The sequence below is a fragment of the Octopus sinensis genome, linkage group LG5 (assembly GCF_006345805.1).
Source record: "Octopus sinensis linkage group LG5, ASM634580v1, whole genome shotgun sequence".
NCBI classification, from domain to species: Eukaryota; Metazoa; Mollusca; class Cephalopoda; order Octopoda; family Octopodidae; genus Octopus; species Octopus sinensis.
In genome coordinates, this window is record NC_043001.1 from 38250564 (window position 1) to 38394742 (window position 144179).

General features: G+C 34.9%; 1 protein-coding gene across 3 annotated transcripts; it reads left to right on the top strand.

The window, feature by feature from the left end:
* The first annotated feature begins 18642 nt into the window (after window positions 1-18642).
* LOC115212396 (importin-7) lies at window positions 18643-84635 on the top strand. 3 transcript variants are annotated; one of them, XM_036503333.1, is made up of 29 exons: window positions 19146-19229; window positions 40125-40209; window positions 41208-41364; window positions 43753-43911; window positions 49387-49543; window positions 50124-50213; window positions 50417-50511; window positions 53137-53207; window positions 55021-55123; window positions 55427-55472; window positions 56273-56372; window positions 56545-56738; window positions 57248-57337; window positions 57470-57635; window positions 59202-59243; window positions 60034-60152; window positions 61343-61465; window positions 64018-64081; window positions 65340-65465; window positions 67839-67936; window positions 69965-70057; window positions 70261-70481; window positions 70685-70830; window positions 71290-71352; window positions 73105-73178; window positions 73682-73810; window positions 73909-73921; window positions 75395-75511; window positions 79776-84635. In XM_036503333.1, the coding sequence occupies exons 1-29, from the start codon at window positions 19146-19148 to the stop codon at window positions 79862-79864; spliced, it is 3114 nt and encodes a 1037-aa protein (XP_036359226.1). In that variant the 3' UTR covers window positions 79865-84635. The 3 variants fall into 3 exon arrangements, with proteins under 3 accessions (XP_029637144.1, XP_036359226.1, XP_029637145.1); XM_029781284.2 differs by lacking the exon at window positions 73909-73921 and having other exon boundaries at window positions 18643-19229; window positions 73682-73823; XM_029781285.2 differs by lacking the exon at window positions 73909-73921 and having other exon boundaries at window positions 73111-73178; window positions 73682-73823.
* Window positions 84636-144179: the final 59544 nt, after the last annotated feature.

Consider the following 144179-nt stretch of genomic DNA (forward strand, 5'->3'; position numbering starts at 1 on the left):
GTAGGAAAAATAGAAGTTAAAAATGCACTGAGAATAGTTAAAATATTTATTCTTAATATATTTAAGGCTTAAACCAGTTTCACAGTCTACACTGATTTTCAAAAAGTTCAAATAGGAAGACATGGTTTATGTTGCAGGTGTCCAGCTTCTGACTAGTGTTTGAAGCTTGCCCTATTTTTATAGGCTCAAATTACTATATATTTTGAATAGGATTTGATTAGTAGAGGATAGTCACGTGACTGGTCATTTTGGTAGGCTCCCCACTATATCTGTCTGTTGATTGAACACATTCAAACAATCAATGCTCTGAATGTTTTCTGTCGGGTGTTTGTAGAGAATGAACAAGATTAAGTTTATAATCTTTTGTATGTTTCCTGCTATGTTCTTGTGTTAGAGTCATGTGACAGTATATTTTGTGCCTAAAAAGAAGGCTAACTTGGTTGACTGAACATTCCAAATTTAATCTGTCTGGTGGGAAAGTGGACAGGAGTCATTTGTATGTAGTCTAGTGGCTACAGTTTAGGTTGTTAGTTGTGTAGCTTCCTCGTGATCAGTGGCAGAATGAATTTTGTGTGTGAATAGTTATTTGTATATGTACTCTGTTAAAGTTTGTTAAGTCTTGGTTTGTACTTTTGCATGAAAGTATTTTCTTTGTTTATCTGAGCTTCAGCTGTGGTATTCACTGAACATAGGTAGAGTGGGAAGACCTGGAATTTGGGGGACTTATTTTTTGCTCATATGTCTATGTGACCACTCAGTGGAATCTGTCAAGTACTAGGGTCTTGTATTTGTTGTTGGTGAATGGTCAGTCTATTTCTTAGAGTAAGCTTTGTTTGACCCATGTAATCTCCATAAAAAAACTTGACATTTGATTCATCATCATCATCATCATCATCGTTTAACGTCCGTTTTCCATGCTAGCATGGGTTGGACAGTTCGACCAGGGTCTGGGAAGCCAGGAGGCTGCACCAGGCTCCAGTCTGATCTGGCGGTGTTTCTACAGTTGGATGCCCTTCCTAACGCCAACCACTCCGTGAGTGTAGTGAGTGCTTTTTATGTGTCACTGGCACAGGTGCCAGGGGAGCCTGGCAAAATCCACAATCGATTGGTGCTTTTTACGAGCCACCAGCACGGAAGCCAGTCAAGGCGGCGCTGGCATCGGCCACGTATGGATGGTGCTTTTTAGGTGCCAGGGTAGGGTGGCAACGGCCACGAACAATTGGTGCTTTTTACATGCCACCAGCACGGAAGCCAGTCAAGGCAGCAAGGGCATTGGCCACATACAGATGGTGCTTTTTATGTGTCAGGGCAGGCTGGCATCGGCCACAAACAGTTGGTGCTTTTTACGTGCCACCAGCACGGAAGCCAGTCGAGGTGGCGAGGGTATCGGCCACGTACAGATGGTGCTTTTTACTTGCCACCAGCACAGGTTCCAGGGGAGGCTGGCATTGGCCACGATCAGTTGGTGCTCATTACGTGCCACCAGCACGGAAGCCAGTCAAGGCGGCGCTGGCATCGGCCACGTACGGATGTTGTTTCTTACATGCCACCGGCACAGGTATCACAACTACAATTTCCATTTGATTTTTTGATGCTGATGAACTTGACTCAATAGGTCTCCTCAAACACAGCAGGTCACCCTTCGATCCAAGGTAAGTACAGCAGGCCGTCCTGCGATCCAAGGCACTTTGGATGGGCTGGGGCTGCTATGTGAAGCTGGTGCAGGAAACAGTCATGAACTCATGCTATTTGTCGGGTCTTCGCAGTCACAGTATATCTCCAGAGGTCTCGGTTTTCCGTCATTGCCTCTGTGAGACCTAACGTTCAAAGGTCGTGCTTGACCACCTCATCCCATGTCTTCCTGGGTTTACCTTTACCCAGGATTCCTTCAACTGTTTGGGAGTGGCACTTCTTCACACATCTCTCCTCATTCACCCGTAGTACATGACCATACCAGCACAGACGTCTCTCTTGCACTCCACATCCAATGCTTCTTATGTCCAGCATTTCTCTCAAGGCACTTACACTGTAATGTGTGCTCACTGACATTACACATCCAGCGGATCATGCTAGCTTCATTTCTTTCAAGCCTACGCATATCCTCAGCAGTCACAGCCCATGTTTCTCTACTGTGAATCATGGCAGTTTGCACACATGTGTCATACAATCTACCTTTCACTCTGAGCGAGAGACCCTTTGTCACCAGTAGGGGTAGAAGCTTTCTGAACTTTGCCCAGGCTATTCTTATTCTAGTGGTAACACTCTTTGAGCATTCACCCCCACTACTAACTTGGTCACCTAGGTAGCAGAAACTATCAACTACTTCTAGTTTCTCTCCCAGGAGTGTAATGGAATCTGTTTTCTGAGTATCAATGATGTCTATTGCCTCTGTGCATCTGCCGCACATGAAAGCTATCTTCTTGGTTAATTTTCCTTTGATGGTGCTGCACCTCTTATGTATCCATAGCTTACACTGGGTACATCTTATGGAGTTTCTACCTACACCTTTTCTACATATCGAGCAGGGCAACCTACCTGAAAGGGGTGTGTGGTGTGTCTGCCTTCCTACTTACTAGAACTTTGGTCTTTGCTACATTGACTCTAAGGCCTATTGATTCTAAACCTAGCTTCCACACCCGAAATTTCTTTTCTAGTTCCAGTAGTGATTCTGGGAAGGTAGAGATAAAATCACAAAATTTACCTTTTGTAGGCTTGTAATTGCTTGTTTCTTACAACTGAATTGTCCCTGTTTTCTTTATCATATAATTCCTCTGTTAGACATGGTTTTCTACAGAACAGTGAAATATCATTCTGTGTTTCATTGGAGTTAGTGTGCTGTGGTGTTGGGGTAATTTTTAGGCCTTTTGACAAAATATTTATTTCTTCTACTGAAAAAGATTTTTGGATTGGTTAATTATCTTCAGTTTCTCATCTTCGGTTTGTACTATCTGGTGTCAAGAACTCTGTTGCTCGAATCTAAAAAATGATTTTTCAAAGTTTTCCTTTTATTTCTATTTATATATCCAAGGACATTTTCTCTGTTAACTTGTACCCCTTTCTATTAATTTTGTGTATTTGTTGTTCTGGATTATGTTTGTTTCTTTCTGTAATTGTCTTTTAAGTTGATATTTTTTATCTATTGTGTATGTCTTCAGTTTTGGGGAAAGTTCAGACCAATTGGAGGCATTTTAGTTGGATTATTTTGTTGTTGAAGTAGTCTTGAATTATCTTTAAGGAATTGATGACTATAATTTCCATATTTAGGTGTTTGATTGATCAGCTGTGAATGACGTTTGTGGATTTTAACTTTCTTCAGGAATGGGTTCTCAGTAGAGTACTCATTTTTAAAATGAGATTCATACCTAGAGAGCCAAAGAGCATTTCTGTCCCTCTGTTGAAGAGGTGTTAATTCCTCATTTTCACATTTCTTTTTCCAAAGTTTAATACTGCTTTCTTGGTCTTCGGATGTTTTTGAAACTTCTGTTTGCATTTATGCATCAATCATTAAAAATTTTTCTTCATTGGAATTTGCTCTAAGCTGTAATAGCTGGGTTTCCATTCTGAATATGTCGAGAACCATCTTTCCTCCAAATTTTTGTTATTGTTTGGGTTCAATAGCGATAGGTTTTATTTGTAGTTTCTTTGGGAGGATGATCGGTGTTGAATTGAGCCATTTTCCATATATTTCTGCTTTGCCATTATTTTTAATGAAGTTACAAAAGGCATATTTACAAGCTGTGAAGTTTTGGTTCCATATATATTTAATAGAGTTTTTGATTGCAGAGGTTTCTCGTTGCAGGTTGATGTTATCTTCTTCAGTTTTTGGATTTTGTTCCAGCTTCTGGAGCATCACTGTTTCTATATTTTACATAACTGGTTGAGGGTTTGTACAACTGCTGTTTCTTCCATTTTCCTTCTTTCTTTAAGTGTTTCCTTAGTGTAAGTCTGTATCTCATCGATTTTGTTGGATAAGACTGTGAGCTTGGAGGAGATCTCTTTCAATTCTTTTACTATCTCTATATATATATTGGTTCAGCTCCATATGCCTAACACATGCCTACAAAGTCAGAAAACAGCACAGCTCCCATGACTTTCGGAAACACGTTTCACACTCAAAGTTGCTGAAGCAGGGAACAAACTACCTGCATCAGTTGTTAGTTGCTGAGACATTGCATCCTTTAAAACCTCCACGCTTTCTGAAATTCGCCAACACTACACCTTATATCTCCCCTTCCATTTGCATACACACATGTATAACATGACTCATACACTGTTCACTTACCTGGCTTTTGTACATAATTCTATGTACTGTACGTGCACCTTTGATGAGTTGTAGTGCACCTGAGCACTATACATAATAATTTCATTATTATATATGTGTGTGTGTGTGTGTGTGTATGTATGCATGCATGTATGTATATATGTATATATATATGTGTGTATACACACACACATATATATTTCATTTCAACATCTCAGTCTACCAGTATTCTATATCCTAGCTAATCAGAGCTTTCTCAACTTCTGTATCACAATATAATTACTACTAATATTTCATTCATTTTCTAATACAATTCCCTTACTATGCCTGATAGCACCAATGACCAAATACTAAAGACTTAAGTTGACCATGTGTGTAAATGGCCCATATCAAACTTCAACACAACATTTGGAGAATGCACTTAAGAATTTGTTTTGAAAGATTCTTAATGTGAAATCATGTATTGAAACAGATATTGTTATATTTTAGGATGGTCATTTTCTTTTCTTGCCAAATAAACACATGCACTATATATTCATTCTTCACTCATTTATTATTGTTCTCATTTTATCTTATGTCCATTGTCTGGAAATCTTTTGTCACACACCTGTGACCCACATGTATCCTCCTGTTCTGTTCAGTCCATTCTGTCTTTCTATGATGTGTATATTTATCTGCATTTGCATCTGTGTCTCTATGTATGTGTGCATGTGTGTGTGCATGTGTGTGTATGTATGTGTGCATGCATGTGAGTGTGTGCATGTGTGTGTGCATGCATATGTGTACACATGTCTATGTGTTTTGTGTGTATATATGGGTTTGTTTACTATATTGTTTGTATCCTTGCCCTTTATATAGTTTCTTTACGTTTTTTACTTATTTATCTCTATTTCTTATATTTCATCATTAGTATGAGCATGTATGTCTTTTGTATGTGTATATATGTGTTTATGTATTATACAATTTTTTTTTCCTTCTGTCTTTAGACATTGTATTGAGCAGTGTGGTAGTGGTGGTGAATGTTATTGTTCCATTCATGCTTTCTGTTGATACTCAGTCAATCTATTACTATGTGTGTGGTTTCCGTAATCTGTCTAAGTGTCATGCTTGCTCTATGTGTTGATAATACCTTAACCTCTATGTTGTTAACTGAGCTTCTATGTTCTAATTGAGCATGTTGGTAGAGCACTGGTGAGCTTTTCTCTTCTTTGACCTTCTGCCAGTGTTCACCTATCCACTCACCTATGCTATGAGCCATCTTCCAAATGTAAGTTGTCTTGTTTCTGCACCATTCCTCAGTACAGTAAACTATAGACTACATTCCTAATTTTACAGTTAAGCTGTGGGTTCATCTTACTTTTTATACAATTGTTCTCTGTACATTAGGACTTATTGAAAGGATATGTTCTACTGATCAGAGATTTTATGGAGATTCCTGGCCTTTCTACTACTTTAATCCATAGATTTATCTTATCTAATGCTTTTCTAAAAAGTAGCAGATGCACAGGGGCAATAAACACTGAAGATGTACAGAAAACAGATTCCATCACATGCCAGGGGGATAAACTAGAAGTAGTCGATAGCTTCTGCTACCTAAGCAACCAAGTCTGTAGTGGGTGTGGTTGCACAGAGAATGTAGTGGCTAGAATAAGAATAGCTGTGGTCAGTACCCACTGACTGGCTCCCGTTCTGGTGGCATGTAAAATGCATCATCCGTATGTGGTCGATACCAGTGTCCCCTGACTGGCTCCCATGCAGGTGGAACATAAAAAGCACCATCTGAACATGGCCGATGCCTGTACTCACTGACTAGCTCCTATGCTGGTGGCACATAAAAAGCACTATTCAAACATGATCGATGCCAGGACCACCTGACTAGCTCCCGTGCCGGTGACACGTAAAAAGCACCATCCAAATGTAATCGATGCTAGGCTCGCCTGACTGGCTCCTGTGCTGGTGGCACGTAAAAAGTACCCACTACACTCTCAGAGTGGTTAGTGTTAGGCAGGGCATCCAGCTGTAGAAACATTGCCCGATCAGATTGGAGCCTGGTGCAGCCGCTGGCTCTCCAGACCTCAGTCAAACTGTCAGCATGCAAAACAGATGTTAAACGATGATGATGATGATGATGATATATAAGTTTGCCACCAGGAGTAGCAGCAACGAACATGACACTTTGGTATTTTTTATTGTCATAATTGGCTTTATCTATCTTCTTCTTAGGATTTACTCCTGTATAGCAGGCAGATCCCATTTGCATCATTCTCTATGATGACCTTGTACTTAGCCCTGGCTCCTTTGTACACTCTAATCCTGTCTCTTTGGCTGTAGCCAGTGAATTCCTTGTGGTGGATGAAATGTTGTATGTGTCTTTCCAATTTCTCTGGATCACACATGTGGGACACATTTCTCATCACTCTCACCAAGTCCACTATTAGGATATTGAACTTGGTGTTGTCTGCAATAGCTGCCTTCTTGTGGACCAGGTATTTAGAGGCTATGGGTTTGGCTTAGTAGGAATGAAGGATCTGGACATTATTCTTAGTTTCCAGCTAGAGTTTCATGTCTGAGACCTGTGCCTATTGACCTGTGTGTGTATACATACATGCATGCATACATACATAAATACATACATACATACATACATACATACATACATACATACATAGAAACATTGTTACTACCATTACCTTTTAACATCTGTTTTCCACGCTGGCATGAGTTAGACAGACTAATAAGATCCTGTGAACTACAAGACTGTGTTGAGATCCAGTGTTAGTTTTAGCATGGCTTCTACAGCTGGATGCCCTTCTTAATGCTAGACATTTTACAGTATGTACTGAGTGCTTTTATTTTGTACCACTGGCACTAGTGAGGTGGTAAAGTAATTTGCAAGACAGGAAACGAACATGAAAAACCTGGTGGTATAGTATTTGAAAGGAGGAGGTGGTTTTATGCTAGGTGTGGAGAAGCTAAAGTATGATAGAAGAACAAGCCCAGGTTTGTATATATATATATATATATATATATATATTATATATATATATATTATATATATATATATATATATATATAATATATATATATATATATATATATATATATATGTATGTATATATGTATGCATGCATGTATGTATGTATGTATATATGTTTGTATGTATGTATGTATGTATGTATGTATGTATGTATGTATGTATGTATGTATGTATGTATGCATGTGTATATATATATAATGTGTCTGTGTGTATGTATGTGTGTGCATATTTTCACATTTACTTTCGACAGTACAGTACAGATTTTTCTGATATTCAGACCTCTATCTATTAATGAAAACGATTTAACACAATTTTTGTTTGTTATTTCTTGACAAAAAAAAACATGGCTTCCATGATGTCAACACACATACAGAATATCTACACATATAATGAATGTCGTGGCTTGTCAATCAATACAAACATGTCTGCTATCAGTGACATACACATGTATAGTCTTTATGTTCTCTAAGGAAAAAGAAATGTTGACTTTTTGATGTACACAATATTTTAATCATTTAGAAATATTTAAAAATGTAAGTTGTTTATACATTAAGTATGTCTATTTTAGCTTTCTTTAAACAGACAATATTTTAATGTTTTTTTAAAATTATTTTCAAGGGAAAGGTGATCTTTTGTTTGTCATCTGGAGTTCGTTAATTTCCATAAAATATTTTTATTTATTTACTTTTGTTTTAGAGTGAAAGAGAGGAGAAAGTGTACGTGTATATGAAATGGAGGTGTGTGTGTGTGTGAAAGTGAGAGAGAGAGAAAGAGAGAGAGAAAGAAAGAGAGAGAGTGTGAGTGAGGGGGGTGTTGTCATGTATACGTACATACATCAATACATATACAATACATGTGTTGTCATGTATATGTACATGCATCAATACATAAGCGTACATATTGTATGTATGTGTGCATGTGTGTGAGAGAGAGAGAGAGTGAGTGAACGTGTGTGTTCTCATGTATGTGTAAGTGGCACTCTCTCTCTCACTCACTCTCACATACACACACACATCCATTTTATATACACATTCATACATCTTTCGCTTTCACCTTTCTTTCACTTTAAAACAAAAGTAAATAAATAAAAAAAAAAATTTATGGAAATTAACAAACAAAACCAGCTGATCCAGATGACGGTTCTGAGATTAAAAGCAAAAGATTGCACCAAGGGAATACCGTTACAAACATTTTTTCGAGTGCTTTCAATGTATCTCACCTCCAAAGATTTGCAATAAAGGACCTGAAATATCTGTCATGTGGTAGCAGAGCATGCAAGAAATAGCAGCCAAATCTTTCCTTTTCATTGAAAGCATGCAAAGTAGCCTGGAAAAGAAAAAACCCCACAAAACAAAACTCCGTTGCTGGGAAACTCAGACTTTCCAGGTGACCCAACGTGTCACAGGTATATATATATATATATATATATAAAATACAAAATAAGAAAATGGAGAAATACATCTTAATCAATAATCAACTACCAGATAATACCCAATCACATAATTTATTAAACCACTACATATGAGCATTAAGGTCAAACATAATAATATAGAACAAAACAATGTGCATCAATGAGTAATAAGATCCAATAAGTACAGTATGTATAAGTGAATATAAATAAATACAAATATAAATATAAACTACATCTTACAGCTGTTTCAGCCATGCAGATATGGGTGCCTCATTATGCTCATATTAGCCATGTGTGATAGGTTAATATGTAGTTATAAATGAGACACTTACAAAAATATCCCAAGGCCTCTTCAGAGATCATGAAGTACAAACTAAATTAAATATGAAAATCAGAGGAGATACACCCATACAAGAGTGGGTACATACCCATAATATATAATATACACATACATATGAGTGCATATACCCATACTCCTATACATATATATATATATACATATACATAATGATAATATACAGCAATATACATACATATGTTCTATATTCAAGGTTACAGTTGGTCAAAACAATATATTAGAATATTACAATATAGAAACATATACATATCTATATTCAAATGCAGATATACAAAGTCAAGAGTTCATTATATTAAGTTACAAATGTCATTAATATTACCATCATTACTATTACCATTGCCACTATTGCTACTAATATCATTATTATTATTATTAATAGCATTAATACCAGCAAAACAATATATGCATCACGCGGTTAGCAACATAATAGCAAAAACAACAACAACAATAATACTATAGATTGGCAGATACATATAAAATGAAAAATGAAAAACATTGATTTACATCATAGAAAATTCCACAGGTGCACAAGCGTATATACGGGTGCCAGCCATGATTTGGACTGTGATATGTGTAAAGTATAAAGTTCAGAGATAATTAAATATCGAACGCCCAATGGGATTGGCCGGCACATTTGAATTTCAATTGTCTTCGTTATGGTTGGTTTGTTAAGAAATACTTACATACGTACATACGTACACACGTATATGTGCGCTTACACATATATACATGGATAAATCACAATACAGGAAATACTAGCTTACATACACACATATATGTTTACATACATAACTACTCACGTATATCCATAAATATATATACATGCATGCAAACAGACACCCATACCCAGTCGAGGTACGTTATTAGCATAAGATACATAATTAAAATTACACTGTATATTTCGTAAACATTTATCGTGCTGTTAAACCTTCCAGATAACCACAATTTTGACTGTGTTCCCACTCAAATCTTCACTAATAAACAAGCATAGGCATGGGAAAACTGCACCAACATACACATACACCCCCCCCCCGCACATATCCATATACATATATACACTCGCATGCACTGCATCCGCAAACATTTGCATATACATACACACTCATATATGTATTCATATGTATAAAAAAACATATACACATTTATCCACCCATGAATATATATATATACATATAAATATACATATACATATATATATACATATACACATGAACATATGTTGACATATCCACATGTACTTACGAAATTACAAATATACATGTCTGCCCACAGCTTTGCATATATATACATTCATGCATAACCAAACAACAGAAGGACATATAGATACATATACAATATGTTAACAGAAATTATTATTAAATATAAAACATAAGATATAAATTAATTATAAATTAAATTAATAGGTGCCAGTAACTAAAAAATAATAAATAAATAAATAAAAGATAAAAAATAATAAATAATGAATAAAAAATAAAATAAAATAAAATAATGATAATAGTAATAATAAAGAAGGAGAAAAAAATATATATAAATAAATAAATAAATAAAATACAAATTTAGATGTATACAAAGAGAACTTAATATATAAGACTGCCAAACAATTCACTTACAAGGAAGATATATATACATATACAATCACATATATCCACATAAGTATACACAAGTATGCGTAGACTAATACATACACCTACACATAAACAAATACATATACATACTGACAAATACATACACATACCCACAAAATATAAGTAAATATATATATATATATATACATATTTATACAAAAATAAACAATGTATACTAAATATAGACCCATACTAGTTACGTATCAGTACAACAAAGTCCCAAACCAACAGCCTAAGATATGATACGTGTATACGCCCGCCACCAATGGAAAACTCCATGAAGATCAAAATACCATGTATATATCAGAATATACATATATAATTTCAATATATTTTCAAGCTGAGACAAAAACAATCAATACAGAACACATATATGGAGATACAAAATTATAAATTATAATGTCCAAGAGCGCAATCCTATATAGAAAAATGTTAAAAAATTACTGTTAGAAAAACTAGGTGCTATTTAAATCTAGAGAAGGTATACGCTAGTCTGTGAAGGCAAAGACAATTCCGCTCATTAATATTATTAATAATGGGTAGGCCAGCTTTGATGATGAAGAAGATTTCATTGATACATAAAGAGCATTTTTTATTTCTATTATTATATACTGGGCTGTTTGCCAGCCTCGTCTGGCACCTGTGCAGGTAGCACGTAAAAAGCACCCACTACACTCTCGGAGTGGTTGGCGTTAGGAAGGGCATCCAGCTGTAGAAACACTGCCAAATCAGACTGGGCCTGGTGCAGCCTCCTGGCTTCCTAGACCCCAGTTGAACCATCCAACCCATGCTAGCATGGAAAACGGACGTTAAACGATGATGATGATGGTGCGGAAGTGAGTATTTTCCAATTTAAGTCAAAATCTATATTCTTGCTCTTAAGTTCCCAAATATAAGTACTTAACCCTGTAGAATTCATCCTATTTTTATTTTTAAAAGTGTATCTATGATAGTTTAGTCGTTGTTTCATACTATTTTTAGTCGCTCCAATGTACACCCTACTATCCTGTTGTGTATTCACAATGCATTGATAAACCACCTCTTTCCTCAGGCATTCATTACTGAACACACATTCATCTCTGTTTCTGAAATTGCAGCTACTATCAGATTGAGGAAATTTAACCTTGCCACAATTCACTGCATCCCTATTATTATTAATAGTGTTACACACATTCCCACTACTTAATCCTATATTTAACGGGAGTCCATGTTTAACATTATTAGTGATATTCATATCATTAAGATTACTATTGTGTCATCCATTAAATTAATATTTGTCGCTACAGGGGTAGTACTATTATAACCAGCGTGAGGGCTGCTCACGTTCGCACTATTAGATTTATTGCCTCCCCGGTTATAGAGAGGCAAATTTCTGCTACCCAAATTTATCTTTCTATCACTATAGAAGCGGTCTAATTTTCTATTATTAAAGGAGGAAATGATGGTGGCTAAATTGTGCGTAAGGCTATACCCTATTCTAATAGTTTTATTGTTAATTATTTGACCAAATTTATTCTTACCCTTCACAATTTATACTATAAATTATGGATTATTCTAACTATATCTGTTTTAATCTGCATTGCATATGGGATTATTAGCCATAGTGCATCATTATCACTATGTGGGTTACCTATCAAATTCTTATTGCCGGCAAAAACCCTGTCCCTCTTCCATCCCATATGCCCTCTACGTTTAATATTGCCATGATCTGAGATCGTGTGCTGGAACGAAAACAATTGCAGCATGGAAGGTATTTGTAAGCCATTTAAGAAATACACAAAAGCCGTTCGATTCACTTCACATTTAAGTTTAATTTGTCAAAATATTTTCGTTGCTAAAATCCGCGACCTGTTCACTGACAAAAATCCATGCTGCATCCGTGTTGATATTGTTCTTTATCCTACAGTTATTATTGTCCATTCGAAATTCATTTATGTTATTACTAATAGATCTACCTTGATTGGAAAGATTATTATTGGGTATATACCTAATTTTACTTGTGCAGCCTGCCTTAAGCAATGCCGTATTATATCTTTCACAATGCTTATTAAATATGTCCCAGTTTGAGGATAGATAAGAGATTCTCTGACTAATGCTATGTACCAGTGACTTTTTAATTTGAGGTGGGTGATTGCTAGAGTAGTTTATATATACTAAGTTAGAATTAGGTTTAATATAAGGTTCATGTATCCCATTAGTAAGGTTGCAATTGACATCTAAATAATTGACAGAGTAATTTTCGTTTTCAATAATTACAGATAAGCCAAAACTTTTAAAAAATTTATGCAGTCGTTTTTTCAGTAAATCTAGCCTTCTATTAGATGTGTTTTTAACTAGAAACAAAGCGTCATCTCTGACCTTAATGTTCATATGTAGTGGTTTAATAAATTATGTGATTGGGTATTATCTGGTAGTTGATTATTGATTAAGATGTATTTCTCCATTTTCTTATTTTGTATTATTAATTTGTGGTAAAACATTTTACCTTTGCCCATATAATACAGTAAATGAATTAATTGCATCGCAATTCTTAACATTTATGTATTAACTTTGTTGGGTGCTTTACTAGCATTATATTGGATATATGTTATCCCATGGTGGGTTGCACTCACAACCCCTATCTCAATTTATATATATATATATATACTATTTATATTATATATATATATATATATATGTATGTATGTACGTATATATATATTATTTATATTATATATATATATATGAAATACAGAATATGGGGGTTTAGTTCACAGGTGATCTAAACGACTAGGAACACTGAGTAAGTGCTGTAACAAATTACCAGTGCTCCACAGTCATAGCTGAGATGGGAGTTATGGAACCTTTGTAGACTTCCGATACAGCAGATATATAATTTTTAAAGAGGACAACAAAGATTAAGACAAGACGATCATCTCAAGTCATATACATTAGCGTTATTATTGGAAATATGTATATATATCTATATGTATGTAAATCTATCTATCTATCTATATATATATATAATATATTCATAGAAGACATACAAACATATCAAGTTTACTTTTCTGTAGACAGAGAAGAAGGAGGAACAGCCTTAAAGCATTTTCCGCTGTGCTTGAGGAGACCTGTTGAGTCAAGTACATGTACATGAACATCGAAACAAATATCAATGGAAATAGTAGTTGTGATACCTGTGCCGGTGGCACATAAAAAACACCATCCGAACGTGGCCGTTGCCAGCGCCGCCTCGACTGGCTTCTGTGCCGGTGGCACATAAAAAGCACCATCCGAATGTGGACGATGTCAGCGCCGCCTTGGCTGGCTTCCGTGCCGGTGGCACATTAAAAGCACCAACCAATCGTGGCCGATGCCAGACTCCCCTGGCACCTGTGCTGGTGGCACGTAAAAAGCACCCACTACACTTGTGGAGTGGTTGGCATTAGGAAGGGCATCCAGCTGTAGAAACACTGCCAGATCAGACTGGAGCCTGGTGCAGCCCCTGGCTTCCCAGACCCTGGTCGAACTGTCCAACCCATGCTAGCGTGGAAAACGGATGTTAAACGATGATGATGATGATGATTAATAACTCCACAGGTCAAATATCACAAATAAGTCACTGATGACAAGGAGCCACTTCTTATCCCCATATCAAAATCAAAATCAATTTGATGACTGGCATTCATGCTAGCGGGGTGCAAAGAGCACCATACGAGTGTGATCGTTGACAGAGCAGCTATTCGAGTATGATCGTTACCAGCGTCACCTTACTGGCACTTATGCTTGTGTTAGTAGGGTGCCAAGAGCACCATCCGAGTGTGATCGTTGCCAGAGCAGCCAACTGGCTTCTGTACCTATGGCACGTAAAAGGGCACCATTCGAGCATGATCGTTACTAACGTCACTTCACTGGCACCTGTGCTGGTGGCATGTGTAAAAAGATTTGAGCGAGCTCGTTGCCAGTACTGCCTGACTGGTCCCCATGCCAGTGGCACGTAAAATGCACCCACTACATTCTTGGAGTGGTTGGCATTAAGAAGGGCATCCAGCTGTAGAAACTCTGCCAGATCAAGATTGGAGCCTGGTGCAGCCATCTGGCTCGCCAGCCCTCAGTCACAATCGTCCAACCCATGCTAGCATGGAAAGCGGACGTTAAACGATGATGATGATGATTAATAACTCAGTCCAAAAATGGATGTGCTTGGAGCTGACAATAGTAATTGACATGCTTTTAATAATTTTCTTTTTCAGACAGGTCATGGTGGACTAATTTTTGATCCTTTGACACTTTTCCAAGCCTTTTCACTTTACAATGGAAAATCATATGAATAATACTGAACTACCTGCTAAAATCCTTAACTGTAATCATAGAATTTGCTGCAACAACCACTTTTAGTAAGTCAACTCAAACAAGCATTTCTTAGCTCTTCCTTTAAACTGACATTCCCATTTCTGAAATGAGAAAACCACCTCTTGCTAGTTCTTTCACTTACTGCACTCACACACCATAAATGTTCTGAATGGATATTGCTATCTAACTTGCCCTTCTATGAGACTTGTAGAGAATGACATGATGCTTTATTTAGTCACGTTGAACATGAGGGTAGTGAGAAAGTGTTTTCTTGAATAATGTCATTATATCCTAAGTGTAAAAAAATGTAATTTACTTCTGCAGACATGACTAAATACCAAAGATGGAACTTTATTAAATCTTGCTAAAAATTATTGGCTCAAAAACTAAACAGACCTTTTATTACAATATATTTTGATCATGGACAAAATGTAAAGTTGATAACAAAATGCAAACTGTTGGTTATCTGTTACCTCATTGACTAATGAGCTGAACCCAGAATATAAAGAAAATTAAAAAGAATAAATTGTTTAATTTGGCACTCTACCATTTCAACCAACTGACCATTTCTTGAGTCAAGGAAGCAAACTATATTCACAGTCACTTGACTTGCTAGAAATGACAACTAAGTCTTACCTACCATCTTGAAAAAAAAAAAAAATAGGGATTGGATAAGCTGACTTAGTAATATCTGAAAATAAAAGATGGGATGATCAAAAATAGAATGTCTTTGATCACAGGTCTGCTTATTCAAAGCTCACCTGGGCTAAACAAGAGCTAAAATTAACCAATTTTTAAGAAACTTTAAAAATAGATGGCAAGTGGAGACATTTGATTTAATTTGAAGAATTATTTAAGGCAAAGGTATAACCTTTTTATGTTGGAAGATTTTATTGAAGTTAATTGCCACCTGACAAAGATTTAAAATATGTCATATACAGGTGAAACGCATTTATTTTATAAAATACAACTGTTCATAAAAGCAAAAAATATTAAAATACCATATTTGATGACATAAAACCTCCTTCCTCCATCTGTTTCAAGAAGGGAATATTTAAAAAAATGTAGTGAGTTTACAAATAACATTTGGCATGTTTATTGATATTCAAGTGTTTAACAGCATGTGATGCTCTTAAAAATGAATTCGGTACATTTTACCATGGTACCTTTTAGTTTTTTAAGCATTGAAAAAATATTAAACAAATAAGTAAAAACAAGTAAGCAAGCAAACATACAAATGGTAATACAGCTTCATCAAATTAAATACAAACACACTAAAATATACTGTAAAGTGGTTGGCAGCGAGAAGAGCACCCAGCCATAGAAAACATATTAAAGCTGACACTGGGGCTCAGTACAACCATACAGCTCACTGGATCCTATCAAACCATCCAACCCATGCCAGCATGGAAAATGGACATTAAACAGAGATGATTATGACAATCAAAACAAATCTTAACAGGTCCCCTAAAAGAAACAAATTTTAACAGCTCCCCTAAAAGAAACAAAATTTTAACAGATCCCCTAAAATTCTTTAAAACAATCTTTTTTGTGTTGGCAAGTGCTAGTGATGAATCAATGTGTATGCATTAAAAATTTCCAGTGCAGGTAAAGAAAAATAAATGGGTATTTCTAAAATTCGAAGTTACTTAGAAAGCTAGGCTTTAAATAATATTAAATCAGCAACAATATATTTAGTATAATGATTTTCTCTCAGTTATACTTTTTCAGAAGGTTGCAGTTCCCTACTTCTTGTTTAAAACATCTAGTATTATAAAATATATTTTCTTGTATGTAATTTTCAAATAAATTTAAACTACAGTCATGCCTTGATATACAAGTTAATTTCTTCTCACAAACTGCTTGTAAAGCATAAACTCATAAAAGCTTGTAAACCCAGGGTTTCGTAAAGCAGGTCATCATAAAGTGAGGTATTACTGTATATACATCATCATTTAACATCTGCTTCCATGTCAGTATGGATTGCATGGTTTGACAGGATCCAGTGATCCACAGAGCTTTAGTGTCAGCTTTGGTAAAGTTTCTACTGCTTGATGTCCTTGCTATTGTCAACCAATTTCTCAAATTTGCCAAGTAACTTGCAAGGCAGGAGAACAGAGAAAAAGGAAAAGGAAAAAGTTCCTCCTATTAAATGGTGGAGGGAAAGATATTTGAGAAGAAATAAAAATAAAAATTTGCCTGTAAAACTCTTTTTTTCCCCCTATTATACACAACATTTTAGTTAACATAGCTCTTTTTTCTTGATATATTAATGCATTAATGCCAAATTTTCCAGCATTTAACTGATTGCATGGCAATATCTTAGAATACAAACAGAGTGGGTCTTCTACAATTAGATAAGGGTAAAGAATGGCTCCATGTTCATGGTACAATGTAATATTTTTACAAGAACTTTTGCAGGTACAATGTATTACCATTTTATTTATTGAAATAGTCAGTTAACATGGTTTAATTCTTGTTCAGCATCTTAACCAAAATAAATAGATGACTCATCTATGTACTTTGATCTTAACATGGGGCCCCTCAACTATGGAGTGCCCCTGCGACCACAGGTATTGCAGGAGCTTTGAATATTTTGAACATCTTCTTGAAAAACTTCATTGCCAAAATGAATGATTATAGAAACACAGTGAATTGATTTGAAACATTACTTTTCCATTATTAGATTTGTATGATTTTGATTGATGTACAAATATAATAATAATAATCATTATACCTGTGTTTGTTTTGATATTAAGATTTAAAAAAAAAGCGTTTTTTAAAAACAGTTTGGACCAGAGTTTGCCCCCTATGCATATTTCATTCCTGCACTTATGCTGTTGGTGCTCACTTCCCATATGGAGCAAATTTTATCTTCAAATCCTTTGGGTTGCTATTGATAATTTGTTAGAGGATACATAAGAAACATAGTAGTAGTTGTATCTGGCTATACTTGCAGTTCTTGGAAGGAAGCCTTACTGTAAAGTGATAAGATGAATGAACTAGAACATATTCTTGACTTCTAAAGTTGTTAATATCCTTGACACATATAATTCTTATGTTGTTTTCTGATCCTTAATATCCAACTATAACATTCATTCCAATGTGATTCTTCAAACAGTCATGACAATTTATTAAAACTTATATACCAAAGAATCTATAATTTTAGATATAAGAAAATTTTCAAATTCTATTTTTTAAAATTGATACAAACTCTGTCAGCTGAGTTTGTAACTTTTAATTCTTTTTATAGCAAACAATTTGAAAGTGGAAGACGTCTCTTATCTGTGATATAAACTTTTGTAAATTAAATCTAATTGTAATGAATATAAATTGAAAATCAGTGAGCCAAAACAATGACCTAAATAACATTTGAAGAATATAAGAGAGAAAGCATTTTTTCCAGCAACATTAAATAACTTCCAACTTTTTTTTACCAAGTGCTACACCTTCCCATTTTGTTATATGATGAAAATTTATTAGTTCTTTAATAAAGATGAACTTTTATTTTCTTTATTGTTCCTTCTTCTCAGGAACATTAATTAATGATGACATCAAAAACATCACGTGCCACTGAACAAGCATCACCTGACACCAAAACAGTGTAGGACATTCTATTTCGCTATTCGCCCGCCATTGGACTCGATCGGACACGAACCAACACGAACATTTTATTGGAGTAAGCAGGCGTGGAACGATGATGCCTCATTGTCAATCAAACTTCCGGCAATACATCCTTTTTGTACGAGTCTGCGCATTAAGCGTCCGTGTTGGCGCGTCTTAGGACATAACACGCTATTTCGGCTATTTTATATCATTAAAAAGAACTATAACAAAATAGCAGTCCAGTGAATCACGAACAGAATCTAACATAAATTAACAATCTTCCTTTACAATACTAAAACTGCTATTATTTTCACCGAACGGAGGAAAATTACACAAGTCCCAATAGGGTGACTTTAAATAATAATAAAAAAAAAAAGGAAAGGAAAAAAGCGATAATATTGTTCTTATTTATTTAAGTCAGTTCATTTGTTGAGTAACCTCGCTTTCCTCTCACCTCATTGAGTCGGTTACGACTGATATAGTTTTCTCCACGAGTGAAAGAGTAAACCGAAACTAACATGGACATAAACGAACTTGTTGAAGTGTTGCAAGCAACATTGGACCCGGCTCGCCGTGAGCAAGCCGAGCAGAAGCTTCATGAGGTAAGGTTCACTCATAAAGATTGTTGAAATTCTTTTGATTGACGCTTTGAAGAATATATAGATGGCACGGTTATCAAAAAGATTAAAAAAAAAACAAAAAAAAAAAACTCATGTGCAAGTGCTCGTAATTCCATATAATTTAGTTAAAACCGATGTTATATATATTACGCACATACGTAAGAATAGATGCATGTTTCGAAAACTTTATATTCCTCTGGAAGTTTTTGACAGATCAACCTTGTAAAAGGTTCATATGTACACACACTCAATTGATTCCCGTTGAAAATTTGCCTTCAGTAAAATGACTTCGCTGTTAGTGCATTGTGAAGGAAATTCATGGTAAGTCAGGCAGCGTAAAAGAAAGGACGAACGACTATTCTGTTGGCGGAAGGAGTTAACACGTTTTTCAAAATGGCAGACAAATCGCGATGGAATAAAAGAAATACTTAGGGCAAGCATTCAGTTCGGAAAGTGGGAAAATATATTGATATTATTTAGGTTAATTACATTAATATACCAGGGAATAATACATGTTCTGTTAATTTTTCACTAACAGCATTACACTTAAATTTTCACATACGCGCGCGCGCACATCTAATTGCATGTTTTCTTATCTATTCGCAACTGTCTTTTATTAAATGGAAAAATGTTAGTTATTATTTCTTAAGTGTTTCATTTGTTACAAAGTCGCTTTATTAACAACGAAAATAGCTATTGGTGAATTATGAAGTTCCGTCCTTTTCCTCTCTCTTAATCCTAAAACTTTTTTGTTTCACTACAGCGATTTTTTCGAAAAAATGTTCAAATAAAAAATATATCAAATATGTACATGTGTGTGTATGTATATATATATATATATACACACACACACACATTATATATATATATAAAATAGTAATAATGAACGAACGCATCAAAGAATTGCCTGCGTATCAGTGTCATGTAGGTTGAAACACGTGTGTGTGTAAATGAATATCTGCGCAGGAATGCGCCTTCAGAGTATTAAAAGAAAGTATGGTAAATCAGTGTCAGGATTTGCTCGTCACTACACAATATCGATTATTTTTATTCTGGTGTTAGATTGGTGCCAATCTGAGAATACAAAATCCTTGTTTCGGAGTTGTATGAATGATACTTAGATATTATAGTCACTTTTATATCTTTCAAGCTTTGTCCATTGCGATTGCCTCAAAAATCGGGGACCAGTTCTTGCAGCTTGAATGATACAAAAACTTTTACTTTGCATATTACTTGCTGAAAGCATATGAAAAATTGTTTTAAATGAGTTGCATGGTCGTAAAGCTTTCTGGATCTCAATGTTAGACATCTTTCCTAATTAGTTTATCATTTCGCTGTTAATATGGTCCTCGTGTACTTTGATGACTTTATGAAATAGTCTCACTAATGTCTATCTTACTGTTAATAATTATGTTCTAGTTACATCGACTAATGGAATTCTAAATAGTTGCCCTTTTAGAAAAAGTAATGTTTCAAATATGTTAGTTTAAAAAAAAAATCTATTGAATCGTTCATACTATTATGCTTTTGTCATTTTAATCTGTCGATGGATTATTTGTCAGCATTGCTTCAAACAGTGTTTAAGTATCAATCTGGCGGTGGAAATATGTCAAAATGATCGTGAAATTACTGCGATATCTCATTGCTTTTTCCGAGTCTTTTTTTTTTCATAGACACAAACGTCAATCATTCTCGTACTGTCATCTTAAATATTAAATTAACTAGTGTATCAAATAGTTAAGGTGCATGTCAGGTGACTTGCGTCATACTCTAGGAAATACGAAATAAAATTACAGAAAACCCACCATACACGTGTTAAGATTAGTTTCCTTATATAATTTTTTTTCTTGACAAAGTGGAATCTGAGCAAGTGTTCGCTTGTCTTTTTTTCAGTTTCTGTTTAGAGAAGCACGAATTCAGCTTAAATTTGACATGCAGATGGTAGAGAGCTGAACTAAATACTTTGTTTTCACTTTTTGAGTTAGGACTCTCGTCTGTATCGACTTTGATCGTATCTCATTCCTGTTAGTGATATACAATCGTTCAGTAGACTGCATTGTCAAGTCATGTAAATTATCTTGATTTTTAGTTTCAACAAGTTAACTTCCCACCCATTCTCTCTTTCCTATTAGGCACTTTTTCCTCTACAGTGTGTTTAATAGTTGCTTATTTAAATGAGTTTTAAAATCCTTGCTGTTAACAAGCTGCAGTAATTTATAACTGCGATCTGGTAGTTTAAATAAAAGTTCATTATAATTAAATAGTAATTAATTTATCATATTTACTCACTGTGAAATAGATTTTGCACATATCTTAATTTGTAATCTAATCATTTCTTAATTAAATGATTTAATTATTCTATGCTCCTAGGAGTTTAAAAAGGTCAGCAATAGTTGTCGCTGAGTTCTTTTGGCAATTTTAACTTAGAGTGATGATCATATCACTCGGTTTCAACAATACTAATAACTATATAAACTTTTGCGGAAATCATCCTTATTTTTCTCGGACCATGTCTGATATATAGAAGTTAACATTTCTTATACTTCTCAGCTGATATGTTAGTGAACATTTTCTTGCTATGCGAATGGGGTGTGTGTGTATGATATACACACCTATATATATATATATATATATATATATATATATATATATATATATATATATACAGACATACCCAGAAATATGAGTCAGTTTCCCTCCAACCAATTGTTTGAGCACATGATATAGATTCTTGGTGAGGGAGTGAAGTATAAAATAGGTTAAACACGTGCAGCTAACTACATTAAGAAATACAATAAAAGTCCTTGATATCCAATTATTCAATTTTTTTCTTCAGAATTTAACATTAGACTATAAATATTGAACTATGCCAAGATTGAATCGATAATATATATTCACTTAGGAATTTAGTTTATTATATTTTGATAGTGGAGAACTTTGAGCAAATTCTTGTCTTGATTTGTGATTGTATAGCTGATGCTCCACAGCAGTAATAGAATTAAAATTCTTTTCATAGAACTGCTGGTGTGGTTCTTGGATAGCTTCATTTGATAAAAATATTTAATATGTATTGTCAGTCTCGGAAACAATATAGATTTCGTTAACTTTTTAAAATTACCTCTTATAATTTCTGGATGATAGCTCATCTAGCATTATTTTAAAACATTTTTCTGTGTTTTGGGTAAATTTTAAAGAAATAGTTCGTACCCTTTGTGTGTGTATATAAATTGCTGAGTATGTGTATCATCATATACCTGCTATCCATAATGGCATAGTGGTCATAGTCTGAGCCTTATTTGTAGTTACTTTCTTTCTGGGTGTGGTTGGGGAACCACAACTCATTTGTATATTTTATTTTGACATGGTTTCTGTGGCTAGATGCTCTTCTTAGCAGTAACCACATTACAGAATATTAGGTGCATTTCATTGTGATACCTGCACTGGTAAGGTCGCTTTGTACTCTGCTAGATAAAAAAGGGGCTTCACTGCTTTATTTTTTTCACTTGTTCAGCACAAAGTGGCCATTAGAATGAATAAAAGAAAGGGTGACTGCAGATGAACTGAGATGAGGAGAAAATATAACAGAGGAGGTAGAAATGGGAAGAGACCGAACTAGAGTAATGAAGGTAGGCAGTCGGTAATGAAATAACAGCAGAGAATAATGGTAACTAAAAAGATTGCAGGTGAGAGAGCAAGTAGTAAGCAGTCATAGAAATGGTCACTGCTAAGTGAGTGTGCTGGATGTAAGTAGTGACCCAGGTAACTATTTAAGGGTAATGTTAGCTAGTAAAAAAGAGCAGGAGTGGTGTTAATAGAAGATAAGAGTGACGGTTGTTGATAAAAGAATAGCTAGAGCAGATGGTGGCAAGCAGCACAATAAAGGTGATGAAGAAGCACATTGGATATCAGTAGATCTGATACAAACTCTCTTTACTCAGGTATTGTTTGGAGAGAGACTGGTGGCAGTGGACAAGGGAGGGCTAGTTACAGGTAATCGTAGAAGTGGTAAAGAATGTGATGAATGGCATGGTGCATTAAAAAGGAAAGGTGGGGCACTATGCAAAAGAGCATCGGATGAAGACAATAGGTACAAAGGAGTAAAAGATGCAGTTAGAAATATATACGTTATGTATCTCTGCCCTCATAAATACTGTATTTTGCTCTGTTTGTACGAATGGATTTGCTTTTGCATTAGAAAGTGCCATCAATGCCTGAAGTATCTTGCCATGAGATGATCTTTAATAAGATTCCCTGTTCTGTGGTCAAGTGATACTGAGGAAGCTTGGGGCTGATATGTCATGCACATGTGCAAACAGCAAATTAGTAATATGCAATGAGATCAGCATGAAGGGAGTATATTGCGGCTTGGTTGTCAGCCTCCTTCTGTTCTTTATAGTCCTTCAAGTCATAATGTTGGAGTAAAGACAATGGTTGCATATGGAAAATCATATGCAGACCTGACTTTTAGCTGAATCTGTAGTAGAAATAAAGAAATTGCAAGCCTGGAAACCAAATCTAGAATTGAGCGGCTTCAAAGTAAACTTGACAAAGACTATAAAATTAGAAAGTAGAGAAGCCAATCCTGTTGCTCATAAGAAATAGCTATCAGTGTGGCTATGTAAACTATAGCTGAATAAGACGTGTAATGGAATCACATGCAAGTTAACAGAAGATGGGTAGACTTCACATCAGACAATGTACAGGGGTAATTAGTACAAAAAAACATGCAAAATACTTTTTTCAATGCACAGGTAGCTCTCTGGATGTGGGGTGGATGATTAGAAAACGTTAGCGATGGTTAGAAAAAGTTCAGGGAGCTCTTCCCTCAGTGAAGGTTAGGATATATGATACTGGTGTACAGACAATGAGGCTGTTTGGTAGTAAGATGTGGGCCTTGAATGCAGAGGAATTGTGAAGACTAGAGAAAAATGGAGTATGCCTTTTTATGGCCTTCAAGATGGTCCTGCATATAACATTGTACTTGTCTCCTGGGATGGTAGTATCTTGCAAACCTTTTTGTACTGCTACTGATGGTATGAGTGATACTTTCCACACTGGCATGGCACAATTGACACTATCGTGTGGGAATCTAGAGGTATTTTTTATCTCTTATGTTGAGCAGGTATTTAGTAACTCTCTCCAATTCTTGGATAACAAAGGTGTTGCCTTCCAAATGAAGTGTCAAGTACTTATCACAGGTCTAGGGAGGCTACAATTCATGTCAGTGTTGGCATTCTCTAGCTTATGGAATACGTATGCCAGCATAACTTTTGGCTGGTATAATGAGTATTCCTTTTCTAAGTCTCTGCATAAGTAGGTCAGTCCAATTAAGCTTGGTTTACATGGAGCAGCTGTACACTCAGTACCTTTGTAGGAGTTCTCTGCCTAATCTCAATGTTATTTACCATCACAATTGTGATGTACTGCTCTCTTTACTGTTCAGTAGTTGTCTAAGTGACACTGCTATACTCAAAGGCTGTTTGTCTTAGGTCTCTACATTTATCCCTCCATTTAACATAGATTCTGTCACTGTCTTTGTAGAATTTAGTATGCATTGTTAGTATCTTCCTCATTACAATTTCCAACTATGCTATTTATATATGTGTATATTAGTATATATTACTGTGTAGTAAGAAGCAAACTTCTTACTGATATGTAGTAAGAACCATGTGGTTGGGAAGTTTGTTTCCTAACCACTTGGTTTTGCATTCAGTCCTGCTGCCTAGCACCTTGGGCAAATGTCTTCTGGAGCCTTGGGCTGACCAAAGCATTCTAAGTGAATTTGGTAGACAGAAAGTGAAAGAAATCTGTTGTGTGTGTGTATATATATATATATATATATATATATATATATATATATTATATATATACACACATATATATATATATATACACATATATATATATATATACACATATATATATATATATATATATATATACATACATATATACACACATGTATGTCTGTTTGGTGTGCTTATGTTCCTGTAACAGAGTAGTTTGGCAAAGAGATTGATAGAAAAAGTACCAGGCTTCAAAAGGACAGAAAGCACTGTGGTTGATTCATGTAACAAAAAATTCAAGGTGGTGCCCCAGCTTGGCTGCAGTCTAATCACTGAAAAAAGTGAAAGAAAAAGATATGAATATTTATGGCTATGTATATGTATATGTATATATATATATATATATATAATGTATATATATATGTGTGTATATGTGTGTATATATGTATATAATGTATATATGTATATAATGTATATATATGTATATGTATGTGTGTATATATAATGTATATGTGTGTATATATAATGTATATGTGTGTATATATAATGTATATGTGTATATATATAATGTATATATGTGTATATAATGTATATGTATGTGTATATATGTGTATTTATATATAATGTATATATGTGTGTATATATGTGATGACCGTGACTGACTAGGCTATCAGATGCTGCTATACATCGCTTGTCACAATGCACTTTGCATTGTTTTAGCCTTCAAATGATGCGACCCCGCTGCCTAAGTGAGCAGGCCAGTGTGTATGATCTATATGTGAAAGAGGCTTGGAGAAGCCATTATGAGAGACTGCTGAATGTGGACAATGAATGGGAGGAGGAGAGCCTGCCAAATGTTGACCCAGTAGAGGGACCAGCTATCCCAATAGGCAGCTCCCTAATAGATAAAGCAATTAAGGGTATGAAGCCAGGGAAAGCCCCTGGCCCATCAGGAATCACTGCTGAGATGCTTAAAACATCTGGTGGTGTGGGATATGGCCTAGTTACCTGCATTGTAAACCAGGTAGTTCATAATGAAGTCATACCCAATGACTGGCGTAGCAGCACCATAGTTAACTGCTACAAGGGTAAAGCTGATGCTCTAGATAGAAATAACTACAGGGGTATTAAACTGTTGAATCAGGTGATGATGAAGGTCACAGAGAGGGTTATAGCCCATCTCATTAGGGAGAGAGTCTGCTTAGATGAGATGCAGTTCGGTTTTGTGCTGGGTAGAAGCACCACTGATGCCATATTCATGGTTCGACAACTGCAGGAGAAATAACTAGCTAAAGATAAACCCCTCTACATAGCTTTTGTGGACTTGGAGAAATCCTTTAACAGGGCCCCCTGATCCCTTATCTGGTGGGCCTTGCGGAAACTGAAGATTGATGAATGGTTAATAAAGGCTGTACAGGTCCTATACAGAGAGGCTGTAGCAAGGTTAGGATTGGCAATGAGTACAGTGAAGAATTCCGGGTAGAAGTTGGCGTCCACCAAGGTTCAGCCCTCAGCCCCTTTCTATTCATCATAGTCCTTCAGGCAATAACAGAGGAATTCAAGATGGGTTGCCTCTGGGAGCTCCTCTATGCTGATGACCTGGCCCACATAGCAGAATCACTACCGGAACTAGAGAAGAAATTTTGGGTGTGGAAGCTAGGTTTAGAATCAAAAGGCCCTAGAGTCAATGTAGCAAAGACCAAAGTTCTAGTAAGTAGGAAGGTAAAAACACCACACTCTCCTTTCAGGTAGGTGGCCCTGCTCGATATGTAGAAAAGGTGTAGGTAGAAACTCCATAAGATGTACCCAGTGTAAGCTATGGACACATCAGAGGTGCAGCACCATCAAAGGAAAATTAACCGAGAAGATAAACTTTCGTGTGCGGCAGATGCACAGGGTCAATAGACACCATTGATACTCAGAAAACAGATTCCATTACACTCCTGGGAGAGAAACTAGAAGTAGTTGATAGTTTCCACTACCTAGGTGACCAAGTTAGTAGTGGGGGTGGATGCTCAGAGAGTGTTACCACTAGAATAAGAATAGCCTGGGCAAAGTTCAGAAAGCTCCTACCCCTACTGGTGACAAAGGGTCTCTCACTCAGAGTGAAAGGTAGATTGTATGACACGTGTGTGCAAACTGCCATGCTTCACTGTAGAGAAACATGGGCTGTGACTGCGGAGGACATGCATAGGCTTGAAAGAAATGAAGCTAGCATGATCTGCTGGATGTGTAATGTCAGTGTAAGTGCCCTGAGAGAAATGCTGGACATAAGAAGCATTTGATGTGGAGTGCAAGAGAGACGTCTGCGCTGGTATGGTCATGTACTACGGATGGATGAGGAGAGATGTGTGAAGTGCCACTCCCAAACAGTTGAAGGAATCCGGGGTTGAGGTAGACCCAGGAAGACATGGGATGAGGTGGTCAAGCATGACCTTCGAACGTTGGGTCTCACAGAGGCACTAAGCTGCTGCTACGCCAGTCATTGGGTATGACTTCATTATGAACTACCTGGTTTACAATGCGGGTAACTAGGCCATATCCCACACCACCAGATATTTTAAGCATCTCAGCAGTGATTCCTGATGGGCCAGGGGCTTTCCCTGGCTTCATACCCTTAACGTGAGTTCTTGGCTGTTTCCTGCACCAGCTTCACAGAGAAGCCCCAGCCCATCCAAAGTACCTTGAAACACAGGACGGCCTGCTGTGCTTGAGGAGACCTATTGAGTCCTGTACATCAACATCAAAAAATCAAATGGAAATTGTACTTGTGATACCTATGCCAGTGGCACGTAAAAAGCACCAACTGATCGTGGCCATTGTCAGTCTTGCTTAACCCCTGTGCTGGTGGCATGTAAAAAGCACCCATTACGCTCACAGAGTGGTTGGCGTTAGGAAGGGTATCCAGCTCTAGAAACACTGCCAGATCAGACTGGAGCCAGGTGTGGCCTCCTGGCTTCCCAGACCCCAGTCGAACTGTCCAACCCATGCTAGCTTGGAAAACGGACGTTAAACGATGCTGATATATATGTGTATATATATATATATATGTATAATGTGTATATGTATGTATGTATATGTATAATGTGTATGTATGTATATGTATAATGTGTATGTGTATATATAATGTATATATGTGTGTGTGTGTATATATATAGTGTATATGTGTGTGGATGTATATATATAGTGTATGTGTGTGTATATACAATGTATATATATATTTATATTTGTGTATATATACATATATGTATATAATATAATGTGTATGTTGCCATGCACTCTGTAAGACTGAGTGGGGCTATAGTGAGGGGGGAAAGTGGTTTTATTCTTTTGGATGGGTGATTAAGATGAGCGAAAAGAAACTGAAGAATAGATTTCTTGCTGTCCATTAGCTACACAACTATTCACATAACAGAAGAGAGGATGGGAAGTAGTTGTGTTGGAGGTGGAAAGATAAAAATAATGGAGATGAGGTGTCAGGGTGGACCTTCAAGATGTGAGATGAGAAGTGAGTGGGTATAGGTGAACAAGAAATGTAGTTGGATAGAGGTTGCAAGAGTGTGGGTGAGTGAAAGACAGTTAGCTATAGGTAACTGATGCGTGGGTGAACTTTATGAACAATTGTTAAGGAATATAAGTAGGAGAAATAGGTAAAAGTAGGTGACAACTGTAGAAGTTGTGAAGGGTGACCAATGATAGTTGAGGGAAAAGGAGGTAGTGAGATAAAGAACAGCAGAATTGTAATAAAAATGATATAGTAGATGGTGCAAGAAGAGAGAGGGTAGACGAAAGGGAGAGAAAGATGTGCATAGGTAGGTTGTAAGAGCAGGGCAGACGTAATGAATGAGGACAAGTGTATAATGGTGGGTCAGCAGAGTAATCTATGTAAAATGTGAGTGGAGAAGACAGTGTTAAGAATGAAAGATGGATAACATTGAAATGGTTCTGAATACTAACAGAGGTAGGGGGTTAAATGGTATCAAGATGATAAATTTCAAAGATTATAAAATGAGATCAAATGCCTGGGGAGATGGGAAAAAAAAAGTCCAAAGACAGAGTGTAAATGTGGGAATGTATGAATGTGGTCTATATCACTGGAATGATAGAGAATGGCTGTCAGAAAGAGAGAAGATACAAGAGGAGGTAAGAGGTCAAATGGTGTAAATGGTGTTTGAGTGTTAGGAGGCTTTATATCTAGTGTCAAGCTTGAAGAAGCTGATCCAGGATTTCAGTTGACCCTTGTTTGCATGTTGTGGGCTAAAAAAAGCTTTGTCTACTTGTTGAAATTAATTCTATGATCATAATTGTCACTTAACTGTGTTAAGTTTGAAGGTTTTGTAATAATATATGAAATTTACATGTGTGTGTGTAAGTTTGTCAAGGTAATAAATTCTAGCCAGAAAATGTTCAAACCTATGTAACCAGTTCCAAAAATTGTGAAAGGATTGTGTTGAACTTATGATATTGGATTCATTGAATAAACTGTTGTAAGATATTGTATATCAAAGACTTTAGTGTTACAATTTTAAGTCCAGCTTTACCTAAGGGAGAGCACTCACCCAGCATGTGATAGATCACTTAATTGTAGACTCTGCCTTCTCTAACATTGTTCTTCAAGGTATTAAAGATCAAATAATTTTGTTTCTCAGTGAAGAGAAAATCTAGTTGCTGTTTCATTCTGAAAAGTTAGGACAAACAACATTGATACAAGCAAAGTTTGAACTCAAATATGAGGTAGCAGATTTGAACCTCGTTCTTGTCTAGATAATACCTGCTGCTGCTGTGTCATGTTTATATAAGAAAGCTCCTTTTCTATGACCCTTCTTAAATCAAAACTCACAGTCTCTAAAGGCATCTAACTAGTCTGTTATTTCAGCTACTAACTAGTGAACAAACTGTTACCTCAGCTGCCTACACTGAACACAAAAACTGTGTGAGGAGGATAGAAATGTTCATGGACAAGCGATTTTCTTGAACAGAGAGCTGACATATGGTCACTCAATTTGCTGGAAATAATAGCCAAACTTCTAACTCCTCACTTAAATAAAGGCTATTATTTAAATTATGGGACCTTCATAATTAGGATGCCTTTCATTGTTTTTTCTCTTCTTTTTACTTTAACTGATTAGAGAATACACAACAAAGCCAACAAGATAAAACTTTGTTTGGACACTTGACTTGTTAGATATAGCAGCCAAGTTACCTTCAAATTTCTCTTTCATTTAAATATAGGAAGTATATATTGACAAGATATTTGCATAGGTATGTGCATATGTGGAACAGGATAGAGAGCAACTTTTGAAATGCTTTTGAAGTTCAATCCTCAATTGCAGAAATATAAAATGGATAATATTATTATGACTTGCATAAAACTGTCTTCTGTAGTCAATATTTAATGAATGTTTCTTATAACCAGACATTTAAAAAAAAAAAATATTAACTTTTTCACTCATATGGCGTATTGAACTACTTTTGTAGATTTTATTGTTAAGGGTAGTTAAACTATTTTATAAAACATTTTTCTAATTCTTTTTCATCAATAGTCTATTAAAACAATTGTAATTTAATTAATAAAAATTTCAGAAATAAGACAAAAAAAGTTAGGTAGTGGATATTTTTTAACATCTGTTTTGCATGTTGACATTACAGTATTAATTTTTTTTTCTTCTGTAACATGGAAACTTTGAGAATAGGGAGTTTAACCATCTCAACCAATTATTTCTTCAAATAGTGTATTATTAAATTATACATGTGGTATAGAATAACTTATAAATATCCACATAATTAATAATTAAGTGGAGTACTCTATTGTAACATTGATTTATTGGTTATTAAAAACAATTTATTGGATAAATGTGTGAAGACTATCTCAGGTTAACCCTTTCGTTACTGTATTTATTTTGAGATGATCTGTTTCTTTCAATTACTTTAAATATAACAAAGAATTTAGTAAAATAACTTAGTTATCATTCAGCTAGTGTTAGGAACATAAATTGTGACTAAGGTTTGGTGGAAGATTTTAATTCAAAACTTATGAAAACAAGACATTTGTGTACTCAGCTAGTTTCAGCTGGATTGGTAATGAAAGGGTTAAAGGCTATAGATTTTGATATTATTTCAAAATGAATGTGAAATCCTAAAAACTCACTTGTTTTGTCAATATACTTTTTTTTTTTTTAAAAAGAAAAGATATTAAAAACTTTGAATCAATGTACATGCAATGTTGCTAGTCATACTTTTAGATATACATAAATTTTCAGTGACAAAAACTATTTTAAAGCATAAATATAAATTCTTAGTCCCTTTTTGATTTTCTTCAGAGAAATTGTTGGTTTTAGTCTGAATTATGATTACATATTTAAAAAAAATGGAAAATCTAAGTCATCAATGGTTCTAGAATGTGGAGTGCTCTGTCAGTATCTGCCTACAAGTCTGAGTGACCTTCTCAAAATATAAGGAACTTTTTTTATTGATTTAGAATTCTTTCTATAAAGGTCAAAGAGTGCTCAGTAAGTTAACATTTGGCTCAACTAAAAGGTTAAGTAAAAAAAATTTTCAGTGCTTTCTTTTGGTTAGATAAGCTGATTCTGTAAATTGTCATTTGAAAGTTTACTAAGTTTTAGTTCAGTAAAGTGAGACAAAATTAAATATACTAGCGGCACATGTGGAAGTTCCTACAGTTATTTCGAAAACTGTATGAATGCTGAAGTTTATAGGAAACCATGAAATATTTCTTTTGAAATGGTATTTTTCTCAAAAACATTTGATTCTTGACAGTGTAAAGTCCAGATATGTAGTACTGAATAGCATTAATAGGATGACAAAGTTGAATAGAAATGGATTGAGAACTGTGCTCTTGGTCCCTATCTGCTCTTTGAATTTGTTGTTGCTCTTGTTCACTCTCACTGTTAATTTTACAGCACCTCCATTTATGGTTCTATGGTTCTCACAAGTCATTCATCTACTCTTAACTTCTTCAGCAGCCACCAAATTACAGATTGACAGATTTTGTGAAAGGCTTTCTCTAGGCCAATGAATGCTAAATATAGCGGCTTACCCTTTGCTAAATACTTCTGTAAGTTCTTCACAAGGAAGATGGCATTAATAATACTTCTTCATGCAGAACTGAACTGCATTTTCATCTAGGTTTCTCTTAATTGAGCTAACTCTTCCTATAACTTTCAAAATCTGGTCCATCAAATTTGTACCTCTGTAATTACCTTTTTTTAATCATTGGCCCTTGTGAGTGTTGATTATGATGCTGCCGTGGTTACTGGACGTGGCACCTTCCATACAGTCTGATTGTACTGGTGACTAGGCTGTACCGTATTCTGCTGGATAATTTAAACATTTCAGCTGTAATTCATGATGGACCAGGGGCTTTCTCTATCTTGAGAACCTTGTTTTTCATAGTGCTATCTACTAAAATGACTGTTCCCTTTGGTAGATCTGTGCTGAGAAGACATTTTTTCTCATATGCATTCTTCACATTTAACAGATTTTCATAGTAGCGCTTCCATGTCTCTTTTCAGTATCACTCAATGCAAGTATGGCATTATGAATTTGTACATACTTCTCACCTGTATCTTGATTCTCTTGGATGCTTTGTGCAGGCATGGCTGTGTCGTTACTACCTACTGTGCAACATTTTGGGCAAGTGTCTTCTACTATAGACCCTGGTTAATTAAAGCCTTGAGTAGATTTGGTAGGTAGAAACTTGTGTGCACACATGTTTGTTTGTACCCGTGTCTTGATATCATGCGGCGGTTGTAAAGGAGCATCACCATAATGCAAGCAATATTATTTGCCTCTGGTCTTCATGAAAACATGTTTGGCCAAAAGGAAATAATACTTTGCTGGCAACAGGTGAGGGCTGGTGACAGGAAAGGCATTTGACCATAGAAAATTTGCTCTAAGAAATTCCATCTGACTTGTGTAAGCATGAAAAAGTAGATGCTAAAATTGACACAGCCTTATCTACAACACCTCACATCTCTTATCATCCTACTGCAGAATGTTCCAAAAAAAGGCAAAAGTCATTTGATCTGCAGGGAAGGTAATGGCCTCTGTTTTTTGGGATGCAAAAGGCAATGTGTTTAGTGGCTGTCTTCAAAAAGAGCCTACTTGCTGAGGAGTTACAAAAGGCTATCAAGACCAAATGTCCAGGAAAACTGACGAAAGGGGTCTTCTTTCATCAGGACAATGCTCCAGCACACAAGTCCTTGATTTCAATGGCTTTGCATGACTGTGACTTTGAACTGGTTGGTCGCCCTCCCTGTTCTCTTGATTTGGCCCCATCTGACTAAAACGTTTGGCCAGGAACCAGTATTGTGATGATGATGTTGTATCTGCTATTGATGATTTTTTTTGACCAACAGGATGAAAGCTTTATATCAATGGGATCCAAGCACTGCAACATCGATGGAAAAAGTATGTGGATCACAAGGGGGGTTATATTGAAAAAATTAACCTCTTTTGGTCACATACCATGAAAGTATCTTGTCAGCCTGTGAACTTTTCAGCTGGCCTTTGTACGTTTTCAATTCATTTTGTATTCATCGGTCAATTGTCAGGCGATGCAGAAACTGGAGATTGACGAATGGAGGCCGTTAGCAAGGTTAGGATTGACAATGAGTATAGTGAAGAATTCTGGGTAGAAGTAGGGGTCCACCAAGGTTTAGCCCTCAGTCTCCTTTTATTCATCATAGTCCTCCAGGTAATAACAAAGGAATTCAAGATGGGTTGCCCCTGGGAGCTCCTCCATGCTGATGACCTGACCCTCATAGCAGAATCACTACCAGAACTAGAAAAGAAATTTTGGGTGTGGAAGCTAGGTCTAGAATCAAAAGGCCTTAGAGTGAATGTAGCAAAGACTAAAGTTCTAGTAAGTAGGAAGGTGAACTCATCACGCAACCACTCAAGTAGGTGGCCTTTCCCGATCTGTAGATAGGTGAAGGTAGAAACTCCATAAGATGTACCCAGTGTCAGCTATGGATGCATAAGAGGTGCAGCAACATCAAAGGAAAATTAACGGAGAAGATAACTTTTGTGTGTGACAGATGCACAGGGACAGATACTCAGAAAACAGATTCTGTCACACAAATAGCATGAGTTCATGGCTGTTTCCTGCACCAGCTTCACATAGCAGCCCCAGCCCATCCAAAGTACCTTGGATTGTCGGGCAACCTGCTGTGCTTGAGGAGACCTATTGAGTCAAGTACATCAACATCAAAATAAAAATCAAATGGAAATTATAGTTGTGATACCCGTGCCGGTGGCACGTAAAAAGCACCATCCGAACGTGGCCAATGCCAGCGCTGCCATGTCTGGCTTTGGTGCCGGTGGCATGTAAAAAGCACCAACCGATTGTGGCCGTTTCCAGCCTCCTTTGGCCCCTGTGCCAGTGGCATGTAAAAAGCACTCACTATACTCATGGAGTGGTTGGTGTTAGGAAGAGCATCCACCTGTAGAAACACTGCCAGATCAGACTGCAGCCTGGTCCAGCCTCCTGGCTTCCCAGAACGCGGTCGAACCATCCAACCCATGCTAGTGTGGAAAATGGATGTTAAATGCCGAGGACAATAGATATTCAGTTTTGTTCCAACAGAATAGTGTAGATTTTACTGGGTTGTGTTGCAGTATTAGTGATATAAAAAATCCATCACCCAAGACACGTCATAATTTTATATTTCTTTTGAAATATTCCTTGAATATTCCAGTTTCAATTTTGCAGCCTAGTTTTCTGTTGTTTGATCATTTGTATCTCATAACTTCTAAGTCGCATACTTCTATGCAGATGATGCATTACTTCATTTTTTTCTTAGCCATTAATGTATAAGTGTCATCTATACACAACACACAGCTCTTGCTCAGCATGTTCTGCCTCCATGAACAGAAGCCTCCAAAACAGCCTAGTTTCCTTCCGGAGCTCAAAGATGCAGTCACTACATATATCAACAAAATAGTCCTGTACCACATCCTTCTTACACATAAACAACTCAAAATCAGGGTGAAGTAGAATGAGGGGCTCACCAAGCTAGTTATTTTATTCCACTATCATGAATGTAAGAAGCACAATAACATTTATGCATTGTGATATTTTTTTGTTAAATAAAAAGTGAAAAGACTTTAAGTTATAAATTTATCAGTGGTTTTGCCCATTGTTTTAAATGGGTACACCACATTTAATAACTGTTTTGTTACCATTATTTCTGTTGAAAACACTCCATTGATTTAAATTGATTTTGAAAATAATGGAAAAAATTTAGTAAAAATAACCTTGTCATCATTTATGTACAAAACACCATATAAATTTATATGGTGTTTTGTACATAAATGAAGGTTTTAAACAAGAAGTTGCATCATAGAACCAAAAGTGAAATTGGTTATTATTGAAAAAGGTTTATAAAGTTGCCAGTGCACATACAATTTCACAAATGTGGTTTGTGTGTGTGTTCATTATTCACACCCATGTGAATAATGGGTTTAGATGGAGTGGTAGATGTTTGAGTTTGAGACGAGACTTTACAGCCAGATGCTCTTACATTCTTAACTCTTACCTGTTTTCAGTTGGTGGATATTTTAACGGTCTATAAAAGTATAGAGTAGAAATGCCAACATCACAGCTTTCAACTGGTGACAAGCATGAATATTGACATTCATGTGATTACAAGCTTCCTGTAGTTTCCAGAAAACAAAATATGAATACAGGTGAAGGAACAACAAGCAGGTTTATTAGCTTATGGAAAGAGAAGGTATTGTGTCCTGAGCAAGACTATAGTTCTTTCTATCTTAAGTTCCACTATAGTGTTGAAAGAGGACCAGAGGGTGATATTAGAGAATGGTGAGTGGAGCAGAAGGGTGATATAGGAAGGAGGACTAGAAGAGAATCCGTGAGTGGAGCTCAAGTGTGATATAGAAAGGACTGGAAGAGAGAGAATGATAGCTACATGATGATTGTTGGAAAGGAGATTGAATACAAGCAGTGTAATGAGAGAAGAGTGAGTTATAAGAGAGGGCTATTGAGTAATAGATGCGAGAGTGACAACAATAATGAAAATGGTTAGTGGTAAGCATGTGATAAGAGAGAGTAATGAAACGAAGTGAGAGAGGGATAGCAATAAAGAATGCTTGATGTTAAGGAATGATTTAATACAGACTGGATGGCATGTTATTTCTCATGCTTTCATTGTAGTGAGTGAGATGTTGAGTAAAATATGGAGAGCAAACATAATGGTTATAGAATCTCAAATTAGATATACATCCCATTGTCCATCACCATTTTTACATCTATTTTACCAAACTTGTATAGAGTGGGTGAGTTCTTTCCAGCACACTGCTTCAGTATAGATCATGGATACCTAGTTATCACCTTTGTGAAGGTCACTCTCTTAAGATCTGCTTTTACTAGTTTGTCATACGTCTTCTTTATTTCCCTCTTCCATATATTCCATTCACGTGGCACTATCAACTACTGGCATTGTATGCTCATACTAATGAAGTTGTGTGTATGTATGTGTGTGTATATATATAATACACATACACTGGGCTTCTGCAGTTTGCATACACTAAATTTTACTCCTAAAGCATTGGTCAACTCTAAATCTAGAATGAAATGAGTGTGAAGTGAACTTCTTGTCCACATGACTTGCCTGTACTCAATATGAATTTTCTCATATGTAGGATTTTGCTCCAGTTCAGTGCCGCTTGGCATGTGTTGTTACCCTGTAATTTACCAGTCAAAGCTTTGAAAAATGCTTAGTTTGATCTGTGTAATTCTCTGTTATTTTTACCTTTAGTCAGTATGTGCAAAAACCAATCAAGGTTCTCTTGTCATAATTTAATAATAATCTAGTAATTGTAGTTAATTGTGGCCATTATTTTGGTTACTACTGATTTTTTTTTTAATTGAAGTTTAGATGAAGTAAGTTGGTTTACTGATTCAGTGAAAACTTTATTGGCTAGTTAGTTAGTTAGTTAATTTTAGCTCAAAAGCAAAAAGCAAGGCCATGTAGGGGGACATGGAGTTAAGTACAGGGTGGTGTTCATGTAAAGAGTTCAGGCCACTTGGGGTCAAGGGAGACTTAGAACAAAGCGGTCGTCGGCATCTTCACCATCTCGTCTAGCAGCTTGTTCCAGGGATCCGCAACCCGGACGGAGAAAGCTCCTCTCCTTTGATTGAGATGAAATCGTCGCAGGTAGAGCTTTTTGGAATGAACCCGCAGCCGCCACTCTGGAGCAGGAGTGAAGAACAGCTCTTTCGAGAGGTTACACTTTCCGCTTATGATGTGAGTGAGAATGAGATCACCATGGCGGCGGCGTTTTTCTAGAGAATAAAGGTCGAGCGTCTTCAGCCTTTCTTCATAAGACAAATTCTTGAGACCATAAACCATGCGGGTAGCCAGCTTCTGGACTCTTTCGAGATGCTGTATGTCTTTGAGGAGATAAGGAAAAGAGGCTTGAATCCCATACTCCAATATGGGTCTCACCAGCGTGACATAGAGCGGTAGGAATATGGCTGCTGTGAGCATTCCGAATGACCGTCGAATCAAGAACAGAATTCCGCGTGCTTTGTTGGCAGCATGGACGCACTGGGCCAAAGGCGAAAGGGAGGAATCCACCAAGATACCCAGGTCCTTTACCTGATCGGTCCTCTCCAGCAGCAGACGACCTGGCTCGAAATCAAGTTGAGTTGCAGGAGAGCCAACAGGCAGATGACAGCACTTTGACACGTTCAGACACAGATCCCATTCGTTAGACCACCTCTAAATTTGGTAGAGGCATCGATGAAGATCCTCTATATCACCGCGAGGAGCGACCTAGGTAAAGTTTGGACTGTGATTAAAAGCTTCAATTAAAATGTGTGGATAAGGGATAAATGTATATAACAAGTTTAATCAACAGTATGGTCGAGGGTATTTACATCAGGAATTTCTACATACTCAGTACACTTAACTGCAGGATCTTGCATATGTAATTGTGAGATTGTATTCAAAGCTGAGTCTGTTAGTTGCTACTTGAAGTTGCTCATACTTGATACCCAGTTATTTGACAATTTCATATGAGAAGTTCTGAGTAGTGACCCTCACAGACATTCTGAATAGGTATTCCATTCAACCTAATAGTATTGAGTACTTTTGCTTTATTGCATTTCACATAAGTGATTTTATCATCTGATATATGTATGTAGAGACAGTATAAGCTCAAGAAAATTCTTAAGTCTTGTTGAGGACATGGAAATCTCTCTAGTACTGATTCCATGATAAAATTAGCCTAAGTATATGTTAAGTAGTTGGTGATAATGGTGTCTACCTAATAGAAACCATGCTAAAATATAATGAAAGTAAAATGTGATTCCTGAACCTGTTCAAGAGGACAGAAACTCTGAATGTGATTAACCAAATCTAACCCATGTCAGCTTTGAAAGTGAACATATTGCATATCAGGAAGTCTTTCTTAGTGTCAGCATTAGAAGATCTAAGGTATATGAAGTTACTGACCTTGTTGACTTATGTGCCATCATTGGAACAAATTGGTGGGTGGCTTTCATTCTCATTGATTGTCATGTACTCAGTTTTTTCTTTTTTAAACACTGTGCTTGAGGAGACCTATTGAGTCAAGTACATGAACATCGAAATAAATATAAACGGAAATAGTAGTTGTGATACCTGTGCTGGTGGCACATAAAAAGCACCATCCAAACATGGCTGATGCCAGCGTCGCCTCGACTGGCTCCTGTGCCAGTGGCACGTAAAAAGCACCATCCGAACGTGGCCGATGCCAGCGCCGCCTTGACTGGCTTCCGTGCTGGTGGCACATTAAAAGCACCAACCGATCGTGGCCGCTACAAGACTCCCCTGGCACCTGTGCCGGTGGCACATAAAAAGCACCCACTACACTCGCGGAGTGGTTGGCGTTAGGAAGGGCATCCAGCTGTAGAAACACTGCCAGATCAGACTGGAGCCTGGTGCAGCCTCCTGGCTTCCCAGACCCCGGTCGAACCGTCCAACCCGTGCTAGCACGGAAAACGGACGTTAAACGATGATGATGATGATTGGGAAACAAGCTGATTTTGGTTGCAGCATTCTCAAGGTATATTAACAAATGTGCATTGCACAGTTAATGAGCCATGATATAATATCAGCCTTGTCATAATCAGAGAAATACAGGTGCTGCTGATATCTTGAACACTGAGTGCCTGTAGCAAGCTTTGTTAAATTAATGCATGATATAGAGATGTATTTAGAAAAATTCCCGTTTATGCTGCTATGCTAGATACTATTGTTATCACATGTTTAAATATGATGTAGATCGATTTGTGAATGGAATTGAATGAAAAGTAACAAAGCACTAGCTAAAGATAACTTTGACTGGAGTTTTCAAAACATGCATCTGCAAAATGTAGATGAGTTGCTTTGGAATTTTCCTTTTCACCAATTGATTAGTTCAAGAATGACATAGAGAGATGCATTTAGGAAATTAAGATACAGCTTTTAAGGGTAATCTAATATGTATTAAATTCTGTGTTGTACAGATTAGTTGCTTGTTGAAAATTGGCCTCTTCATTCTTAAGATCTCAATCATTTGGAAGAGTTTTAGTAATTAGTATCTAAGAATACTACTGCTCTATGAAACTTTTATAGTCTGGCTTGCTCATGCTAATTAAAGTCTTACTTAAACTTCATCCATGCTGCTATTAATCTCTCATGGGTGGACTTGAGTGCTACTATTGTAGACAAATGAAGGCATGGTTGCATTAATCTTGTATTGATGATTTGTTCAAATATGTTTTTTGTCAGTTGAAAGCAAATTAGCTTCAAATTAGATTTGTTTAATGGAAATTAGTGGTTTGAGGATCAAGGTTTAAATGCTACCTAAACCTTCAAGGTGAAAGCTGATGCAAGTTCAAAAATTACTGTGTAATTTCAATGTTTGAATATTCACTCAAGTTCTCAAATTATTGTGTTACTTATCAAGATGCATCTCATATTTTGAACTGATCTCTAGATGTATTTTATTTGCTAATTTTCTTTAAAAAAAAAATGTTACTAATTTAGGGATTCATAAAATTATTTTATAAAATATTTTTCAGGTCCACAAGATTGCTGGGTTTGCTCCCACCTTGATGATGCAGGTGGTCATGTCAGATGATTTGGAAATGCCTGTACGACAAGCTGGTTAGTGTTATTTAAATGTTATATTAGTCTATACAAAAATATTAATTTTAAAATACTTCCTCTGTAAATTTCAAAATTTGCAGAAGTATCTGATTTTCTCTTTTTTTTACCGGTGTGGAGAAATTTTCTTTGATTTTACTCAATGATTTCAAGAGTAGGTGAGTTTTTGTTTGCTAGGAGGTTACATCTACTTTGTGGCACTTGCTAATACAAGAAGAAATATTTTCTTTCTTAGGCGCAAAGCAATCTTTTGTAGAGAAGACATTGGTACTTATTTTACGAAAAATAAGGCAAAGCTGACTGTCAATTAATGAATTCAGTAATAAGATGCTAAAACATTCCAATGCCTTTTGATTCACTTGCAAACATATTTAAAACAGTGAACTACTAGTTTAGTTATTGATCACAGGTTCTATTTTGTAGGGTTGAGAATTGAACCAAAAATTCTTGTCTTGTGCATTTAACCTTTTAATATTCAGATTACTCTGTTGAATGTAATATTTATTTGTATGGTTTGAATTAATCATGCATTATCTCATAGCTTTGAGATTTTGTTGATGGGATTGTTTTATTCTTAGAATGACATTGTAGGATAAATTGGAAAAGCTGGATCTAGTCAGTTTGAACTTAAAACAGACAGAATATTTTGGTCAGATATGGCCTGTTTAAATGCTAAAGGGTTAGTGAATTAATATCATGAAATTAATGCATAGTTTGTAAAATTGTTTTGTAACATGTAACATTCTTTAATTTATTTTAAAAGTATCAGAGCTTGTCTATATGAATATTTTGTTATGAATTTAATACCTGATGTTATACCATTTGCTTCAAATAATTCAGTCTTTTATCCTTGCATGTAAAATTTTCTTTTCAAATTTTATATGTAATGTCAGTTATCTTGGAATACATTTCAATATTTGTTATTACATATAAATCATTTTATTTTTCAAACAGCAATGTATATTATTGAAAAGTTTAAAACTTTTAATGTTCTTTAGGTGTCATCTATTTCAAAAATATGGTGATCCAATTCTGGCATGATCGTGAAGCTGAACAAGTATCAGATCCTTTGCCATTCAACATCCACGAACAGGATCGAGACGCTATTCGAAATAACATAATTGAAGCTGTCATTCACACCCCTGATACCATCAGGTAAAAGTCCTCTCTTTCTGCATGTTTTATATATCAGAAAATATGGGGTTTGAACATGGACAATTAATATTGTTGATTGGAGAAAAGCTGAACCTACTGGGTAAATTGTGTAGTAAACAAGTGTTTATCTGCAAATAATAACTACAACTGTTGCCAGATTCTGAACTGCATGAAACCGCAGTTTAAATAATGTTGTTTGGTTGAAAGCTGGAACTCTAATGTGAGAAACAAAGTTTAGCCTTATTTTGGAAAGATGTTCTTGTAAATGACTTCCAGTTTGGAATGTGGGTGTTTATGCATTTTATCAAGTGAGTTTTTCTAAAGTTTTCTTTCTTTAATTTTTAAGCTTAACCCTTTCGTTACCAAACCGCCCAAAGCCGCCCGAAAAAAATTTTGGTTCATGTGACCAAGCCGCCCAAAACCGCCCGCAATTAGCTATTCATATTTAAATGAGAATATCAGAACAAATCTCTTTAGTACATTCGTGAAAACACGTGATTATACTTCGTAAACAGTTCATCTACAATTTTGGGAGATTTTTTCCGAAATTTGTTCCTATTGTTTTTTCAAAATTTGTAATTCTGACAAAAAATGGATACGAATTTCATTATATCAAGCAGCAAGTCAGAATTCGAAGGATTTTCTACTGAAGACCTTGATAAATCTAACTCTATGACTGAAAAAAAAAAGCACGTGGTATTTGATAATGAATCCGATGTTTCATTTTCCGAAAATGAAAGCAGTGAATCCGAGAGTTCCGACAACGATAAAGAAAATGAATTGGCACCTGAATGGAGTGAAAATTTAAAAACTATTTTTTTCAGTGATTTTTCTGAAGAAACTGGACCAAGCCACAGTCTTTCCCAGGAGAGTAAAGCCTTAGACTATTTCTTTTTACTTTTTCGAATGAGCCTATTTGAAATCATTACGGTGGAAACGAACTGTTACCTAAATGCAAACAAAGCGAAAGAAAGGATAGTTTGTTGTTTCCCACAACCTTAAATGAAATTAAGGCCTATTTTGCCATAAATATTATTATGGGTATCAGAAAATTACGGCGGAAACGAACCGTTACGCTAAATGTAAACAAAGCGAAAGAAAGGATAGTTTGTGATTTCCCACAACCTTAAATTAAATTAAGGCCTATTTTGCCATAAATATTATTATGAGTATCAGAAAGTTACCCAGAATAACAAATTCTATGGTAAAATTTTGTTGTATACCCAATTGAATATTTTCTATAGCGATGTTTGAACAAAAATTTTAATAATTTTATATTTTGTTGAATTTACCTGTATCTACCTGCAATTAGTCACTTTGTGACAAAAATTATAGTATAGAATTGGTTGAGGACATTTCATTAAATTATCTTCCAAAAATCACATTAATATATTGATAAATAAAAAAGTTATAGTTTAAATTTATGATTGTTAGAAATTAATTGAAACACATAAGGGGTGTATTTTGGTCAGAAATATAGTAACGAAAGGGTTAATGACAATTTGTATCTCAAGTGGCAAGTTAGAATTTGGTAATAATATTTAATGATTTATTTTTATTTATTAAATGATTTTAATTAAACAAAGATTGTTTGAACTGGAAGTCGTATGTGTCATTTCAGTGTTATCCGTAAACACCATCTAAGTGACACCAATATTTATTGATTCTGAATATGTGTGGTATTATGTAGTTGATATTGAATTCATGGTTTCATAAATGAATGGTTAGAATTTAAAAACAAAAAAGTATTTATTTACTGTTATGTTTTAAATGTAGGGTCCCTACATACTAGCAGGTTTATGAGGAGATCACATAATTGCAATAAATATAAATAACACTAATTCGTGGGGCCTTATAAAAATCTCTGAATGGAGAAGACATATCTTGTAAAGATTTTTCTAATGTAAATTATTCAGCTTCCAATTTACAAGGACTAAATGAAGCACACATTCAGCTCAGTGACAAAAATTGATATCTTGTAAATATATGTGCAAACACCTAAGTTTAATCAGTTTACTAGTATTCAACCTACTTAGGCAAGTGTAAGTGACATGACAACAGTTAAAGATAAACAATCGACACAAATCATCATTAAATTTCATCTAAATCCAAGCAAGCAAGAGTTATATTATAATTTTATACAAGATAAACTACATTTTATCAAACTATAATTTCTAACAGGATTGGGAGATTTGGAGAAAGTACAACAGTTCTTTGAGTTAACATTTTACCTTCAATTGTTGCAATTATGAAGTTTCATTTATAATTTGATTCTATACTTTGAGATATATATATATAATCTGATTTAGTTGTTGATATTCTGTGATATAGTCATATGTAACTAAAGATCAGTTTTCTAAAGCATTTAATATCCTTTTTATCCTCCAGTACTCAGCTGTGTGTATGTCTCAGTACTATGATAAAATATGATTATCCGGGAAGATGGCCTGACCTTACAGAGAAGATTTCTAGGTACATACAATCTGAAGATCACCGTACATGGATGGGAGCTCTCATGTGTCTCTACCAATTAGTCAAAGTTTATGAGTGAGTTTCTCTTAGTCACATTTATTATAACTACATCTATGGTTTGTTGTGTTGAATAACCCCAAAAATTTTATTTGTTCTCTTTGTAATTAATTTAAACTTGCAAAAGTTAAGACGAGCTCTTGTGCTTGATTAAGCCTGTTTAAAGTGGATGGTTGTTGCAGTTGTATTGAAATAATGCTTGATGAAAAAAATTGTATTACAAATGCAACGATTATTTTCATTACAATGCCTCATGGTATATAATGGTAAGAAATTTTTATACTTGTTTTCAAAAGTAAGGTTGTACAAGTGTTTGAGACAGTGTAATATTATTGAATAACGCAACATTTTAACCCCTCATTCCATAGCACAAAGCTATGGAATGAAGGGTGAGAGGAGAAGGAGCCAGAACAACAGGTTTGGTACTGTAGAGGAGTTATGTGGCTATTCACATTATAGAGGGGTTGGAAGTGGCTAGGGTGGATCTGGAAAGAGAGATAGAAATGGTGATGGTGAGTGTCAGAGTGGACCCTCATGATATGAGGTAAGGATGAGAACTTGAAGTGTGAGTGAGCAGAGGCTGTAGGAGAGTGGGAGATGGTTAGAGATAAGGAATGGATGAGGTGAATACAATGAACAAGTGTTAAGGGATGATAAGTAGAGAAGAATAGGTGGCAACTGTAGAAATTGAGTAGAGTTGGGGTTATCAGTGGTACACAAGTTGAGAGTAGAGGAGGGATGACAAACTGTAGAAAAAGGGATGGGTGGATGAGGAGCAGCATAATAATAATCCTTTTTACTGTAGGCACAAAGTCTGAAATTTGTGGGGAGGGGTTAAGTCAATTACATTGATCCCAGTACTGAACTGGTACTTAATTTATTGATCCCGAAAGGATGAAAGGCGAAGTCAGCCGTGGCAGAATTTGAACTCAGAATGTAAGGTGGATGAAATGCTGCTAAGCATTTTGCCTGACAAGCTAATAATTCTGCCAGTGTGTCTCCTTGATGATGATGATAATAATACAGCAGACAGGAGAAGGATGAGAGAGATGGCATGTGGTTGGGTTGGTTGTAAGAATCTGTGGCAAAACTAGTGGATGAGAGAGGAAGAGATGTATGATGGTAAGGAAGAGATAATTTGATGGAGAGTGGTCAATGTAAAATGTGAGTGGAGAGGACAATGTTAAGAAAGATGGATAATGAATGTAGTTCAGGGAATAAGGATAAGTACTATCAGGGGAAAACTGAAGTATGCAGTTCTTACACTTAATTACAGCAGCAGAATAATGCAGTTAGCGAAATGATGGGTGGTGGGAATATTTTGAGGAAATTGGGTGTGTGAAGGGGAGGCAGTTGATCACATTTTGCTTCCAGAACCTCAGTTTTGCCAAGAGGAGTGAGTCTCCTTGAGAACTGCATGTCACCAGTCATCCAGGCCCTTTATCATTTTCCTCCATGATGTTCAAGGACCTGAGATCAGACTTGGCCACTTTGTCCCATGTCTTCTTGGGCCTTGCTTTTCCACAGAATTCATTCACATTAATTGGTACTTTTTTTATACAGCGGTCCTTATAAATATGCATCACACATCCACACCAATGCACTCTTCTTTCTTGCACACTATATCCAATTCCTCTTATGTCATGCATCCAATGAAACTTGCTAGCTTTATTTATTTACAGTTTTCTCTTTTTTTCTTTTGCATTTAAGGCTCATGTCTCACTCATGCTGCATCACAGTTCTAACACAAGCATCATACAATCTGCCCTTTACTCTGAAGGGAAAAAAAACCTTTGTTACTAGCAGCAGTTGTAACTTCCTGAACTTTTTTTCAACTGTTTTTACCATTGTTTCTATATTTCTGGAACCACCACCTTCCTTGCTAATTTTATCTCCTGTGTAACAGATGCTATCAACAACATCTAAAGATCCATCCAAGCATTTAAGAGAATCTATTTGTGTGTGCTCATTGTGCAAACTGTTGCATATGAAATTTACTTTCTCTGTTTGTCTACCTGTGATTCTACTACACGTCTTGTGGGTCTGTAGCTTACAACATACGGAGTTTATGCCTTCTCTTTTTTGCATATTGTGCAAGGTTATTTCCCTGAAGATATGAAGGTGTTGTCTTCTATCCTTCTTAGTCTTTGCTAAGTTTTGAGTCTTGGTTCCAGATTTAAATTCCATGCTAGAATTCTTTAATTTCCTTTAGATTCAGCTAGGAGAACACCAACATACAGGAGTTCCAATGGACAATTAGTCTTAAACTTCTGTGATGGTTTGTAAGACTATGATGAATAGGAGAGAATTGAGGGCTGAGCCTTGATGAACACTCAAATACATCACTGTAATTGTTAACTCTCTACTTTCTGTTTTCCATCTGAAAATGAAAAACTCCTGATAGACTGCACCATTGTAATATGTTAGTGTCACTAGCCCATTCTTTATTAAATCTTCTGTATCCAATGTACTGTTATATCTCCCAGATGTTTTTATAGAAGAACCTACATGCCAATTGTAACAAAACAATATACACAACTATGAATATAATGCTACCTGTCACTTCATAACCATAAACACACTGTCATCCATATGCAACAGAGACATCAAATTTTTACTATCTCCATAAATAAACATAAAAAAAAATACTTTGCTGGAAGACATGATGCATCCTAATATCTATCATTGACAGTACCAGGACACTATTTGCTAAATATATCAAGTAAACAGTTTTGCACACTTTCTACTTGAGAAATGCACATATCCTGACAGTCACTATGAGCCTATATGGAACTGCTACATGGTCACAATGTAGAAATAGCAGTCAGTATTTTTCCATTACCTTATTGTCTGAAAGACCCTAGAGCACATTGGACAATATAGTTATGGACATATGTTACAAAGATGTCACACCTGGGACATCTTTATGTTCTGTCAGTTAGCAATGGTTTGAAGCTAAACAAAAATCAGTTGCTCTCATTATTTCTAATGAATTCTCATGGTGACTTCATAACTTACCAAAACCACATCTCCAGGCTAGAAAATACTAGACTCCTGATTAGTAGGGGTCCTCTACAAAGTGCAGGTAAAATTGTCAGTGGAATGTTGCTTACATATCTGAAACAAGACTAGGTTGCATCTCAAAGGGATTATCTAGCTGATCGATGAAGATTAATCGTTAATGTTTAAGAACTACTATGAGGTGATATGAAAGAGTTTCTAGACTAGTTATGTTTGATAAAAAAAATAACTTATTTACACCAGTCCCAGTATTCCTGCTACTTTTGGAATGGGGCCTGGAAGTTGTTCTCTGTAAGCAAGTTGAGAACCTACAATTTGATCTTGACAATGGCATACTACCTTGTGAAGGTCATAGCTAGCTCTCACTGCACATACAACTGTGTGCTGCCATCTGTTGGTGTGCTACAGAACTAGTCTGGGAACTTTTTGATACCACCTTGTAGCTTATGGATTAAAAAGAGCTTTTTTTTTTACTGGATTGATCCTGAGAAAGGGATGTACTCATAACCTTCATAGGCCTTTTGAGACACATCAGTACTGTAAAGAAAAGAACATGAACAGAGAGTGAATTCCAGAGAACCAACATTCTAGGGAAGAAGGGCTGAGAAATTAGTGTAGGGTTTTAAAGATAGTGAAGGATACAGGCGAGGTGACAAAAAGGGGAGATGAGTAATTCTGGAGTATCTGAGTAGAGATAACATGTGGCTAGCTAGTCTGAGGAGCAAAGGCTCCTGTATTACCTGCAGAAATGGCTGACAGAAAAGGGGGTATATTTATGGGCCGGAGGTTTAAGTGACTTCATACCAATGTCAATTCTTGGTGGGATGGTCTAACATGCCTAACACTAACCACAGCCTCCTGTATCTTTTCTACTATTGTTACAATAGTTTCTTTTCCACTGAACTAGTTGGCTTCATAATCTCTCTCTCTCTCTCCTCTCTCTCTCTCTCTCTCCTTTGCTTGTACACCTGTGTCTCCTTTTCTCATTACAGCCATCATCCTATTTCCCTAATCCTGCACTAAACACTTTAATAAATAAATTCCTATACTTTCAACTGTTTGTAATTCCTTCCTTGCCCATGTCTTTCCTGTTGGCATCAACTATAAATATAAAACCAAGCATTTTTTATTGTATTTTGTAATTCTAAAAAGTCCTACAAAGTTAACGAGAATTTACTCTTAGAAAAGCTAGTTATGATAATTTCCCAACAATGATTTTTATGTTTGGCTTTATAAATTTTCATTTTACTTGCTTTTCATTTATAACAGCTGTTTTCATTAACAAAAGGTTCTTTACCAAATCTGTTTCATAATTTTTGTCTCAAAGTGAATCTGATTAGAGGTAAATACAACAAAATGCATTAAGTTTTGTTTATACATCAGCATAGAAAATGAGTTATTAGCTAATATTCAGTGAGTATGCAGCCAAATTTTTATAATTGAGAAGAATTGTGCAAATTACTGGGTTGCCTACCAGTTGAACTTAATGCACATAAAACAAGTATACCATAAAGGTGAAACAATGAAATATTGGAATTTGTCTTTGAAGAAAATTGGGAAATGAAATACATGCCATCAACTAAATGAAATAAATTTACATAAAAATACATGCAAGCACATGTAACAATGATTCACAAACCATTTTAATCAAAATTTGTCACACATCTTGCTGGTAAATTAAAATTAGAAATCAAATAGAAATTAGGTAAATTTGAAAAAAAAAAATTTACACACACATACAAATACAATTTCTACAATTCCTCATATTTTAAATTTTCTTGAAAGTATATGGGGAAACCTCAAACTTATCTTTTTTTTTGGGTGTTTATGTTGTGTGTAATGATTTGCTTCTGCTGTAATCACTTCAAAGAAAAAGTAAAAAAAAACAAAAAAAACAAACAAACTATAATTTGATGGTTTTATTTCCTTGGAAAGGCTGTGGCTAGGTTTAGTATCTTCTAAAAATGATAGAAAAGCAGTTTTTTTATTCAGGTACAAATTCTTAATTTTTTTTTATGGGAACTGTTATTAGACTCCTTTCGCTCTCAGGAAAAAGAAATAGCTGATTTATAATCACACGTGGTTTTTATGTTTGCTGTATATTTTCTTAAGATTTTTCTCTTTTGAAAAGGATTTGAATTTAAACTTGCTGCTTGACAGCATGAAACTTGTATCCAGTTTTTTTCCATAGTGAAACATTTTAGAAAATGAAAATGTGTGTGTGTGTGTGGGGGGGGGGATCTCCAAATATTAGCAGCACTCAGATATGATGTAAAATAATGTTGGACAGTGTAACTCAGAAATCCAAGTTAGCTTGTTTTAATTTCTCTGATGTGTTTGTGATATAAATTAGCTATTGATGTCATATTAAATTTCTTGTCATTAAAGGAATTATATTAAACATATACTGATTTTGAACTATTTTCCCTGTAGATAAAGACCTACAGTTGTGTATGTTTCTTGATTTTGCAGATATAAAAGATTAAGTGACCGAGAAATACTTCATCAAGCCATGGTGGTCCATTTACCTCTTATCTACAAGATGATGCTTCAGATAATGCCAGATCCATCCATTGAATCAAATCTTTTACAAAAGCAAATTTTAAAAATATTTTATGCATTAATACAAGTAAGTTTATTTCAAGCCTGCAGAAACTGTTCTCAATCCATCACATAATTAATGTAGTGCAGGACACCTATACAATTATTGTCAAATTCAATTTACTGTATTGTATACAAGCTTAAATTCTGTTGTGGCTCGTAAAACAATTTCCAGAAATAAATTGTATAAAGTCACTCTTACAGTGAAATAGTTAATAGAATACTGGTGTTTATTCTGTTCTAACTTGCTGTAAAAAGATTTAGATATTAGGACTCATTAGGATTTAATCAAGAATAAGATTTTCATATAGTAAAGTGCAGGTACAGGGTACGTGAAATTGTATCAAAATATCAGATAAAAACAAATTTCTTATAGATGACATCTTTACATATTTTTGAGATAACTTTTATTTATTGAAAAGTTTATCAAGTATAATCTTTCACGTAAGATCATTAGAAATATTACTTTAGCTAAAGTGCTATTGTCAAATTCAAGTAACCTTACTTATTCCTTGGATAACTCGTATTAGGAAATACTAGTGCTAGTACATCTAGTGATCCTGAACTTTTAAAATCTAGCTAAAGTAATATTGTTTTGAATATTTCAGAATTTTCTCCCATTGAATTTGATTGACCAAGAAGTATTTACTCGCTGGATGGAAATAATTCGCCAAATAGTTGATCGTGCAATTCCTGAGGTAAATAAATATTATGTTTAGCTTCTAGACAATCTTATTTGTAGAGATGTTTTGATAAGCTATGTTAATTTTGCTACATTATCTTAGTTGGTTGAGTTCAAGAAAAATTTACTTTTTAATGTTGTAATACCACTCATGTAAAATATATATTTAAGATTAAATAATTGTCTCACAATATTTTTCTTCATTCTCCTATCTTGAAGGCTGCTAATCAAGTGGATGAAGAGGAGCGACCAGGTCTACCTTGGTGGAAAGTTAAAAAATGGGCTTTACATATTCTGGCAAGGACATTCGAACGGTATTGAAATTTTTTTATTTTTGTTACAAGATTTTCAGGAAAAGGAATCCATATAATCTATAATTATTTCACAAGAATTTAAATACAGTAATCACTCATCATATTGCGGTTCACTTATTGCGCCCTCAATACATTGCAAATTTTTCTGGCTAATATGTGTAAATTTATATCATGGACTCCTCAGTATATTGTGGGTTTCTGCTGCTGATAGGTATTTATATTTTTAGAGATTTTAATTATTTCAGTGGTAAAATAAGCATTTTCACGCCTAAATATTAATAAATAGATAAAAGTACAGTATAGTACTGCACTGTGTAACACATTAAATATATTAAAAGAAAATACATAGTGTGCTATAGTGAATAAACAAAGAATTGCACATGCTGTATGGAAAATGAAACTTGGGAGGCAAAAAAAAAAGAGAAGACATGGGTACTCCTAAGGGTGTGGGGAGAGTTTATAAAAGCTCAAATATATAAAATTCGATATTTTATTTAACTTAAATAAGATGAACCCCTATAGTTGGCTTTTGTTGACTTGGAGAATGCCTTTGACAGGGTCCCCTGATCCCTCATCTGGTGGGCGGTGTGGAAACTAGGGATAGACGAGTAGTTAATACGAGCTGTACAGGCCCTGTACAAGAATGCTGCCAGTAAAGTAAGGGTCGGCAACGAGTATAGTGAAGCCCCCTCTTATTCATCATAGTCCTCCAGACAATAATAGAGGAACCCAAGACTGGCTGCCCCTGGGAGCTCCTCCATGCTGATGACCTTGCTCTCATAGCAGAATCACTACCAGAACTAGAGAAGAAATTTTGGGTGTGGAAGCAAGGTTTAGAATCAAAGGGCCTTAGAGACAATGTTGCAAAAACCAGTACTAGTAAGTTGGAAGGCAAGCAAATCATAAACCACCTCAGGTAGATGGCCCTGCGTGATCTGTAGAAAAGATGTAGGTAGAAACTCCATAAGATGTACCCAGTGTAATCTATGGCCGCATAAGAGGTGCCACAACATCAAAGGAAGGTTAACTGGGATGATAGCTTTTGTGTGCGGCAGATGCACAGGGGCAATAAACATGAAGCTGTTCAGAAAACAGATTCCATCACATGCCAGGGGAGAAACTAGAAGTAGTTGATAGCTTCTGCTACCTAGGTGAACAAGTCTGTAGTGGGGATGGATGGTCTGAGAGCATTCCCACTAAAAAAAGAATATCCTGGGCAAAGTTCAGAAAGCTCCTACCTCTGCTGGTGACAACAGGCCTTGCTCAGAGTGAAAGGCAGACTGTATGATGCATGTGTGTGTACTGCCATGCTACATGGCAGGGAAGCATGGGCCATGACTGTTGTAGACATGTAGGCTTGAAAGAAATGAAGCTTGTATGATCTGCTGGAGGTGTAATGTCAGTGTGCACACACAACAGTGTGTAAGCGGCCTGAGAGAAATGTTGGACATAGAAGCATCAGATGTGGTGTGTAAGAAGGACAACTGCACTGGTATGGTCATGTACTACGGAGGAATGAAGAGAGCTGTGTGAAGTGTCACTCCCCTACAGTCAAAGGAACTCGCGGAAGAGGGAGACCCAGGAAGACATGGGATGAAGTGGTGAAACACAGCCATCGAACATTGGGCCTCACAATGACAAGAGACCAAGATCTCTGGAGATATGCTGTGATTGAGAAGACCCGGCAAGTAAAGTCAGATCACAGCTGTAGCCTATACCAGTGTCACATAACCAGCCCATTTGAAAAGTACCTTTGAATTGTCGGGTGACATGCCGTGCTTGAGGAGACCAAGTAAAATCAAAATCAGAATCTCAATCAAATCGAAATCAAAATGGAAACTGTAGTTGTGGCCAATGCCAGTGCTACTTGACTGGCTTCCCGTGCTGGTGGCTTGTAAAAAGCACCATCCGAATGGTGGCTGGTGCCAGTGCTGCCTGATTGGCTTCCATGCCGATGGCACATAAAAAGCACCCACTACACTGAGTGGTTGGCATTAGGAAGGGCATTCAGCTGTAGAAATCTTGCCAGATCAGATTGGAACCTGGTGCAGCTTCCTGGTTTTCTAGTCTCCAGTCAGGCTGTCCACCTCATGCCAGCATGAAAAACAGATGTTAAACAATGATAATGATAAACATATACAAATTATAAAAATAGTATACAGTACTGTTTCTAGTTCGCAGATTTTCACGTATTGCTGGGGCTTTTGGATTGTAACACCCGTGATAGTTGAGGGATTACTGTAATATAATTTGAATATTTTTTGTGATTTCTTTTAACTATTACTGTAATTTCTTAATAGTTAAATAACATTTAAAAGAAAAAAAAAACGCATAGCATTTGCTTCCTCACCTACAAACAATATAAATGGAACCAAACTTTTATATAAGAACTGTCTTAGCTAACTTGAACATCATTAAATCTTTTTAGTTTGTTTTATCCATGTGGAATTTGATATTTTATTTAACTTAAAATCTTTCTGCTTTTAAAGAAAGATCATTCCTTGTTTGATATGTATTGCATTCTGATAATTGATATTGTTTTAGCACCTATTTTCCATGCTTGCATGGATCAGACAAGACTACATATCCCTATTATTCAGTAGATATATATTTATATACTTATAGGTATGGCAGCCCTGGTAATGTAATCAAAGACTATACAGAGTTTGCTAATTGGTACCTGAAAAGCTTTACTTGTGAGTTTTTCCGTTTCAATTATTTTTTTTATGAATGGTTTCACAATTTTTGTGATATAAAAATAGTTGATATAGATTTTATATCTTGTACCACTGAAATGTTACTATATTAGAATATGTGTGCCTGTTACAAATTTGTGGAAGCAAGAGATTTCACTTATTTTGATTTTTGGTTAAAATCTATCCCAATGGTCTGTTTCAACTTTTCATATAAATATATTTGTATTTATCTTTTAAAATGGAAATTTTAAAAGAAAATTTTCATTTTTTAATTTAAGCTCTGCATTAGGTTATTAGATTTATATTTTAGCAACTATCATTGTTAAGTCCTGAATTTCTCTTCAGACTTCTACTAAAAACTTCTCAAATTTAATGTATTTGCAGCCCACTGAGTAGTTGGTGTATCAGGTGCATTTTATTGTCCACAGACACTAAAGATGTTACCCTGTGTGGAGAGTCTCTTCTAATGTGCATTAGTTATTATTCAGGGTTACTGCCCTCCTCTGTTTATCTAGTCTTATTGCTCTGGGATGGTGGGCTGCAATCTCAACATCTGTGGGTCTGTACAGATCTCAATGATAGGGAATTCAGTTTTAGGTACTGGGAGAGATGTTGCAGCAGTATTTTAAATGATGTGTATGTATGGGAGCTTTCTCAAGAAGTGGGTATAGTTGTTTCTACATTGTAGGTAATGGGAGGGATGTTACAACGGTACTTGTTTGGAGGGAGGCATGTGCCTGTTTCCATCTGTAAGTGTTAATGGTGATGGAGTTGGCTAATGGGGACAAATTGTTCTGGACTGGTAGTTCTTAAAAGGTGTAACATAAGGGGTATCTAAATGTGCTGTAAATTTTTAATAATATAATTTAAGGCTTTAAAAAGATTCATACTAATGCTTGAGATTTGTGTAAGTGAATGTTATTCATAATTTTTTTTATGTTCAAGTGTGATTAATAGAACAAGGTAAACTATAGTTTTTTTAATTTTTTCCCACTTGTAAAATAGCCCTCTGCTTCTTGATGTGTGCCAATATTTTATATTTCGTCTAAAGTGTATCACAGAATCAAACAGAATCTTTGTTATGCTACAAGGTGTGTTAAATACCAAGGCAACTTGTTCCAGTGACAGCTGCTAAGGTACATCAACTGTCAGACACTTTGTGGTCTTTGTTTTTGTTTAAGTGCTGAGTAAGAGAGAATAATGAGTAAGGAGACAGTTGGCAATAGGGGCAATGTTAAATATAGTTAAGCACATATAAATAGAGCTAGTAGTGGTAATGTGAGGCTGATTCTATTATGTAGTTATTGTGTAGGCAGTTATTGAGATAGACCATTGTTGTCAAGGACAGGGATGGAAAGCTGTTTATAAAAATGCTGTACACTCAATATTTCTAAACTACAGCTTTATGTCTAAATTAACATTTAAATAAATTACAATTTATTTTCTTTGATAAAATTGCTTGCATTTCCAACATTTTGCTGGCAGTGCTATATTTAATAGAAATAAAATTTCATTTTTTTTTCTTTTAATATCAATATGAAATACAAATTTGGTTTAACTTTTGTCTTGTAGAATTCTATAATCCACTGGAACAAATATTCTTGACATCTCTTGTTTGTATATAAACACACACACACACACACACATGATCTATTCTTACTCTTTGTATATATTTGTAGAATAAATATAAATTCAGCTCTTTTGATCTTCTAAAATGACTTAGGGCTTAGACCATTTTATTCAAATGATTCAAAATCGTAAAGATTAAGGTTTAGATACTTGGTTAATATTTTACAACTCTATTTGAATTTAGGTGGTATCATTCCTGTCCTTTTGAATTTACTCGATCAGTATCGAAAGAAAATGTATGTTGCTCCCAGAGTTATGCAGCAGACACTCAACTATTTGAATCAAGGGTAAGTTGTTTTTATTTTTATGCCACTTCCTTAGATAGTGTGAAAGTCAAGGTTTTTGTGCTAAATTGGAGTGTACATTTAATTCAACTGCAAACTTTATTGACTCTGACTGAGAATGTCTTTAATCAAGGAGTTGGCAGTTCATTTGAATGAACAACTGGAATACTCGATGCCATGGAAGATCTGTTTGTTTTGTCTAATTAATAGATTACACTTGCCTGCTTTACCCCTTAAACAAAGCAATACAAAAATAATAGTTTTAATCTTAGACTTAAAAGGAAACAATTTATATGTCCATTTCAGAATCAGCCATGCCTTCTCCTGGAAGTGTATCAAGCCACATATAGTAGTAAGTAATTTAAACAATATGCTTTTGAACACAAATATTGACTTGTTAGCATTTAACCATGTCATTATTACATTTCTAATTACAATACACATTTTAATTTAATTCTGAACTGTGAATCCAAAACATAAGTTTATTATATTTAAGTGGTGTTTCAAACACAACTTAAAGGTTCTTACATGAATCCAAGATAGAATTTTTGCCTCAAAACTGTCCTAATTATAGTAAATACATGTAAAAATCAGCAAAGTAGAATATTATTTAAATTTTGTCACTGAATAGAGTTACTGCTAAAGTTATTTATTATATGGCTTCCTAAATCCCTGCTTATGACAAAAACTTATGGCAAAAATGTAGTGATTTTGTTCAATTTGTCCTTTATTTTTTTCCTTTGCATTAGACTCCTCTGTTATATGGCACAGTTGAATTAAAATATAAATAAATAGTTTGAGCTATATTTGAAAATCATTCAAACTCAAAAGTTATTACTAAATTGAAAGGTTATTTAATTTTAATGTTCTACATATCGAATGATTTGAAATCCACATGGATAAAACAAATGATTTGAAATAATTGCACCAAAATTTAAGGAAGATAGAAATGTTATACTGCCTAGTGTTTAAGTGAAATTGTGTTATTACATGCACATTGCAATTTACATTTAAATATAAATAAATTCTGCAGTCTTAGGTGTTTTGGCATTTTATAATGGATAGAGTCATGTAAATTGGTATAGAAAAGAAAATTTGAATAAAATGTTTTCTTTATTGAATAATTCATTAGACGATTACATAATTTTGCAGGTGATAATTCAAGATGTTGTGTTTCCTTTGATGTGTCACAGTAATGAAGATGATGAACTATGGACTGCAGATCCCCATGAATATATTCGCATGAAATTCGGTAACATTCTTTGTATATACCTTAGAAAATATGGAATAGTCTACATTCACTGCTCCCTCCCTCATACATATTATGATATGCATAATTAGCAAGATTTACAAAACTTGTATATTCATATTATTAAATAAGGAGAGATGGAGTGTATGATGCTATGGTATATTCTTTATTGTAGATATGTTTGAAGATTTTCTGTCACCAGTTGTTGCTGCCCAAACTTTGTTCCACTCTGCAGTTGGTAAACGAAAAGAAGTTCTTCAGAAGGCCATGGGATTTTGTATGTCTGTATTGACACAGCCTAATGTGGATCCAAGACAGAAGGATGGTGCTCTTCATATGATTGGAGCTGTAGCTGACATTCTTCTTAAGGTTTGTTATTTTTCTTGAGAAATAATAATTTTCATTCCTACAGGGTTGATAAACTGAGTACCTGTCACTAATTAGGTTAATTCAGTTTATTATACTTCTGCTCTTGAAACTTGTAGCCTTGACTGCCATTATCATTATCATCATATTTGCTTATTTCATTACTGGTATGGTTTGGATGACATCTATTGGGGTAGTTATTAGCAACAGGAATGTCCTTCCTGTTACTAGCCCTTACTTGATTTTTAAGTAAAATATTTTTATTCCATTGGCCTTCAAAAGTTGAAACTACAGAATATTGTTTACAGATGTGTGTGTGTGCACATACACACATGCACTCAAGTGTATGTTTCTGTATGGGGTTTCTGCCTACCAATTTCATTGAGGCCAAGGTTAAAGTAGAAGACACTTGGAGTGGAACTTCAAGCCGGGTGGTTAAAACATAGACTTGGTATTCATATTATACTCTGTGGTTGTTTAAAATTAAAACCGAAAGTATTTTTTAATTACAGAGAAAAATTTACAAAGATCAAGCCGAAATGATGCTTACTACTCATGTTTTTCCTGAATTTCGTAGTCAACATGGTTATCTTAGAGCTAGAGTGAGTATTTTTCTCTATTTAATTTGCTGCAGTAATTCTATGTTTATAAGAAATTTTATGTATAAAATATCTTACACTTGAAATAGTGTTATTTAGTATCATGTGTTAATTTCATAATGTTTCTATTTGTAGGCCTGTTGGATGCTCCACTATTTTAGTGAACTTCGTTATAAGCAAGATAACAACTTGATGCAAGCACTTGAGTTGAGCAAAGAATGTTTGTGTAATGATAATGAGTTACCTGTCAAGGTTGAAGCTGCAATAGCACTTCAGATGCTGGTTACCCAACATGACAAAGGTGACTTTATTTCTCTATTACATCTCCCAACGAACGAGCTTCTATATGGTCACTTGACTGGCTAATAATAGTATCCTGTATTTCCTCAAACAACAACCTGCCATCTTAATTAAAATCGGAAGATATGTTGGATACTGCAGTTCTAGATATACTGTATGAATAAAAGATGGGATGTTTATGACTGGTGTTTTAAAAGTGTTTGATCAGGTCTCATCTGAGACTAAACCTATCTCTTGGAAAAACTCCCTACCTCTTAGCTCCAGCTATTTCCCATCTCTTGGATTAGCAAATTTTCTTTTAGACCACATGTCATTGCAGTGTTTGTTGATAGAGATCACTTTGACCATATTGTGCCTGGAGATTCTGTTTTATTCTCCACCCACCACTATCCATTAAACTAAACATTTAAAAATCTATTTGTCTTCTCATCCAACAACCCCTCTATGCAGATAGTACTGCTCATTATCACATTCTAATCTTCCATATCAAAGCATCATCCACATTTATTGTAGGTGCCTAATAGAAAATCTATTGTGACTCCATGAATAGGCCTTTGTAAACCTCCTCCAGTGAGGTTGTGCTAGTCTTGCTTCACCAGCACAGAAAGGCAATATCTACCCATGTAAAAAACAAAACAACAGAGAGCCCTACTTTCTCTACCATTCTTCATGTGAATAGCATGCAATAAGACTCAAGTTTGCTATAGTTGCTAGTTTACACCATTACTGAGGATGTCCTTGGGCAAATGCTGGTAGTCATTATATCAAATAGAGCACGATGGAGACTGGTTTCTCTCTAGGGCAGAAAATACTTCAGCATCTATCAACTTCTAATCCTCAACAAATATCAAGTGAGACAATACAGTATTGGTCCCACATTTAAGATGGTGTTGCTACTACACTCAGGGCATCCTAGACATTATCCAAAGAAATGACATCTGCCTGCTTGGTATGAAATTGTTCACCTATGCAGTTTAACTTCTTGTCTATGGAAATGTTTTCTCTTCTCTGCTTTTTCCACTGCTACTACAGTGGGTTCTATCCTTGTAACTGGTTGGTCTCATATCATCTTCACCCAGGAATTCCTAATTTACTTGTATCTCCCATTATTTTTCTATGTCCCTACACCAATTACTGTGCTCAGAACGTCAGTTCTCTAGAATTCCCTCCTTGCACATGTTTTATTTGTAGTCATTAGTTTGCAACTGTTCAAGAGGAGCTATCACTCTCACTAGTCTTTGTGAGCTTATGAAGGTTATGGGCACACTCCCTTCCTCCATGTCAGTCCAATATATATATAAAAATTTTTTTTGTTCACTCACAACTTGGATGTGTCTGTACAACCATCCTAATTAGAATGCAAGGTTCATTTCAAGAGTAGTTTCAGCCTCTTAGAGATTGTTTCTGTTTTTCTGTATCAGGTATTGCATGTTCCTTTTATTTTTCTTAAAACTATCAAGTATTTTTAACAATAACTCAAAATATTCTAACATAAAAATAAATTTGAAACAGAATATTGCTATTTATTATTGCTACTAATGCTCATCTTTTTTTTTCTTTTACTAAGCCAAGCAATTTGTACGTCCTCATGTCAAGCCAGTTATTTTAGGTGAGTATAATCATAATGATTTTATACCTGCTTTCAGCGATGACGTGGGTTGACTGAGTCACAGTGTTTTTTCTTATTTAGAACTTTCCCTCCCGCCATGGTTTAAGGTGCTATGTCTTGTATATTCCATTTTGGCATATCCTACATAATGCTAACCATTTAATGTACTGGGAGTACTTTATTTTAGCACTAACACTAAAGAAGTTAACTTCTCGGCTCAACTAAAGAGTCTTGACTACATTGTTTCTGTTCATTCACTAACCACAAGTACATGAAATCTTTTTAGGCTAAAGCTTTTGAGAATACTTAATTAGTAGTCTGAATGATCTCTTGCAATTGTAAAGCAACTGATATTAGTGTTTCTTGGTTTCTAATGTCAGAGATCATTCATTTTAGTAATTCAAAGTGACAAGGGGAAATTCCCTCAAAATATATTTAACCCCTTAACATTTAAACCAACCTTATCCAGAGTGAAATAATCTATTGTCATTCAAATTTTGTTTTTGTAGTTGAATCAATCAGTGTATGTTGTTGACTTTGTAAACTAATAGTTAAAACCTTTAATAACTCTGTTATTAAGGCCCATGAATCGTAAAGGGAATTAGTCACAGATTTAAGCACATTTTCATAGATAAGTACTTCCCAATGCTTCATGAAACCTTGGAAAATTTGCATGTGCACTGACTTGAAACAAATGAAAATACAGATGATGTTAGGATTTTAAGATTATTTTCCTTTTGATAGTAATTTTTTTTTTTTAACATCAGTTGCATATTTTTTATTGTTACAGAGGTACTAAGAATCATTCGTGAAACAGAGAATGATGAACTGACAAGTGTATTGCAACGCTTAGTTTGTAATTATGTTGAGGATGTATTACCTATTGCTGTAGAAATGATGACACATTTGGTAGGTCCAGTTTCGAAATTATTTGTGAATTAAATACTTATTTTTGTAGGTTATTAAGGAATAATTAAAAATATTGAAATGAATCACAATTTTACATATTTCTTTAACAAGTAATTCTCTGGTCAAGAAATACACATTGTTTTTTAAAAGTATACTTATAGAAAGAAATCAAAAATAAACTTTCAATTATGACATTAAATTCAAAACATTTTTAAAACTCTTAGTAATCTAAACAAAATAAATGACTGACACTACAACACAAAGGCTAAACTATAGTAGAATGATAACTTCTACTCAAAATTGATTGTTTCATTTTTAAACAAATAGACATATAAGAATGCTAGATATTATTCTCCATGTTTGCATGCATTTTATCCTAGCTTGCATTGATTAGAATAGATTTTGCAACCCAATCTTGAGACTTAACATTTTTCAAGTCAAAATTGCATTTTGCATAATCTAATTTTCATACTTCGTTATTAATAACTATCTAAAAAGAACTGTTGATCTGATCCTATGCCCCATAGCACTTGAATTAGTTTATCTAAGGTGGGTATCCACATAGTGGCCTACATGCATGCTCACATAAAATCACTTGTAAAGAGTTAATGATAATAATTCTTACTAAAGAAAGGTAAGAGACAACTCGAATTCAAATGATAAAAAAATTGAATGGATGCAAGTGGGATCAAATCATGTTCTTTGGTAATTATAGCAACAAGCTCTGGACATAGTTTGACCAGACTTCAGAATAATGGAAAGAAAAATCATTCATTTTAATAATTCAAAATGACAAGGGGAAATTTCCTCAAAATATTTTTAACCCCTTAACATTTAAACCAACCTTATTGAACCAAAATATTCTACAAGCTTTGTTCAAATCTGCCAGACCTAGTCTCTCTCACCAACCTTACAAAATCATTCTAAAAAGTTAAGTTACCTTATCAAAATCTCCAAACTACAAAATAAATGTATGAGTAATTCAAAACAATGTGAATAACTAGGCATTATTTAAATTGTTTTTGAGTATATATTTTTATATTCTTCATGTTGCAATTCCAAAAAAAAAAAATAATAAATATTAGAATATATCCAAAAAGCAGTTCTTATGAAAAAATGTTTTCAATTCTAAAATGCTGATTTCTTCACATTTTTCATCATAATTAATGTTTTAAAATTTTTTTTTTAAGGCTCAAACCTTCCACCAGCTTCTGAATGCTGATATTGAATCATCTGAAGACAAAGTCATTACTGCTTTAGGTGTACTTAATACAATGGCTACTATTCTAGATGTGATGGAAGGGAAGAAGGAGGTAGGTACTTAATGTCTAATTTGTCTAGAAATACTGTTTCAGTCTTATAGGGCTGATGTATTACATAAACCAAATTGTTATACACTGTAAAACTTAGCTGTTAAAACCCTTTAGTGTTCAAATCGGCCAAAATTAATTCCCCTTTATTTGTTCAAACCGCTACGAAATCTTTAAAAAAAACGAACAGATCACGTTATTGAATTCTTGTAGCTTTGAGATAATGCAAGATGAAGCCTTTCCCGCCTTTATTCAAGTATAAATACTGTGAAGTTGTTTGGGCCACATGGTTTTTGCAATGTTTGAAGAGAAGTCTGAAATGGCATCAACAAGTAGGTTTTAGGCTTGATGATATAGAATATATAAATGAAAACAAGAATATTTTGTCTTCAGATGAATCTGATATCGATATTAGTGAATATTTGGACAAGGATTTTGAGAATGAAAGTGATGAAAATATAAACATAGCAATATGGTCAAAGATTACAACACCAATCACTATTCCTGATTTCACAGAAAACACTGGTCCACAACATAATTTACCTCCTGATGCTCAACCATTGGACTACCTATTTTTATTTTTACCTGAAAGTTTTTTTTAAAAAGTTATGGAGGAAACAAAACAAATAGGCACAGTGTATATTTTCTATTCATGGAAGAAATGATCCACTATGTCAGTCAACTTATACTGCGGAAATGAGAGCGTTTTTCACAATCAATATTATGTTTGGTGTTAAATAGCTTCCTCGACTGTGGAACTACTGGTGTCCTGATATAAGTTATGGTGATCACTATATCTCAAGTATAATGTCGAAGATGAGGTATTTGAAAATATCTCAGTATTTACATTTAATTGATTCTGCTAATGCCCCCAGCAAAAACAACCCAAACTATGATCCCCTGTACTAAGTACGTCCTGTAATTGATTTACTCCTTAATAGTTATAAAACTGTGTATCTACTTGGGTGAAATCTCAGTGTTGATGACGCCATGATAGGCTATAAGGGCAGAGTACATTTTCGACAGTACTTGCCTGCCAAACCCACTAAATGGCAGATCAAGATATGGGAAGTTTGGAAACCAGACACTGGGTATTGCGTAAACTTTGATGTTTACACAGGTAAAAAATATAATGGAAACAGACCATATGGATTGGGATATGATATAGTATAGTCTCTTACTGAACCATTTCACCATCAGTACTGACACCTCTATTTTGACTTTTGTTTTCTTCAGTAGCTTTGTATGAAAATCTTGCCCGTGTAAGTACTTACATGTGCAGTACTGTTATAGGCAACTGTAAAGGCTTATCCTGTGAAATGAAAACAAAATTAAAAACAAGAAGGGACATTTTACAAATGCAAACGGAAAATCTTTTAGCTACTGCTTTCGAAGACAAAATACAGATTTTATTTCTGCTTACTAATGAACAACCTGGTGTTGATGCTGAGGGGTAAATCCTTAATGAATAGTTGTTATAACAAATATATGGGTAGGGTTGATAAATCTGACCAATATTGGATATATTACCCAGTTGGTTGACCTGGGAAGAAATGATGTAGGTACATATTTTGTGGTTTTTAGTTAATTTAAGTATAGCTAATTCATATATTGTATATGTAAAAAGCCACAAGGTACTTCCGCCACCTAAGGACTATGACCATTTGAGATTTTGGGTTGACATCACATCTCAGGTACGTAAGGGCTTTCCTTCTAGAAAGCACAGAACTGGGAGAAAAGCAAAATTAATATAAATGAAAACAAGAGTATTTTGTGGATATCAACAGAAAATATTGACTTTCCCAAAGTCGAAAAGATAAATGGAAGAAAAAAAGTTTGCAGCCTGTGCTTGTTGCAAAAAAAGAAAAACTGCAAAAGGGTATCAGATTGAGACTTCGTATATGTGTTCCTTTGAAAAGTGTCCAGTTTCATGACAAATATGTCATAACTATATTATTTTATCATATATTCCTTTTTGAATGAAATATAGAGAAAGACTAATATATTGTACCGATTACACCTGTATTTTAATTAATTCAAATCAATGTACCTCATCTTGAAAAATGTAAAATTGTTGGCAGTTGACATCTGGGATAATTTTAGTAACAAATCAAACAGATAAGATGTATTAAGAATACGAATTTTAGTGTTTATTCATAATGTTATTGTTTTTACACCTGTTAATTAAATATACCTGCCCATAAATGTCAAATTTAATCAGAAATATCTGCTAAAATTACGTGACTATACACCACTGACATATAAGCACCCATTTACAAAACTTCAAATCTGTAGAAAATTAACAAAGTTACAAGCAAATATTGTGGACACCCAACTTGAACCTGAATAAATCAAAATTAATATGAACAGATAAACATTATATTTGACAAATTAATCTGAACACGAAAGGGTTAAGCTCTCATTTAGCCAGTCTATTTTTACAGTAAATGAACTCACTTAACATTTCACTGTAAAATATCCTGAACTTTAAATATTTGCTCTGTAGTATATTTGGTCGGACTTTTTGTTGGTTCTGTTATTTATCTTCTTTCTAGATGTCGCAACTAGAAGGCATTGTACTCAATGTTGTGGCCTTGATTCTTCAGCAAAACATCATTGGTAAGTTTGATATTCTCAGCTTGTTGCTAATATCTCTCAAACATCGTTTTCCTTGGAAATCTCTTAATTTTCTTAACCAATTAGCAGATGGCTCCGTCTCTTCAAAGAGCACTGTATTCCCTTTTTACATGTATCTTTCAGGTTAAACTGAAAACTTTCATAAATCAATTCTTTATAAATGGTATTATTCAACTTTTAAATTTGTTCTTACGTAATATAAATTGAAATTGATACAAAAAATCAATAAGGGACTTTTCTATACCCTTTCGGGGTATAGTCAAAAGCAAATTAAAAAAAAAAAAAGCTTGAAGTAAATTAGAAAAATCGTGAAACAATGTAACCTTAAAACTCATTGAAATAACCCTGGATAAAATTAAATAGTAGAGAGTTGGATAAAACAAATGTCTAGGTTTTGAATTTTGTGAGTTGGAATATATTTCATCATTTGACAATGATGTGGTTATTTATGATATCTCAAAGCAATAAATTGATTGTTGCTGCATATGATGTTAAGAAGACAGTGGCATGTAATTGACTGCACAAGATGTTCAGCACATTTACACTGCAAGGATTCTAACAAAATCAGTACAATAGAACAGGAGAATATTGTGACAGTTGTTGAAATGCTTATAATTAACATTGAAGAATATTTGTGAATGTTTACATTCAATATAGGGACAGGTGTCACTTGTATTGTTAAGTAGTATGCTTTGTAACCACATGGTTTTGGATTCAATTCCACTGCACAGTACTTTAGAATGTGTTTTATACTATAGATCCAGATGAACCAGCATATTTGGGTGAATTTTGTAGATGGAAACTGAAAAGAAGGTTGTGTTTGTGTGCATGTATGCATTTGTTGCTTTAACAGTGTATGCTAATTGTAAATAAATGTTTCTGTCACACAAGTAATGCTGTTTGCAATCTTCCTTGAAAACACCACTGAACTTGGGGAAAATATTACTTTGCTTGAAAACAGATTGACAGGTTTTCAATTTTAGTTTGTTTGCTTCAGTTTGTATGTTGAAAGTCATAGTAAAGGGCAACAGTTTAAATAAATTTTGTATTTTGATGAAGAGGGGATTTGAGTTAAAGTTTTACTATTGCATTGCTCTTAGCTCCAGAGAAACTTAAGTTTCCTTAATATGATAGTAATTAGTTATAAATACTATTTAAATTTTAGATATTTTAATGTCTTTCTGAAATCTTTATGATGATTATTGTTTCTTTTTTATTTATTAAAATGTATCTATTTCAGATTTTTATGAAGAAGTTTTATCTCTGATATGTAGTCTAACTAGTACTCAGATCTCGCCTCAAATGTGGCAAGTATTTGGGATGCTGTATCAAATGTTTCAGACTGATGGAATAGATTATTTCACTGGTGAGATTCTAAAACTTATTTCTTTCACTTATCTTTCTTCTAAAGCTTAACTGTAATATTTGTTTTATTCTAAACTGTAATTAATCTTTTAACCTTTTGGTTTGGTAGCTGATTAGTTTTAATCAATCAAGCATCTGAAATGGCTAACAACTCATTTTCACAGATATTGTTTTATTTTTTTTAACTATTTGCCAAATAAAAATATGAACATAGTCTTCTCTATGTATTTAATAAGCTGCAGGTACTGGCATCACTGTGGAACCATAGGGTTCACAGCTTCATCCCACTACATAGTCCCTTGGGCAAGTGTCTTCAAGGTTTTGGATTAACTAGTATTTTGTATAAGAAAATGGTTGACATGCATATATAGGTAGATATTGGTAACAGGAAGAGCATAGAATACTGTCTTATTCACCTCCTACTAGTGTGATAAAAAGATATAAAAATGATGAGGAAGCTGATCACATTGTGTCCTATTGTGAAATAAGGTCTTATGGTGAAATCATAGGTTTTTCAGAAATCTAGATTGAGAATTGAACTAGCCTGGATTCACTTCTCTTTCAAAGATGTGGGAAAATAGTAGCTGAAATCTCTTAATATGTAAGCTCGATTACTTAATTGGTATATCGTTATCCAGCATTAATATCTAATATATCAAAAAACGGTGGGTTATGGACATGCATGCAGTTATATCTATATATGGCTATTTGTTCATTAAACTTAATGGATATGACTAAATATTTATTCATAACTCCATGTTATGCTGATACTCTAGGAAGCTGTGTGGGTCATGATGACATAGTTTATGTAGCTTTTTCCTTTAGTTAGTCAATCAGCCTTTACAGTTCACTGTAAGGTTATAAGATGTAAACGTAATGTTTTTGTTTTTAATTTAAGGCACAACTCAGTATTTATTGTATATCCACTGTCAACCAAATTAGAAAATTTTCAGTATCATTTTCACTTTACACTTGATGATCAGAAGGATAACCAACTTTTTAAAAAGCTACTGCCACTTTTCCTGTAGTTACCTAAAGACTTTCACTATTGTTACAAAAATAGTAATTGCTGGATTTATTTGAGATAGAACTTGATTGTTTTTAAAATAAAAGCTCATCTATGTTAGTTTTGACTAGTGAATAAAATTTTTGCTTACCTAATTTTAATTAGGTTGTACATTGCTTGCTGTCTCCATTAAACATAGGTGTAATTTAGTGACACATACATTAATAATAGTTGTAATGGTAATTATTTCTGTTATTGCTATTAAGGTAGTGGAGTTGGGAAAATGATGGTAGAATACTAAGCTAAATAAATACTTTTTTGTATATAGATTTGTCTCTGTTCAGATTAAAATCTTGCTGATAAAATATGAGTTACTTGTTGAGATTCATTCAATTGTTTTCAGTTTTCACTTCAGAATTGTGGATTGTGTCAATGTAATAAATCATCATAATTAGTTATAGTTGTATGTGATTTACCATTTAACCCTTCAGTGTTCAGACCAGTGAAAACTGGCTGAAAATAATTCCCCTTCACTTGTTTGAACTGGCCGAATCCAGCCATATGATTCCTCTATGAAATCACTAAAAAAATAAACAAATCACATTATTGAATTCTCGAGACTTGGTTTTTTTCAATGTTTGAAGAGAAGATTATATCTTAGTTTTTAAAGACGTGGCGTCAGCAAGTAGCAATTCCAACTTTGAAGGTTTTACTCTTAATGATGTACAAAATATAAACGTAGACAACAGTGATTTATCTTCGGATGAATCTGATATTGATATTCATGAATCTTTGTCGGATGAGGAAGATTTTGAGAACGAAAGTGATAAAAATGAAAGTGATGAAAATGATACTGAAAACATTACAGCAACATGGTTGCAGGTTACTACATCGACCTAGTCAACAACACAGTCTACGTCCCAATGCTCAATCATTGGACTATTTATTTTTATTTTTGCCAAAATGCTTTTTTGAATTTGGTATGGAGATAATAAATATGCTCGACACATTGCTTTTACACCTGTTAATTAAATTTACCTGCCCATAAAAGTCAAATCTACTCAGCAAGATCAGCTAAAATTACATAACTATAATCTTTTGGTATATAAGCACCCACTGACAAAATTTCAAATAAGTATGTAAAAAATTAACAAAGTTACAAGCAAATATTGTGGACACCCCTCTTGAATCTGAATAATTCAAAATAATGTGAGCAAATAAGCATTACATTTGACAGATTAATCTGAACACTAAAGAGTTGTGGTAAAAACAGTTCTCATTCTAACAAATATGAAAACATTAGTGGTTAAGTAGTGTCAACAGTCTCAACCAACAAATGATTAACAATGTCTTTCTTTTTAATTGTAGATATGATGCCAGCTTTGCATAACTATGTAACTGTGGATACACCTAGTTTTCTATCCCAAAGAGAACACTTGGAAGCTGTTTACAACATGTGTAACACAGTATGTATATTCATTGATGCGTTTTCTTTATTATAATTGAAAATTTTTAACCCCTTTGATGCCAGTCCTTCTGAGACTGTCCCTTGTTCTATGAAACAAACTTCCTGTTTTAAAGTGAGTTAGATCACAACCTTCCATAAACATCATAGGCACAGGAATGGCTGTGTGGTAAGAAGTTTGTGTCCTGATCACATAATTCTGGGTTCAGTCTCACTGTGTGGCACCTTGGGCAAGTGTTTCCTGCTATAGCCTCAGGTCTACCAAAACCTTGTGAGTGGATTTAGTAGACGGAAACTGAAAGTGGCCTGTTGAGTGTGTGTTTGATTTCCACCACTGCTTGACAACCACTATTGGTGTTTTTATGTTCCCTGTAACTTAGCAGTTTGGCAAAAAGAAACTGATAGAATAAGTTACCAGGCTTAAAAAAAAATAAGTATGGGGGTTAATTCATTTGATTAAAAATTTTCTAAGTTCTTGATTATTTTCAGAGTTAATTGAAGCAAAGACTGTATTTCAATAGAAATATGGTAGCAAATATAAAAATTTACTTTCTGAGATTTTGTACATTTTATTTTCCATTGCTGCTGCAGCTATTTGGAAACTAAGTTGAAGATTAGTTCTTTTTAATGCTATATAAAATTTTAAATAAATTGCTTTTAAAGCAAAATAAAGCAATAAACTAAGCAAACTAGCAATAATTAATGAAATATGCCAATATGGCATATGAATCCATATCACAATCTGGCCCTTGACTCACTTGAGTGGAGTCAGGTTTGAGGACAAGTTCTTCTCTTCCTCAGCGGGGCCATGAATGTTGCTTTTCTTCTGACTCATTAACTCATGGGTGTGGGTAAGGAAACACCATTTAGATATTTATTAAATTAGCCATTAGTGTAGTTGGGTAAGTTGGTAACATATACTTAGGTGTGTTGGCAACAAAAGTATTGCTTTCATGTTTTCTGCTACAGTAATTTATAGTAAAATTAAGATGTTTTTCTCTTCGTGTATTGAATAACCACAGAGAAAACCTTCAGATTTGCATTGGCTTTTAGTGAAATTGATATACCTTCTCTCATATTTTCATTATTTTTTTAAGTAAAACCTGCCAGTTCGCTGGAAAGTTTTGACATCAATTACAAAAGTTTAAGATTTTGTTCATTTGACTACTTAAAGTTAACTATTGTATACTCACTATGCTAATTCAAATGTTGCTTTGATAGTTAAGAATTGTAATATAGTTTCTCATTAGTTGAGAAATAGTAAGATGCAACACAAGATAATCAATAAAAAGGGGGTTGTGTAGCAGCAATCAACTCTGAGCAGATGTATTGTATATAGTCAGTTAACACTAGGCCAGCCATAATTGAGCAGACTAGTCATCTCAATCCTGTCTTTTTGTATACCAGGTCAACATTGTCCAATGTATTTATCCTTTAAGTTGTATGGTGTTATGTGAGGGAGATTTGGCTGCACTTTCCAGCAGGCTGAATAACCATGTAAAAGCTTCCTTGTTGACTCACATATAGTCAGTCTAGATTCACAGGACTAGTATTTCTGATACATTGTACCTCCACCTCATTGAGAATCTCACAGCTCACCCTGATGTGAAGTGGTTCATTATATGGAATAAGTGAGGAAATCTGGCCCAGCTTCATTTTTCTTATTGGTCTAGTTGATTCTTAAAGCCTGGTCTTGTGATAGGCAACTTGGATTCACTCAAGTACAACAGTTGCTGTTACTTTGCATCTTTTTCTAGTGGTATGTGTCCCAGTGTAGAGTTTTGAACTGTTGGAAGGTTATTGATATGTTACTAATATTTTTTTGTAGATGGCCTTTCTCTGTTTTTCTAGACTGCTTAAACTCGTGACCCCCCCTCTCACTCACTCACACACACACACACGCACGCACGCACACACACACACACACAACACACAACACACACACACACTTAAAAAGATTCTTTGTATTTATCAGCATTTCTTTTAAACCAGCATACTTAAGACAATGCCTAATTTTAATTATTTTCAGGTGTTGTTTGCTGATATAGGAGAAGATGCAGAGTGTCATGCTGCTAAACTCCTTGAAGTTATTCTTCTGCAATGTAAAGGACAAGTTGATCAGGTAATTTTGCAAATTGTTTTTATCACTACTGAATGATTTTTATATGAAACTGCCCTTTAGATAAACTGATTGCTTCTGAAAACATAAGAGAATTTTGTATTTTATCAGTTGATCTTTAAATTAAATACTACTGAAATGAAATGTACAAATGTTGAGGTTGAATGTACTAATTCTTGCTCTATTCTTCTATATCTAATTTGTAGGTTGTACCATCATTTGTTGAACTAGCTTTAAAACGATTAACCAAAGAAGTAAAAACATCAGAACTGAGGACAATGTGTTTACAAGTTGTCATTGCTGCTCTTTATTACAATCCACCACTGTTATTTCAAACTCTCCAGAAAATAGTTATTCCCAATGTTACATGTTCCATAACTTCACAATTTCTCAATTACTGGCTTGGTGACATCGACTGTTTCCTTGGGTACGGTTTTTGTTTTACTTGCTTATAGTTCTTTTTTAAATGTAACTTTTCCTGTTTTGCAAATAGTAAAATTAGAACTGAAATATTTCACCAGTTAATCTCTTGACAAGCTTTCTTATGTGTTATTGATTACATACTTTTAAAATAGTGTTTAGTTCAATGTAATATCTTGATTGTTGACTTGAGTTTTCCTTTCTCTTTAGTCTCCATGACCGAAAAGTAAGTGTCCTTGGTCTGTGTTCATTAATTAATACACCAGGAAATAGACCTAATGAAATCACTGAAATAGCTCGACATATCCTTCCAGCAGTGTTATTACTTTTCAAAGGATTGAAACGAGCTTATGCCAGTAAGTTATCCTTATAAGAAATTCTAAATTTTTTTCTTGTTCTAAGTTTTGAAATATTCTCATGCATTTATTTAAAATTTAGTATTTCTAATTTTTATAGCTTAATAATTATGTATAAGGCTTAGTCAGGGAGAAGAGTGGTGCCCACAACTGCTTTAAATTTTGTATTGCACTACAAATTTCTAATGAAAGATTCTGAATATTACCATCATGTATTCATTATTGTTCCTGAAGTGAATCTAATGAGAAATGTACATAAAGGAAATATAAAATTTAAGTGAAGTACTGAATCATTAAATTTTGTGTCTCTTTCCACAAGGAATCATTTAAGGGATCAGATATATATCCTAAATTGAAGGTCATTTAAAGATATGTAAATTGGATTGTTGCAGTAATAATAATGTTTTATGTTTATGGATTTTTTTTTTAAATATTAAAATTTTTCAAACTTTGTTTCAGGTAAAGCTCAGGAATTGGACTCTGAGGAGGAGGAAGAAGATGAATTGGAAGATGGAGAGCAAGGTATTAGAGAAATTTTTCTAATTCAGTTACAGTAATCCCTCGCCATATTGTGGTTCATGTATTGTACACTCAGTACATCACAGATTTTTCTGTGTAAATTTATATTGTGAACTCCTCAGTATATTATGAATTTCCACGGCTGATAGGTATTTGTTTTTTAGATTTTAATTATTTCTGTGGAAGGTTTCAGAATGTAACATCCGTGATAGTCCAAGGGATTACTGTACCCTGATATGACTACTAAACTCTTGATACTAAGCTGCCTGAGACTATTCCAGGTTCTATGATACAAACTTCTGATTTCTAAATTAAAACTGTTCATCAAAATTTCTTCATTAGTTTCAAAATTAATTGAAAGGCCTATACTTAATTTCAAAATTAATTGAAAGAAAGGCTTGTATTTCTACAAATATTTTTATAGAAGAGTTAATAATTTCAGATGCTTTTATTTTATAGAATACAGAAACTTATTTCTACCATTGTCAGTGGTTTATTAATATAATTTTTTACGCCATTGAAAACTGAATTCTGGGAAATGTACTTATTCTCATAAATTTTCAATTTTGCTTTTTTTATATCCAGTAGCATCCCTTCTCTACTTGCAACTACTGTAGCGCAGAAATGTACTCTACCTTTATATTCCACCATACCCTCATCAATGGTTAGGTATTTCCCTGGTCTGTACAATGTTTTATATGCATTTTGAATGCAGTTGATAAGGGGTCTTATTTTGAATATTGAATCAAAGTTTGGTTCTCCACAGACTGGGGTATTGCCAGTATCTCTTATATGTAGGTACTGTGAAAATTTTAAAAAATTTGTCCATTTAATAATACTGGAAACATTGGTCTCCAAAAGGTTCATCGCTGCTTCAGTAGTTAATTATTCTTGGTAGCTTTATTATACTCATATTTATATTGATAGCAAAAGATGCTTAGATTTTGGCTAACCATGTGGGAGACCACAAACTATCTTATGATTTTGCTTATATTTTGTGTAAGGATTAGTTCCCACTGTAATTGTTTCAAACAAAGAGGAAAAAAAACAAACAAAAAGTCTATCTTTATCTCTTATGAAAGACTGTGACTAGGTCCAGTCTTTTCAGAAAAATTAGTAAGAAAAACAATTTTTCAAACTTTTACTTCAGTCAGTTATAAATACATTTTTTGTTGCTTAGTAATCATTGGAATCACTTTGTGAATTAGAAATATCTGATTCATACTCAGGCATGTTGTGGTTTTTGTGTTTGCTCTATATTTTGCTTGATTTTTCATGTGTTCAGTTGAAAATCCTTCAAGTTTTGATTTACTACTTGACAATGTGAAATTGGTATCCATTGTTCGTCAGTATTAAAAGTTTTCAAAAAAAATCAATGTAGAAAAAGTAATGCAAGATCAAAATTTCTAAAAATTCACAGAGGTCAAATATCATGCCAAATAATGTTGTTTATGTAGTGAAATCACATGTTTTCACAAACGGTTGAAATAACCTAGTCATATTTAGATGAGAACTTCAGTAAGTTCTCATCTAAATATGACTAGGTTATTTCAACCGATTTCAGCCGGTTTGGTAACATTCGTCAATAAAATTCTTAGCTGGCTATGGCTGCCTTAGTAATGAAAGGCTAATGTTCTGCTGACTTATTCACCTCCTGTCAGCATGGAACGGAGAGTACAATAAAACACCAATATGGTGATGAACATGATCATCAGCTTCCCTGTGTGAATTTGAAATTGTTTTTTTTTTTTACTGGTCAAGATATTTTGGAAAGTGATGAAGATGAAATCAATGAAGAAGGTCAGGAATATATTGAGAAACTAGAAAAGGTTAGTGTAGCTTTTTGCTTTGTCAGTTTGACTTTTTCATGTTTTTGCCATCTTCATAAAGTACTTTATGTTTTGAGTTGTCTTTCCCTTCTCAAATTTTGAAATATTTTGTGATCATGCTAGTCTTTCAAACAGTGTTACTTAGAACTGTTTTGCATTATCTATTAATTTCATTGGCTCTAGCCAATTTCAGTGAAACAAAATGTAGTATGCTAGTGTTTTAAAAGTATGTAGATAATTGTAGTAAAATATTTATATCAATAGATGTTTGGTTCCATGAGTATGAAATGTTTGAGACTAGAAGCACTGTCATATACTATCATGCATAATCTGCTAGAAACAAAGCATCGGTGTATTTAAATGAGAGGTTAATTGATAAAAGTATATTGTGTTTAAAATATAATTTAATATCATGATACGGAAGGTCTTGGTTTTTTTCTATTACTGCTTCATAAGTGATTTCATTAACCTGTTGAACTTAACTAATTCTCATATAATTTTAGTGCCAACAATCAGATGAAGACACAGACGATGACTTTACAGAAGATGGTGCCGATGAAACTGCATTAGAAAGTTATTTGACTCCTTTGGATGATGAAGACTGTCTTATTGATGAATATATTGTATTTAAGGATGTCCTTACTTGTAAGTGTTGTAATTTTTCTTTTATATAATTTACTTTTGGTATTCTTATATTGATCAGGCATATAGAATTTCTAACTAGATTAAGGATGTCCTTACTTGTAAGTGTTGTAATTTTTCTTTTATATAATTTACTTTTGGTATTCTTATATTGATCAGGCATATAGAATTTCTAACTAGAATATTAATGATATCTTAACCCTTTCATTACTATATTTCTGTTGAAATACAGTGCTTTTGTTTCAATTAATTTTGAAATAATTAATTTAGTAAAATAATTTTTGTCACTTGGTGTTTGGAACAAATTAACATGAAATTTTGAAGGAAGGTTTTAATTTACATCACTGTAAAATAGGAAATTTATAGAACCAAGAACAGTTTTAGACAAGTGGTATTAAAAGGGTTAAAGAGCCTGGAAAGCTGATTCCATTGCATATTGATTTTACACAGCGCCTTTGAATTATATATTTAAGACATGATTTATCATTTAAAATTTTATTGCTTTGAATTTAGAGTGCATCGTTTAGTTTCTTAGTTTCTGCTAGTAGAGACTGTTAAAATGCTTCATATTAAGGAATATTTTAACCTTTAATGACAGGCTTTTGCTTGAGACCAAGATTAATCATGTTTGTTGTCATGTTAGGTGACATTAGCTTATATTCTTTTAAGTTTAAATCGTGCTTTAGTCAGTTTTGCCTGTCTGCCTTTTGAGGTCAAAATAAGTACGAGTTCAATACTGAAGTTGTATTTAATTGTATCTTTCAAAGCATTGCTTCTTGCTGAGGATAATGACTGAAACCTGTACAATAATAAAATAATTGGTATTCTACAATACTATTTAATTCATTTTATAAGAATTGCATGGGGTGATCCTGCATTTCACACTTGTCCAACTATCAGCTCAAAAATGAATGTTAAAATGAAAACAGTAGAAAATATAATTTCTCTTGGAAGTAATTCATCTGCTACAAATTTCTAAATGTTTATACTAGTTGGGTTTCATTTCTCAGAGCAAAGCAAAAGCATATTTCCCCTATGTTGTTCTTCTATAATTTGTTAGTATTAAATTAGTTGAGGTTTACAAGAGTAAATATATTACATATACTTTGTGCTTGTATGACACACAAGTTATTTAACATGGTAATACATTTATCAAATCTTCTTTCAAGTGAATCCATTACATACTCTGATTGTAAATTGAATCCCAAGCACGTAGACTATGGTCTGGACCAAGAAATTTGGTTCTCCAGGACAGGTTTATGATAATGTCACAAATCCAACATGCTAAGTAACTTGTAAAATAGCAGCACCTATTCCAGATAGTGACGGTTCATAGTAAATGAAGTTATGAGTTTTTATTTTGTTCAGATTGTACCTATTGTAAAGTTGTATGAATACAATGTTAAAAAAATTGTCATAAATGAAATAGCATTCAAGTGAGGATGTTACTAAATTCATATGGCTGAGTTAGTAACATCAGTTTAAAATATGCTAAAAAAAGGAAATTATCTTTGATATATCACAAGCTTTACATAATTTTCTGACCCGTTTCAAATATAACCTTTCTTTTGCAGCCCTTCAGACAGCAGATCCTACCTGGTACAGTGCCTTGACTTCTAGTCTTCATGATTACCAAGCTAAAGAATTGGAAGAAGTATTTCGTTTGTCTGAACAACGGAGAGCTGCAGCAGGTGGGTTGAGGAAATAAAAAAAAAACAAACAAATTTTTTTCTGAAAAGTTTTGTCTGTAGAAGCAATAATCACTAAAAACACAAGGATAATATATTTTCTCAAATACCCAAGCAGTAGTAGATAGCTTCTGTTACCCAGTGACCTAATTAGCAGAGGACGAGAATCTGAAAGTATAGTAGCCCAGAATAAGAGCATGTTGGAAAAAGCTCAGAGAACTATTAATCATTGTGGGAAACACACAAACTGCAATGCTACATGATAGTTAGACATGGGCCTCTGAAAGTAGAGGACACAAGATTGGAAAGAAGTGAAGCAAGCATGCTCTGCTAAATGTGCATGAATGGCAGAGTTCAATTGTGAGAAAAAACAAAACTGGGCAATGGGCATGTGTCGCTTATGCATGAGGACAACTGTTTAAAGAAGTGCTGATTGCATTCACTCATTCTTATCATCCCCTTTCCTATTTATCATCAATGGTCTCTCTGCATTCACTTCTAATCCCATCTCAACCGGTTCACAGTTCTCAGTATCTGAGATACTGACAAAATATGTTCTGTTTGATGTAAATAGTTCCTTCTTGTGTGTGTGTTTATTTTGCTTGAGGCAGTGCCCATCCTCTTAGACTAGTGAGCTCAATGCATTAAAGTTCCTCTTGAACCATTCTAAATCAACAACTGTGGGAAGATATGAACAAGGAGGGGATTCTAGAGGGATGGCATTCTGGAAAAAAGGACAAGATATAGTGGTTAATGTGGGGGTCTGATAGTTGGGCATAACAAGGGGGTGATGATAGGAGGAGAGATAAGTAAAATAAGAGTGCAGGAATGAAAGCAGCATGAACGCAGCTATTTTTGAGGAGTAGAGGCCATTATAGTAGTGGTAGAAAAGGCAGAGATAGGAGCCAGTGGCTTTATGCCTCTCTGATGTATGTGCTTTTTCTTGATGTATGAAGTGTCATTTTTAAAGCAAATCATATTTCTAATGCAGCTCACTTTAATCAGTTTGTGATTATTTTCTAGTGTTATATCTCTGATAATGCCATCTGACATTTTACTGTTGTGTCCAGTGGCATGTGTATGTATGTTGGTGGTTGTCATTGGGTGTGCTCTCACACTGACCCTATGCTATGACTAACATTAGTATTACTCAAATTAGGCATACAAACTGTATTTCTGATACTGCCCAAGTATTTGGTGTGTTAACGCCAGAATTCGGTCTGACTTAAGTTTTGTTTTTTGACTTTTAAAAGTGTATTATTAGTTGTGAAAATGGATTAAGATGAAAGTTATATGATGATATTGTAAGAAAAAAAAATAATTAGTTTTAGTTTAGGAATTTTAAATCAATTTAAACATACAACTTTAAGCCATGGAAATGAGTGTGCAGCTGTGCTGTCAAAACTGTCGTAACCCTTTGCCATTGATTTTTTGCCATTCTCCCAATACACTTGGTACCATATCTTGATACAATGTGGTGTGAGGTGTACCGTGTTATTTCAGGACATCCACCACCAAATTTCGAGCAGAAGTATAACAAAAATTTTCCATTGTGATTTGAGATTAAATTAATGAGTAAGATTAATATTTATAATTTGCCATTTTCGAAGGTTGCAGTACACACCTAGCGCACTTAGAATATACATCCCTGGTTGTACCCCCCCCCCCCCCTGCCAAACCATCATTGTTGATTTTACAAAATTTCAGTGGACACTAGCAATTCTTCCTACTGCTAGTGTTTAGTTTGGTAAAACTGTCTCGTATACTTAGGTTTGCTACATGGATTGGTTTAACCTTTTAGTGTTCGGATTAATTTGTCAAATGTAATGCTTATCTGATCACATTAATTTTGATTTATTCAGGTTCAAGTTTTGTGTCCACAATATTTGCTTGTAACTTTAATTTTCTACATACAGATTTGAAATTTTGCAAATAGGTGCTTATATGCCAGTGGTTTATAGTTACATAATTTTAGCTGATCTTTCTCATCATCATTATCGTTTAATGGCCGCTTTCCATGCTAGCATGGGTTGGCCGATTTGACCGAGGACTGGCAAACCAAATGGCTGCACCAGGCTCCAATCTTGATCTGGCAGAGTTTCTACAGCTGGATGCCCTAAAACCTGTCTTTTGTCTTTGAAAGCCGTAGTTAATAAATTTTCCTTTTGCATTTGTAAAATGTCCCCTCTTGTTTTTAATTTTGTTTTCATTTCACTGGGACAGTCAAAATAGAGGTGTCGCGCTGATGGTGAAATGGTTCAGTAAAATACTATACTACATCATGTCCCAATCCATTTGGTCTGTTTCTATTATATTTTTTACCTATGTAAACATTAAAGTTTACACAATATCCAGTGTCTGGTTTACAAACTTCCCATACCTTGATCCGCCATTTAGTGGATTTGGCAGGCATGTACTGCTGAAAATGTACTCTGCCCTTATAGCCAATCATGTTTTCATCTACACTGAGATTTTCCCCTGGTAAATACAGTTTTATAATTATTTACAAGTAAATCAATTACAGGACGTATTTGGTACAGGGGATTGTAGTTTGGTCGTTTTTGTTGGGGGCATTAGCAGAATCAATTAAATGGGAATATTGGGATATTTTCAAATACCTTATCTTCAACATTATACTTGAGATATACTGATCACCTTAACTTATATCAGGACTCCAGTAGTTCCACAGTTGAGGAGGCTGTTTAACACCAAACATAATATTGACTGTGAAAAACACTCTCATTTCCGCAGTGTAAGTTGGCTGTCATAGTGGATCGTTTCTTCCATGAATAGAAATTATACGTTGTGCATATTTGTTTGTTTCCTCCATAACATTTAAAAAAAAACTTTCTGGTAAAAATAAAAATAGGTAGTCCAATGGTTGAGCATCAGGAGGTAAATTATGTTGTGGACTAGTGTTTTCTGTAAAATCAGGAATAGTGATTGGTGTTGTAATCTTTGACCATATTGCTATGTTTACGATATCATTTTCATCACTTTCGTTCTCAAAATCCTCCCTGTCCAAATATTCACTAATATTGATATCTGATTCATCTGAAGACAAAATAGTCTTGTTTTCATTTATATTTTCTATATTGCCAAGCGTAAAACCTTCAAAGTTGGAATCGCTACTTGCTGATGCCATTTCATTAAAAACTAAGGTACAGACTTCTCTTCAAACGTTGCAAAAACCATGTGGTCTAAACAACTTCACAGTATTTATACTTGAATAAAGGCTGAAAAGGCTTCATCTTGCATTATCTCAAAGCTACAAGAATTCAATAATGTGATCTGTTTATTTTTTTAGCAATTTCGTAGAGCAGTCGGATATGGCCGGATTTGGCCAGTTTGAACAAATAGAGGGGAATTAGTTTTGGCCAGTTTGAATGCTGAAGGGTTAAGATTAATCCTAGATAACAGTATTGTTTACTACTGCAGGTATCCCTTCCTGAGAATTATATATCAAACCTGAAAATTATTTTGTTCTGTGTCTTTTGTGCTTGTGGAAGAACTTAAATTGGATCAGCTACTTATTGTCTAGCTTTAATAAAAGTGGTATTAGTGAATATATGGGGGTCTTGCAATGCTTCTCCTAAGTGGTCATAGTAATTATACTATTAGGCGAATGTATCAGCTTTGCAGGTTTAGGTAATCATCATTGTTTTTAATGTCTACTTTTCCATGCATGCTTGGGCCACTTGGAATTTGTTGATATAGATTTTCTGCAACCCCTTTCTGTTATTAACCTTTACCTGTTCCAAGCAAGCTAATATTTCTCATAACCAGACATGTTTTTCACAGATTGAAAGCAAAACATCACTCATTACAGCCATAATGTGATGTCAAGACATGACAGACGTCTTTCAATTTCCAAATCTACTCACAAGGCTTTGGTTGGCCCTGGGTTTTAGAAGACATTTACCCAAGGTATTTCACTGTGGGAATCAACCTGAAACTGCACAGTTGGGAAGCATGCTTCTTAACCAGTTATGCATAAATTACTCAGTCAATCAACCCAACAAATTGGCTATATTGTATTAACGAGAATTTCTCATTGTTGAACTACTGTCAAGTTTAAAAGTTTATAAGTTTAAAATCAGATACTGGAGACTTCAGACAAAAACCCCACCAGAATAAATTGTTGCTGTACATTTGTTTGCCTGTTAATTGTGATGTGAAGTATAAATGTAATATGTGTTTACTTATGTATGAGAAAACATTTGCTTGTTTGGTTTTTGTTAAAATTGTTACAATTTTGTTCTTTCAGAATCGAAGAGAATTGAACAGAGTGGAGGATATGTCTTTGCAAATATTAATGTGCCATCATCATTCAACTTCGGCCAGATGGGTCCTTGAATCTTCTCTGATTGCTGGTGTATCACAAAGAAACTGTTTTTTTGCCAATGGACTTCTGTTATGCCAGCAACTATTCATGTACATACCTGTAAACAATGCCAAATGGCAAGTCTTTATTGCAAAACCTGAAACTTTGCTATTGGGCCTAACTGGCTCAGTAGGATTGGCTGCTGCTTTCTCTTCCTCTTATGTTAGATATTTTATTTCCTCATTTATCATTTATGAATATTTTCATTTTATTAGCTTCTAATTTGCTCTTAACACCTATGTCTTGTCACCACTTCTGCTCTATTACCTCCTATTCCTTTCCACTTCTTTTATCAAACAGTCCTTTTTTTCTGTTCTGCTAGACCCTCCTCAGTTTTGTTCTTCACAATCTCTCTTCTCATTTTCCCCCCATAATACTTCATGCCACTGTTGATTCTCAGTGGAGAAAGTTTTTAATTGTTAGAAACTTTTATTTAAAACAGTTCTTATGGATTAACAATGGTTCATTTACTTCAAATCTTTTTTGTTTGACCTTTCTGTATGCTATCTTTCATTTCATTCCATTTTATTTATTGTTTTGATTTTTACTTTTCCCTATATTTGATTTCTCCTGAAATCTACAATTTAAAAAGAAAAAGCCATCTCTAGCTACAAAAACACAGCCAAATCCTATTGACTTAATTATATTTTTAAGCTCCTATCAACTTGTTGCCTTTCTCTCTAGTGTGATTGCTTTGTTTGTTGGAATGATTTGCAATGAGACTTAATTTTATTTTTAAACACCCTCCCACAACACAACAACAAAATTTCCATAAAAATTAAAACAATATATATTACATACCGAAGAAAGCCTGAAGCAGTCGACTACCCCCTCCTCACAAATATTTTGTTATGGATTTCTTCACAAACAGTAATTTTATTTGATAATAGGCAATTTTTGTTATATTATACACATGCTGTACACATACATGTGTGTATGCACACACACACACACACACACACACACACACTCTCACACACTCACACACACACACACACACACACACACACACACACACACACACACACACACAAGGCATAATATTCATATTTTGACTGGTATTGTTTACTATTGTAATGACGTTCAATGTCTATGTTGATCAGGTACTGAACTTGTGTAAACTCCTAAAGTTCATTTCCTGCTGCAAGCATTGCATTGTATCTTTAGGTCATGATACCTAAAGTTTTATGCCTCATTAAGCTAATATTATAATTTATTCTTTATTGTCATAATATGAATATATATATCCCTCTCCCAATTCGATGCCTTCTGGTTTCAGTTCATTCTTTATTTGAATTTTTTGTGCTGAAATTGAAGTGTGAAAATATTTAGGTCATCTGAATATTTAGAATATGTATAGTAAAGTGGTAGGATGTTTTACTCTACATTTTCCAAGACATCTATCAATGAAAGAACCCTTGGAAATGTCCAGTTAATTGCTGCTACTTATCTAATTATGTACGAGCAGCTCATTAAGAATAATGATAGCTTGTTAGCTTGCTTTCCATGTTAACCTACAATATCTATTGTCATTGTTTTGTTTTCTACAACTTCTCCATGCTACTAGTAGATTTCAGGAAGGCAGTGCGCTTATTGTCTTGTTGGGTGGAGGACATTAGTTTACATCCTTGAATTTAGTTACCTGAATTTACGACTTTTGAGTTTAATTTGCCATTTCTCCGAATTTGTGTCTTGAAATAGGTTACTTCCCTTTTTGCTTTTTTTTGATAGTTTGTTTTATATACACACACACGTCACTGATACCTTTTGATGGTTATTTTTTATTTGATTAATCAACTGTTGGATCTTGTTTCTTATATGCAATACAAAAAGTTTACATCTTAGATTATACTGACATTTAGAAGTAAGATATCTAGAATTAGAGGAGTATTCTGCTGTTTGTGAATATTTAAAATATCATGTACTTAAATTAACAATGCAATTTTCCTGTCATTCCACCCACTAGGATCTTGTTTTGCATTTATGTTATTCTGTAGAAACATCTCCAGTTTAGATTTTGCAAAATGAGGTAAAAGTTTACTTTCTTTTGCATTGATAACAAAATAACATTTTCCTGCAACTTCAATATTTAGGCATTTGTAATTTTTTACTCTAATTTTGTCTTTCTTAAAAGACTAGAATGTATTAATAGTTTTAGTAGGTGAGACTAATGATACTTTTTGAGGATGTTTGCCACAAAGTTGTTTCATGCTTAAGTGAAAGTTTTTCACACTTTTCATTTTGTGGCTATTTTCTTGATATGCAAAAGTCTTTTTCAACAAATGATAATGTTAAGTAGGTTTTTTATTTCATAGTTTGTGTGTGTGTACTCGTTTATTATTATAATTTGTTTTAGCATGGATTATTATTATTGTCAAAGGTGTTTCTTAAGTTAACTGTTTTTAAAACTCTTCTGGAAAATGTCAATATTATGGAATTGTTTAACCTTTCTTCAAATCACCCAAGGATGCAATCTGATTCAGCTCTGTACATTTAGCCTTCATAGTATGGGTCTTTCTCTAATATGTTTATTCTGCAGTACAGTATGGAAGCAAGGAGTTTTCATTGACTGCCTTTGGTTGTTAAAGGGTTGAAAAAGATTTTTTTTGCCTATTTTATTGAAATCTCTGGGGGGAAGGGGTGACAATGTTAGATTTCTTTTTTGTTGCATATAATCCCCTTGGTCAAATAGTTTGGGATTGATTTGCAAGATACCAAAAAATCATTATCACGTTGATAAATTTAATTGGCAACGATGAAGTTCATTTTTTTGAAAATTTGTAAATATTTATATACATATGTATCTTCACAATTTACCAAGATGAACTGAAATTTCTCTCCTCACTTCCCTGTCCTATGGCCATGCTAATCTGATGTATACTAAAAGGAAGATAACTTAAACATTTTCAATTCTCTTCCACATGTGTATAAAATGTGGGAATTAAATTAGCTCCATTCAGTGGCATTGAAACATTTTTCTAATTTCTTAGTATTAAGATAAATATTTTTCATCTTAGTCTCAGAATAATATTGTATAAAGTTGTTTGATAACTCATCATGTTATCACTGACAGCTGCTAGCAATTTAGTAACAAGCCATAAACTGGTTCATCAGTAAATTTCCCCGTAGAAAACATTTAACACCCCCTAAAGTTTTTTTTTTATTGGCAATTTCAACCAGTTTTTGTGTATTTTCTTAACTTTTCCACTTCAAGGTGTAGACACTTTATATCTTTACTTCAGTTACAGAAAACAATGAAACATTAGGATCAGCACAGGTTATGTTTTGTGCAATTTGCGACTCTGTTGATTAGAGTGCACCGGTCAGTCCACAGCCAATAGAAGTTTGGAGTTGCTTTTTGGTACTTATGGAAGTCATTATTCATGGGATATGAATAATGGACTAATGAATAAATAATATTTTTTTATATACAATATGAAAAAAAGTTTAAAAAAATTACCAAGAAAACATAGTTCCACCAATTTTTTTTTAAATTGGTTAAGATTTGTTGTTCTTGACATTTGTGTACAGGGAACAGGTATTCAGCCAGTTCTTAATGACATTGACAATATGCCATATACTGAAATTGTCCACCTATTGGCTGAAAAAGATGTCTGTGATAAATTAAGAGATTTAAATTATATAAAAAAAATCTTAACAAAAATATGGCAATTTATGGCTTCAATGTTGATAGATTTGATTTTTTTTTTTTTTTTTTTTTTTCAAGTATGGCAGGTTTATAAAAAAATGAAATTTAAGCCCTGCTCATTTTTGAAGCTATTGAATATTGCTGGATGTATATGCAATATTCGAATCCTATATGTCTAAAAAAGTTATATATGTGGTGTGTATGTATATATGTGTATGCAGACACTCACACATGTAAGTATTAAATTTTGCTAATGTAGTTACTTGATTACAAGTAAACATGTAACATATAAAATACCACCCTCCACAAATGTAGACTTTTGAAAGTGTCTACTAGTTTAAAACATTGGTTTGTAGAGCCATATGATGTGACGTTCATCATCCCCCGCCCCTATTTTATTTCTTTACAATTTAGTTTCATAACTTATCTCTCCTTCGAACACTTGCTTGCATTTTTTCTCCTCTTTATGACTAACAATGTTGGTAGTAGAGAGTGAGAGTGTGTATATGTGTGTGTGTGGGTGGGAGAGTGAGTGTGTGTGTGTGAAGAAGAGAGAGAGAAGCTATGTGTATGTGTGTGTTCATGAAAGATTTAATCTGTGATAGCTGTTGAAGTTGGGGCTGTGATTGCTCCCATGGAAAACCTGGTTCTTATTCTTTTAGACCTGGTTCAGTTGATTGGTTCAATTGACTCTACATTACTGGCTGATCTGCCACCAATCCAACTGTTTTCTATTGTTGTTGCTGCTGCTGCTACAATATTACAACAACTGTTACTATTATTAATGATATATAAAGTATGAAGACCGTCACTACCATTACCATTGTTGCTGTCGCTGCCTTTGTAAATCTTTGATGCCTGGTTTATTACTGTTCTCAGCTAGTCATCACATCCAGATAATTATTTTTTATCCTGCTTCTAGATTAGGACCACCACCACCACTACCACCACCACCAACACCACTACTACTCTACTACTACTACTATTACTACTCTACTACTACTACTACTACTACTCTGTATCAGTGATGATAACACTGAGTGATGTTAAGTACTGATCTTCTGCAAATAAAATTCTTTTAAAGATTGTTCTTATGCTTGTTTTCTCTTGTTTACATTTTAAATCTCTGCATTATTTCATTTGTCTCTTCCAAATATTTTATTTCTTCATTTATTTTATATTTTGTTTCTAACTTTCTTGAGATCTGATGCATATCTGGATATATTATTATATCCACTCAAAAATTTTGTTACCTTAAATGTGGAAAGCAGTTTTATAGGATGGGAATAAGGCAAAATGAGTAATATTTACTGAATATTTGACTAAGAAAAAATTTTTTTTATTATAAATGTTCATTGCATTACAAAAACTATATCAGCTAAACAAATGACCTCTAAATTAGCTCTAATTGAGTGTATGAAAGACAAATTTAGGCGGGGTAAAATGAATAAAACAAAGGTAAATTTGTTTCTTTAATTTTCTAGAATTACATTTGAAAAGACTTATACATTAGTATCATCCTTAGACATCAGAAATACTGCAAAAATTTTGAAATGTCTCTGTCAGATGAAAGAATTTTTGGAAAATGGTACAAGATTAATGAAACTCGACTAAATCTAAAACCTCAAAGTATATTTTCTAGTTTCTGCTCGATCTGCTGGAGTGGCTCCCTTCCTGATATGGTGACAGATATGCTGTTGAAAAGAAATTATAGAAATTGGTCATTACTCATTTTATCACACTTTAGACGTTTCATGAAAATTGAAAATTATCAAATTAAACAATAATGCGGAGAAAAAAAATCGACTTGGAATCGAACAGAGAAAAGAATTTTGATTTTTAAACAATAAAAATTATCCAGATATCTTATTTGTAACCTTAATTACAATCAGGTCAAAATTTCTTTGAAAAAAAAAAGAAGTACGTTAGTTGACTGTTTCTAAACTCAACAATGCTGACCAAATTTACTCCTGAAAATGATGCTGCAGTACTTGCAATATAATGGTTCCAAGTAAGGAAGAAAGTAACAAGAAACCAAAAAATTACACATTTGAGATACTTTTTTTTTCTATTTTTGTTGTTGTTGATATTTCGTTGAATAACCATGGAGTTAAATTCTGCAATTAAAGGGTTAAGAGGAATAGAGTAATTTGTTGTTTGAATGTGCTGAAAATCAAATGTTGGTCATGAATCTAAATGTTATGAGATTTGCATAGCCATGGATAGTTTTTGAGGCAGATATTTAAGTTGACACTGATTTTTTTCCATCTGTATGAAGCGAATACAACTGGAAAAAAAAAATGTTTTAAAAATATGTTTAGTTTGAAAATGAAGGTATAGATCTCTTTTACGGAGCTTACTTAACTGGAAGAAAAGTTTATATTTCTTTACTACCCACAAGGGGCTAAACACAGAGAAGACAAACTAGGACAGACAAACGGATTAAGTCGATTATATCGACCCCAGTGCGTAACTGGTACTTAATTTATCGACCCCGAAAGGATGAAAGGCAAAGTCGACCACGGCGGAATTTGAACTTAGAACGTAACGGCAGACGAAATACCGCTAAACATTTCCGACGTGCTAACGTTTCTGCCAGCTCGCCGCCTTGGAAGAAAACTGGAAGAAAAGTTTAGAGAGGGAGTTCTATAATGGTGTAGTTTTGATGGTGAAAGCTTCAATACCGAGATAGTTGGGTCGATGAAATCGAGTGAGAGTATGTAGGGGTAGTAGTTTACGGCGAATATACTATGTAGTCCTCATGGTTACCAGGTAATTGAAGATTTATAAATCAGTCTGTTACCTTAAATAATATTGTATTTAAAAAAAAAATTCGGCTTAGGATGTTCTTATGTGTATTAGTTCTGTGCTTAGATCGGTGGATGCACTTACATCTACAGGCAACTGGTGTGTAATAGCTGATTCGTTTATAAGTGTACATCGCTTACAATGTTTTAAGTTGTGTAACTCAAGGCACAGTGTAATGGAGCACATATGGAAATGCAGTTTGTCAACTGAATTGCTAAGCACGTCCAGATCTGTTTCTTTTTCTCGTCGTATCACGTCTTGCTTAGCTGAATCTATTTTGTGAACCATCTTGGGTTAACATTTGGTTCTGTTGTGCATTGCTGAGTTTCATTGCAAACGTTAATGTGTTTTTATTTCATTTTCGTTCATAAAGGATTTTGTAACATTTTAATTGTTAATTATCCTCTTTTATACTTGTTTCACTCATTGAACTGCAGCCATGCTGGAGTACCGCCTTAAAGCGGTATAGTTGAACAAATGGACCCAGTACTTATTTGTAACTCTGATACTTATTCAGTCTGCCCCCCCTTTTTTTGCCGAAACTCCAAGTTATGGGGACGTAAACTAACCACCACCGGTTGTCAAGCGGTGGTGGGAATAGACACACAAAATATCTACATATATGACGTGCTTCCGGTTTCCGTCTACCAAATTCAGCCAGTGCTGAAGTGGAAGACTCTTGCCCAAGGTGCCGTGCAGCGGGATTGAACCCAAAACCACATGGTTGGGAAGCAAGTTTCTTAATCACACAGGCATAGTTGCGCCTATCAATACAGCCATGTTTTAAAGCAACATTTTTAATATTAATTTCTCAAAGACTAACGTCAAATCTCAGAAACAAGGCAAAAACAAGCAAACATGACACTGTCCATAATTTACGAGGCTATATAGAAAATGGATGGATCTAATTGGATCAAATTACAAAAAAAAATTTTAAACCTTAATGGTTCGTAAGTTTATTAATTTCTATAAAAAGAAAAAAAGAAAAGATTGATTTTCGTAATTGGCATTTAAAACATTTGTATCGCAATTTTCAATACAATCGGTATCAGCATGTCAAATCGAAAACAACCCAGAAATATAACTATATTTTGCATTTAAAATATAGAATTTTGTTTTGATTAAATCGTTACAGGATCCAGTGGTAATTGGCATTGCACACACATGGACATCTAAGCGTAAAGAATCGCCTTATAACGGCTCGCTAAACTATAGCTATTTACAAGCATCATGAATAAAACCTATATTTAACTTCAGAGCTACCTTTCGTTCGGAACAGAAATGACGTAAGAACCTGTATAATCGAACGGACGTTGCAAAACAATTCAACAGACTGTTACAATAGACAGATAATAGAACAAAATCTCATTTAACACAACCGGTTATTCCTTCAACAGTTACCTCACAGTTATCGACGTGGTACTTTTGCAAACCTTTGTGCTCAAGTCGAAGATGAGCTTGCAAGTAGGATGTGCTGTACAATTTCTAGAAAAGATTGTGGCGGCAATAGCTCTAAGAAACAACTGTATTAGCTATGTTTACGTTGGCGGACTTTGGCAAATAATAAACTAATAAAAAAATCTTTCCAGCTCCACCTGAACATCAAAGTAGTAGCTTCTTGCCGAACCCCGTCAAAAGTAACAGGAAAGATTGTCCTTTGATATGTAGTGACTTTAGATTCATTATCATTGACAAACGCTACTAATGCGACAAAATTTCTGTTGCTAGATTCTTAACTTCTGTGTAATTAGGTTGAGAGAAGCCATATTTTTAAAGTTCTTGGTTATTTAATATTTGCGATCATCGATAAAAACAGAATTGTAGGTTTCATCTGTAAATTCTATTTCTCTGCCGAGATTTATCAAGTAAGCTTCATGCTGGAAATCTTTGTCAACGCCTTTATGATACATGAGCAAAAGCTGAAGCGGATTGGATGGCTCATGACATTTTAGCAGCATAGCAAAAAGAAGTCTAAAACTCTTGGCTGGTTGAGATACTTAAATTTCTATGTTGCATACTACTGAGTACCATTCTCCCGCAATCTAAGTATAAAACATGTTCCACTGAATGTGATGCAAAGTTCGCCATTGATTACTCGAAAATCTAGAAACGAACTTAAACATTTTAAGAACCTTTAGAAACATTCTTGTTGATTGGCGTGTAATTAAAAGGTCAATATATGCTACTTCCTTTAATTGCTGCAGATTGAAATACTAGCATTGAATCTTATTAAACGGAACTAATAAAATAGACATATCAGTGTAATAAGTTACTTTACTTGCAATGTAAAACAACGAATAAATAATCATTTATGACCTAAGCATAATTTTGGAACAGTTTTTAGAACAATACACGTTTGTTTTATATACTGAAAGCGTATATTCTAGAAATTGTTAAAAAAATTTGCTCTGATCATCCTCATTTTGTGCACTAATGGAATATGATCTAAAGCTATTGTTTAGGTTAGTTAATTTCTCTTTTATTTTCACAAATAGAATACAATTACAAATTTATTTCGCATTTGCACGCAAATGTGAAGTGCTAAAGAAAAAACAAAAAGCATATAGTGTTTTGCTACCAGTCCTGTTATCAGAAGTCGGTTAATGATCTCATCAGATTAGAATGATGGTACGATGATTAACTTGATGACAAGATACAAAGCATTTGACTCGTAGCATAAAATTGAACAAATGATTAAGATTAGGCTCCAGACGTTATTGGTAATCTGCACGTTTTCTGTTAAAGGTAAGACCTCATTTCTGCTATCACATCCAATAACTTCAGTTATCTTATTTCCTGCATACCGATGCTAATTCTGTATGTAGTGCCTGACACAACGTTGTATTTGTTTTTAAAACTGAGAAAATGACGTCAAAGAGGAATTCAACCGAGAAGCCCGACCATAACTCTATTCAGAAATAGAAGAATTTCGAACTTTTTCAAGAGTACAAAATCATAATTTTGACTTTTTCAAGAATACCGTAATCTCACAGTTTACAGGACCAGGTTCAGAAACTGAATAAAATTTATCAGTAGCCAAGGACACAGAAGTTTATTCAGAAACGGACCTTTTGAAATGAGCCCCAGAGCATACATTTACTCTTTTACTTGTTTCAGTCATTTGACTGTGGCCATGCTGGAGTACCGTCTTTAGTCGAACAAATCGACCCCAGAACTTATTCTTTGCAAGCCTAGTACTTATTTTATCGGTATCTTTTGTCAATCCGCTAAGTTACGGGGGCTCAAACACACCAACATCGGTTGTCAAGCGATGGTGGGGGGGGGGGTCGGACACACTAAACATATACATACATGTCTTCTAGAGAACAATTCTTAATGGTTAAGATCATAGTGGTAAAAAAATTACCTCTTATATTTATGTATATATATATATATATATATATATATATATATATATATAAATACGACGTGGTTCTTTCAGTTTCCGTCTATCAAATCCACTCACAAGGCTTTGGTCGGCCCGAGGCTATAGTAAAAGACACTTGCCCAAGGTGCCACGCAGTGGGACTGAACCCGGAACCATGTAGTTAGGAAGCAACCTTCTTACAATACAGACACTCCTGGTGACATATTTGTAACAGTTTCAGGAACTAAGGTGCAATTAATTAGGTTCACATCCTCATTCAGATGTGATACTTTAATTGACAGAATACTGAAAGACAATCAGTTACTGTAATTGAAAAGTATGGACAATCATGGTAAAGAAGGTGCACTTTTCTTGGTTATTTGTGAAATAATTGAATTTAGTGCAACAGAATATGTAATATCTCTTTTCAAAGAAACAGCAGTTTATACAATTCAATGCTGTTCTTAAAAAATACATTTATCAAAAAACTGACTGAAAGAGCAAGAACACTAGGAAGCAAACAAGGTTTATGAGCTGAGTTAGATTTTGTGAGAGGAGCTCGATGCAGAATATCTTATGTTGAAATCTATATGCACATTACATATTCTGGCACTCGCATTCAAAAACTCCCGTAAGTCAGTAGCAGAAATTCAACATACGAAAAGGCGGGATGACTTTCATATTACTGTAGAATCACTTTAAATACTTAAACATAGAAAAACTGTCTTGCAGTTCAGTGTCAATCGTAGCAAAAGTAGGAAACTGCACCACCTTGCAACGTTCCGAATAGAATAAGTTTTCTAGTAAAAGCAACGGTATGTTCACTAAGATACTCTTACTGCTAAGAAGTGATACATTACTGTCCCAAAGTACATAAAAGCAAAGCTGCTGAGCACCCTTCAACAGCCACTACATCAGCAGGTAGTCAGGTGTTCAGACGCTTTGTCACAAAGCATTAATTTTATAATTAATTTCTTATGTCTGAAGTTTCATTACAATAACTTTCTATGCGACTTACTGTTGACGGTGGCCCAGGGAAGAGTTCTTTATACTAAATACACATATAGCAAAGTCTCACATACGTAATATGATTTGAAAAACTTCGATTAACTGAGATTATTTATGCAATTAGTTGACGAAACTACTTCTAGAAGTGCTTAAAATCTAAAATCAACAATGAAGTGATATATTTACTAGATGAAATCTTTGAAAAATAAGAATGGTGGAGATGAAACTGACTTTTGCTTTTAATGTTAACAGGTGAAATCAAAAGATATGTTTTGGTCTTAGTTGACCTTTTTACCGAGATTTATCTTATTCAGGTGGCAAGACTTTGATATGTTCTTGGGAAATTATTTTTTGTTCTAACTTCACGAATAATCTCAGTTAATCAACTAATTTCAATGCCAACTATGTTACACATAAAATCCTAACGTATATACGAAAAATTTAGGTATAAGATTTTTAAAAATACTTCATGCAACCATTATATCTGCACCTCACTTCTTATCTTTTTGAAGGAAACTTGATTTACCCTGAAATAAATCTAAACTTTTTTTACAATATGGTTGCAATATTGATACCAGTTGTAAATCTTTGGGAAAAAACATTCTGTCATGAAGTGGATTATCACCCCCAAACCTAGCACACACCAGTAGAAAGGCTTCATCATCACTTAAAATGGATTCATTGATGTGCAATGCAAGTTTTTTTCACTTGAAATTGTCTAGTTAGTTGTTTTCCAGTGCATCGCTATGATGGTGAATTACTCACAGAGATGGCTTTTGTAATTTCATGTGCACTTTTCTTCATGACAGTTGAAATGATAATTGACACAACAGATAAAATTAATTTTGCCTCTAAAATGGGACTCGATGGTTTTATAATTTTTTTTTTGCAAATCTCAGAGGACGCAAGTAAACCATTGTCTATTTCAACTATTTCTTTAACATTTTGAGTCAATGTTTTCTTTCTTGGAAATCATTGCTCATTAAAAAAAATACTCTTGTAATCTTGTAATTTTGTCACGTACTTTCTAGATGGTTAGTACTTTTCTAGATGGTTAGTCAACGTATAGCCACGTTTTGTCATCGCAAAGTGCTGTGATACATATAAGACGTACTGACTTTGTAATTTTTTCTGATGATGGAGTAAAACTGCACAGGATGAACAGAGGTTAGAAACTAACTTTACAACACCCAGTGCTTTTTGTGCTTTTGATCTTCGAGTGTTGCCGAGCGTGAGTGTTTCGTATTTTAGTTTCAGTTACAAGATAGTAGACAGCAGTAGCCTCTCATAAAGTTAAATTTTTATGCTGTTGAAATAATCATAAGCAAAGAAATATCAGGATTATAATAAAGTGAATGTACATCTCTGGCAGTTATAATTTTTAACGTCTTTTGTGACTCCCAAATATCCCATTTATTTCACATATCCTATTTCAAATTTAGTGTGGCTCTCTGGAAGCCATATATCACGTAGCTTAGAATCATTTCAGGTGAACTATCTTTTTTCTTCTCGTTTATATATTTCTTGCTATGAAGTAACCCTACGCGTTTTCCTATCAAGTCACAGTACATTGCAAACGTTCGATCCTTAAAACTATTAACAGATAATTTATTCTTTCTTTCCTTTCTTCTTTCTTCAAATATTCTATATTGAAGTAAATTATATTTATGTCTTTTCTATTACTTTTCAATGAAGATTGTTCTGATTCTGTTGCAATTGTGAGATGGCAAGGAGCGGGATTGGCAGTGAATATTACTTATAATTGAATTAACTTTGAAAAGAGTACTTTCTATTTCGATACCTGAAGCTTGGTGGTAACGTTGTTGTTGGTGTTGCTATTATCATTTTTGTTGTCTCTCGTTTATTATTACTTCCACTAATCGACTTTGGACGTGTCCTTTGCCATGCAGGGCATTAGTATTAATGTATTTGCCGCAGCGATTTGTTATTAAACGTAATGGATTAAAATAGCATTTAGTTGTTTGCAGACATATATCTACACTTTGCCAGCGTATGTAAGCACAGATGCATGCACTCAAACATTCACATCAAATAAATATGAACGAAACGAAATAATATACCAGTAAAACGAACGGTTGACATTTGCGTAGTGATGATACCGTCATCTTAGTTAAGAGGGGAATATATTCTGCTGACATAGAACTAAGATCGTTATTAAATGAAAAATAAAAGGAAACATTCATTAATGCTTTCTACAACGTTCTTAACATTATATACTATGACGTTTTATTTCCTCCGAGGACATAATAATAATAATAATAATAATAATAATAATAATAATAATAATAATAATAATATAATAATAATAATAATAATTATTATTATTATCATCATCATCATCATCATCATCATCATCACTATTGCAACCGTCACTATCGTCACGATGAAAATTAATCTTGTTAGGAGCTGATCAGCTTATGAAACAAATATAGTCGCTTCTATATGTATCTAGAAATCAGAATTATCCTAAATGCATAATTTCACTGTGCATGTCAAATTCAAGACATGGAAATTTGGTTGTAAAGCCACTTTGGAGTGCGCGCGCGCATTTATGCATATAATTCAAAGGACGAGATAACTTGTTTAAAGAAAGTACGGCTTAACTAACTACAGTGGATAAATTACTCGAAAAATTTCTGTTTTGTTTGTGATCCAATAAATTCTTCACATTTGCTCATTCTCCTTTCTCTTACACCTTTCTACCCGGTCTTCCTATGTCATATAAAATTTCTTTCTCTCTCTCTCTCTCTCTCTCTCTCACACACACACACAATGTCACAGTTTGTTAAAGAAATAATTAAGAAGCACTCAATATAGGCGCAGGTTTATATCTTCCCAACCGCATGGTTCAAAGTTCAGTCCCACTGCATGGCACCTTGGGCAAATGTCTCCTACTATATATAGCCTCGTGGCAACCAAAGCCTTGTGAGTGGATTTGGTAGACGGAAACTGAAAGAAGCCCGTCATATATATATGTATATTTGTGTGTGTGTGTGTTTGTGTCTGTGTTTGACCTCCCCATCACCGCTTGACAACCGGTGTTGATGTGTTTACGTCCCTGTAACTTAGCGGTTCGGCAAAACAGACCGATAGAATAAGTACTAGGCTTAAGAAATAAGTCATGGGATCAAGGTAGTACTCCAGCATAACTGAAACAAGTAAAATAATACATAATGCAGAGACCTTTGGTTATTCAAAATGAATTCTCCTTGCGGCTGAAGTTTCACTCTATTGCGTTCCACAAGCATCTAGGTCTATATACGTTAACGTGGATTTCTTTTGCCAATGGATTTCGTTTTCATTGGTTGGTTCCTGATACTGTCTTATTAATGTTGTTTCTCAAATCATTTTCTCAATTTTCTGAAATTGTTTAAGTGTATATTGTTTCTCATCAGCCAATTGAGGGATCGTTTTGTCTCTGATAATCTCATTCTGTTTTATTAAGTTATACTCTTTACTCTTTTACTCTTTTACTTGTTTCAGTCATTTGACTGCGGCCATGCTGGAGCACCGCCTTTAGTCGAGCAAATCGACCCCGGAACTTATTCTTTGTAAGCCCAGTACTCATTCTATCTGTCTCTTTTGCCGAACCGCTAAGTGACGGGGACGTAAACACACCAGCATCGGTTGTCAAGCAATGCAAACACACACATACATATATATACATATACATATATACGACGGGCTTCTTTCAGTTTCCGTCTACCAAATTCACTCACAAGGCATTGGTCGGCCCGGGGCTATAGCAGAAGACACTTGCCCAAGATGCCACGCAGTGGGACTGAACCCGGAACCATGTGGTTGGTTAGCAAGCTACTTACCACCTCGTGTTTTACTAGAGATTCTTTTTTTATCTATCATATTTTGTCGTTTATTCCTTATATATATATATGAAATTTTGAATTTAGTTCATGGACCTCCAGTACTACCTTTGCGGACCCCAGGTTGGGAACCTCTGTTCTAGTTCTTTCATTAGTTTGCTGGTTGCCGGTCATTTATATTCTGTTCTGCTAAAGTTGTTTTGTTTTCTTTCTGAGAATGATATTTTGTATCTAAGGTCCTTAAAGAAGTTTAGATACATTCGACAATTGTTATGCTGTTTCACCAGTCGGCTTCACTGCTGTTATATCTGTATATCGTTTTTCAGATCCTGCTCTTGTTTTTCGGAAATTGTTTATTTGTATACGTTTCCTGCTGGCCGTTTCAGCTATTGTTTTCCTGCTGCTTATCTACTGCATCCTGTTTTAATAGAGTTGTTTATTTCTTATTTCAACGATTTATTGCTTGATTCAGGAATTGCTCTGTATCTGCTTGTGGTTTACATCTTTTATATCCTGTTTTATTAAAATTGTCCTGTTATTTCATATTTGAGGTCACCAAAGATGCTTTTGATATATTTGTTGTTTGTCAAACTGTCCACTTCATAAATTATTTTAAGTACATCACTAAAATCTCGATGTATGTGTACGTACACTGTTAAATTGGTGACTGATTCGTTCATTTGCCTACAAGAATTAACTACAAGACTAACTTAGCTACTACTTCCCTTGGTTTTATTTTTGGCACAACCAGTAGGGTTACTTTTCTTTTCATAGATGCATTTAATTAGAAAAACAAAGGTATTAATACCTTTTCATCTGTTGCATATACCTACTACACACACACCACACACACACACACACACACCACACACACACACACACACCACACACACACACTATCTATCTATCTATCTATCTATCTATCTATCTATCTATCAATCTATCTATCTATCTATCCATCCATCCATCCATCCATGTATGTATGTATGTATGTATGTATGTATGTATGTATGTATGTATGTATGTGAATGGACTGTTGACAGATCGGTTCCAAGTAAGTTGGCCTTATTTGTGTAGAAAAAACTGTTTGTTGTTGAATATTTTTTGTCAAAGAGATGTCTAACATCTTCAACCTAAGTAAATCTGGTACTATTTAAGAAGAGTGGTCCCGGTGCGCGCACTCGCGTACTCACACACCGCGCTAGCTAGTCGTGACTAGTCGATCCTACAAGAACTACCCAGCCCGAGTGCGCGTATGCAAATTAATAGATGGTTTTTAAAAATCCTGATTGTTTTAAAAAAAACCCATCTATTAATTTGCATACGCGCACTTGCGCTAGGTAGTCGTTGTAGAATCGACTAGTCACGACTAGCTAGCGCGGAGTCGCGAGTACGCGTACCGGGACCACTCTTCTTAAATAGTACCGTAAATCTTTTAATAGGAAATTCCCCATATGTGGATGTATTTCCAAAATTAAAAACAACTTTCTTCGGTTTTCTTTGCCATCTTTTAAACGAAAATGGCTAAATCAAATCAGGAAGCCAGCATTCCTCCCATCGACTTCCCGCCACTACCAAAGTCAGAGGGAAGGGAGGCCGAAAAGAACGTCGTTCCGCTTGAACGCACAAAGAAGAACGCCAGTCTGGCCGTAGAAGATACAAACAAAGAAATATAGACAACGTTTACTACTACAAACATTGCCTCCACCACTGCTGCTACCACCACCACCACCACCACCACCACCACCCCACCACCACCACCACCCACCACCACAACCACCACTACCACCACCACCACTACGAACACTCAAAGAAAAGAATTATGTCCTTTTCGAAGGAAGAACTGCTTGCTTGCAAGACAATGTTTAAAAAAGATGAACACATTATACAACTGCAAACACCGCAAAATATCATAGAGAACATTAAAAAAAAGAAACATTTACAAAACACTCAACTTAAAAACAAAACTTTTCGAAACCGCCCCCCAAGAAAAGTAGAAAAATGTTTAAGGCCCATATGGGCCTTTAAAGTATTTATCACAAGAGGGAAAAAATTGCCACGATCGAAGTTAGAACGAGCCAAGGAAATCTCCACAAAGTCTTTTGAATGCAAGAACCTAATGATGATCCCTACATACCTTGGTTGTAGAGTCACAAAAATGAAAATCAAAGATGTGCCCCCTGAGATACAAATCAAAAGACTTGTGTCTGGCATATGTTATGATATCGAGGAGGCAATCCATATCTTAGAAATCACTGTCCTGGAACAGCAAAATTGGATTGGTCAAGAAGTAGAAATCCTTGCTCAAGTTGATCCAATCAGCATTGAAAGGATTCCACATCTTATCAAAATCTTATCGAATTTGCATGTGGCCGTCGAAGGCAGAAAACTGCGTTGCTACGTTTGTAGTAGTAAATCACACCTATAAATCAATTGTCCATTATCACAGAAACAACAGCAACAGCAACAACAACGATAACAAAATCAACAACAACAACTACAACAAGAAAGCCAAAAACCAAGAAAAAATAAACAGCACTGCTACCCACACTGCCATATGCACAACTGATAAAACAGCTCTACCAACAAGTGAAGGAACATCAGCCACCAACAAGTCAGCCCAACTAAACGACACCACTATCAGCGCCACCAAGAACAGAAACAACACCATCACCACCACCAGCAACAACAACTCCAAAGGAAAAAGAGAAAAACAAAAGGACTCATACTCGACCCCAAAACCCATACACCACATCCAAACTGTCACCAACCAACACCAACACCAACATCAACACCGACAATAAAATCAACACACTCAGAAATAGACTCCAACACTCTTCTTCCATTTTTTGATTCCTCCGACATGTCGTCAGATGAAGAGGACTCAGAGGATTGGCAAGTGACCACAGGGGGAAGGAGAAAAAAGGGGAAAAAGTAAAAAGATGAAAAAAAAGATAAGAAAAAAGAAGTAAACAAACAAAGCAGGAAGATTTACGACTCCCGAAACCGAAGCACCCGCAGAAAACAAAAACATTGACACGAACACACAAACACCAAATGGCCCCACAATGTTGACAGCTATAAGTACTAATAATCCAGACCTAATTAGGTCAGACACCACCATAACAGAAAACGATACCAAAACAAATAATCGCCCACGCACAACACCACCACAACCCATTAAAATCATATATATAACACAGAACACACACAACACACTGAAATCTCTCTGCCCGGATGCAGTAGGGAGATTTCAAAAATATCTCCCTAAAAAACTGTACAAAAACCTTCTGCGAGGAGACTGTGAGGTGACGGACAAACAACTTTCGGACAGTAAGCGACTCTCTCTCTCTCTCTCTCTCTCTCTCTCTTTCATCCTCTTTCGTCTTCCTTTTGTGTGTTAAACACAACTTTCGATAGGAACATGCTCAGAATAGCCTGTATAAATGTACATGGCTTGGGGTCGCCTTGGAAACAAGGCTACTTGTTAAATGACATCAAATCACAAAATGTGCATATCATAGTCATCAATGAGACCTAACTCCACAACCCGTGGGCCTTCCAGCACATGTTTGGCGGACATTTCGACATTTATTTTTCTCCGTATTTGTCGAGAATGGATGGAGGTGGCACCGCGGTGCTTCTTCGGAAGAGTCTGGACCTCAAAGTAAGAGCAATTTTCCTATACCCGAAACGTAGGCTGGTTGTCTTGGATGTCGATGGGTGTGCTTTTCGACTGATAACAGCTTATGTATCATCCTTAACAGGTCGGCCAGACTTCTTTCGACGTCTAGAGGTTTTCCTAGGAACGTCTCGACCTTTACTTTTAGTGGGGGATTGGAACGCTACCTTGGACACACATCTAGACTACGTGGACAGAGATAGTAATAGGAGGGGATGTAACTGCCTCAAAGACCTGCTCAGACGTTTCCAACTGTCTGACAGGTACCGACTGGACCACCCGAATGTGCCAATGTGGACATGGATCAACCACATCGGGTCGTCCTGATTGTATCTAGATAGAGTATTCTGTAGGACAGTGGAAAGGGATAGTGTAGATTATCCGCAATTCCCTATAGTCAGCTACACAGATAACAAATTTGTGACTTGTACGCTTGACTTTGATAAGAGCCACAGGCTGGGTCCTGGTTACTGGAAGATGAACGCGTCGTTCACGGCACGCCAGGCTTACAGGGCCCGGATTAGCACATTAGTTAAAAGAGCATTGACGGGCGCTATCGTCAACAATAGATGGTGGAATGCCCTAAAGAAAGCAATTAAAGCAGAATCGGTTAGGTATAGTAAGGCTCTAGCATTAGACCGAAATAGAATAGAGGGAGACCCAGTTAAGAAATTAAAGGAGGCATTTAGAACTGGCATCACGTCTTACGTATTGACAGCGAGGTTGGCTCTCGACCAACAGTTATATGCCAAACATGAAGGATGAGTTGTCAGAGCTAGGATGCGTGCTCTGAAGAATGAAGGAGTGGAGCCACCTGAGGGGCCCGAGTAGCGGAGGCGCAACGAGGCAACACAGCTACCATTAGGTCTCTGACAGATTAGCAAGGGTGCGAATTACTCGAGCTCGAAAGGATGTGTGAGGCCTTTCAACAACACTTTGTCCGACTGTTCGGGACAATTGGTGGGTCAGAACGCAGGGTGGACTTTAGTGCGACATTTCCAGTTTAATAATTTTGTACCTACATACGAACGTATGTATGTGTGTGTGTGTGTGTGTGTGTGTGTGTGTGTGTGTGTGTGTGTGTGGTGTGTGTGTGTATGTATGTATGTATGTATATGTCAAGTTGCTTGCGAATGTTACTGGGAACATGCACACTTTACTATGTGTTGCATGGTAGTCTCATCGGTGATGAAATTGGTACCCCGCCAAACTTGATTAGTGAGGAGGGTGATTTTGGATACCTTGCGAAATGAAGCTGGTGCAGGCGGCAAGGTATGATATGTGGGTGCGTCAAGAATGTTAATGACGCATGCGTGCAGAATATGTGAGAGGTTGATGGGTGAAAGTAAAATACGTTAAAAGATTTAAAATGAAATTTAAGAACAAAATCTCAGATCTTAGCGGGCACTTTTCGTAGGGGCGGCGCCAGGGTATTCAACAGCATAGGCCAAGCCCAGTGCGCGTCCTCATTTCTTCGTTAAAAACTGCTTGCTGAATATAGCCAGGAGCAGTAGTTTATAATATGCAGTTTACAGTATTGCAGCTGTGATGATACACTAATATGCTCTACTTAAACATTGTTGAAACAAATGCAATAATTCTTTGTTGACAGATACTAAGATTAAGTTAAAAATATATATTTTCTTAGTCATGTTCTTTGAAACTTTATACACACGAACACACGCAAATATGTATATATATATATATATATATATATATATATAAGTATATATAGACACATATGAGTCTATATATATAAACTGAGAATGTGTCTGTCTGTCTGTATGTGTGCATCACTAAAACTCGAGAACTACCCAACCGATTTCATTCAAATTTTACACATGCCTTACTTATGGTCCATGGAGTGTCGTGGGCCAAAACAATTTTCAACTTCTTGCCTAATGTGACCCCGGAGCAATCTCTTATCTCTTACACTATTTCAGTAGTTCACCTAACTTTGAGCTGTACGGACTATACCGAACTGTGTTGGTGTCTCGATTTAATTACCTAATTCAACTGAATCTTAATCACACACACACACACACACACACACACACACAACACACACACACACACACACACACACACACACACACACACATATATATATGTGTGTGTGCGTGTATATACACATACCTATATAAGCATATTGTATTCCATTATCTTTTTCCTTTTTGTATACGACAATAACAATAAATTTAATGTTGTAATAATAATAGATTAAGGAATTTAGCTACATAACTACATTTTTTTTTCATTGATTTCTACAAAATAAAGCTAAAATGGTAATTATAATGATATGATAAACCCATGAAGTTCTGTTCTATCAACATTTTACTTTTCATTCTTTTGTATTAGCAAATATGAAAGGAAATTGTTGCAAGTCAAATTCATCAACCATTGTATTTTCTTTTGACTTATATTTCTTACGTCATGGTTGTGCTGTGAGTATTTTTTTCATTACTTTTAATTTGGAAACAATTTCCCGAAGACAATGATACAATGAGTAGTATTTGGAACACTGTTAATATTTTTTTACTTTTGGTTATAAATTGTGGAGATGCACTGATGTCTACCTGCTTTGCAATGACTTGTTATTCACTATACCCATTTGTTGTATTAATATCTTTATATCACTATATTGCAAAGTCTTTTCTATTGATAAAAAATATCCATCGTCGTCATTTTCTGTATCATATAGATGTCATAAAGGAAGCCAAATAACTAAATGTACAACGGTATTTGTTCAGCTGATTTTTGGCGAGTCTCAAACTGCAAAATAAGAATTTACCTTGAACTTTTGCTTGGGATTCACTTCCTTCGTTTTATATAGACTCACTCTGGTTTAAATTTTGCTGATCTGTCAAATTCTTTTGTAAGTGTATTTCTGCTAAGGCTTTTTTTTATAGATTTTCATTATTCCTACTTTTTACAAGATACATTTTTTTTTATTTCTTGTAGTTATTCAACAGCATAATAAATATCGAATTCCTTCTCTTGTTTGCTTCATTGATCTCAAGTATAGTAACATACAAAACAACGAAGGAAATGATAACTTGATGTCGGAAATGTTATTTACAAATTCAGTATCTCAAAGTCTGAAAAATTTTCAGATAATCTTATGAGAGAAATATCCTCAGATGCTTCATTATAACATTAAATATACTGCCAAATTGATAGCGAAAAGTTTTCACAGTTCTAATATAGTTTTCCTGTCTTGTATCACTTAATAAGCCTTCTATGTCAATTTTAGGATATGATGTTTCAGAATCTCCTTGCGGCGTGTTGAAGTTGCAAAGTACACATAAACACATTATACCAGATACAAGAATGGTATTACCATTAGGCAGACTTTTGGCAGCATCATTAGCAACCAACTTTAAAAAAAAATGCATTCTAAAGTGTTCTGTTTGTGGAAGAAGTTACCATCTCAGGTTTCGTTGACACTTATAATTTGTCTGCCTTTAACAAATAGTTGTTCTGCTATTTCACTTATCGTGAATAACCTAATTTTTTTTCCTCACTGCAATGTTAGAGGGCAGGCTTGGCTTCGGTTGTCTATATGTATGTCCGTGTGTGCGTGTGCGTGCGTGTGTTTGTGTGTGTGTGTGTATGAGTGTGTGTGTGTGTGTGTGAGAGAGAGAGAGAGAGAATGTGTATACATGCACACATACACTTACATGTGTGTGTACGTGTGCGTGCGTACGCAGTGAATAGCGAGGCTTACATGCATCGTCATCATATGCATTAGGTTGGTCATGTTGTGTGTCTTGATGACAGCAGAATTAGCAAGCAAATGTATAGTGAATTGTCGCAAGGCACTCGACCAAGAAAGCGATTCAAGGACAACTTAAAACAATCGCTTGGAATCATCGAGATTCCAGAACAGGAGTGGGAAAATATATCACGGGATATGAAAACCTGGAAGTAAAGAGTCTATGACAGAGTGAGCACATATCAGAGAAATGCGTGATCACGCATAAGGAGACCATCACGGAAAGACGATTCCGTTGACTCTACATTTCCTCACCTAGTCTGAGAAGTCTATGGCCTCACATGTATGTCTCGCGCAGGCTGGTGAGCAACAAGAAAAGCCACGCAGAAAGATTTGTCACAAGCTTCAACGACTTCGTTGCTGGGGCTAACCTCACATGCACTATCTGTCAGAAAATGCATTGAAATAAGCCTTTATTTTCTCGTTACGATATAAAAGACAACTGCTTCGAGTTGTATAAAGATTAGTTCATCTTCTATTGTCCATTTTATAGGTAGTAGTGTTCATCTAACTAGGTGACTGCTAGGAGATAGGAGGAAGAAGGAGAGAGAAAGAGTAAGAGAGTTTACCCCTCTGGGTTGACAAGTGAAAGTTGTATTGTTTCTCGGTGACATGCAAGAGCTGCTCCCTCCGCCAGGCGACAGGTACCAGGCAGACGAAAGAGCGATGATCGTTGGCGAGGTGCCTAGTGAAAGAAGAAAAGTTGAATTTGGACCCTATATCTATGATATTTTCCTACTTAAATTGGGTCAATTAAACAAAGGATTTTTCGTTATCTGGTCTGAATTGTATTTAAACTAAGGATCTTCAGGACTTGTCTAAACATTACATAATAGGACTTGTCTAAATATGACTCTGGCTTCTCATACATTTCTTAGTGCAAATGCCGAGAACAATAAGAAGGAACTCAGAAAAATCTAGATTGCGTTTCGAATTCTGGCTAAGAACCCCGGAGGCGATTCGCTTCACGTGTATAAATGGCTCTGGTTTATCTAGGCCAGTTCTTCTGGACCATTTTTTGCCTACGAACCCACTTTGATTCCTATTTTACTCGGATGGATCCTTATAGCTATTCGATGATTAAGAAAAATCTTATTATTTTTATTATTAAATATTATTAGAAATTGTATAAAAAAATTGTTAAAATATTTTGTGCATTATAGAAGTATATTCAATTTATTGCACACAACTTATAACAAAAAAAATTTAATATGGAACCCCAAGGGACATGTGGACCCTGGTTGAGATCAGAACCACCGATCTGAGTACATGAACACTGTCTCGAGAACGAAATTTGCTTAGGGGGTGCAAATCCAGGTTCAAAATATTTTTTGCCAAGTTTTATTGTTTTTTTTTGTTCTTTGTTCTTTAAGAAATCTAACTTCAAGTTACTTTTTACAGATCACATTTTATGCACTGTTTTCTAAACCAGATAAAAGTAAGTAGGCGTGCAAAGTTTGATTTTGCACCCAACAGAAATTTAAAGGAGTGCGCTTGAACCTGCTGCATCCCGAGAATGCACAGAGAAAATCATCAGAATGGTCCGGAACAAGCAAGAGGTGAGAAAAATTTGTATGAATGTCGAATCGCTGGCAGGATACAAGAGCCATTGTCGCTCTCACAACATGTAATGCTGTGACACACTTTATTTAGTCAGTCATGGTCATACTCTTTTAGCGAGTCGATAGTCATCTCTCTCACACACACATTCGCGCACACGCACGCACACACACATTCGCGCACACGCACGCACACGCACACGCACGCACACACACACATACACGCACACATATATAAATGGAGTTACACGCAGGTTCTATTAAAATTCTTTTACTTCCGACACATGTTTCGAAGATATCACTGGTATTATTCCAAAGGAATAAAATGGTGTAAAACAATGTAATCTTCTCTTCAGGGAAATGAAGAAATGAAACTTGTCAATAAGATATTTTAACAGAATATGATGGATATGTATAGTGATAAACTGAACGCTATTAAGTTTTTTTAAAAAAAAAACGTTAGAGGATATAACGTCAAAGGTAGCCTGTAGAAAGAGGAGGTGTAAAGGAAGGAAAAAAACCAAATAAATGAGAAGTATATAACGATATGTAAATTAAATAAAACCCAAAAGTCTTAGAAAAAGATATATCTAGTGAATGTGAACTGTAAGAAGAAAATTATTGTTTAAATTATATATAATGATAGATATCACTTATATGAACTAAAGGTATGTTTTTGCCAATGTTACATCGGTATGCACGCTCTATATCCGTGTTTACAAGGGTATTTTTAGAAAAAAAAAAAAAATAGTTCAGAATTACAGAGAAGACAGAATTCCTTGCCTTTATCATAAGGGATCGAAATTGAGAGAATCAACTAATCTAAATTAAATTGTTTATTGTGGTCTTTTAGACATCAAATTAATTTACTAAGCCCTGTACTAATAATAGCGTCACTAAAGTGCAAAGGAAGATTAGATTTAATTTGTCTCCCATAAGGAATTTTCCAAAGAATTCTAGGTATTACTCTATTATCAATTCACACTGTTAGGATTGGATTTTCCAACACAAAAAAATCTCTTTCAAAAAAATCTTACAAATCTCTTCACATAATATTAGCCTGTTAAATAGGGATACATTTACTAATACTAACATTAATTTAGCTAATACCATCCATCCCCCTAGAAATATTAACAAGGTTATTGTATCTGAAGTCAATTACAACAGAATCAAGTTTATGTCAAATAACTCTAAAATTAAAAATTCTATATACCAGTGTAAAATTGCTTCAGGTGATGATGTATTTTTTTATACAGGCAGATCATCTTCTTACTTATCTAAAAGAATTTCTAATCATTACTCTACATTTAGGGATAGGAATAAAACGTAACAGTACAGGGATTAGTAAATTAATTTGGTATCTAAAAGACCACAATAAACAGTTTAATTTAGATTGGTTGATTCTCTCAATTTCGATCCCTTATGATAAAGGCAAGGAATTCTGTCTTCTCTGTAATTCTGAACTATTTTTTATACTTTTTCTAAAAATACCCTTGTAAACACGGATATAGAGCGTGCATACCGATGTAAACATTGGTAAAACCACACCTTTAGTTAATATAAGAAGTAAAAGAATTTGGATATATAAGAAGTAAAAGAATTTGGATAACTCTTGCGTTTAACTCTATTTATTTATATATATTAAACAAAATATTTCAAGTAAACCCGGAGTTACACCCTTTTTACTTACGTGATTTTTTGCTACTCTGGTATCTATTTATTTACTTTTTCCCGTGTTAATTGTTAACAAGGGAAAAATACGCACACACACACACATGTGTGTGTGTAGCAACCATGTGATGAGGTGAGGAGAATGGCTTCCCCATAACATCACACGGCCGCTACAATAAAAAGGATGTTAAAATGGGGTCTGATAAATGCTAGCTTGGAGAGAGACATAACCGCATAAGAATGTTTAAGAGAACTTTTATTGATATGTTAACACGTCTGTCTGTGTGTGCGTTATGTATACAGAAATAATTGACAGGCCGTAATGAGATGAAAGTTTATACGTGTATGTGTGTGTTGGCATGGATGCGTGCGCGTGTTGTGTACGTTTAAGGATGTTAAAAAGTAGACAGTGAAAGAGTCTATAAAGAGAAGTGAAAAGAATGTTCGTAGACAAGATGGTGATAATATAGCAGTTCGTAGTCGGTCGTAATACTGTATCAAGAAGTGATGGCTGTGCTACTGCGCCGGTTACAGGTACGTGAAGTCGTCGCTGTGATGCTGAGCCGGTTACAGGTACGTGTCACACGCGAAGTCGTGGCTGTGATGCTGGGCCGGTTACAGGTACAGGGGTTTAAGAAGGTTGTATGTTCGCTGTTGATTCGTAGTGAGATGATTCACTTAACAGTGAGCTGTTGGAACCTGGGTTAGTTGCTTGCCGAGCTGTGTACGTAGAGATGTTGACGTTATGACGATGGCGGCGACGGAGATAGAAGTTGCCGAATATTGTTGGACGAAAATGGTGAGTCTCAACGTAGCTGCTGTGGTAGCGTGTTGTCTGGCATCGTCGCTGGGACTAGCTGTGTCTATATGGTCGGCCTGACTTTTAAAGGTCAGGAACCAAAGACGTGTATTGAGGTAAAAGCTGGGTTTTTGTAGAAAATAGTAGGCTCGAAATAGGGTTCGAAAAAGGTTGTTCACGTGATACTATCTAATGTCTCTGATTGGCTATCCGCTAACAGTTGGCGCAACAGAGTAGGTGACAAACTGCGCCAATACCAACCAATCAAAGTAGTGGACACCACGGTATTCAAACAGTGGCCAAAGGCCAGTTGGTCCCTGCTACGTTCAAATGCACGTATATATATATATATATATATATATATATATATATAATATATATATATATATATATATATATATATATATATATATATAATTGGATTAAAAAAGTTTGTCTAAGTTGCCCCTCGGCTTCGCCAGATTTTAGCATCATGGGCGATTTTGCGAAGCGCCAACTAATTTCGCTGAAAGTAAAATCATATCTCCTTTATGAGAAGAATTTTATCCCACTTGTTCTCAAGCTGCCGGGATGCTGTCTCAATGAAGTTGGAAAATGCAAAATGGAATGTTAATGAACAAATGGGAACAATACAAATAGAAGACGTTAAAAGTAACAGTATTAATTTTGTCATTAAAACTAATAATAGTGTTTCAGAAGAAAAACTGCAAATTTTTCAGACCAAGTGAAAAGAAATTAAAAAAACCATAATGGTTTAATAACAATTGCATATTCATATCCACCCAAGACCTCACAAAAATTAATTGAACTAAGAAAATAGAGATTTACAATAATCAAAATCCTTATAATGAGGTTCGACCAATGATTTTACAAATTGCTGTTTCCCATTTGCCCTGCGAATCTTCTAAAAACAAATTAGATAACTAGGATTGATTAAGAATGGAATATTTATATTTAAAAACGACTGGTCTTTTTTTATCCCCTTTTAACATGGCATCGAGGACATAGAGTAGCGCCCATAATTGTAGCAGAAGTGATTTACACTGTCATTATGTATGAGGTGTTTTCGTTATGGGTTATCTAGGCTTAAATACCCGAATATCGGCCCCACAAGCCTTTTCGTTCCGGGAGGTCACATGACTTCGTGATTAAACGAACCTGTTGTTTGTATTGGCGCAACAGTTCATTTTTCCTTTCGCAGAAAATTAATCACCAGCTCTTGGGAGCTTACTATTCTCTAGAAAGACAGCAGTTCTCGACTGCTCTAGGTCTTTGGCACACGCCACTGACCACACGCAACTCGTCTTCGGCAACGATGCGTCAGACACTAGCCAATCTACGCTTTCATCTACACCAGACACCTGTCTACATCGTTGCTGCATGACCAGCACACAACCAACAGACCAACGGCTGCCTCTACACACTACCATACAGTATGTCAAATTTGTCTACAAGACCAAACAGTCCAGCCTAACCACGAAGTCTCTCACATATCTTTTTTGTAACCTGTTATGTTATTTTACTTCATGTATAGCAATCATGTATTTTATAACGGAGAATAAATCGTCGCTTACTAGTTCAGTTTCAATCTTACATTTTCCACATTTCCCTTATTACCCATTTTTGTTATAGATAACAAGGATTGATTAAGAGTGGAATATTTATATTTAAAAATGACATCAAGGACACAGAGTAGCGCCCATGACTTTTTTCAGGGCCTCCGAGATTGGTAAAGGCAGGTATCTTCAGAGGCCCTTCTTGAAAACTTGCCAAAAAATACATTTCTCTAAAGAGACTAAAACCAGGTAGCGGTGTTAAACAAGTCAGCGTATTAAGTATTTCATCTTAAAACTGGAAAAGTCCCTTCGACAAGCTTCCACTCAGTTTCTGTTTACCAAATCCCACTCGCAAAACTTTGGCCAATGCGAGTCTTTGGTAGACTATACTCAAAATAGTTCGCGGTTGAACTGAACCTGAAGACACGTAGTTACAGAGTAAAGCTCTTAATCATTCAGCTATACGTGCATCTTAGTAAAGAGCTGACAAGTTTAATAATTTTATAAATTAGGAAGATATATTTAAAATCTATATTTACTCCCTTTCATTAGTAACAAACGGTGACTGATCAATGTGGATGGAATGCATCTATAAAAGGAAATCTAAAAGACATTATAAGTAAATTATTATCGAAGCAGATTAATATTCTGATATGGTTCAAAGATTAAAGGATAAAGAAAAGAAGAAATAATTACAGTGGCCAATTTTTGAAACAGAGACCTTAGTTTAATTAATGGAGTGATAAAAAAATGTCCAAATATGTTTTTAATAAATATTATCCTTATCATACTGTTGTCAAGTGGGAGGAATATGATTATAATAAACTATATTGGGTCCTGTTGAACTTTCGACACTGTTCAACGTCTTCATATACTTCATATAGTTTATTGAGTTGGGGACCATTCAATATCCACTTTCCAAAAGTATGCCATTATTTCATTTCTCCTATTGTTCTCCAACGATGATTCCCCATCCACCTGGCATTAACGCTGGTTGTAAGTTCATTAAAAGGGCAGACATTTACAAGCCACAAACCAGACAAGTACACAACGACATATACGCACATGAATACACAATATAAACACACGGCTCGATACACAGTGATGCGCGTGAATAAGCGCGCATACGCGTGTACAAACATATATACACACATGTATGTAGTAACAGTCACATAACATTCACTCATACACACACGCGCGCGCGCACGCACACACACACACGCACACATACACACACATACACACACATACACACACAGATTTTTCCCCTCACAATGACAAATCAAAATATATTCCATACATATCCATGTTCATTAATCTATAATATTATACAGCTACGTCTCAGCATGTGACACTATAACTATGGAACGAAATTGAAAACCATCAATTATACATATAACATTTATATTATTTATATTATTCGTAAGACATTTGACTGGGAAATAAACATTTTAAATTAAGTAACACACACATACACACACAAAAGAATACGTGCACATTTATTTCGATATCTGTGTATGTGTGTACATGCTTGCCCGTGCGTGTATACGTGCGCGTATATGTGCACACGCATTCGCATTGGCACAATAAATCCTCATTTTATCGAGCCAAAAAGGCACAAATACTGAAGTCCATTACATTGAAGGTATAAAAGCCCTGTGGTGTCTTTAATGTTAAGAAACAAACAAAAAAGAAAAACAAAAGAATAAAAAAAGAACTTAAATGCTATAGATACTATTGTTCAATATAGAATTATTAAATAGTAATAAAATTTATGTTATCTTTATTTACCATTTTGATAGTGAGTTAAAGAGTATTTTGCCGTAACTATAGTGATAATAGTCTTTGGCCTTTCTTTTGTGTCTAGGTGGAGGTGAAGGGGACCTAAGATCCTGAAATGCGTATAAATAGAAACAGTGGCATTGTTGGTCTGCTTTTAAACAGTTAAGATGTCGGCTTACCCACACATGTGTGCCCGTTTCAACTTTGTTTACTCATAAGGTCCAGAAAAATGGGTATTTTTGAATATTTTTTTACAAATACGCTTTAGATAGAGTAGATTACGACTGTACCGGAATTTGTTGCGAAAAAAAAAAAAAATTTCCGAGGGTGAGTTTCGGAAAATTCACGCGAGTCGGCTTTGTTTCCTCACAACCTTTAGAAAAATGGGCATAATTTAATGAAGTTCTCACCTTTCAGATGGTGCAGATTATGATTATATCGGAATTCAATACAGAAAAAAAAAATAGTGGGTTCGAAGACATAGATACTGACACACAAAACGAAGGTATGTGAGTTAATGTTTAGGATATTCGGCTTACGATCACAAGTTCATGAGTTCAATACTTGGCGACGCGTTGTGTCCTTGAGCAAGACTCTACTCTTTATATTACGTGCCTCCAGTCCACTCAGCCGGCAAAAATGAGTTGTATTGGGTTGTCCGGAAAGTTCGTGCCGATTTTTAAAGGCAAGAAAAAGGTCAATAAATACTTGCCATTATATTTTTAATCAACCAAATATGAACCATTTTGTTGCACAATGCGTCTCCATCTTTCCTTTAACTTGAAAATACCCTCTTCCCAGAACTGAGGTGGTTTCATGGCCAAGAATACATCAAGGTATCTTTTTACGTCATCCAAGGAATTGAAATTTTTACCAGTAAGACTATTCTGCAGAGACCTGAATAAGTGGAAATCCGAAGGAGCAATATCTGGTGAATATGGAGGGTGGGGTAACACATCCCAGCCGAGCTGCAGCAATTTTTGTCTGGTTCCCAAAGCATCGAGTGCTGAAAACGAACTTTCTTATCTTCCATTTTAAAGGGTTACAGAATTAACACAGGTTATAGGAACATAAACCTTCTTTCACGAAAAGATAGCTTAAACTGTGCTCTAAATGGAGGTGTAGTAAAATCCTATTTTATGGACTCAATCATGTTCTAAAGTAAGTCGAAAGGTAAGCTGCTATAAATTGGCACGAACTTTCCGGACAACCCAATACATGTATTTCAAGAGGCCAGCCTTGTCACACGTGTCATGCTGAATCTCCTTGAGAACTACCTTATGAGCACACGTATCTGTGGAGAGCTCAGCTACTTGCATGTTAATCTCACGAGCAGGTTGTTCCGTTGATCGAATCAACTGAAACCCTCGTTAACGTAACCGACGGAGTACCAACAGTGTTACATCACATATATCTACAAAATGAAACTTGCAATTTCTAATAGAATTGTGATGTGTGCCAGTATATATATGTAAGTGCTCAACAATTTTATTTTTCACATTAAAATCCTAATCTACAACAGGTGATAAGCATTTATAGAAAATTACATAAAAATATACATTTTTCTGAAATTTATCCTGAAACAAAGCCAACTCATTTGAATTTTTCAAAATTTCTCTCCCCACTCTTAGAAAAAAAAAACATTTCACAACAAATTCTAATTCAATAGTAATCTACACCATCTGAAGCTTATTTGTAGAAAATTTCATTGAAAAATATCCATTTTTCTGGAAGTTATGAGGAAACAAAATCAGGAGCTGGAGGAGCATAGTTATGTAGGTATCTCTTTTATGTGTTTTTTGATGTAATTGCTGGCATTGAAAAATAACATTTGACCTTTTATTCGATTGTCATTTTCATCGGGTATTGGTGATGCAGAATTTTGCACGTCGTAGTTTTCATACTTTTTTTTTGCACCAATTTCAAAGTATGAATATCCCTTTTAATCTTGCACAAAATAACACGGTTTTTGCTCAAATTGCACATATTTTTGTGTGGACAACTGAATTTGTCTCGTGGGGGAAGCTTCTGCAATGTGGCTGCTAGTCAACCATTCGTGCGAACATTTGCAATACATTACTTATATTAGACAAAACCAACAACATTTTCCTAATAGATTAATGTATTACTTTACACAGGTAACCATCAATGTTTTCGTCGTTTGTTTTTGATTTATTTCATTATTTCATAGTTCTCAGTAGATGTTTTCGCAGCAGTGAAGTAGCGAAGTCTTTCTCTTGTTTGTTGTTGTTGCTGTGTAACTCCGATTAGCTTTGATTAAATATATTTGTGACACCTAAGATGTCACTCACTGTATTGAACCTAAGGTAAAGGCAGTGGTCTCTCAATTCTATTTCAATCAATTTTAAATGTCACGTATAACTGATCAGTGTTTCGTTTCTTGCAGTTTATTGGCCAAGTTCTTCACTGATTGTTGATGTTGTTGTGTAATCTCTGTCTACTCTGAATAGAACGAAAGGATACAATTCACAAACCCAGCGTTCGTAATACCATGTATTGCCTCCTGGCTGATGACCACGCTATTTGAGACTGCTGTTGTTGATACAATTTTGGGGTGAATGAACTTTTACGTTTGCTTGGTCTTAGTGTTCTCAGTATTCTTAAAATGATGTTGTTCAGGATGTTATAGATATACTGGGTATTTAGGGGTGATTTCTTAAGTAGGGACATGCATATTGTGGTTGGATTTTGCTACGCTGACAAATTGTGCATTTTCTATGTCCAGTTGAAACCACTTTATGAGTCAACAAGGAAGCTTCTATACAAGATAATGAAGGAGATACGATGATATCAGTTGATCTACACGAATCTCCCTCAAACTTAATCATTCCCGAATTTCGACTAAATCTGCCATCAAATCATTTCTTATAGTAAAAAAAAATAAAAATGAATCATATTGGAATATTCTTTTCTACTCTAAGCACAAGGTCCGGAATTTTTAAGGAGTTGGGGGCCAGTCAATTAGATCGACCCAAGGACGCACCTAGTACTTGATTTATCGACCCCGAAAGGATGAAAGGCAAAGTCGACCTCGGCGGAATTTGAACTCAGAACGTAACGGCAGACGAAATACCTATTTCTTTACTACCCACAAGGGGTTAAACACAGAGGGGACAAACAAGGACAGACAAACGGATTAAGTAGATTATATCGACCCCAGTGCGTAACTGGTACTTATTTAATCGACTCCGAAATGATGAAAGGCAAAGTCGACCTCGGTGGAATTTTGAACTCAGAACGTAACGGCAGACGAAATACCTATTTCTTTACTACCCACAAGGGGCTAAACACAGAGAGGACAAAGAAGGACAGACAAACGAATTAAGTCGATAACATCGACCCCAGTGCATAACTGGTACTTATTTAATCGACCCCGAAAGGATGAAGGGCAAAGTCGACCTCGGCGGAATTTGAACTCAGAACGTAACGGCAGACGAAATACCGCTAAGAATTTCGTCCGGCGTGCTAACGATTCTGCCAGCTCGCCGCCGCATCTTACTGGAATATTAAATCGCGAATACAACATTTTCTACAAAAAGACGTGAGTGGTTATCGTCAGAAAGGCCACTTGAATGATGAAGTGTTGTAATTGAAATTGTAAGCAATATGACGACTGTTGTATGGTGGGATTACATGATTGCCATAGTAGTCATAATGGAGTTGTGGGAATTGAAGTGGTGTATACATGAGTTAAATGAATGGGACGAAGCGAGGATATCTGTGGTGGCAAATTATGCGATACAATATGAGACTTGGTGTAAGTGTTATACATTAATGACAGTCCTTGTGGCATGAAAGTTGAAGTAGTAGTTCCATGGTATTTGTAGTGATACGATAGTGAGATATGTGGAGGTATTTGGAGTAGTTAGACAGTAACTTTTATCTCATCTTTGCAAGTAGTTATATGAAAATGTTTGAAACGTTGTGCTGTGTAGAGTGTCTTTATGTGACGGTGTCTGCAGCGGTGTGTATAGGGAAAATTATAATAGGGTAGTTGTGTTTAAATGGATTATAGTCAGAGCTGGCACAAGGTACCCTCAACTTGGGCAGTTGCCCAGGGCGTCACATGCTAGGGTGCGTAATGTATGTTCTTCGAATCTTTCATTTACAAAGAGCAACAAAGTTCATCACGTTCGTAGCGCCAGTAACCTCCAGGGTCATCCTGGTTACGATAGTGTGATAGCTTCCAAGGAGCGCCAAGAGAATTGAATACTAATGCGTATTTCAATGGTGTAGTAAGGAGATCGAATTTTATGAATGAAACATATTGATTTATTGCTAAAATGAACTGGATTAGATGTGATGAATATAAACAGAAAGACAAAAAAATACCTGTTCATAGCATTGTATCTCAAAGATAAAAATTTATGAATAGCAGAAATAATCGAAAACAAGACCTGCATACTAAAAGCCAATGATATATAGGTTGTGTGTAAACATATGCTCACCCGAGTGCTTATGCGAGTGTGTATTCGAGTATGTATGTGTGTATGTATGTATGTGTGTATGCATGTATGTATTTATGTATGCATGCATGTATGTATGTATGAATATGTATATATATGTGTGTGTGTGTATATATATATATATACACATATATATATGTATATATATGTACATATATTTACATATATATATATATGTACATATATATACATATATATAACATATACTTTTATACTTACTGTCATGTAAATAAACTACAAATAAGGATATGAAAATAAGAGATGGAGATAGTGATGATGACAATATTTATGAAGAAAATATGGGCGTTGGTCATTTAGTTGTATTTGTTAATGATGGTGTTAATATTGATTTTAAACTTTGGTACATGGTCAGCAAGTTTGAGGAAGGGGACTAGTCGATTTAGTAGACTTTAGTGCTCAACTTGTACTTATTTTATCGACCCAAAAGGATGGAAGGCAAAGTCGATCTCGGTGGAATTTGATCTCAGAATGCTAAGACGGACGAAATGCCGTTAAGCGTCTTGTCTGGCGTGCTAACAATCTTGCCAGTTCGTCGCCATAAAATGACGGCATTAATAATATTGGCAACGAGAATGATGGCACTGATACTGATGATAATAGTAATAATGACTGATAGCGACGATAGCATCTGCAGTATAGCACAACACACTGGTCTGTAAAGTGGTTCAAATCGAGTGTATAACTTCAAAATAACTCGTATGAGCTATTCAAAAGATTAATAAATTCTCAAATATTTTAAATTTTACTTACTTTTTCAATTACTTGCTTATAATAGTGCATGTATGAAGGATAAGCAATATATTCCGTAGTTGTGTCCTCTGGGTAGATAAGGTAGCTAATATCTATTGAGTCTAGAACTATAAATATTAATATTTGAATATAAAAAGTAAATGATCTTCATTTCCCTATAAATATGCTAAGTACATGAAATTAAAAGAAAAATTAGTAATGGCTAGATTTCTTTGGTTGCATCCACATTTCAACTTCGTCATACATTCAAATGCGTGACGTACAACGAATGAACTTCCCAAAATACACTAAATATAGTGTCATACAAGCCAAATAGTTTATTGTACATCTTATGCAAGTTCACAGTAGAACACTTCCAGCAGAAGTAATGGATGCTGCTTTATTTTACACGCCTCCTAAAATCTTCATACTTCAAATGCTTCTTTCATGAATCAACTGCATATTGCTGTTCCATAGCACAAGCAACTCCATAATCATCATGTTTTTTGCCTAATCACCACCTTCAGTTTAATGTCGGACTTCTCCCTACCAACAGTTTATCTTTCACATCAGCATTTTTGGCTATATTGCACGAACAAGATCTACATATTTTCATAGTATCATGTGGTAACGGAATTTTGCTACATTAAACAACTCTTCGAGCGTGTTTAATAATCGCACTATATACAAGATGGAAAATCAACCAAGCTTTTTAGGAATTTGTTATCGTATTTTTGCATTCCCTCTACTTTCGTTAATGGTGTTGTGAGACCTAAGATTTGAACCCCATTCTCTAAGTTATGAAGTTAGAGCCACAAATGGACCAAACAATTGTCAGGTGTATGTGTGTATGTTGTATTTATCGACCAATTGGCTTGCAAAGTCGTAACATCATCTCAAATGTCCTGGAGATTCGTGCTCTTTTCTCTAGTCATAAACAGTTTGGCACTAAAAATATTGACAGAGGTTGAAAGCAACCAGGGAACATACATCTCACTTTTCGCCACAAGCAAGCCAGATTTGAACAGTGCTTTAGTAAGATTCGGCGGACCAACATCTTCTCTCGCTCCAAGAAAACCAACAACTGAATAAACATAGTTAAGCACATGTAATTACATTCTTGCCCAAAGCAAACTAGAGATGTGAGTAGATTCGGTTAAACTAACATCCCGATTTTCATTCAAGACCAATTCGTTCCTGTCTGTAGAATAAGCCTTTAATGACCGTGGAATTTAGAGACTATGAAAGTCGATATTTATATCCTTCGTTTCTTCCAGTAACTCTCTTCGCGAGAAAGGTATTCTATACATTTGGGGTGACTCTTTGACTCTCGGGAAATGGCCAAACTTAAAACACCACATCTTAAACTTATTAAATTGGAATTGTCACTGGCTGTACTCTGTTAACTTGATCTCGATTTCAACTTTCTTCTTGGCATCGTTTTGTGGTATTGTGTTGATGCCTCATTGACACTTTACAAAATAAAAAATGAGATTATTACAAGCCTTGGCAAAGATTAAGCTTGAAGTAAACCTTGCTGTAGAATTTACTGAGTATTGTCACTGAGTGACTGGTTGTCAACTGAGGAAAATGGAAACAATATCAAAGAGACCGATTAAACATGTTAGCAGACTCATGTATGTGAGTCCTAAGTTATTGCAGCAAACGTTAGTATCATTGTTAGATCGATCAACATTGTTAAAACAAATGTCTTTCATTTTCAAGTAATTATAATTGATCGACACTTATCACACTGGGCATTTTAGTGGATGGAAAAGCGAAAAAATAACGTTCAAGCAATAATTTCAATAGTTAAGTGCTCCAAAATAGTGCATCAAAAAAGATATATATCCGACTGTCATTATACCTCAGTCAAGCGATTTAACTCATCTGTTAGAAATGGAAAGTAAATGACAGAATCATGTATATCTTCATTATACATTACTTACAACAATTCATATACTAAACAGTGTTGTTCAATAACTTATAAATGTGTGTCTGTATGCATGTATTCATGTTGGTATCTGCTTAGGTTTGATAGTACACGTGTGTGTGTTCACCATCTGCATGTGGAGATCATAAGTAGAGAATGGATCTCATAGGTAGTTAGAGCACCATAAATGTATGTATATTTTCATAAATATCTATATATATATGTGTATATATATATATATATGCACACATCTATCTATCTATCTATCTATCTATCTATCTATCTATCTATCTATCTATCTATCTATCTATCTATCTATCTATCTATCTATATTATACATACAAGCATTCACACACACACACACACACACACACACACATATATATATATTATATATATATATATATATATATATATACATATATACATATATATACACACATACATATATATATGCATATATATATATACATATATATGCACACACATATATATACACATATACATATACACACACATATATATACATATATATATATACACAGACACACGCGCACACACTCATATGTATATAGAAATATATACTTTATATATATACATATATATATACACACACACATAAATATTTATATTTATATAAATTGTTTCTTAAAAGTGAAGAAGCAATCTATAAGTAATCGTAACGATATAGTGCATTGACACATATATATTAAACTGCTTTCACTTCCGTGTCTGTCCATTTGTTGTAGAGTCAAACGGACAAGGACAAAGTGATGAAGTGACGAGTCTCTGGCATTTGTAACTAGTTGAATAATGTATTTTTTATATGTTTCTTGTTTACAAGAAAAATACATTACACACAACATGAGGAATTAGGAACCAGCATTATAGTGTTTCTGTTGCTCTGTTCCTCACGAATTACAAATTCGCAATCTAGTATCAATTAAGTTGAATACACATGCATATATTACAACATTACGCCTCAGGAAGAAAATACCCATTATCATCAAAATGAAAGGCGTTTGCTTACGAGCTAAACCTGAAAGAGATAGGAGCTATCATTCTAATCTTAGTGGTGAAAAACTCTCAAGAGAGCTGAACAGCAGATAGTCTTCGGAGAACCCGTCTCAGACAAGTGTTTCGGCCGTTAACTTCTTACTCTTTAAGTGGGGCGGGTCGCATTCAGGTCATGACTCTTGGGTACCCTTCTGCTGGCACTTTTTAGCCATTTGAATATCGGAGACTTGTACATTTAAACCGCTTGTAGATTTCATCTAGTTGTACTTAAATTTGTACTTAAAGAAGAAATAATGTTGATAGTCATGATAGCGGTGAAACGTCAACACCATCACAGTGACTCACTCAGAATGACTTCTTTTAGATTTAAAGTACAAACATACTAACTTTAAACGATATGGAGATCGTTTTTGTTCCTCCTCGACCAGATCTAGCTGGAACAACTCTCCGCTGTCTCTGATATTGCCACTAACCCTAACCCTAACCCTAATTTAGTCTTGTTCTTCCCAGAGACTGAGAGTCGTTTCATTAGATTGTAAGCAGCTTATCTCACAAAATTTCTGGTTCCAGTCTCTATGGCGAGAACCTTGACCTGGAAATTGCCTTCCCACATGCTGTTGTCTAGACAGGCGTATTTTTTAGCCTTGAACACCTGTGCTTCTTCTGTGATACTTTCAATCGGTATGGTGAGTTCAATCAAAATCAGTTGCTTTGATGAAATGGAATGGAGTACGATATCCGGCCTCAAACCACTCTTCCTGATGATTTCTTGTTGTTTTGTTGATCCTGGAAGGTCTGCTGAGTACTTTCAGTCATCCGCACTGCCCAAAAGACTCATTTCCCGCGCCTCGTATGACATAGCTGTTTTTGACTATGATTTGCTGTCTCCTGCCGTGTTGAATGTTGTTGGAGATTCTGGTTTTACTCTTGCCGTACATATCCCTTGTGTGATCTTTTTAAGTATACCTTCCTTGGGCTAGTGCTACTCTGTAGGAGCTCAAAATGTGTTCCATTGTCTACCTACCCCGGTAGAGTGGGCATTCAGGATAATCAGATTTGTCCCACTTCATTAGGTTCGTATTCAAAGACAGGTGGTCATAGACAGATCTGAAGATAAAACTTATTCTAGGAGGTGCTTATGTCGCAAGTCGTTCCAGGTGACACCCTGCTTCTGGAGTGCACCTTCCCACTTCGTCCGCTGGTCCTATAAATTCTGTTGTACAGCCTCTCGGATTTTTATGGCTTCCTCTTCCTTTTTCCCCTCATGTAATTTAATACTGCCTGTAGGTATAGTATAGCCGAATGGTAAGAAGTTCGCTTCGCCTCAACGATATCTTGGGTTCGATCAGACTGCGTAGCATCTTGGAAAAATATTTTCTATAGTGCCGAATAGATTCATACATGAGTAAAATTGGGTGGGCGACAACCCCGAGGGCGGGTTGTTTCTGTAATATAAAAAGTACAGCCTTGTCACGCTGATTCAGCCTGTGTCACGCTGATTCAGTCTGAGAATTACATTATAAGTACACGTGTTTGTGGAATACTCAGCCAATTAGAGGTTAATCCAGGAGCAGTTAAGTTAATTAGTAGAAAACAGAATCCCCATCGACAAATAACTGAGATCTACTGATCGATTTGCACTTGATAAGCTTGTGTAGAACTCAAATTTTTTAATATTATTTTTGTTCAGGGTCGGATAGGTCGTATCAAATTGGTTTACTAAAGATACACTATATGAAATTGAAAGTCTTTTGTAGTGTCCTAACACAATCTACATATATTTTACGAAAAGTAATTGATTTTTCTTTATGGCAGCAATCATATTTAGCCAAACAATTGAATATAGACTTTTGTTCGGCGAAAAGGTTAAATATTAAATTGAAATTGATGAAACCAATTTTTCTGAGTGGTTTTGTGTTGTGCAGTCGTTCTAAATCTTTTTGGTTTCGTGTACTGAAGATGAAACGAAATATTCCTCTAGAATACTTCGCGTGAAAAATATATAAAAAAAAAAACCCTTCGAACTTTAAAGTTCAAAATTCTTTTTAAAATGTTGGAAACTATTGTTTACTTCATTTATTAATCATGTATATGCTTATATAAATGACGAATAGCATGGTTTTAGATATTTTCAAGCAGTCTGGGTTTTCTGAAGCTGTAAATTTCGTTTTGAAATCCGCGCCATACCCAAATACCGCATTGTAACAGAACATTTGAGGACAACCGGAATAGTGTATTGGATATCTATAACCTGCACAAAGGTACATAACACTTGCAAACCAACGAAAGTGCTCCTTCGTCACAAAGAATAGAAAATTTTTCTTTTAAGTTGATATTAACCTCTTGAAATAGATGAACATACCGGTTTAGGTTGCCCTGTATATAAATCAGAAAAGAAGACGAGATCGCTACCGAAGGAATGTGTTGAATGATAAAAACGAACAGAGTAACACGTGGTTACGCACTACACGCGGATGAAATCTGAGATCGATGAAACTCTAAAATCCAGCATATTACTCTCAGAAATATAATCAGACAACAACATTTATCAATACTTCACATAATTACACTCCACCATAAATCACAAACCATAATATATATAAACACGCAGCACAGACAAACATAAAATATAGGTATACATAGAAATAACTACAGGAGCAATAGGTTTGTAGCAGAAGTGATTTACAGTCATTATGTATGAGATGTTTTCGTTATGGGTTGTCTAGGCTCCACAAGCCTTTTCGTTCCAGCAGGCCACATGATCTTGTGATTAGCTGAAATTGTTGTTTGTATTGGTCGGTTTCCAGCCGTCCAATCGTGTTGGCGCAACAGTTCGTTTTTCCTTATGCGGGAGCCTACAGTTCTCGACTGCTCTATGTCTTTGACACACACCACTGACCACACGCAACTCGTCTCCGGAAACGATGCATCTGACACCAGCCAGTCTCCGCTTTCATCTTCTTCACCAGACGCCTGCTTACATCGTTGATACATGAACATCACACAGCCAACAGACCAACGGCTGCCACTACACACCACCAAACAGTACGTCAACTTTGCCTACAAGATCAGTCCAATCTAACCACGAAGTTGCTCACATTTTTTTGTAACCTGTTATATTATTTTATTTCATGTATGGCAATCATTGTATTTTATAACGTAGAATAAATCGTCGCTTACCAGTTCATTTCATCTAAAGTCGTATTTCATTTCCACATTTTCCTCATTTACCATCTTCGTTATAATTGGTGACCCCTAACATGAGTGATTTTGCGACGTTCAACTTCATGGTTGCCTCTGTATTATCAGCTCTATCGCGTGGAAAGCTAAGAATTTTTTCAGCGGTCAAGTTTCCCATTTTGCCAATGACTTGCAGAACCTATAACTAAGAACTTCCTTGCAGCTGAACATATTGTTCATAGTCAAGCTAACAACAATTGACACTTTATCTCTCCCCGACGAAGTTTTCTATCCGATTTGCAAGATTTCTCTTCTTCCCTACGGTATAAAATATGTTTCACAGTGTAATATGTTTTTGCCGACCTAGACCATTACTAGCCTCCTCAGAATATAATTTTTCAGTGTATCAGTACACTACTGTCTCAATCTCTCCCTATATCTATATCAACTATGCGTCACTGTATGTTAATACAGGACATGCATTACATAATTTTCTGACTCTTTCCTTTCTAGAATTGATTTCATCTGGAACTCTCCATACTGTTAATTTTTTTGTTCATTCGGAAATCAGCAAGGTTATAAACTGTGTATAACAATCATCAATATTAGGAAAAACACACACACAAAACAAAACAAAACAAAAGTATTAAAATATACATTTCGTCACGTTTCTAGTACTAGGCAAGCTAACTAGGATGTTTTTCGCGGTCGATCGACAGGGTAAACATAACAGCCAAATCTCCTTCAAACCACATCCTAACTTCTTAAAAAAAGAATTGTTTAAATAATGTAGTCCAGAGCATACTATACCTGGAAAAAAAAAGATGGCATCTCTGATCATAAGTCTACTTAATCAAACTTGACGTGGTACCAAATGACAGCAGTAATAATTTGTTAGTGGGATACCTAGCAAACACACTAATTAGAATCAAGTTTCGGTTTCAATGGTAGAGAAAACTTAGATACAAATATCAAATATGCGAGTTCTATTACCTTCTGAACGTAATAGAACGTAAACTCACAATTGCATGCTAATGAAGGATTTGTGAATTACAGAATTATCACTGCTTTAGGTGACAGGTCACTTTCGAGTGCTACTGGTAACATGTAACCCAGTACAATCTGTCGCTTAATGATGAAAAATCCCCGAGCCTGGGTCACGGTGAAGTCATGGGGAGCAGCATTGCGGATGTGAAATTGAACGTATAGGTCTTCATTCGACATGTTGGCGAAATTACACGATACAGTCTGTTCAGTCAACAGTCAGTCTGGGGTTGACCAATCCAGTTTGCAGATTATTGGCGGTTCATCAACTCATTTTGCTTAGTTGAGAACACTATGGAGTTCTGAAACTCAAAGTATCACCAATTACTACTACTACTACTACTACTACTACTACTACTACTACTACTACTACTACTACTACTACTACTACTACTACTACTACTACAAGTGGTTGTTGAAGTAGATTTTAGGGAAGTACGCTTCGTCTTGGTTTGGTCTATAAACAAATCAGAAAGTATAAGTCACTCTATTTTCTACACCACATACTAGAATAAACCATCCCTACATTATTTAGAGTGAACTCCATTCGACTATGTTTTTCTTGTCCTTTTAACTGGGGAAAAGTCACTCACATCATTTGTATTAGGATCAACAGAATTTTGAGAATATTTTGTAAAAACAACAATGTTATAACCTACAACAAGGAAGTCTCTACCAGGACATACAACTCATTAGAAATAGAAACAGAATTTTCTTCAAACAGTCTACTGTCTAAAAAAAAAAAAAGAACAAATTGGATAATGTGCTTCTTGATATTCATAATGATGAGAAAGTCATAGATGGAACATCTTTGATCACAGGTATGCTCGACCAGAGCTAACCTGGAGCTAGTAGCGTATAATTAAGCTATACACACAGATGTATAAAAATTTGGAAACGCAGAGCCAATTACATACAGAAAAACGCTTGCACATATAACATGTGCAGATGCAATCCCAAACAAGAATAGAAAGACATATATACAGGTTCTAGGTATTTTCACTCCTGGTAATTTCACTCCCGGTATTTTGACTCCGGTAATTTGACCCCCGGTAATTTAACAGCCAGTCAATTTTTCGTCCGATATTCGAAAAAAAAATAATAAAAAGTTGAATAGAAACAAAATAAAAAGTACAGTAAAACAAAAATATTACTAAAAGCATCAATAATGGTGAAAGTTATGAGCTACAGATCGTAAAAATTCCATCTAATTTTCGGAACTTATATCGCTCAATAATTATCTGCAGTCGTTTGTTGATATCTTTATACATTTTTTTCTTTGGTCTCGCAGATCTCGGAATCTATGGAAATTAATAACCTCATCGAAAAGGGAAGAACACTTGGCACAATTGAGAAAGGTTGAATTTGATCAAGGTGAGATCTGTGAGACAAACAAGAGTATAAAGATATAAACAAACGGCTGCAGATAATTACTGAGCCATATAGTCCCGAAAATAAGATGGATTTTTTACGAGCAATAGTTCATAACCTTCATCATTATTGAAGCTTTTAGTTATATTTCTATGTTTTACTGTACTTTTTATTTTATCTTTATTTAATGTTTTATTTTTTCTAATATCGGGAGTGAAATTGACTGGCAGTCAAATTACTGGGGTTCAAATTACCGGAGTCAAAATACCAGGAGTGAAATTACTAGAAGTCAAATTACCGGCTATCATTTATGACAGATATATACTCATCCTTCCCTATACATGCATTAATCTATAAATCAGTTGATAAGCTATTAAGAATCAAATCATGAATTTATATATTAAAATAGAGCGTAAACTTACAAAAACAAAAACATTGACAAAAATATCTAAAAAATTAATAAGCAGTAAACTAGTTACTATCAAGGACTGAATTTGTCAATCATTGTCTGTAATTTATGAAATTATGAAAATAATGGAAACTCCGATTAAAGACGACAAAACGAGAACAAACTATATATTTTTCAAGGTCAATAACAGCGTAAATGCAAGGTGATGCAACAAGGAATCGAAATTGGTTTGCAGACTAGATTTATCGAGAATAGTACCAGAGGTATTTCCACACAATGAATTCATACATTGCCACAATGTCATAAATTAGCAAGAAAGGAAAATGAGATTGTGTGACATTTATGTTTTTTTTTCAAGCCAATTATTCAATTATATCATGCTTTTAAAGTTTCGTTAAAGAGTTAGATGCTTTTGACAGTAATTCGAAACTATGACAAACTCAGCACGCCAGAAACTTATTATTTGCTCTATAGTATTCACAACCTCGCCATAATATAATTGGAAGACAATTCACAATACAAACAGTGGAACAAAAGAGAATAACATCTGGAGGCGTCAATGTAGGCGGGATTAAGAGGTTAATTGCTAAAATTGAATAAACCCTTGAAATTTCGAAGTAAATCACTGACAAGAGAACCTATAGACATTTTTGTGAATGATCAATGCACAGTGTTTTGGTCATTCTACTTGGTCATTATGATGTAATATAATACAACACACACAAACGTACTCACATAAAAATACACACACGAACGCGCACGCACACACACACACTACAAGTACAAATGCCTACATAATACACACTCGATCGCCCACATTCATTTCCGATGCTACTACCGCTGTTTACAACTTCCTGGTTTCTTTCACTGCTAAAGTACAATGCATGTAATAGAATTACATACATTCTTTAATGTTGTACATACGGGTACTATCGCGCACGTATGTATCACGCACACTTCATGTATACACGAATATATACGCACACAGAATGCATTCAAATGAATACGCTCTCATTCTTACTCATTTGTTCTCACCCTTAGTACTTTCTAACAAAAGCATTAGTAGTAGTGAACCACTTCGATTCACTTTATATTGTGAATTATTTTCTGCTAATGAGATATTTCTAGAATGCTTCAGAAGGGTATTGATTAATATTTTATTTCTACTTATTGCGAATAGGCATTCTTATTTCTTCTTGTAATTTGCACTTAAGTCTTTCGCTGGTTGAACTTATTTCGCGTTTGTTTGATCTGTTGGCCAACAAAGGTGGGTTAATGTTCAGAATACCCTTTTCAGGCCGTTCTACACTATCCTGTAAAAATAACTGATTGAAACAGATACGGTTACATTCAAATTGTTATCCTTCAGATTGGTGGTTGAATGAAAAACATAGAAATAAAATCTTTTGGAAACGAAGAGCAATTTCATAGGAGAAAAGTATTTCGCTTGAGACGTCAAACTGTTATATCCTCTATGTTGCCGTCTTGCATTGTGGATGTGCTTCAAATCTGGAAAAGAGTCGAAAGACATCCTTATTGGAGTGAGCCATTTTGGTTCTCTATGAACGCCATGTTCATGAAATAATCCTTTAATTTTATCAATTCTCGTCAGTCACAACCAGCCCTGGGAGGATGGACTTTTAGAGGTCAAAGACTGATTTTGATGCTTCTGTCGTGTTTCCGCTGTATTGGTATCACGTCTGGGCTGAGCATTCGATTTTTGAGTCATTGATTTATAGCTTGTGCATGTATTTTACACACGCAACACACACACATGGATCAGCGCGATCGGATGACCAATATTATTCAAGTTAGAAGCGCACAAACAGACGGAATGGATTTTATATATTAAGATATTATATATATAATATATATATATATATTATATATTATTATATATCTATAGTAGAAGACGCTTGGGCAAGTGTCTTCTACTATAACCTCGTTCCGACCAAAGCCTTGTGAGTGGATTTGGTAGACGGAAACTGAAAGAAGCCTGTCGTATATATGTATATATATATATATCGACGGGCTTCTTTATATATATATATATCGACGGGCTTCTTTATATATATATATATATATATATCGACGGGCTTCTTTATATATATATATATATATATATATATATATATATATATATATATGTGTGTGTGTGTGTGTGTGTGTGTGTGTGGTGTGTGTGTGTGTGTGTGTATGTGTGTGTGTTTGTTCCTCCCCAACATCACTTGACAACCGATGCTGGTGTGTTTAGCAAAAGTAACTTAGCAAAAACGCCCGATAGAATAAGTACAACGCTAACAAAGAATAAGTCCTAGGGTAAATTTGTTCGACTAAAGGCGGTGCTCCAGCATGGCCACAGTCAAATGACTGAAACAAGTAAAAGAATAAAAGAATAAAAAAATATATTATATATATATTATATATAATGTATATATATTATATATATATATATATATATTATATATAATATATATATTATATATCTCTTATTATAAAAGGCAGATTTTATCTGCCTCCTTTGTAAGTTATAGAAATCTACAATATAGGATTTCTTCAATTACAATTTACCTAGCATTTTTAAGAGTAGAATGCATCGGGTCATGCCAGGTCCAGTTTTTAAAATTTAAACTCCAATTAAGCAAAATTTACAGAAAACTCACATTCTGGTGTGTATGTCAAATGCTTTTCTTAGTCTGGTTTACAGCACACGCAAACGCACACACACAGTGTGCAACGAATAAAATGAAAGTAAATAGCGACAGAGTGATTTGAGGAAGACTAAACTGAAAGTATTTAAACCACTACTCAAAAAATAAAAAAACACAGCAAACAGAAACAAATAAATACATAACGATTTACTCCTCACACAATTTCTTCAATTAGAATTTACCTAAGATTTTTCAAAGTACTCCATTCGCTCATGCCATAATATATTTCTTTCAATTTCACCCCCAATTAAGACAAAATTCGAGAAAACTCAATATTTTAACATTTCACTCCGAAAGCATTGATGTACATGTGTGCGTGCGTGAGTGTGTGTGTGTGTGTGTGTGTGTGTTTGATGGGTTGTGCGACACAGAAAGTGTGGTGTGTAAGTGAAGTGCTTTTGTTAGTGTGTGTAAAGAGACAGACAGAGTGAAAGACAGAAATAACTGAAGTTTTCACTATGATATCACGTGCGAAAAAATTCGAAGGTTTTGAACAATTGAGATACAGATGTCACGCCTGTATTGAAACCATTGCTAAGCTGCCGTAATTGCTTAATTAAGACTTTGTTTAAATTGAAAGGGGCAAATATGTGACGAGGTTGAAAAAAAATACCCCAGAAAAAAAAATGTACTGCTGGTATTTATATAATTCACTACTATTTTGCTACAATGTCATGAAAAAGAAAAAAATTAGGTATGTAAATCGAATTCGCCACCCCCTTTTCCCCGTTCGCGTTTGTGTAAAAAAAATTATTATTTAAGTTTTAAAAATTATTTACTTTGTTCAAAAAATATTAATATTAATTAATTTTCAAGAATTATTTAATTTTATTCTGTAAAATAGTAATTAATTCATTTATCTGTAAATCCGCGAGGTTGTTACTCAGGCACCTACAATGGTAACCTTCAACTAACACTATCTCCTCCGAGACCCTGCGGCGCAAGTTGACCAAAATTGAGAGTATGGTAGAAGAAGGGTTGCTCTTCCTTCCGTAGAACATAAAATTCAAATCGGACCATGTTAACACCAAAAATTATTTACATCAAAAAGATGCTTTTTTCTATGAAAATCCCTATTTTTTACGAGTTTTTCACTGCTGTGTCGCCACTTTTCGGTGTATTTCGACCAGAAAAATGTTCACAAAATTTTTACTTTTCAAAATTACAATTCCAGCGGGTCGAAACAAACCCGAGCAACGCCGGGCGATACTGCTAGTTATATATATATATTATTATATATCTATAGTAGAAGACGCTTGGGCAAGTGTCTTCTACTATAACCTCGTTCCGACCAAAGCCTTGTGAGTGGATTTAGTAGACGGAAACTGAAAGAAGCCCGTCGATATATATATATATATATATATATATATATATATATATCGACGGGCTTCTTTATATATATATATATATATATTATATATATATATATATATATATATATGTGTGTGTGTGTGTGGTGTGTGTGTGTGTGTGTGTGTGTGTGTGTGTGTGTATGTGTGTGTGTTTGTTCCTCCCCAACATCACTTGACAACCGATGCTGGTGTGTTTAGCAAAAGTAACTTAGCAAAAACGCCCGATAGAATAAGTACAACGCTAACAAAGAATAAGTCCTAGGGTAAATTTGTTCGACTAAAGGCGGTGCTCCAGCATGGCCACAGTCAAATGACTGAAACAAGTAAAAGAATAAAAGAATAAAAAAATATATTATATATATATTATATATAATGTATACATATTATATATAATGTATATATATTATATATAATATATATATTATATATCTCTTATTATAAAAGGCAGATTTTATCTGCCTCCCTTTGTAAGTTATAGAAATCTACAATATAGGATTTCTTCAATTACAATTTACCTAGCATTTTTAAGAGTAGAATGCATCGGGTCATGCCAGGTCCAGTTTTTAAAATTTAAACTCCAATTAAGCAAAATTTACAGAAAACTCACATTCTGGTGTGTATGTCAAATGCTTTTCTTAGTCTGGTTTACAGCACACGCAAACGCACACACACAGTGTGCAACGAATAAAATGAAAGTAAATAGCGACAGAGTGATTTGAGGAAGACTAAACTGAAAGTATTTAAACCACTACTCAAAAAATAAAAAAACACAGCAAACAGAAACAAATAAATACATAACGATTTACTCCTCACACAATTTCTTCAATTAGAATTTACCTAAGATTTTTCAAAGTACTCCATTCGCTCATGCCATAATATATTTCTTTCAATTTCACCCCCAATTAAGACAAAATTCGAGAAAACTCAATATTTTAACATTTCACTCCGAAAGCATTGATGTACATGTGTGCGTGCGTGAGTGTGTGTGTGTGTGTGTGTGTGTGTGTGTTTGATGGGTTGTGCGACACAGAAAGTGTGGTGTGTAAGTGAAGTGCTTTTGTTAGTGTGTGTAAAGAGACAGACAGAGTGAAAGACAGAAATAACTGAAGTTTTCACTATGATATCACGTGCGAAAAAATTCGAAGGGTTTTGAACAATTGAGATACAGATGTCACGCCTGTATTGAAACCATTGCTAAGCTGCCGTAATTGCTTAATTAAGACTTTGTTTAAATTGAAAGGGGCAAATATGTGACGAGGTTGAAAAAAAATACCCCAGAAAAAAAAATGTACTGCTGGTATTTATATAATTCACTACTATTTTGCTACAATGTCATGAAAAAGAAAAAAATTAGGTATGTAAATCGAATTCGCCACCCCCTTTTCCCCGTTCGCGTTTGTGTAAAAAAAATTATTATTTAAGTTTTAAAAATTATTTACTTTGTTCAAAAAATATTAATATTAATTAATTTTCAAGAATTATTTAATTTTATTCTGTAAAATAGTAATTAATTCATTTATCTGTAAATCCGCGAGGTTGTTACTCAGGCACCTACAATGGTAACCTTCAACTAACACTATCTCCTCCGAGACCCTGCGGCGCAAGTTGACCAAAATTGAGAGTATGGTAGAAGAAGGGTTGCTCTTCCTTCCGTAGAACATAAAATTCAAATCGGACCATGTTAACACCAAAAATTATTTACATCAAAAAGATGCTTTTTTCTATGAAAATCCCTATTTTTTACGAGTTTTTCACTGCTGTGTCGCCACTTTTCGGTGTATTTCGACCAGAAAAATGTTCACAAAATTTTTACTTTTCAAAATTACAATTCCAGCGGGTCGAAACAAACCCGAGCAACGCCGGGCGATACTGCTAGTTATATATATATATTATATATAATATATATATTATATAATATATACATATATATATTATATAATGTATATATCTCTCTATATATAAACGGAAGTTTGTCTGTGTGTGTTTCTGTGTGTCTGTTAGGTTGTACCCTCACCCTGACCACGGCTTTCAACTGATTCTGATGAAACTTGACACACACATAGCCCAATGTCATAATTCAAAACTAACGCAGCGAAAATTTTGAAAAGTTCCCCCAGTTCTGAAAAAAATCGATAAATTCGACATGGGGTCGAGAATCAGAAACACAAACAACAGACTGTCTAGGGGACGCAACTCGACCTTTTTAACTAAAAAAATTTACCATCATTTTTTTTCCATTTTTTGGCTATAACTCTCTAAAAATGCTTTATAGTTATTTCCCTTACAAACCCGAGCAACGCCGGGCGATACTGCTAGTATTATATATAATTATATATATAAATATGTATATTATTTATATTATATATATAGATATATCATTTATATATATTATATATTATTTATATATGCATAATATGCAGGAGTGGCTGTGTGGTAAGTAGCTTGCTAACCAACCACAAGATTCCGGGTTCAGTCCCACTGCGTGGCATCTTGGGCAAGTGTCTTCTGCTATAGTCCCGGGCCGACCAATGTCTTGTGAGTGGATTTGGTAGACGGAAACTGAAAGAAGCCTGTCGTATATATGTATATATATATATATATATATATATATATATATATATATATATATATATATATATACATATATATATATATATATATGTGTGTGTGTGTGGTGTGTGTGTGTGTGTGTGTGTGTGTGTGTGTGTGTGTGTATGTGTTTGTGTGTCTGTGTTTGTCACCCTAGCATTGCTCGACTAAAAGCGGTGCTCCAGCAATCAAATGACTGAAACAAGTAAATATATATATATATATATTATATATATATATATAATATATATATATATATATATATATATATATATATATAGTAATATTTAATTGGAAAGTTAGGGGGAAATGCTGTTGATAATGCAACATGAGGAAAGAATATACTGAATGCATCCAAGCATTTTGAAGAGAATTATGCGAAATTGAAACGAATAAGAAGGAAAGGTAGTTCCATAGCTTGTAATAATTCTTTCGGTTGTTCAACTTGTATTTAAGGTTGCCTTTTTAAGGTTGGCCTAGCTAACTGCTCAAGGTTACTTGAAACAAAGTAATTAATAGATCATTACCGCAGAAAAAAACCGACTACCAAATCATATAACAAACATTGTCGTTCCGCTTAGGTCGTCTCAAAAGACACATTCTGCTTTAAATTTAATTAATTTTATTGAAAGCATTTACTTGATAGTTGTAGTAAAAACTGTAAATCACCAGCTAGGATGGGCAGCGAAGGGGAAGAATTTCTCTGCGAGATTACTGCTCACAGAACAAATGTTGTGAAATGGAAGGAAAGAAACTTTGTAATATATTTTTGGTAAGGGACCAAAATGATTGGCAGCAGTTTGAAAGATGGGATGGTTTGATAACTGTGCAATGCACGAAGTTATCTTTTGCAATTCAGAAGGTAATCTTTCAAGAGTTGGTGTGCTCGGTATACGCTCAGTTTTTGTGAATGGGTGAATTTATCCAGGCGTCGAAAGCCTAGTCATTTACTACCTGTCTCTGATGTATCATGGGTGCGGTTTGTTAGTGATAGTTGGTATAAAACTAGTGGAAATGCGGCCTGTCAGTTGAGATGAAGTGTCCATAGGAAAGAAGAAATGTCGAGTGGGAGGACAGAGTATATTTTATATGCGAAATATGTTTGCGCCTATAACAGCTATTCACTCAGGAGAAATATTTTAGTGTGCTCTGAAATAGTTATCAGCTGATCAGAGTCAATGTAGTTTCTAGCTTTGAAGAGAAGGCCTAGACTTTGATGTCATATTTTGATTAAGTAATATGTGTGGTCAACGCGAGAGATAAGAACTTATAGGGTCTAGAATTTGCAAAATTTGAGAAAGATTTAGCAAAGCTCATGGATACAGAGAAAGAGTAGAAAGTGAAATCAAACTCTGGAAGCACGTAAAAATAGTGAATAAAATGGGGATCAGATAGAACACACGCTGCGATTGAATGCTGTGGCTGAAAATGTCTAATCCAATAGATAAGCAATGGTTTGAGTAGACAGGTTGGAAAATTTCTTAAAGAATCCTCGTGTCAAGAGCAGGAATAACTGAAGACGTTGCAATCATACTGCTCCGTTCCTCAAAGGTGATAAACCTCATAAGTGAGATGTAGGATAGTGGGTCTTCTTCGTTGGGGCTCGTCAGAAAAATATTGCAAACCAGCGATGAAGAAAACAGACTCAGGCAATGATGTAGATGATTGCTATGAATCTTTGAGATATGTGAGAATTTTGTTGGCACTGAATAGAATCAGATGCGAAGCTCTCGGCAAATATTGTGGCTATGTATGCAAATACATTGTTTGTAGAGCCCACTGGATTAAGGAGGGAAGGGTAAATAAGTTCCTCCAGTTTGTATAGGGATGCTATTGGCAAGGAGAATAATAAAGAAAGAACTCCCTGCAATTTGGGATATGCATAAAGATATGTATTGCTTTCCAGATATTTATATTACAGAGGTAGATGAAAGTCTCGCGGTCGGTAATAAGAGGTAATTTCCTTCAGATCTTATTAGAAGTGGTCTTTGCCTGCATTGTTTCAGGATAGGCATAAGTAAATCTTGAAGATGTAAGCTGTAGGCTTTGGTAGTAGAACGGTTGTTGACGGTTGTTTCGAACAAGTTGAAAAGGAATTATCTTCGATGAGTAAAACATGAGGCGAATTTACCACCAAGTGTAGCAGGCATAGAGTTTCCAACGAAGCCGATTACTTAAAATATCAAAATTTTAAGAGGAAGAAGAGTGTTATGCAGTATTAATATGGAGTGAGATGTTTTGACTATCAGTGGAGTGATCACCCTATAGGTTCCTTTGGGAACAAAAATTCTAATGGCAAGATTAATATGGTTTTAAGGTTAAGAGAGATATCAAGAGTGAAGACCCAATACATTAGTTAAAGACATAAGTAGGAGACGAGACCAAAAGTTAACGATCGTTAAATGTGCTAGAATTTTCTATAGGGAAGAGTGTGAAAACACTGAGTAGTTGTATGCTTTAAAATCACGAAAGGCAGTGAGTACTGAAACAAAATAGATTCAGGCGAAGAGATAATCGAACAGATAGTATTAACTTGCAATTTTAAAACCAGAATTTGGCGTGTGTTGTCACACGCCAAGATATTTCTCCTATTACTCCCAACCGGAAATCAGTCTACGGCTTTGGAAACTCGCCATGATCAAATGTTATTTTTTCCCATTACATCTTCTGTGACGTATTACAATCTATATAGCGAGCTACACGTCAATAAGTTTTCTGTAAAAAAGTGTAATTTTTTTTTAAATGTAAAAATATATTCCTGATAATAACACAGTTTAGTTTTAAGAGTAAAAATATATTACTGTTCCATTTGAGAATGAAATAAGCTTAACAGAATTCACTAGATTTCTAAGTTTTTATGGCGAAATGTATGTTTGCATCATTTGCGATTACTTGAAGGTCTAGTAGTTTCGACAGATACATTTGCATTTTTATATTTACTTTTAGTTTATTAATTTACGTTAACTGTTTCACTGGATTCCCACAAGAAATCACAAAAAAACCCCCCAAACAAACTATTATTACTGCCTTTGCCCTTAACTTTCACTCACTACTTTATTCAGAATTGTTTTTATAAGATTTTAATGATTTTTGGTTCATATTATTGTAAACAACGTTCAGGAATACAAACAGATGAAACATGACAAACTTGAGTGTGGTGGCTTTTTTGCGTAAATCCCCATAGTATTGTGTCATGTAAAAGTGTGTTGTAGAGCGGTACAGTGTAGTACAGTGCTTCGTCGAATATTGTAAGTAAACTTACACTACAAATGAACCGGACGACATAGTATCTAAGGGAGACAATTCAAGTAATTTTTAAAATACAATTCTAATAGCTAGTTGTAAAATTTCAAGAAGAGATCAGAGTAGTAACTATACTATCAAGTAAGTCAATCGCCACATCAAAGTGACTGTTCCATGTTACTACTAGTTTAATCTCAAGCAGATCGTCCGCCAGCTGGTTATCGGTTTGACGATGCACCCTATCGTATATAAAGGAGGCAGCGTCGCACCATAACCAGCTGGCAGACGATCCGCCTGGGATTAAACTAGTAATAGCATGGAACAGTCATTTTGATGTTGCGATTGACTTTACTTGTTAATTCTAAGAATAGTTTTAAAATATGCATACAAGTAATTCTATCAAATCGCTTCGGGATATTTCCCAACGGAAAGCGTAAAATACAATGATCAAAGCCAGAGCAATATGAAGGGAAAGTGAAAATTCTATTACTACAATGAAAAAAATTTGTTCATCTATCTATCTATCTATCTATCTATCTATCTATCTATCTATCTATCTATCTATCTATCTATCTATCTATCTATCTATCTATCTGTCTATCTGTCTGTCTGTCTGTCTGCCTGCCTGTCTGCCTGCCTGCCTGCCTGCCTGTCTGTCTGTCTGCCTGCCTGCCTGCCTGCCTGCCTGTCTGCCTGTCTGTCTGTCTGTCTGTCTGTCTATCTATCTATCTATCTATCTATCTATCTATCTATCTATCTATCTATACATACATACATATATACATGTTTCTTTCACTCTCCAAATCTCTTGCTATTTCTCTCATTATATCTCTCTCTTTCACACACACACACACACACACACACACACGCGCGCGCGCACACACATCTGAATTAACTCATTTTTTATGGTACAGATTAAAAAAAAATTATATACTAACGAAAGCACTCAATATCTCAATAGTGTTGAATCCTATAGCAAGATGGCAAAATTAAAAATTCTTGGTGATTTAAAATTATACTTTTAATATAATATATTTTTACTTTAAATAAAAAGAGACTTTGTAAGAATTAGAAAGTTATTAATTTTACATCTATTTTTATTTTCAGAAAAATAGATGTTATATTTAGTGCTTTGTTAATGCATAACTATTGAATTTTAGATTGTCTTACTAAGCGAAGGCTAAATAAATATATCGTCTAACTAAAAACGTTTATTTTAAAAATATTTTATTACATATTCTGAAAACTCAGTATATACATTGTACAATAGTTACATTTACTTAGCTGATTTTTCCATGAATAGCGTTCCTAGTCAAGGTTCTGTTTTCATCATTATGATGTACCTTACCAGACGATTTGAAGGAGATTTGGCAAATATTTCTAACAGATCAAATAAAGAGATAAAAGCTCTTACATTTGTGAATAGGTGTGTATGTTAATATTGTGACATCATTTCAATCATAGTTTTTCAACACAGAAAATTAAACGGAGGTAATGTATTTAATACTTTTTATCTTTGATTTTTCGTTCGAAAGTTTCAATGCCTTTCTATTAAAGCGTCATAATATGCTGATTTCTCTGATAAATGCGCAGTCAGTTTTGCTTTCGTCTTCATATCTTCAATGCTTGTATAGTCATATGGACAGCCTTCTCTACAATCATAGCATTGAAATATTTCACTGTATGTGTAATAGGTAAGCATCTGATTCTACACACACACGCGCGCGCTCATTAATATGCTCTTTCTTGCTAGAAATAAAACACTTGAATGCTTGGCATGACTAACTGACGTAGAAAATTCGAATAAATGGGACCAGTTACAGTATCGTCAATTAATCCTTTTGAAGATAAGTTGCACCATACTTTAACTCCTGGTAAATTATCACGATATTCCTCTTTAATATATGGGTTCTTAGGTCTCCAGAAGGTGCAATTATGGCGGTTAATTGAGCCATTTAATTTAAATGTTATCTTATCACTTCGAACAATTTTTGTTGGAAAGTGTGCATCTACACATCTTGATAAGCATCTCTCGCAAAACACCTTTCCTCGATAATCTTTATTAAAAGCTTGAACTATTCATGAACAGTAGCTTTTCCAATGACAGAACTTCAAAATGCGACGGAGGCTTGATTTTGAAATTCCTCTCTCACGACTCCTTTGTCGCACAGGTTTTCTTAAACTCTGGCAATACGTTTCTAGTCTTGTCTTGTGGGGCTCTTCGATGTCTGCGGTCTTCTGGAATGTTTCTTGTGGACATTGCAAACTGTTCCATCTGCTTCAAACTTAGCTCTAATTCGAATGATTGTATGTTGCGTCGGTGGATATGTTTGAAACTCACTCCTAAACTGACTTTGTACTCCGACTGCGCTTTCAAACTTCTAGTAGCTTTCGGATAAATTTCCTTTCTTCAAAGCTAAGTTTGTGGTGAAAATGATACTCTCCTTCCAATGTAACAAAGTAGTATGAACCAGCTACTATAAAGTCATTCAGTCATTATAACAAAGTCAGTAGCAATAGAGTCGTTGTACGAGTTCTCAATTGGAGTTAGTGTTAGTCACGTGATATATACGGGTTCGAGTTACCATCAAGGTAGCTGTTTCAAAGTCATTGTCTTGCGGAGCTATCAGCAATAGCAGGATAGACGAGTCAAAGATAATAAGATGCGGAATACCGCCACAATATAACAGTGGCGACAAGAATATTACAGTGCCAACAATAACTTACAGGTGAACGAGGATCTCACATTATAACAGTGGCGCCGAGGATATAAACAATTCCTCGTTGAGAAATAATTTTTTTCACGAGAAAATAAACAATTCACGCGGCCGACGTTGAAAAATTTCTCACGCGGAGAAATGAAAAACTCGATAGAGGAGTAACAAACATTGTTGTTGTACATATTTTACAAAAAAATCTGTAAAACTGCGGAAACCTTGTTAGAGAATCTAGTTGCAAAAACAATAACAAACACAACTCGAAGAACAACAAGAATAACAACAAATGCTACAACTATAGAAGTTGGTAACAAAACCGGAAAATACATTTTTGCCAGACCATGTAGTAAATTCAATAAATGAATTTAAACATGACCCGGCAGAAGGAGTCTCCTTCGAGGCGTATTACCGAAGATTTGAACAAATTTTCGAAAAAGAAGGCTTAGACGACGGACGAAATGAAACCGCGTTTAATTCTGAGGAAACTGTCCACGACAGAGCACGAAAATTACTGTAAGTTTATATTGCCTAAAAAAGTTTCAGATAAAATTCACGGGCACAATTGACATTTTATGTAAGATGTTTAGCGAAAAAACATCGTTATTCAACAAACGTTGGAAGTGCTTGAATACGGAGAAAAGCGATGACGAAGACTTTACCATGAACAGAGAGTGCGAGAGATTAAAACTGGATAAATTAGCTCCAGACTCATTCAAATGCCTAATTTTTGCTCAGGGACTTACTGCCAAAAAGGACGCAGAAGTCAGAACGAAAATTCTAGCAAAGCTGGAAATGAACCAGGATATAACTTTCCAGAAACTGACAGAGGGGTGCGATATGTTATTAAAACTAAGGCACAATAAAGAAGAAATCCAACTCAGAGATTGTTTACAGATAAAACCAGTGCGAAAAATTCGGAAAACGAATAAAAGTGTTTCACAAGAAACACGATATATATCCGGGGATAAACCCATGTATGGTATGTGGTGGTAGGCACCTGAGAAAAGAGAGTCCGTTCAAAAATGCCAAGTGCTTTCGTTGTGGGAACACAGGATACATTAAATCGTACTGCAGAATTAAGATGACGAAAAATTGGACCAAACGAGAAAAAGTAAATAGTTTGTCATCAAAGAAAAAAGATTGTACAACGAACACAAAATTCAAATAGGTGAGAATCAAAACCACTAGTGTCAAAATGCAATTAGACACGGGTAGTAACATCACTCATAAATGAAGAAACATAGCGATAAATCGGTTAGCCGAAATTATTTAAATAAAAAAAAGTAGCATATGGTGTTACAGGAAAGAAATTATATTTCATCGGCGAATGTATTTACAATGTAACTTTTCGAGTTGAAACAAAAAGGACAAGCATTTATATGTTGAAAAAATCACTAAACCTATTTGGTGCAGAATGTATGAAGTTATTTAAGCTTTGGGATACCCTCATTAATGTTCTCTGTGAAAATGTAGTCGGCACAGTCAAAAGTTAGAATGAAGTCGAACAACTGAGACAAAAAATTTAAAAATTGTTTCCATGTGTTTTTTTTTGGAAGGATTAGAGTGTGCGCGGACTTCTCAACTGGATTTGACGACTAGACTTTTCAACTGGATTAAATGACTGTTTAGTCGAACACATTTATCCCTTACCAAGCACAGAAGTATTCTCCAAACTAAATGGAAGAAAAACCAAAAGAGATAAGTAATATAAGCTTTAGGGGTAGAAATTAAAATTGAAGAATGCAGGAGGCAGTAACTTATAACTTAGTAAAATTTATAATATTACTTTGAGACAATTTATATAAATATATAGAATAAGGATAGAAAAGTTACTTATCTCTATTGGTTTTTCGTTATATTCTCCTTTATTTGACAATCTAAATAAGTATTGGCCACCCCTATCCTTCTTCCTTCCAGTGACCACTCCTTCCCCACAGTCATTCTCTTACCAGCAATTCTGCGACATACCCTTTTATGTAGGTAAAGCTAGGTATATGGTTCTAGTATATTGGGAATCGAGAAGATTGTCTGACTTTTGTCTGACTTTAATTGATTTATCACCATTAACTAGAATAAAGTTGACGACTCCCTAGAATAAAGTTAACAATTTCCAAACGGTTAAAGACTACATGCTACATAAAATCTTTTAAGTATATCTACGTCATCACTTCTTTTATCTTGACCCACCCCCACCACTACTTCTTCTGCTACTCTCTAAATTATAGCAGGCTTAACAAGGTATGCATTATTTTCTAAACTCATTCTGCCACAGATATTACAATAGGAAACAATGTAAATATTTTGGTTCCCGTTACTGATATATAAATTTCTTTAAAAAAATGGTTTATACTTTGTTTGATACCAAAGCGGTCATCTGAAGAGAGAGATTTCTTTCAAATTGATACAATGTTCTCATTAATTAATTAAACACATATAAATTATTATATACATAATGTATATATGTATATATACATACATACATTCATATATACATGCATATATATCCATAAATTTATATATACATACATATATGTATATATATATGTATATGTATATATATATGTATATGTATATATATGCATATGTATATATGTATATATATAATTTAGGTATGGTAGATGAGTTCAGCAAAAATTTAGATTCAGATGAATATGGTACTTAAGTTGAGGCACCAGAATTTAGTACGGTATTATCCATACAATTTCAAAATAAGGGGATTAAAATCAAAATAAGTAACAAGGATATCCAGAGGTAATGCAGTACGATCGTTTCATGCGACTCCATTTAATTGAACAATGCAATCATTACATCAATTTAAAATGTAGAGCAATCTTCAGCTGCACAAAGACATAGGATTTAATTAAATTAAACAGATGGACAGATTAGTATAATTATACCTAAAATCTCCAAGAAGTTTAGAGATAGACAAAGAACATGTACTTACAACAGCATAGCCGTAACTAAAATTTTCAAGAAGACACTGCTTGTCACTGATTTTTTGTTTTTTATGGGGTCATTTTTAATTTATAGACCAGTTTATCAAATCCCTTGTATATTTAAAGCTGAGAGGAACAGAGGGCAGTATCTGTTTGGGGTAGAGTTGAGGGAATAGACAGACATTCTAGATGGTATAGCAATAAAAATTTATTAGAAGCAATGTCATGAGGTTTAGTAAGGGAAAACTTAAAACAAGATGTTAGCAGATAATTAAGGGGTCACTTACTAGCAGACTATTAATATCTATATGTATATGTATATATATATATATATATATATATATATAACAAATTGAGATAGGGGTTGTGAGTGCAACCCACAATGGGATAACATATATCCAATATACAGCTAGTAAAGCACCCAACAAAGTTAATATATAAATGTTAAGAATTGCGATGCAATTAATTCATTTATTGTATTATATGGGCGAAGGTAAAATGTTTTACCACAAATTCATAATACAAAATAAGAAAATAGAGAAATATACCTTAATCAATAATCAACTACCAGATAATACCCATTCACATGATTTATTAATCAACTACATATGAACATCAAGGTCAAACATAATAGTACAGAACAAAACAGTGCACATCAATGAGTAATATGATACAATAAGTACAATATGTATAAATAAATATAGATAAATATAAATATAAATATAAATATAAACTATATCTTACAGCTGTTTCAGCCATGCAGATATGAGTATCTCATTATGCTCATATTAGCCAGGTGTGATAAGTTAATATGTGGTTATAAATGAGACACTTACAAATATATCCCAAGACCTCTTCAGAGATTATAAAGTACAATCCAAATATGAATATCAGGGAAGGTACCAATGCGAAACAAGTTTATTTATGCCAGTAGCGTAAAAATCCTGCTTTCTGGTGGCGATGAAGTCGTTGAAGGTGTGTTTGGCATCGTCTTGGTTTTTGAAGCATTTCTCACGCAGGAAGTTTTCTAGATGCTTGAAAAAGTGGTAGTCGGTAGGCGAGAGGTCTGGTGAGTATGGCGGATAAAGCAGAGTTTCGTAGCCCAATTCGTTCAGCTTCTGCAGGGTCAGTTGTGCGACGTGCGGCCGAGCATTGTCATGGAGAAGAATTGGTCTTTTTCTATTGACCAATGCTGGCTGTTGTTGTCGGAGTTTCTTATGCATTTCATCCATTTGCTGACAGTACTTCTCCGCCGTAATGGCTTCGCCTGGGTCCAAAAAGCAGTGATATATGAGACCGGCCGCAGACCACCAAATAGTCATCATGACCTTCTTTTGGTACAGCTTTGGCTTCGATAAGTGCCGTGGAGCTTCGTCGGCGTCCAACCACTGAGCTGAACGTCGCCGGTTGTAAAGAATCCACTTTTCATCGCAAGTCACAATCCGGTCGAGAAACGGGTCGTTCTTGTTGCGTAAAAGAAGGGAAGACGAGACTTCAAAACGGCGTTTATTTTGGTTGTCGTTCAGTTCGTGCGGCACCCATTTCTCAAGTATTTTTGTTTTTCCAATCACTTTCAAGTGGCTGGAAATTATCGTATGCGTTACATCTAATTCAGAAGCAAGCTCTCGAACAGTTGTGCGTGGATTGGCTTCCACTAAGGCTCTTTGTTGATCGTTGTCAACATCCGTTTATCATCTTCAAGACTCTCATCACCGCTACGAAATTTCTTGAACCACCATTGTGCTGTATGTTCATTAGTAGTTCCTGAGCCAAATGCATCGTTGATATCGCGAGCTGGAATAAGAAAATTGTGCGAATTTGCTTTTTTGTCCAAGTTGTATTCAACATTCCGGATAAAATGGCCTACTTATTCAAAAACAAAAAGAGTAACATGGTTAGACAGAGCGAAAAAAGCCAAAGTAATTTAACGAAAATTAATTTGAAAATACATAATTTAAAACCAAAATTTAAAATTCCACAAGAACTTTCTTGACAACCTAATATATATCAGTCTAAGTAACTAACAACGGCTTTTATGTGATTGGTTTTCCGTAAATTAGATAGGGAAACATTTCAGTTCTAAAGAATTAAAATACCTACCTTTTTTAACTCTTTTCACAGGGACTTCCGTAGGTAAGCTAAACGTCGCTCAATGCTGGAAAACTGACCTTCCTATTCTCGTATGGTTTCTTCTGTTGCATGTATGAATTCAATATATAAATTGATCAAATTCTGCTTTTTTTTATTTGTATAAATTTTGTTTCTCTAAATAAATTATTTGAAAAATCATCTTGATCTGCGGCTATCATGTGTCGAACAGACACACAGACGGCGAGAAACACAGGGCTCTCATCATAATATAGATTGAAATTGACACAGATTGTATAGTGAGATGAATTTTTAGAAAAATTATTTAGAAAAATTAGTTTTTGAAAGAGGAAAATATGAAATCTAATTTGAGGAGAATAATATTTCGTATTTTTGTGCTATTCAATCTACAAAAAAAAAATGGTGGGTGCCATTACTTAGTGACTCGACCTATAGGAAAAAGTAGCCAAATCTCTCTCAAATCCCGCCATATAGTTATAAAGTGCAGAACGCATTATGTAATGTCTTAGATATACTATATCTAAATGGAATGGGGTGACCATGGCTGGTGTAACTCCCATCATAGGTCTTCTCGATCAGAAGGTAAAACAAGAACATGATTAAAATTTGAAGAGAATACATTGTAGCATGTTTAATTTCTGGGTGTTTTGGCTATATTTTGAGGTTCAACATTAATTACTATGTTATAAGCTAAATATACCATATATACGGTGATTTAGAAATTTAGGGATTGACGTCATAGTTTAATAATTAATTTAAATAATTAATTGAATCCTAAATGCCTGACACAATGACAGTATAAAAATTGCTTTATTTGACGTGTCCAATTAACATATTGATAGTCATTTGGAAGAATAACCCTTTACAAATGGATCACATATATTGCATATTTCTCTACGTCATGACTTTAATTGTTTGGTATCAACAATAGATTGCGAACGGTAATAAGTTAATGTACTGCCAAGTTACCGAGGGAATTTATTGCTAATACGACGAAATAACTAAATGTCTATAAGGAGAGAAAAAACATTTGTAAAAACATTTTGTTGATTTTGATTATTAGCAATTATTAGTAGATTCCCAATAGTGTGGGTCTGTTATTATTTTTTGTAATATCTTTAATGAATCTTTTTAAGTAAAAGACCTTGTTTTTCGAAATCAATTAATTGTAAATGGCCCGCCGAGGTTATAGACATAGGTCATTTCATCCTGTCGAATATCTGCCTGTCTATAGATCAATCAATCATCCTATCACCTAAATAACACATCTATCTATCTATCTATCTATCTATCTATCTATCTATCTATCTATCTATCTATCTATCTATCTATCTATCTATCTATCTATCTATCTATCTATCTATCTATCTATTTATCTCTACCTATCTATTTATCTCTACCTATCTATTTATCTCCATCTATCTATCTATCTATCTATCTATCTATCTATCTATCTATCTATCTATCTATCTATCTATCTATCTATCTATCTATCTATCTATCTATGTATGTATGTATGTATGTATGTATGTATGTATCTATCTATCTATCTATCTATCTATCTATCTATCTATCTATCTATCTATCTATCTATCTATCTATCCATCCATCCATCTATCTATCTATCTATCTATCTATCTATCTATCTATCTATCTATCTATCTATCTATCTATCTATCTATCTATCTATCTATCTATCTATCCAGCTATCTAGGATGGCACGTATGAATGACGAAGCCACCTTGAGCATAATCCTATGAACCCAGAAATTGAAAACAGAGGGTTACCCACTTGCAAACAAATCTGGTAACATATAACAATATTGACCGAGGTTACCGTGGTTTTTTCGTAGGCTTTTCTTCCCACGGATAAACCTTATCTGCTTTCCCCTTTACACCGCACACCATGACACTGTGATACACGATCCCTATTGATCGTTTTTTTTCCTCTCCCCCTTTTTTCCTCTTTTTTCTTCCTTTTTTATTTTTCTTTTCCTTTTTTTCCCTTTTTTTTCTTGTTTTCCCCTTTTATGATCCCTTTTGATCGAAAACCTACGCCTCTTCTTTTTGTTTCTTTTGTTTTTTTATTTTTTTGTCTTTTTTCATCCCACAAAAGAAAAGCTCTACCTTGTAATTTGTCCCATCTGTGTGCAGCCCTGTGTAGCCAATAAAGAAACTTATCTATCTATCTATCTATCTATCTATCTATCTATCTATCTATCTATCTATCTATCTATCTATCTATCTATCTTGAGGGACAAATCGCCGGGTTTGGATGGTCTACCCTACGAGCTTTACAGTTGTATTCCAGACTTGTTTGGAGACATCTTGACAGCGGTGTACTGTAACTGGTAGCAAAACGGGAGCATTCCTGGTTTTGTGAGCCGAGGAGCCGTAACACTGCTGAGGAAAGATCTAAACAAGGGGGATGTAATAGATAACTTTAGGCCCATCACTCTGCTTAATGCTGACTTGAAAATTTTGGCCAAGGTGTTGACCAAGAGGTTGGCGCTTGTCATCGAAAAACTGGTCGACAAGGCGCAAACGTGCGCCGTGTCGGGCCGGAGCATCCATGACAACCTCCACCTGATGCGCTACATCATAGACAGGGTAGTTAAGGATCACTTGGATCAATCGAAAGCTTTCGATAGGGTAGACCATCAATACTTGAAGGCTGTCCTCAGAGCGGCTGGTTACGGCCCTGTCTTCCGCGGCTTGATAGCCGCTTTGTACAGAGGCATCCGTTCGGTAATTCGCGTAAATGGACATCTATCGAGACCTTTCGACATTGCACGTTCGGTCCGTCAGGGATGCCCCCTCTCATCGCTTCTCTACGTATTGACTCTCGATCCATTATCGCGGAAGCTGGCAACTCTGAGGGGCATCCCGCGAAAATTGGGACGCGGGACGAGCGTGTCTGCATACGCGGACGACGTCACCGT

Excerpts from the sequence above, each read along its gene's own strand:
- LOC115212396 (XM_029781284.2), top strand. The coding sequence starts at position 19,146 with ATGGACATAAACGAACTTGTTGAAGTGTTGCAAGCAACATTGGACCCG. Across the intron at positions 57,636-59,201 it reads GGTTACCCAACATGACAAAG|CCAAGCAATTTGTACGTCCT; the intron begins GTGACTTTATTT and ends TCTTTTACTAAG. Across the intron at positions 70,831-71,289 it reads ATTGAAACGAGCTTATGCCA|GTAAAGCTCAGGAATTGGAC; the intron begins GTAAGTTATCCT and ends ACTTTGTTTCAG.